This window comes from Danio rerio, chromosome 18 (assembly GCF_049306965.1).
Source record: "Danio rerio strain Tuebingen ecotype United States chromosome 18, GRCz12tu, whole genome shotgun sequence".
Classification (NCBI taxonomy): Eukaryota; Metazoa; Chordata; class Actinopteri; order Cypriniformes; family Danionidae; genus Danio; species Danio rerio.
Window position 1 is genome coordinate 42389248 of NC_133193.1, and position 121896 is coordinate 42511143.

At 36.5% G+C, this 121896-nt stretch overlaps 3 protein-coding genes across 6 annotated transcripts in view; 1 reads left to right on the top strand and 2 right to left on the bottom strand.

Annotated features, from left to right (window-relative positions):
• scg3 (secretogranin III) overlaps window positions 1-17838 on the bottom strand; it is a 38752-nt gene extending 20914 nt beyond the window's left edge. The window contains 8 exon segments of the mRNA NM_200757.1: window positions 1961-2077; window positions 4625-4868; window positions 4957-5094; window positions 5305-5447; window positions 15227-15451; window positions 15535-15565; window positions 15725-15771; window positions 17536-17838. Coding sequence (NP_957051.1) covers window positions 1961-2077; window positions 4625-4868; window positions 4957-5094; window positions 5305-5447; window positions 15227-15451; window positions 15535-15565; window positions 15725-15771; window positions 17536-17623 — 1033 coding nt within the window. The 5' untranslated portion in view covers window positions 17624-17838.
• Window positions 17839-32207: 14369 nt separating this feature from the next.
• acadl (acyl-CoA dehydrogenase long chain) lies at window positions 32208-50042 on the top strand. 3 transcript variants are annotated; one of them, NM_201181.2, is given in 11 exon segments: window positions 32213-32378; window positions 33043-33219; window positions 34925-35062; window positions 35882-36046; window positions 36812-36878; window positions 38970-39134; window positions 39819-39920; window positions 40695-40808; window positions 44640-44767; window positions 47155-47241; window positions 49614-50034. In NM_201181.2, coding segments are annotated over 11 exon segments (1329 nt in total). In that variant the 5' UTR covers window positions 32213-32286; the 3' UTR covers window positions 49708-50034.
• Window positions 50043-65424: 15382 nt separating this feature from the next.
• On the bottom strand, window positions 65425-120373 carry tnfaip8l3 (tumor necrosis factor, alpha-induced protein 8-like 3). Of its 2 annotated transcripts, NM_200351.1 has the most exon segments (3): window positions 65425-65960; window positions 66044-67080; window positions 120086-120310. In NM_200351.1, coding segments are annotated over 2 exon segments (609 nt in total). In that variant the 5' UTR covers window positions 120132-120310; the 3' UTR covers window positions 65425-65960; window positions 66044-66517.
• Between the last annotated feature and the right edge of the window lie 1523 nt (window positions 120374-121896).

The window sequence follows — 121896 nt, forward strand, 5'->3', positions numbered from 1 at the left end:
AAGCTTATCTCAGGGATTCCTTACTGGCCACAAACACATACTATTCCTCCTAACCAGCATAACAAACCATCCATAACAAGTATCTACCGCAATCTTTTCTGAAAGGGAAAATACTGCACAATGTCAACCATTCAATATGTCTGCGGTTTAAATGAAACAGACAAAATCTTCTAAAGCTTATTTTAAAAAGATGCCTATCTCACTTTATCACATTTGACAACATTTAAAGGAATCAAAAAATAAAGGGAGAAATCACAAGATTCAAAATGGAGCCTTAATGATGTTCATACAAAGTTTAAGATCAGCGTGACATACTGTTTAGCCTCATTTGACCTAGAAAATGTCAAATTGGTGACTAAGCTAAGCTCCAATAACATGAAGCTTCTTTCTGAGAGATTACCAAAAAGTGGATTTGCTCAGCACAAAAAACGTCTTCTTGACGTGAAATCAGAGAGCAAAGAAGATTTTGTTCATAGCGCAGCCAGACATAACTATATTCTGGCATTATGCAAATATATTTTATGCTGGAAGTAAGGATGCTGGAATTACTGCTGACTAGTTTCAGACAGTTTACTTGTTTTTGGCACACTAGCTCCAATTATTATGCACTTTGAAACTTTACACTCACGGCCTACTCACACTTGGTGCGGTACGTTTGCAAAACGCGCCAAAGCACGAAACTGAAAGCGAAACGTGACTTTTAAGGGAGTGTTTTTATATGGATTTATTAATCATTCTTAATGTTCAGTGAACGCAAACTGCCGTAGTTTATTAAAGACCCAAACCCCTCACTGCATAACAGCTGCGCGCCTTCAGCAGACCTCCTCATTCCTGCAGCACGAGAGCATTATGATTATGAGCACCAAAAGTAGCGGATCTGTTTGGCGAAATATCTGACTGCGTGTAACCGCATCCCTAAGGACTGTTTGGCGAAAATTTTTGACTGCATGTCACTGCATATCAAACCAACTGAAACGATATAACTAGAGAAATCTCCACTGTGCTGCTGAGTGAGAGCGCTTCTCACTGAACAGAGCAGCAGCGATGATGTAAGTGTGCCAAGGCCCGATTGTGGTGTGAGCGCGGGCCATCGGGGGAGACGGGAGGGGGGACAAGCGTGCTTTGGCCCGGTTCGAGGCAACTGTACCTAGTGTGAGTACGGCCTCACAAACAGTTACAATACACACAACATGAACTGAAAATGCTTGGAAGTTTGGATCATCCAGCAACCTTACACATTTTAAAATCTGTGTGGAATCAAAATTGAAAATGTTTTACAACTATATACACATTGTTATTCTTTAGTTAAATCCACTCATTTTTTTGTGTTGTTTTGGTAATCTTTAATCAAATGTAGACTGTGTGGTCTGGTGGTTCTTCTCTGATGACATCAGTTTGATGGCTTCAGCCGCAATATTCTTAACCATGCCCCTCTTAACATTAGTTTGGTTTGAGGCAATGATGGGCAAAAGCCCCGCCCCCCTACTCAATATTCTATTTCAGTTGAAAGTACATCAACATACTGAAATAACTCTCAGCAGCTTCCGGTTCATTCATTCCATCATTTTCCTTCGGCAAAGTCTCTATTTCAGAGGTCGCCACAGCGGAATGAGCTGCCAACTATTACAGCATATGTTTTATGCAGCGGATACCCTTCCAGCCACAACCTAGTACTGGGAAACACCCATTCACATACAGTACACACTCATATACTACAGCCTATTTATTTAATTCACCTATACCGCATGTCTTTGGACTGTGAAGGAAACCCATGCAAACATAAGGAGAACATGCAAACACCACTCAGAAATGTCAACTGACTCAGGACTCAAACCAGCGAACTTCTTGCTGTGAGGCGACAGTGCTAAGCACTGAGCCACCGTGCTCCATACTTCTACTTCCCACAGAATTTAAAAATAGCTGTCTGTTCTTACATCAAAAAATTCAATTTTGATCTTACCTAGATAAGTCACTCCTTCTTCAGGTGTGATGGTTCCATATTTGACCATCATCTTCACAAAGTCAATCAAGGTCTTCATGATGGTGATCAGGGTTTCCCTCTCCTCTTTATCTTGCTCTGTGAAGTGAAAACGCTGAAATGGAGCTTTAATCTGGATTACTGTGGTGTTTGCTAAAGTCAGCTGAAGCCACGGGAAATGTGTTTAACCATATGGTGATGTTTCTACAGACCTTGGCTATTGATTAACTGAAGGAGTAATGTTGTATTGCAGTCAGTCTAAATTTTCCATTTAGAATTGGTTTCCATAGTTACTGATTATGTTACCCACCTGTTCCTAGTTTAGCTCTTTTTTTCCCTGCATTTGTTGCCTTCGATATGGTTGGTTTTTATTGAGTGGTTTTTGGTTATTGCACCAGTCTTTGTTTTTTTTTTTTTTTTTTTTTTTTGTGTTGTTGTTGTTGTTGAAAATATCTTGCCTACCTGCAAGTATCTATGTTTCCATCCAAAGATGCAAATGACATTTTTGCGTAAAACTACAGTATCGCAAAAAACATTTGTGAATAAAGCACCGTTTCCATTCAAAAAGTTAAAGAGGACTAAATTGTTACTTCCTGATAAACTAACTGGTGCCAAATTGAATTTGCTATGTCAGGAGAAGCCACCATAAGGCTTTTTCCTTATATAATAAATTTACCTGCACCACAGAAGATGAAATGCTATGACTTGTTGCTTTCGGAGCAGAAAATTAAGACAGCTCTGGAAGGTAGTAATATGAATCACTTTCACCAAAACAACATTGAAGATATTTTACAATGTGGTCAATCCAGTGGTTTTTCCATTATTATCATCTCATTGTGTCCATTTCTGTTATCACACGATATGTTAAAAAGGTTTTTAAAAATGAACTTCCATGCAGTGTGTAACACAGCTCTACTTCAATGAAAACACCCAGCTATGGTTTAAATCTGAAAGTGCACCTTGTTTAAATATACTGAATTTTTAATAAAAGATTTACCTCAGGGTTGTTTAAATGATTCGTCATTCGTCCTGATTTGTACCTGTTCGTATCGACGTTGACACAAAACAATACCAAATATTAAGTGCCGAATCTGGTAAATTGTTAGCAGAGCGCAGGTGTGTGTGGGACTGATCATGACTGAAGATGAGTGAACATTAATGAGTAAATGTTCTGGTGATTCATGCAAAAATCTACCCTGCAACAGGGGATTCGTCGGCCATTTGTTAAAGAAGGATCTGAAAAGACTATTGATGTATGGGACTTTATCAGTACACAGTTCATGGATCAGTTTCTTCCAACATTTTAAAAGTGCAATTAAAATGGTTGCCTCCTTGTTTTCTCAAGCTTGCAAAATATGTATTTAATTGTGTTTTGTTACTTGTAATCGCTCCACGTAACTTGTACTGTATCTGGTTAATTCTTTATAGTCTCATATCGCATCTAAAGCCACGTTAAAAATTTTTAAAAATTGTTGTGTGCTGCTTACTTTACGGATATAAATGCGTTTGTGAGCTCACAATCTTCTGCCGTTTGTCGTTATTATGGCCAATGTCAGCTGTTCCTACACCAATGCTGCGGTCAAGTTTTAGAATAGTTCAACTTTTGTTGCTGTGTTGATTAATACTGAATGTGTGTTGGTGTTGTTACTTATTGTTAAGAATAAAGCAATATGCTGTTGTTTAACTACAATGCTTTTTTGCACTCCTGCATTGGGCTCACACATACGCTCTGCACTCTGACTACTTCAACAATGTTGACAAGACATGGTGGGCGTTTCTCTGTTTGGTGCTGAACAGTCGACTAATCACAACAGACTGGGTCATCGGAGTCGGACCAAACAGATTAGCACATCGCTAACGAGGCGTTGGGATAATTAGGTAAAAATATGCAAATTATAAGACAATGAAAGTGTTTTTTTGACCTTGCATGCATATCAGCTTGTTGTTGGAGACCCCCCAAACTAAAATGTAACCTTTTTAATGCATAATATGGGCTCTTTAAAACAAAATCCCATTACTTTTTTGATGTGCATGTTAAATGTGTATCCATCGTACTTAAAAAGGTGTTCAAAACTGATGTGTATTTTGGCATTTCATTCATTCATTATTGCTCATTTGGCTTAGTCCTTTATCGGGGGTTGCCAACTTATCCATCAAATGTTTTACGAAGTGGATGCCCTTCCAGCCTCAACCCAGTACTGGAAAACACCCATAAACTCTCGCATTCGCACTCATTCACTATGGCCAATTTAGTATATATATATATATATATATATATATATATATATATATATATATATATATATATATATATATCGCGTGTCTTTGGACTGTGAGGGAAACCGAAGCACCCATAGCGAACCCACACGAACACCGGGAGATCATACAAACTCCAAACAGAAACACCAAATAACCCAGCTAGGGCTCGAACAAGCAACCTTCTTGCTGTGAGGCGACAGTGCTAACCCCTGAGCCACCGTGCCGCCCTTTGACCATTAAGCTTTTTTATGCAACACTAAATGAATGGAAACATAGCTAGTGATCGTTGTATTGTATTCCTTTGATATAATTTGTGACATCTATTCTATATTTTGTATTAAACCTTTGTTACACTGTTTGCTTGTGTATTATGTTGTGTTGCAATACCTGAGTCGAGGCTCTTGAGGAGTCTGTAGAAGTTTGGGAAGAACTGAAGGTCCTGCAGTCCGTCTTCAGGGTTCAGTTCATTTCTGTCGTTCCCGTCGCTCACCGCATCCCATGAGTCATCCGACCTAACCGTATCATCTCTGCTCTCCTCCTCCTGTGGTTCATCACCATTAGCATCATCACCACCTTCATTCTCAACTTCATCCTCTTCATCAAATCGAGGACTAGGTCTGTCTTCCTCATCCTGGAGGGAAGAATCCAAGCAAATTACATTTTTACAAAATGACACAACACATGCTTGAGGTTACATTTTGTTCGATACACACTGCTACCTGTGTGTCTTTAGCTGCACTGACAGGGTAATCCACACTGCGATCTCCAATCATGTTATCTTTGGCGTTTTTGGTGATCAGATCCTGCAGAGCTTCGGCGACTTCATACTCCAGCGTCTCCGCCTGACTGTCTGTGATCTGAAGGACAAACAAAAGAACGCAGCACCTGCTAGAACAATCAATTCACATAGGGATAATTGCATGACAATCCATTTTCCATGCTATACGTGCTGGTTAAACTGGAATATGCTTCCCTGGAGCGATTAATACATTATGGATGATGTTTACTGCATGGCTCATCAATATAGCTGATGTCAGAATCACTGCCGATGCCACAGAGTTTCTTACCAGGCCGAGCTTCAGCAGTTTAGACACGATTCTGTCAAAAACTCCTCTGTCATCCTCCTCATAGATTTTGTTGGCGATTTTCTGGACGATGTCCTGAGCTGTTAATGGGGTTCCGTCCAGCTGCCGAAAACTTTCAGGATCATCTGAAACCAATTGCACGAAAGCATTATAATTCACTATTGTTTAAAAAATTTCACAAATTTTAATATTAAACACTGTCACACTAATGATCAGAACTGTGAGGATGATTATTAACTATACATTAAACAGTTTTAAATACTGTTCTAATTCTACGAGAAGAGCAAGATTGGACTATAATAATTATGATGTTATCAATTTTAGAAGTAGTTTCACACACTACACGTAAATGCATTATTTATTAATATATTAGTTCACATTACTTATAAGTTATCATTTAAAATATTAAGTATGGGATCATGTATATCTAGCTGTTTGTTCTTGCAGATTAATTATAAATAAAAACAATTTATATTATAAATAAATTTTAATCATAATTTTGACATTAAATGTGTTTATATTATATATATATATATATATATATATATATATATATATATATATATATATATATATATATATATATATATATATATATATATATATGATATACACACATACATACAAACAAATCTGTACAAAACCTTTTTATGCAAAAATATTAAATTGAAAATATAATTTGTATCAAATAAATATATTTTTTATAGTCAAGATCAGAGATACACCAACTAGAGCCTGCGGGCCAAAGTTGGCCCATGGTAACCTTTGATTTGGCCCACGATCCCTTCTGAGAAGAGAGGGAGAATGATGGGGAAGGTTAAGAGATTTTATCTTAACTTTTTATTTGTTTGTTTTATTGTTAAGCTACAAAAAAATCTTAATTGAAATTGAATGTTTTCATTTAAATGGTTTGACTGAATTTGATTTAGTTTAAAATTAAAAAATCACCCGACGGATAAATGACAATGCAAAGACTTTGGTGAGCGAATCAAGGCAAATGCAAATTCTGCTTGATTAGTGTATTCAGCAATGAACTTTACTGTTATGAATGTGATTGTTTTTTTTTTTTTACATTTTATTGCCAGTTATGATTAAAATAAAATCCACATTAGGTAATATTATTCAAATTAATATTTTCTATTTATTAATAAATATTTTGAAATGAATTAGGGAATTACTTATTGCAACTTTAGTGTAAAATAGATTGGTATATTTATCTCGGTAAAATTAGGTTTTTGGCCCATCATACGAAAAAATTTGGCCACTACTGGTCAAGATGATTTGAAGTACCCTGATGAACGTGTTATTAGTTTTACTGGTTGTTATTAAAGAATAACATACTTTAAAATGTCATGACTGACCAATCAGAATCAAGTATTCCAGAGAGCTATCTAATAACTAACAATGAAGGTTACTTTTGGTTATTCATTCATTCATTCATTCATCCATTCATTTTCTTTTCGGCTTAGTCCCTTTATTAATCAGGGATTGCCACAGCAGATTGAGCCGTCAACTTATCTAGCATATGTTTTATGCAGCCGATGCCCTTCCAGCTGCAACCCAACATTGGGAAACACCCATAAACTCTTGCACTACAGCGAATTTAGTTTATTTAATTCACCTATACCGCATGTCTTTGGACTGTGGGGGAAACCAGAGCACCCAGATACAAACGCAGGGAGAACATGCAAACTCCACACAGAAATACCAACTGACCCAGCTGGGGCTCGAACCAGCGACCTTTATGCTGTGAGGCGATTGTGCTACCATCTGTGACGCCCTACTTTTGGTTAATTTTAACAAATGTTAACTAATATGACCCTTTGTAATGTGTTATCAAAGCAGTGCCCCAAATGAAAGAAAATTTACCAATGAACACTTTATTTTATAAATCCACTCAGCATCACTAATACCACAGTCTCTCTTCTTTCATTTTGTAAAGTGAGATTGTTAATTTTAGATGACAAATAGATAATATCCATTAATACTTTTTCTGGCAATAGAGTGCATTAGTGCCTGAACAATAGTTCTGTCAGTGTTTTTCCATTCGTTTTTCCCACAGGGATGTTAAAGTCTTAGTAAAAAGCCACACACAAAGCAAACCATGTAGTGAATCACTTTAGAAACTTTTATTTTGAAGTTAATCAGCCAAAAAGGCTATATTAAAATACTGTATTAACAACTGTGTGCCTTTGGGGATGTTTTACTCTGGAATGATTTTGAGTATTAATTTGTCCACAACTTTCAGCAAATGGAATGGTGGTTGATAGGCCGATGGGAGGTGTAGCGATCAGCTAGTGAAGAGGGAGCTGGTGCTGTTGGTTTTAGGCGGCAGGCCAGAGTCACGGAGGCTGGCCAGTTTGACCGTCTGGCAACCGGGAAATGTCCCTGTGCACCCTATGGCCACTTCTAATTGTAACCACAAGGGAGTCGAGTGACAACGGAGTGATCCTTATGCAGGTTTTGTTAAGAAACGTAGTCAGACAGGCAATGATCATAAACAGGTACTAACGGGTACAAACAAGGCAATCTAGAGGCGATGTCGGGTAACAGGCAGGTGGTCAGTTCAGGCAGCAGACAAACAACAAAAGGGTAAATGACAAAACAAAGCAAGGGTCGGAACATTATACAAGGAAACGCTTTGTAATGTTACAGCGTTTTAACCAAACAAAACTCAGCAATGAGCAGCTTCAGCTCAAAGGAGACTTGGAGCAGGTGTGTGTATGTGTGTGGTGCATGACAGGGCTTTACAGTCCAACAGTAGTTTATATGGACACAGGGTTGTGGTCCGTGTGAATGTAAATTCTTCAGCGATCTATGAGGGTTGAATATGGTGGTCATGACAGCTATGTTGGTGGCTTTTTCCCCATTGATACCCATTATAATGGTATTTTTGGATTGCAAAGACACCTTATTATCATGCATTCTTGATTGTTGCTTGTTTTACTTCATAGAATTCCATATAAAAGCCAGAAACACTTGTGCACAGGTCTGTCTAAAGGGTTAATGATGCCAACTGATGATCAACAGTAAAAATTACACATTTTACTTCTTCCCAACAGGGAAAACCACCAACAATCAAGAATGATGTGTGATCATATGGTGTCATGGCTTTGCAATCAAAAAAATGTCATTAAAATGAAAGTCAACGGGGCAAAAACAGCCACAAACATGACAAAAGGGCAGCACATTTGAACAGCACACAAGGGTTAAATGTTTCTAAATTCTAATAAAAAAGAAGAACATTAACTGAAATGATTAAGCTCAAAGCTTTTAAAAAGCCAGACAAAGCATGAGCAGAATGTGTGAAAAAGAGAACTGAACATTTGAGCTGGGATTTGCCAGAAACTCTTGTTTGTCTGTTGTAATTCCAGTTAAAAGTGAAATAACACAAAAACACCTCCCACCATGCTATCTGCTATTATCTACCACAGAGATCCACTTACACTGCCTTGATCGCTTCCAGTAACTCACCATCTGCCTGAAATGTGAGACTGATCAAACATCTGATGCTTATTCTGTCACAAAAAAAGTCAGTGGTCTTACATGGTTTAGGCATATTTATAAAATGACAGTAATAAGGCTAAAAATAAGACCCAAAGGAGGCATACTATGTGTTAATTGTTAATGGGATACTTCACCTGAAAATGAACATTTACTCTCACTCAAGTGGTTTTAAACTTTTATAAATTTCTTTCTTCTGTTTGAACACAAACCAAAACCTTATCAAGAATGTTGGAAAAAAACTGCCATTTACATCCATGTAGGAACAAAAATACTATGCAAGTCAATGGCACTTTTTTTTTTAAACATTCTTCAATATATTTCCATTTGTGCACAACAGAAGAAAGAAACTCAAAAAGGTCTGGAATGAGTAAATGATGAAAGAATTTACGTTTTTGAGTGAATTATCCCTTTACATTTTTGAAATTGAGCTGTGAAAGCAGCTTGTGCTTAAGATTTCTGACATCAGATGAATAAATTTACACATGCCATGTTGACATGTTGCATGTCAGCAACATTCATTCAGCATTCAGAAATATGGTCCAGTGTCAGTGAGGTGTTGTGGAGGATTTGCTATTCTTAACACCAGAAGAGCTAACCAATAATATTTGATAAGGTTTATCAGAGTTAGTAACAAGCAGCTGAAGTTTGTTTCGACGTAAAATATAAAGTAAAAGTATGTATTTTTTTGTTTTTTGCTTTCTTTCATATTTGCAGATGCACTAGAAGGATTTCTATGTTTGTTTGGGCAGCTGAAGTTTACTTTCAGAGTAAAATCTTCTGCTTTGTAGAACATAAAACTCTGCAAATCCTTTGGAACAATCCCAATGTAAAAAAAATTAAGCAGCTTAAAGAGATAGCTACCAAAAAATGTTCATTCTTGTCATTCTTTACTTACCCCTGATTTATTTATTTATTTGTTTGTTCTGTTGAACACAAAATAAGAAGTTTATTAACATTTATTAAATGTTGGAAACTGGTAAGCATTGATATCCATAGTAAAAAAAAAAAAAAAAAAAAAAAAAAAAATATATATATATATATATATATATATATATATATATATATATATATATATATATATACTATGAAAGTCAATGGTTCCTAGTTTCCAACATTCTTTAAAATATCTTCTTTTGCGTTACAAAAAACTCAAACTGGTTTGGAACAAGTCGAAAATGAGTAAACAAAGAATATTAATTTCTGGCTGAACTAACCTGTTTCCTTTATACTTAAAATACCTGAAATTCTTTTAAGCAAAAGCATATTTTGCAATGTGTAGCACCTACAACTGAACAGATACATTAGAAGTATCCCAATTAGAAAAATAAACAAGCAAAAATTAATTCTAAGGTAAAATTTGGTAAAGGGGCGACATAGTGGCTCAGTGGTTAGCACTGTTGGCTCACAGCAAAAAGGTTGCTGGTTTAAATCCTGGCTTAGCCAGTTGGCATTTCTGTGGGGAGTTTGCATGTTCTTCCAGTGTTCGCTTGGGTTTTCTCCAGGTGCTCTGGTTTCCCCCACAGTTCAAAGACATACACTATCAGTGAATTGGATGAACTAAATTGGCTGTAGTGTACGCTTCCGTCGCACAAACCCATTCGCAAAAAAATACAAACAGTCCCGTTTACACTAATACCTCTTAAGAAGGTCAACTACCAGTAGCACCTCTTGGTGGCTTGCCGCATAACGCCACACAGCGCCATGCATTTCAGAATTCTAAACATGGGTTTCTATCAGGGTACACACACCAGGGCAGCAAGTCGGCGGCTGTCCGCAGCACCCAGCCACGACTAAGGACACTGTTCATATTTCTGCCACTCCACAGAGCGCCATCTGAATAGTTATAAATACCATGCGAATGTGCGCGTCTGGTGTGCGATACTTTCAACTGTCATGTGCGCACAGTGTCGCGGCGCTGAGTGGCGCATCCGGTGTGTGACCCCCTTTATTTTTAAAATGACATTTCAGAACAAAAAGGTTCCACGTCCACACTGTCGTCTTATCTACCACTTCTGAAAAGCCCTCCTTCCACTCTATACCGCTGAAAACACACATCACGTGACCACACACACACACAAACACACACACACACACAGTCATGGGCTGCAGCATACACGTGTGTCTGAGCTCCTGCAGTCAGCGGGCCTGCTGAGCATAAAACCCCAGAGAGCAGTACACATCGGAGTTTATCAAGGATGTACCACTGGATTGCGTCTCACTATAGTTGTTAAACATGATATTTAACGACTCTTCTGTCTTTTAAATCTGTCAGGTAACATGTCACAGCATCAGTACACTGCTTCAATCTTTCGGTTCCATGCTTGTACTTAGTCATTTTAACGAAAACCTTAGATATTGTTGGTTGGTTGCTATTGGTTGTGCACCTTTTTAACTAACCAAGTTTGTCGACGCCATTATAACGACACAGATCACTCTGCCTATTCATACCAGAGTCCTGCGGAAAAAGTGATTGACAGGTGATGATTTGGCTGTAACTTTATTTATTTATGATTTGATAATGGGTAAAACAAAGACCATGTAGATCAGGTAGTTGAAACGGTAGGCTACAAATAATTAGTTCATTATAAATAATAAATTATTTATAAGCCGCCTACGACAAAGATGCCATCGTCCATCGCGATGTTTCACATTAGACATCGCACGGTGCCAAATTGATCGACATCGCCCAACCTTAATTTAAATAAAGTGTATATTTATATGTCATAAAAATATTAACTGTAAAATACTAATATTTATTCATTCATTTATTATCTTGTCGGCTTAGTCCCTTTATCGCCACAGCGGAATGTACCGTCAACTTATCGAGCACGTTTTTAAGCAGCGGATGCCCTTCCAGCCGCAACCCATCTCTGGGAAACATCCACACACACATTCACAAACACACACTCATACACTATGGACAATTTAGCCGACCAATTCACCAGTAGCGCATGTCTTTGGACTGTGGGTGAAACCAGGGCACCCGGAGGAAACCCACGCGAACGCATGGAGAATATGCAAACTCCACACAGAAATGCATACCCATATTTAATTGTCATAAAAATAAATCATTGATGTTTTTGCTCCACTAAACTTAGAGTGTTCTCAGGGAGAGATGAAATGTTAAAAGTGATTATGGCATGACCTCTCGGAGCTATTATTAGATTTAGAAGGATTTTTTAATGTGGGTGAATGTTTAGTCTGTCTGTCATGTTGTAGGAGACTGTGAGGGTTTAATGCTATAAAACATCCAGTGCAGCAGCTCGTGGAGGGATAATCCTCCGCCTCTCTCTCTCTCTCTACAAAATACCTCCTGATTGACCTATGCTGTCTGCCACCTGTTCCTGTATTTAGGATCACATACAGTCACTGAGGGGGATTACCACTTTCCAAGTGGAAGAAAACATGGCCTTTGATAGGTCAAATTAAAATCTTAAAACTAAAACTCTTTGTGGATATTTTTTCTGGTTATAAGTTGCTTATTATGCCATTTAGAATACAACATCTCCTCAGAGCAAACAATTAAATGTAGAATTATTCAGTTTTTCTTACAATGGAGTGCCCTGGAAGGATGTGTTTGACCATTGTGCTGATGTGTTGTGTCTTTTGCTGTTTCTCAAAAATGAGACAATGTTATAAATGTTCAAGTTCAAGATAAGAGTGGTTCAATCGCATCTCTTGCCCTTGGATTTTTCCCTTTCACTTACATTGTCTCTTGTTCTGTTAAAATCTGCATACTGTCTAGATATTAAGCAACATATTAGGTAGTATGCAAATATAATCAGACAAACAGTTGAAGGCCAAATTAAGAATTACTTTAAAATATTTCCAAAGTGATGTTAATGGAGAGAATATATACAAAACATAGCTGGGTTCATTTTTAAAATGAAATTTTGTAGCACAAATGTAACCCTTTTTTTGGATTGGTCCATGTTTTGTCCAATTTTGGATTTAAATAGCATAGCATTTTTTAGAGTGAACTTATTATAGTGATTTCACATTCATAAATGTTATATATGTTACAAATGTTAAATAACTAAGGATATATGAATTAGGGTTGGGTTGATAGACGATGGCATCGTACATAGCCGATGGCAGATAGACATCATGATGCTGAGCTGAAATCGCGACCCCTCAACTAATACCCCGCCCTCATCGCAGCAACCAGTAAAATACACACAGCCACGTTTACACAAATACATCTTAGTTTTAAAATGGCATTTTAGAATGAAAACGATCTACACTGGCATTTCATCTAGCATTTCAGATTTCTAGCCTTCCACACTATACCACTGAAAACGATATGAAAATCACATGACCACACACAAGCACACACACACGCACAGTCATGCAACAGGCCTGCTGAGCACAAAACCCCAAAGAGCAGTGCATGTTGGACAGTTTATCAAGGACATACAGTTTGAATGCAAAACTATCAATTATTTTAAAATATTTCCAAAGTGCTGTTAATGGAGAGAAAAATGTATTTCACACATTTTCAATAACTGATTTCTAATAACTTATTACTTTTTTCTTTACCATTTCTATTGGTACCATGTCTCTTTTTTCTATACCTACTGTCATAGATATTATTTCACTAGTTATTTTGCAACATTCTAATATTCAGCTTAAATACTAATATTCTAAGCTTTTCACTCATCATAGCACACGTGCTGCTGATGATGTGACAATTAAAGTCATTTGATTGATTTGATTAAAGTGCAATTTAAAGAATCAGCTAGGTTTGTTTAAGTTAACTAGGCAAGCATGAATTATGCAAGTCATTGGACAACAGTGGTTTGCTCTGTAGCTAAATAATAGTAAAAATATTAAGGGGCTAATAATAATAATATTAATTATTCCAGCCAAACTTTAAGAAACATGACTTTCTCCGAAATAATAAAATATAGGAAATACTAAAGGTATGAACCTACAATGGTCTCACGGTTTGGTTCGGTTACGATTATCATGCCATCGATTCAGTTCAATTTGATGTCTTGGTGCTTCACGGTGCATTGACGATACTTTCCATATATACACAGTTTTATATATTTTTTTCACTGCACAGCAAATTTTGTATTAAAATGTATCAATATATTTATATTTATATATTAATACAAACAGTCAGATATATCAACTGTACCTTTAAACAACACAAACATTTAGAGCAAATCAACAAATATAAATATCCCGCTCGCTTTCTGAGCCTTGTCTAGCAAGTTCTTTCGTACACCCCTTTGATTGGTCACGCGCTCAACAGAAAGGGCTGCGATTGGCTCTTAGGCACTGGCGCTCTTCACAGATGAGTGACACTGACAAACGGCAGCAGCGATCACAGCTGATCCATGATAGACACAGTGGAGAAAACTCTACAGACACGCGCTCGTGTCTCTATCCAGAAGTATCGCTGTAACAGCCGAAAGGAGAGGAAAAATCACACCAGCATGTCAAATGGGCCACCGTGACAGTGAGAGAGAGAGAAATGGAGTTTACATTCATTCTCTCAATCGCAAAGAAATAGGGGCTTTTGCTGTAAGTGTCAGTAAAAGACTGTCTAGCAAACACACACGCAATGAAATTGTGCACAGTTTCTGCGTTTTTAAGTAGTTGCTTTGTAAATACTCGCGTTCGCCTCCCTCGCCATAGTAAGCTACCACAACATAGAGCATATGAGATAAATGACATCAGTACATAATAACTGGTTAGAATTATTACTGAACCAATACCGGTGTCCGCGTCTGCAATGCGGTGCACCGAAGAAACAATTAATTTTGACACTTCTAGGAAATACTGTGGAAAACTCTATTTATTAACAATTTTTGAGAAAACGACTAAAATTTCACAGGAGGGCTAATAATTTTTGCTTGTATATATTGAGTATATAGTTATTTTTATATAGTTTAATGTTATTTATTTTAGTTAAATATATTTAGTTTTTTTTAACTTATTTAACGTACTATATTATTGTTTGGAAATAAAATGCAGATTTTAAAAATAATGACTAATTAACATCTGGTACATTCAGTACACTGGAAAGACCAAGCACATTTCATTGTGGGCCAGTTTTACACTCACACGGTGCTCTTTGGCAGAGTAAGAAGGTCATCCGATGAATCCATGCATATTTAAATATGTGTGCGGAGAACATACTGAGTGAAGTATGTGATTCCAAATAACTGTTTTAAATATGGTAATTTTAGTTCTTACACTCATAAAATGATGTTTGCTGTTTATTCAAACTACTTATTTAAATTGAGCTTAAACAACACAATTTTGAGGACAACTTAATTGTATTTTCTTCAATCCACTTAAAATTTATAAAAAACTAATGTAAACCTCATTCATGTTGCCGCAACAAAAATCAATTGTGTGGAACCCAGCATTTTTTACAGTGTACCTTGATATTTGTAGTCCATCCCATTCTTCGTGGAGTCATAGTCATCAGCCAGTCTTCTGTTCTTGGTAGAGTCGGCGTCTTCAGCTCCCAAACGCTCATTTGCAGAATCTGAAATGGGAGTTTCGTTGTTCGACTCTTTGGATTTCTCTGCCAGAGCTTTGAGGAAAGTGATGTCATCGTCCTCTGAGTTTGTTTCCTCCTCAGCTGGCGGTGTTGGCTTGGATTCTGCAAGGATGAACGGTAAACTGAGCTACTGAGCTTCTATTGATCACTGTGAAGCACTTTGTCTGCGAAAGATTGTTTCTCACCTGTCTTCCTGATACTGTCAGCTTCTGCAATCTGTTAAAAGACATTAAATATGCATATTTAAATGCTTTGTTTGAACCTTATGCATAAAATGTCAGCTGTATTCTTATTTCCAAGAAAATGCTGGGTTTTTCTGATGCTAAACTGAGATTTCTGTGTTTTATGACAAAGTTAAGATTAGCAAAATCACACCTGCTGTTCTAAAGGCTTCTCTTCAGTCAGCTCACGGTTGTACTTGTCTAGATAAGGAGAAAAATTAGACACGCATTAAATAAAAGCAAAGATTACTGAACATACTTCGGTCAATGCTGAGTCAATGCAAATGATATTCAAATTTCAAAAAGAAAGAAAGAAAGAAAGAAAGAAAGAAAGAAAGAAAGAAAGAAAGAAAGAAAGAAAGAAAGAAAGAAAGAAAGAAAGAAAGAAAGAAAGAAAGAAAGTGGATGACGTGGGGTAAGTTATCATTACAGAATTTCCATTTTTAGGTGAACTACCCCTTTTATACGGTATACTGCACCACTAAATAATAAAAACACTGCAGTATCACTACAGTATCAGGCTCAGATTACAATTGATTGGTTATTACTTTGTAACTACAATGTAAAGATACTGTAATAATGTTTTTGTTGTTGTTGTATTGTTTAAAAAAACAAAATGTTTACCTTTATTTTACATTGCTCTTGTTACAGAGTAGCTGTACATTATGCTTTGCATTAGAGCTTACAGACACTGCATGCAACTATTTTTAATTTACCTTAATGATTTCAATACGTTTAACATGTAAAGACTTAAAAATATATATTTTTGCAAAAAAATAAAAATAAATAAAAATCTGTCAACTCATTTTCTATTAAATGAGTGTTTTGATTTTGACGGAATGGAGATGATTGATACATTATTAACTTTTGCTGTGTTATTATTATGCGTTTTCTTTTACACTGTGAAAACACAATCGATTTGTAATGGGACAACATGAAGGAATTAACTTGTATTTTTTATTTAAGTGGATTTAACTTAAAACAATTAAGTTGTCTCCCAAAATCTTAAGAATTGTGTTGTTTCAGTGTATTTTCTATAAGTAGTTTGAACAAACAGCAAATGTCTATGGCTGTTGAGATATTCGATTTATTCTATTGCAGTCCAAACTGTCCGAGAAAAAGCTGCCACCAAATAATCAGATTACAGAGCAAATGTTCAAATGTTTACAGACACTGTATGCAACTATGTTTAATTTACTTGAACTATTTTAGTCAGTTTAACATGTAAAGATTTAAAAAATTAAGTTTTACCCCCTGAAACAACAATTCTGCCAACTGATTTTCTATGTTAAATGGATATTTTATTTTTAAAGGAATTAAGGTAATGCATACTATATTAATCTTTGATGTGCTATTATTGTGCATTTTCATCATTTCTGTATGGTTGTTGAGATCTTTGATATATTCAGTTGCAATCCAAACTGTCTGATGAAAAGCTGCCACAGAATAATCAGATTACAGGACAAAAGATTAAAGACATTTGAAAACACACAGTCTAAAGCTTCCTATGCAATAAAATTGTAAAAACAACAAAACAAACCATTCAATTTACCCTCCTTTATCTCGCAAGTGAAAAATTCAAGTTTTTTTTTTATTTCTTTTTGTCAACAAATAATACAAAAGGTGCTGTAATTACATAAAACAGAAAGTAACACACAGAATAAACTTTAAATTGAACGATTTCTTTGCTATATTTGTTAATCGGTCACGTGTACACTTTTTACGTATCAAAAAAATTATGTTTTATATTGAATAACAAATTATTAAACCTATATCTATATATATTTATCATACATTAGAATAAAATTATAGTTCTATTATGATTTAGGCTATATAATTCAAGCAGAACACCCGTCAAATTTAAATATGGCATATTTTAAAATATACATTACATGCTTATAATGTTACAACATATATTAGACCGATGTTTTGAACCAAAGGCTCTTTAGTTTTTCAGTAACTCACCGTCGGGTCCGGCAGGTGTGGGAAACGCGCTGATATGCTGACAAACTAAAGCAAGGACAACCACAAACCCTAAGCGTTTTGACGCCATCCTCCAGCTAAAGTCGGAAACGTGTAGTTTTGCGATGTTTTTATCCCTCTGTTGTCCGTAACACGAACGCGCTGCTGGTTTGGTTTCGTGAGCGCGCTGCTGTTGGCAGGATGCCGCGCGCGAAGGCTTTAGATGCGCGGGAGCTGTTGAGTCCCTGCAGTGCTGAAACCAGGTCGCTGGCTATAATTAACAGAGGATAAGCTGATGGAGCTCCTCGTGTATAACGGGCCCCTGACTCCAGTAGCTCATGGATGGAGGAGGTGGAGATGGAGGGCGTCACGGTCACATCCGCCCATGTGCGTCAGTTCGAAGCACCTGCGTCACGCGCATCTCGCATTCATTCATCCTGCGGGGCGGTAAACGACCGACCGATGAGCGCCATGGGGAGCAGATAAGTGACCAGACAACACTCTGAAAACTGCAGATTTATGACAGCGCAGATTGAAATGCAAATTGCAGACATGACCTGCTTTGTGAAGCCTAATCCACTATTAGAACTGTGCTGTGCTTGTGTTTGCAGATAATTCTAGGCTACATAACCTATATAGATGAATACTTGTTAACATATATAATTTGTTATATAATAACATAATAGATGATATAAACTTTTTACTTCACTGAATATTTTTAAGTATTTTCTATTGCATTTGCTGCAATAATTCTATAGAAAACATGTTGCCCAGGAAATAAAGGTAGCTACAGTTTATTGGACACAGTGACCTTTTTTTATGACAGGAAATGGTCTAAAATGTCACCTTGGCAACCTACCATAAATAGCTTTTCACCCATATAAGCTTTTTAACAACAAGAAACAATTTTGAAATAGTCATAAAACAGTTGAAAGTGCTCATATTAAGCTTATTGTAAAAAAAAAAAAAAAAAAAAAAAATATATATATATATATATATATATATATATATATATATATATATATATATATGTATGTATATATATATATATATATATATATATATATATATATATATATATATATATATATATATATATATATATATATATATATATATATGTATATATATACCATATATATATCAATGCAATCTCACGGCAATTCGTAACTTTTTGCTTTGGTGGCTAATTCGTATGAATTATGTATCTAATTTGTACAATTTAGTACAATTTGCTTATCACCCAATGAAGGTTGGGGTTAGGGGTGGGGTTGGGTGCCACGCCTCTTTTTTAAAATCATACATTTTCGTAAGACTAAACTCGTACAAATTCGTACGAATTAGCCACTAAACTGACAAAACATAAAATACTTATGTTTTATCGTTAAATCAGGCTGATACACACACACACACACACACACACACACACACGCACACACACACACACACACACACACACACACACACACTGTAAAATAATGTCTGACAATGTCTGACTGTTTTTATGGTACTTAATTTCTTTATTGGTAGCCTAATTAATGTGTTAATCAGGTTTCAACTCCATTTTTTTTAGCTAATGATGTGGAGACGTCTGATAATCAAGTTAAGCAGGAACCGCGAAAAACGCCCATATTGAGCAGGACTTTGAGCAGCTTTCTAGTGCGCACCATCATAGGGGTAAAATGTGCTTCTGGCTTCTATGAGTGTAATATGTTTTAACGTTATAGCCTTTGTCTTTCGTGCATTATGTTAAAACTTCACATGAATATGTGTGCTGAGGACTTATGCATTATTTGTGCTTTAAAATATCTGTTATCGTTACATTCTTACAAGTAGGCCTACGTGCAGTGACCAATGTATTGACTGCATTTATTTAGCAGTTAAATTAGCCCTGGTGCTAATGTTGCACTATTAACGAAATAAAAGTGTTGACAGTGCATATGTTTTGCACTAAAATTGATCATCTGTAAAATTGCAATGTTTTTGCAGTGTGTTATGAGCTGTCAAACAGCACATGTATATATTTCCTGCAAATAAATAGCAGATTGTGGCATGTTGCAAAACATTAGCATCTTGTGTGTTATTGATAATGTGAACAGCGATGATGTTGATTCGACTTTGATAACATAAAAGTCGACTTTCAAAAATCTGAAGTTGTTCAACCCCTAATATATATATATATATATATATATATATATATATATATATATATATATATATATATATATATATATATATATACAATATCCCCACACTTTCTATTCTGTCATTGGATATCAGTCAGTAAAAATGGCATTTTTCTTTTTTGTGTGTGTGTGTGTGTGTGTGTGTGTGTGTTTGCAATTGAGAGGCTGTGAGTTGCACATATCACGATGACTTGTTAATCCAGACTTTCTCAATCTTGTTAGTGGAGGCACAACAACACTGGAGGAACACATTTTCCAAAGCATCCCAATCAAACACACATGATTGAACTATATACTCAAAATGGGCCTGATAAAGAATATATCCTGAATGTGTCAGTGGCTTCCAGGAATCGCTGTGTAACTCAGTGTTCAGCAGCAGCTCCTGATTCCCTCTGCAGGACACACATGCCTTGTGTCAGTGACATGTGAGCTCCAACAGCTTCATCAAATAAACACTTATCACCCTTTCACGTGTCTTGCTGACAGAGAGCAATGCATATGTTGGATAGGATCTATAGAACACTCAAAATTATCCTATTATCCTCTTTTTTTGAAAAGAAATACTATTGACTGATATTTTGAGAATTTGTAGACTTTTAAAGTTATCAGTAGTTCATGAAATAACACACAAATTAGCATTTCACTAGTTTAACAAGTCTCTATTAAATGCACGGTCAGGGATTGTTGGTTGCAACACAGGCTCATTCTGAAAACGTAGTCCCACCGATGTTTCAAGACCACGAAATATGTAACTGGAGGTACATATTTCTGCATTTCATTTTTTTAAACGAGTTCTCAGGGTGGTATGACGGCGTTCCTTTTTGCTTTTACCGGCTGACTGCTTACCTCTGTGTGGAGTGCTTTCCCGCTGCAACCAGTTTGTCCAGTTAGCTTGTCATGTATGTCAGCGGCCTTGAGACGCAGAGAGGAGTTGACCATGACGACAGAGTTCGGGAAAGAGCGGTTGAAGAAATCAGGTAAAAGAAAATCAGAATACAAAAAGTAAAGTGAACAACTTCAGAGCAGGGTGAGAATGTGGTAAAATCTGAACGCATGGTAAAAATTAGACGAGGGCTTTTGTTTACTTTCCGGACAGCTTTTGTAAATTGTCGTTTGGGTTTAGGGAAGTAAGCGAGTGGGCAGATAAATCGATAAAATTGGTTGAGTTAACATCCAATTCACACGGGGCTTCAGCGTCAACGCTTGACAGAGGGCGTGTCTGAAGTTGGGGCTGACGCGATGGAAATAGCAGCGTCAGCCAATGAAATTAGACAGCAATAGGCCACAGTCTGAGCTGGTGTATTTGCATACAGCGATCTTATCGGCTGACGCTTCCGTCGTCGCTTGAAAAGTTGAGAAAGTCCCAACTTTCCCGCCGCCGACGGATCTACAATGTAGTTCGGCAACGCCTGACGTCACGCATTCAAAATGAATGGGAAGCGTTGACGCTGACGCCCCGTGTGAATGGGGCGTTAGGGAAGGACAAGGGTGGGTCAGTCGATTGGTTTGCCGGCCAGTCAGTCATCCACTCATTCAGTCAGTCAGACAGATGGTTGGTTGACAGAGGCCTCTGGTGGGTTTACGCAAGAACAGCGGGCGCGAAAGAAATTTGAGATACGAAAAAGCGCAAACAGCGGCCTCTCTTGGATTCGCGAAAACGAAAACTGCAAAAATACATACCTCCTGGGATGTATTTCACAGTCTTCAGAAACATTTATGGGACTACGTTTTCAGAATGAGACTGGGTTGGAATAATTTGTGCTGGAACAATAACTTTGAAATCTGATTCGCTGTGCCGGATTCATTACCCTGATCTCTTCTTGGAACTCGCAATTAACAAATTAAGCACTGGGCACGATATATAATTTAGCAGCTAGAGGGCGCACATTCACAACAAACAAACATGTATTTTGATGATGCCGTGACTCAGTGTGGAATCATGGGATTTGTAATGCAGAAATCATGTTCAAGGTTGGGTTAAAACAGTGGTTCTCAAAAGTTTTTCATCAAGTATCACCTCAAAAAAAAAAAAAAATTAATAAATAAAAAATGTCTCTTCAAGTACCACCATAATGACCAGGCTGATTAATTCCTATTACTAAGAATATTCATTATTGTCAGCCACTTCAAACATTATAAATAGTTTGAACATTAACACTGTACTGTGCTTATAGGTAAAAAATAAAAATAAATAAATAAAAAGTCAACGTTAAAAATTGTGCTTTTAAAATAAAATGGTAGGCTACTGTTTTTGAAGCAAAAAGAAAACTGCTATACTTAAATGCAAAGTGTTAACAAATAGTAACTTACTCATCAAAACCAGGAAACATTCCTTGGACCTCATAGATATAGGCTATATGTCATCACATACAAACCATTTTTGAAATATTTTGAAATAAAAGTTGCATGTACACATGACATATTTGTATATCTTTGAAATCTAAACATCAACTTGTATTTTAAAAGAAGATCTGCTTACTGCGCGTCAAAAGTGAGTGATTTCAACATACGTGATTTATCAATTTATACGTGTGGAATTTCTGTGATTTGAGATCTCATCTTAAGTGGACCATGGAGTTTGCGTCAACCGCACACAGCTATATTCTACCTTTAAGCCTTAAGCATGGTAAAGTTGCTTGAGTCTATGTTCTGTGTCCTGCAGCATTTGAATCACTTCTAGATGAATAAGTCTAAATCTAAGGTAACAAATTATAGTTACTTGTAACTAATACAATCGACTCAATTTGTTAAAAGATATTTAAATGATTCATTTAATTAATTGTAGATTTAAAATTAAAAGTAATTATTTAAAATTTAATTACTTTATTTAGGAGTGTTAGATATTAAGTACGTTTGACAATGTAAACAAGGTAATTGTGCTCGAATTTAAGATTAGTAAAATGTTGTTGGATTTTTGCTTGGCAAGTAAATCTAAAGAGTCATTTTTCTCAGTGTGGTTGACAGTGGATATTGTGTGTGGTCTGTGGTCTTTGTTTATTCACATGAGGGATTCTCTTTTCACCTGCAATAATCACATCAGGATCTTACTTTCACACACAACAGCAGATCTTCACAGTTCTCAGAGCAGCTGCATATTTCTTAAAGATGCTTCTAGTCTTCATTTACACTTTTTTTTAACATTATCATTCTTGGTGTGTATTTGTGTGTTGATATATTGTATGTGTATGTTGAGCAGACGGTTCAGTGTCTGTAAAAGTGGGACAGAGGTCAGTGGCTCTTCTGAACACAACAGGCTCTTTGTTCAGATTGTTCATTAGCGCTGCTCCACATGTTCTTCTGCACTGCATCAGTCTCTCAGTCTGTTACACTCACATCACTTCCCACAGATCAGGCTTTTCTAATGCAAGCTTTTCTGAGCTCTATCAACATTTTACTCAAAAACACAATTAAAAATATTCCATATGTTCAATTCAATTCATCTTTATTTCTATGGCGCTTTTACAATGTGTCAACGCACTTTCAGTCCAGTTTTCAGTAGTAGTATATAAAATATAACATTTCATTTCTTTTTCTTTTTTTTGTCTTTGTCAACCTGGGTTCGTGACAGTGGAATGAACCGCCAAAAATTAACATATTATCAATATATAATGTTGCACCATAGGACATATTTGGCTATAATTCAGTAAACAATATATATATATAAAAAAAACAATAAAAGTATGGATGAAGTTAGTAACCAATGTTTGTCAACTACCCTGATATCTGAAATCATTTTTTAAAGTGATCGTTATGCAACAATATATTATTTAAAAAATTTAAATAAAAGAAATATAAACGTGTGTTTATTATTTGTGCCCAGTAGAGGTCACTGATGTCCTTTCTCTGTAGGATGATGGAGGTTGTTTGGTTCATTCTATTTCAGTCTACATTAAGTAAGCCTATAAGTAAGCCTATAGCTTTGAGGTAGGGGGTTTGCTTGTTATGGAACAGTTAGTCTCGGCTGCTTTAACTAAACCATTATACTCTCTCCAAAAAGCATCTTTCTCCTTCGAAAGCAATTCAAAGGCATCAAAAGTGGCAAATAAGGCACAATAAACTGTGAGTCTGATTACAAATAATTAATAAATCATTTTAAATGTATTTGAAAGATGTCTCAAAAAGACCTTTGGTGAAATATTGTTACAATTAAATTTCATTTCTATTTTATTGTGTAATTTAGTCATTACTTACTAATTCACGATCACTTTTTAAAAAATATTATGTCATGTCATATTTTTTTACACTTGTACTTAGTTGTTCCTGTAATTAAATTGTGTAGAAATACATAGAAAAAAAATGTATGAATTAAATATTGGCAGGGTGAGTCACTGATAAATAAAAGCAAATAAAAAAGGACGTTCAAAAAGAATCACAACCTTCTTGTTTAACCTTTACCTCTTGTATGTATGGTATAAAGTTAGTACACTCTCAGAGATAAAGGTATGTGAGCTGTCACTAGGGTGGTACCTTTTCAAAAGGTACACATTTGTTCTTAAAGATTCCATATTGGTCCATCAAAAGTATATGTTACTTTCTAAAATTTTTAAAAGGAACATTTTTGTACTTTTTAGGTACTAATATGTACCCTTGATGTATTAATATATATCATAAATTCGTACCTTTTGAAAAGGCACCACCACAGTAAAAGCTCGCGTAACTTTATTTCTGAGAGTGTATGAAAGACATTTCACCTTACTGTATACCATATTGTGATGAATTTTCAACTCATTTGGTTTATTGAGCAACAAGAAAAGAGTGTGGCCTTGACAACAGAGTGGTTTATATTAAAGAAGCAGGAGATTATAATCCAACAATTCTATATAAATTGTTCTTTTTGCACTTTAAAGTTAATTAATGAATGCCTCTAAAAGGGCATCTACCACATATGCTGACAGATGCTGCTCCCCCATATGGCTATATATAAACATATACAGTGGGGGAAATAAGTATTAAACACGTCATGTTTTTACCAGGGAATAATATTTGTAAATTGAGCCAGATTTCATTAAAAACTCAAACAACAACAACAACAACAACAAAAAAGAAAAATCTGAAAACTTATTCATGTGTAATAACAATGGAATGACAATGACATAGATGATTCTGTGGGTCTCATCAAATCTGATCTTTAATTTGTATTTTCTATTGGATTCAAGTTAGGTGATTGGCTGGGTTATTCTCTAGCTTGATTTTCTTTCTATGAATCAACTTGAGAGTTTTCTTTGCTGTGTTTTGGGTCATTGTCTTGATGAAATGTCCACCCTAGTTTTATCTTCCTTATTCTGCTAATGTAGATGTTAGACCGAGGCAGCTGATATTAATTTACAATGAGGAAGGGCAGAGGGTTGCTAAATAACTAGTGAGAGATTTCAGCTGCTGTCTGGGCTTTCCATATCTTTCTACAGCTCCCTTACTTCATGTATTCAAAACTTTTCCCCTGTGTCCTTTCATTTTATTACATATAACTTAATTGGTAAAGAACTTAGTTTTGATTTCTTTGCATGTAGGGTATGATTTTTATTTTTATTTTTTGGTTGTTACCAACAACATCTGGTGAAAATTTCAAGTAAACAGCAACTTTAGAAATATGTTTTCTGAGAAAAATGGTGACATGTTCAATATGTATTTCCCCCACTATAGAGGTTTTCCCCCACTGTTTCTGAGGTTAATATAAATAAAGAAAAACAAGAAAGCAACTTCATCCACAACACCTCTTCAACTGCTTGTTAATGCAAATATACAGTGCTCAGCATAATTGAGTACACCCCATTTTGTAAATGAATATATATTTATCCATTTCTTTGTGAATATGGGTGTCACACAACCAGCGATCGCTTCCCAGAGGATCGCTGGTTTTCACACGAACTCTCAAAACTACATTTCCGCTTTTCCCAGGACTACACATTCATACATGCACTGCTCCCAAACACGCACGTCTGTTCATTCATCAATCCTGATTGCATCACCAGCTGAGCCTTGTTCACAGACTGATTTCATCCCATTCATGAGCCACTCTCTCACGCTACCAGTTTGCCGAGTCTTGTTTTCCCAGTGTGACAATACAACGCGTTTCTCTGTCTTGTTTGCCTGTTTAACGTTTACGATTCTGGACTGTCTATATATATCTGTTTGCACCTGATGACCACTGCTTGCCTGACTTTTGAATAAACTGCATATTGGATCTTACCTCCTGTTGTCTCCTGTCACTCCGCCCCAGTCGTGGTAACAATGGGTAATATATATTGGTGCATTTGAACAAAACAGATTTTTTAAACATATTTATTTATTAAAGTATTATTTTAGTCACCAAACATATTTAAAAAAGGAAAGATAATACATTCAAATTCATGCAAAATAAATTACAAACTACAACATTTCAACAGAATTGTATATATTTTTTTGTTTCTCTTGATTTTTGCTATTTTTGAAAATGTAATTTTATATTTCTATTTAATTTATTTAACATAAATTTGGGCTACTAATTTTTAAACCATTATTGTTAGTTATTTTGTTAGATAAGCTCCAGATTTGGCTTCAGTGCTGACTAAACTAATGTATATGCATAAATATAATTGTCGCTTTGATCTTGAGAGTCCCTTGCCACAATGATGTAGGGTATAAAACACACAGGATCCCTGTCCTTAAACAGCAATGTAGAAACAAAAAATCTATACATATAAAACAAATATTTATATAATTGTAACTGATATTACAAAGTAGAACAAAACACCACAATATTTTCGATTTACTTTCTCACAAAAAAAGCACTTTTTTTTTCATCTACAACTTTCTTTGTCCCTTGAAAATATCTTTTGAGGGATTTATTTTTACATGCACAAACAACGGCAATCTAAACAACAGAAAATCAAGCTATAGAATGGCCCAGCCAATCACCTGATTTGAATCCAATAAAAAATACAAATTAAAGATCAGATTTAATTAGATGAGATCCACAGAACCATCAAGATTTTTACACTCGGCTGCAGTCAATGTTGAAAAAAATCACACCTGAGACAATCTGGTAATTTTATCCACAACACCTCTTCAACTGCTTGTCAATGCAAATATTCAGTGCTTAGCATAATTGACTACACCCCATTTTGTAAGTGTATATATTTATTCATTGCTCAGTGAATATGGGTAATTTTTGTTTTGGTGCAGTTGAACAAAACAGATTTATTAAACAGATTTATTTATTAAAATAATATTTTAGTCACAGAACATCTTTAGAAATAGAAAGATAATACATATAATTCATGCAAAATATTGCAAAGTAACTTACAAACTACAACATTTCAACAGAATTGTATATATATTTTTGTTTCTCTTGATGTTTGCTATTTTTGAAAATGTTATTTAATATTTTTCTCTAACAAAAATTTGGACTATTCATTTTTGAATGATTATTAGAAGTTATTTTGTTAGATAAGCTCCAGATTGGCTTCAGTACTGACTTAACTAATGTATATACATAAATATAATATTGTAAGGCATCCTATAGACAATATTCATTTAAATGAGAGATTTGTATGGGGGTGTTCTCATACAGTATATGTTGAGCACTGTATCAGCCAATCACGTCCCAGCAACTCAATCAATTTTGACATGTAGACTTGGTCAAGACAATCTGCTGAAATCCAAAACTGAGATATAAGAAAGAAAGCGAATCTAAGTGACTTTACATTTTGCATGGCTGTTGGTGCCTATGGTGATTTGCACAAACCACCATTAGGGAGTACAGAGAATGGTCTGAAAAGAGAAAATTTCCAATTATTTGGGTAAAAATGTCTTGCTGATGCCAGAAGACCAGTCTGGTTTGAGCTTATAGAAATGCCATAGTATCTCAAACATCGTTCATTAAAAACAAGGTCTGCAGAAGAGCATCTCTGAGCATACAACACTTTGAACCTTGAAGCAGATGAGCTACAGCAGAAGAAGAGCACATCAGTGACACTTATGAGAACAACAAACTGGCTACAATTCACTTTGATTCACCAAAACTGGACCATCAACTGGACATGACTGAATGTCTTATCCGAAGAGTCTCCATTTCTGCTGTGAAATACACATCCCAAGTAAAAATTACTTCAAGAACACCTCAAAATTATAATTGATTTAATTGTCAAAACATTACATAAGGACAAGTCTAAAAACAATTCAAAATTGATTACAGGACAGGGTACATTTCTACAGCATTTTGATGCCAATATTTGACGTCAATTAGATGTCTTTTGATATCAAGGTAGTTTACATCCATTGAATCCAGTGTAATTCCAGAGTAAATACTGAAGCCTTTAAGATGTATAAACTTTCCTCATATTATAATATGTCTTGTCTTCTTAAACTTGGTTGTCGAAAGAGCATGAATGTGTGGATGTCAAATGGATGTCAAGTTTTCATATCAAATCGATTTGCAATTGGAATCCATCTTGCCTTGCATCATAGACCAGACTGTTAGTGGTGGTAGGATGTACTGGGGGACTTTTAGTTTTTATTATATTTGTGTTTACCATTTCTATAATCCCATTTGATAACAGTGTATATCTTGCGATGGCTTCTTCCAGCAGGACAATGTCAATGTCATATCATGTCATGTCACTATGCTCAGATCATCTCTACTCAAATGGCTTCCACAGTCACCAGATCTCAATCCAAAAGACCCCCTTTGGGATGTGGTGGAGTGGGAGATTTGCGTAATGGATGTGCAGCTGACAAATCCACAGCAACTGTATTATGGTGTCAAATCTCAAAATGGAGATTTTTTCTACATTGTTAAATCTATAACACAACTGAAGCAGTATTGAAAGGCATAGTTCATTTAATAATGAACATTTACTCATTTACTTGCACTGAAGTGGTTCCAAACCTTTATGAGTTTCTTTATTCCATTAAACAGAAAGAAGATAATTTTGAAGAAAGCTGAATGGTGATCACATAGTCTGTTTGTGTGTCAGGACAGCCCCTGAGGAAGTGTCTTAATCAAACACCCTCTCCTCACCTCTCACATTCACTGCATTGCATTTACACACATCTCCCTTATGATGGCGACTGGGCTGCAGGGATATGTGACAGTTTACGACATACATAGACAAAGCTTAAGGCTAGCCCTAGACTTGTATGTGTGAGCTGTCTTAATGAAAATAACTTGGAGTGGCATATAGTCAAGGCTGAAATGATTCATACCCCTGACAAATTCTGACTGATATCTTTTGTTCAAATGTAAATAAAAGCAGATTTTTTTTTCCCCCACCATGATGCCTCTTGTACATTGTCTTATTATCTTTTGGGAGCCTTTGCCAACTTACTGCTTAAATAAAAGTAACTCTAAAGAGCTCCTATTATGCATTATAAAAGACCATATTTTGGTTTTGGGTGTTTCCAACAATGCAATGCATGCAAGGTTAAAAAAAACTTTGAGTGTCTTATTATATGTGTATTTTCTTACGTAATTATCCCAATGACTTTCATACAGTATGATTTGTTCAGAGATTCATTTGTTCCCAAACCGATCCTTTGCGTGAGGCTAATTATATTCTACTTTTAAACCTAACCCCAAGTAATAACAATAGCTATGTTTCCATCCAAAAATGTGAATGAACTTCATGCGCAAAACTGAATTATTGCATAAAAGATGTGCAAATAAAGCAGCGTTTCCATCCAATGAGTCAAATCGAACAAAATCGTCACTTCCTTATTAACTGCCGCCAACTATCAACAGTAAAAACTGAATTTGCTGTGGTAGGAGAAGCTGCGTCAATCTTTTCTTCATTTGATAAATCACTTGCGCCTCAGAAAGCAATCCTTACAGTGAACCTGCGATGGTGTTTGAAGGTGTCAGACGCAGAGCACAGACGCTCTTGATTCTGGAGGTCATTAATAACATAATAACACTAATACTAAAACGGTAAGGCGTTTTATAATGGCCAAAACAACATTACAGATGTTTTACAGTGTGTTCAGCCTGCTGGTTTGTCCATTCACACACATTTTTACCATCACATGATCTCTATTAACAAAATCACATGACCTTTTGTAATGCGCTTGCTGGAGTTTGTTTAAAAGTGTTTCCATCACAGTTTATGCGCATCTTTTCCTATCAAATAAAAAGTTTATCCTACTACATATGTTTTTTATGCACATTTCCAAATTTATGCGCATCATGGCTTTACATCACCGTTTTTTTATGCGCATATGCAAAATGCACTTAAAAATAGATGGATGGAAACATAGCTAATGACACACATTCAGTATTAATCCACACAGTTGCAAGAGTTTAACTATTTCTAAAATTGACCGCGCCACGCATTTGTAGGAATAGCTGATGGTGGCCATTGCAAAGACTAACGGAAGCGGATCACAAGTTAAGAAATGCATTTAAATTGGTAAAGGAAGAAGCAAGCTTCACGTTTTTAACATGGTTTTGGACGCAATATGTGAATAGCCCCATACAGGTTTAACCTGAGATATACAGTACAAGCACTGATCTATTATAGATACGTGATTACAAACCGTGTGGAGCGATTACAACTTATAACACACAATTAAATGGATATTTTGCAAACTATAGAAAGTGAGGGAACAATTTTAATTACACTTACGTTGTGATTCAGAGAAAAAAGCAATTGGTCCATATGAACTGTTACTGACAAAATGCCTTTCAAAGTTTGACAGTCACATACAGTCTCTGCTGCTCCTTGCTTTATTAGCAAACGATTGACGAATCCTGCACTGCAGTGTAGGTTATCGTTACAGAAAAATGGCAGGAACAAACACAGCACTAGGCTGGCTAATGTATACTATGGTGTTGTTGTGAAAATGAATTTTAACCCTTTATTCCCCGCAGCCGAATCTCTATCTGTCAGTCATTGTCATCTTCATGCCATGATCATGATCCCGCGGGCTCCGCTAGTGTCTGAAGTGAAAGGCGCATTCCTGTTTTACCACATCCGGCAGTACATTTGGTGATGTACCGTATCGACATTGATGCGTTCAAGCAAAAGATCCGAACCCAACTCGATTTATTCTTTGGACTTGGAGTCGACTATTTCATTAAAGAATCAATACGGCACACTTTCAAATTTAAACCTCAGCTAGATGTTTTTTATTCACTGAGAGCTGTGCTACACACTGCATGGAAGCTCATTTTCAAAAACCCTAATAGGGGCTCTTTAAATCACAATTTGCAAAGGGGTAGCCTACTTATGATTTTGGATTTGACTATATTTTTATAGAATGTCAGTATCATTGATTTGTTTCAAGACACACATTAGCCATGTGTTTTTGAGTAAGTCATTTTTATAAAAGCTGCTTGCACCCCAATATAACTAAGGCCTAGCCTTGAAGCTAAAGCCTGTTTGTAAAACGAGGCCATAATGCCAATCAGTAAAAATAATTTACTATCATAATGGGAATAGCTTTCAAGCCAACACACATTGTCATAAAACATTAATATTAGGTTAGATTTAGGCCACCAGCATCTAAGGACAATGTTATTTTGATGTCCAATAAAAATGTGAAAAGACATTGACATTTGGTTGCGTTTATGTTGTGTTGGAAAGTGACTAAAATCCAACGTTGAGCCAACATCTTAAACCAATTTCTTACTTACGTAAAATGCTGACATTTATTCGTCAGGTATGACAACTAAAATCCAACGTCTGGTAACGTTCACAATGTCAAGCTGTAACATCATTAGACATTGATATTTTGTTGTTTTCAGGTTGTGTTGGAAAGTAATCAAAATGCAATGTCTGTCCAATGTTGGACATTGATGTTGGCCAGACGTTGGGTTCTGACGCCAGCCTGATTCAACTTCACACAATGTTGGGGTCATTGGTTGGAGTACAATGTCAATCTGACGTCATGTTGAAGTCCTGTGCCGAGAGGGGTCTGGCTGCAGACCTGGTGCAATGCAATCTGGGCTGCATCCAATGCTTTTTAATGGGCTCACCTAATCCCACCCCTAACCCTACTCGTCACAGTGACGTCACTAGCTTCATTTGAGTGCATTGTGTCTGACATTGCATCGCTGAGTGATGCAGTCTCAGCTTGCAACATAAAGGCTGCATTCAGATACTGTTGCCTGTGCCTGCTGGGTTTCCAAGGGAAATGGCTAATTAATTAAACTGGAAAAAAATGTATGGGGTTTTAAAGCAGCAGGATTTTTTAACAATACATAATGCAAGGATGATGCAAAAAATTATAAATCAAGTTACACTGCAGTAATGTTTGAATGTAAGAATGCTGGTATTTGTTTCAAATGATGTTTCAGTGATATTAACCAACAAACAACAAAGGCCCGTTTACTTAATAAAATTTTATTTACTGTGTGTGTGTGTGTGTGTGTGTGTGTGTGCGCGTGTGTGTGTGCTTTTATTATAAGTTCGTAAAAATATTGTCAAATCATTAGAGCGGCAACGTCAGCATACCAAGACTCTTATTTTGACATGTCTTGAAGTATTAAAGGCGGAAGTTATGTTTTCTGTTTTTAGGGTAAAGTTCACGGCGATATTCGACCTGTCAAATATTGAGCTTTAGAGTTTGAGTCTATCACGTCCACATCAGCAGCATGTTCGCATTAAAGACATTAAGGAGTTTTTCTCCTGCGGCAAAAAATGTTTATTTGCGGAGTAAACAGGCTATTGCAGTGGCTGTGTCGAGGTGAGAGCCATTTATAGTTTTCTTTGATTTTGCAGTTTCTTAAAAAGGAATCTTTGTTTTAACTTAAATTTTACTATATATTATCTTCACGCAGAATTCGAATACATTAATTAAATAAAAGTAAATAATAACAAAGAAAACAAACATCTTAAAAAAGGTATTGCTCAGTGTAAAAAAAAGCCCAGCTGACGTTACTAGAACTTAAATATAATGTAAATATAGAGATTAATATAATTAATTTAGTAATAATTATACTTTATTTTAAGAAATGTAGTTAATTAAGAATAAGTTTGATCAAAGATTTATGTATTTGTAACAGAAAATCAAAAATATCACCTGCCACTTTCATTAGATATGAAGAATTTATGTAATCATAATGACACAAGACAGCTGGTCATCATAGGGTCATCATCTTAAATGATTTTAGTTAAACTTTTGTTATTGACTCACTGTAAAATGATTTGATTCAAAAACAGATTTATTCAGGAGCAAAAATGCACAACTTTTATGCTTCATCAGGAACTATTTTTGTTGAGATAACAAAATGCAGACAATGCTTTGTGTAAAATGGAAATCAGTATGATTTTTTTAAATTTATTTATTTATTTATTTATTTATTTATTTTTAAGCCAAGGCTATTTTAAGATATTGATTTGATTCACAGAATGCAGCATGCGGAGCTCCAGCATGGAGAAACAGCAGCACCATTTCGACCTGAAACATCCATGGCCAAAACTCTGATGGACATCGGTACCAGGCGGATCTTCTCAGAGGAACACGACCTGTTCAGGCAAAACGTGCGGAGGTTCTTTCAAGAGGAAGTTGTTCCTTATCACGCTCAGTAAGTCAGCAGTTAGAAGAACATGCACACTTCACACAGAAATGCCAACTGACCCAGCCGAGGCTCGATTGAGGCTCGAACCAGCGACCTTCTTGCTGTGAGGCGACAGTGCTACCCGCTGTGCCACCGCACCGCCCTACAGAAGTTATGTTAATGTTAATTAAATCCCTTAACTTCATGTTAATTCTCCCTTATCCCAATTAATTTTATTAGCTCCATTAAATTAATCAGTTATGACTTTTGATTTACAGCATTAATTTAACATTACCTAGGAAAATAGCATTACATAACAAGTAGTTTCTTCTCTTCAGCTCAGTTTAATTGACTAACCTTAACAACTAGAGTCTGATTGTAAATTGTTAACAAATCATATCCCTTTAAAGGATCAATGTAGGCCTAATTAACATAAACCAGTAACATGTGAAGAAGCCTATTAGCATACAACCACAACAGATATACTTTTAAAAATAAAGGTTCTTTAATGGCGTCAGACAGTGGTTCCATGAAGAACATTCATTCTAAAGGTTCTTTATAGTGCAAACAGGTTATTTATTATTATTATTATTATTATTATTATTATTATTATTATTATTGTTATTTTTATGAAGAACACATTATTTAAAGCAATTAGAAACTTTTATTTTTGAAAGTGCACAAATTTGAGCAAAAGTCAAACCTTTTGAAAGCATCACTGTTTTTCTAAAAGCAACAGATATATGTTGGTTTCCACTTTATGCCAAATGTCAAATTCCTTGTCTTTCACCTACAATAAACTGAAAAACAAGCAGCCGTTGAGCTATACTGTGATTGCTGAAATTAATATTAATTAATTAGGTTACAGGCTCATTCCAAAATGGAATTAATTTGTTTCCTCAAAATTCCACACACACAATACCCCATAATGACAATGTGAAAAAGATTCTTTGAAATTGTTGCAAATTTATTTAAAATAAAAAAGCTGAAAATCAAATGTACATAAGTATTCACAGCCTTTGCTCAATACTTTGTTGATAATTACTTTGGCAGCAATTACAGCCTCAAGTCTTTTTGAATATAATGCCACAAGCTTGGCACACCTGTCTTTGGGAATTTTTGCCCATTCCTCTTTACAGTACCTCTCAAGCTCTATCAGGTTGGAAGGGAAGCGACGGTGTACAGCCATTTTCAGATCTTTCCTGAGATGTACAATAGGATTTAGGTCTGGGCTCTGGTTGGGCCACTATTTTAGCTATATTTTGGATTTCATCATCTTTGCATCAAATTACAAAAAGGTTAATGCTTGTGTAAGATGTTTCTGATGCAGCATCTAAGGGTGGGACAGTAAATTTGAAACTTCTGGCTGCCATTATCAGTCTAACACATGTTTTTTCCCCCTCATTTTGGAAGTTGTGAAAGCACTATCATAGAGTTTTCTTTTATTTGAGCAAATTGGAAGGCAAAAAAGAGGTATTTGAGGTTTACAGATGATGACTTCCATTGCTGAGAAGCCCAAAATGTGAAAGGGTCTCTTAAAAGGATCTTCTTAAAAGTGTTTTAAAATGTTCTATTTAATAATAAATTGTTTATTCAGTGTATATTGAAGAAATGTATGTTCATCATTAAAATAAAAAGTATTATTGAATATCTGCACGTCGAGATGTGACAAGATACAGAATAAAAATATGAAGGTAAATGGTTTTAAATGAATGAATCTGTGTGTGTGTAGGTGGGAGAAGGCCGGTGAGGTCAGCAGAGAGGTTTGGGAGAAGGCTGGAGAACATGGTTTACTGGGAGTTTACACACCTGAGGAACATGGAGGAATCGGAGGAGATCTGCTGTCTGCTGCTATAGTGTGGGAGGAGCAGTGAGTAGCCCCGCCCCTTTACTGTGTGTTACAATAGTTCCTTCCTTAACTGTCTGCTGCAATAGTGTGGGAGGAGCAGTGAGTAGCCCCGCCCCTTACTGTGTGTACAGTAGTTCCTTCCTTAACTGTCTGCTACCATAGTGTGGGAGGAGCAGTGAGTAGCCAGCTGGCATTTTCGTGTGGAGTTTGCATGTTCTCCCCATGTTCGCATGAGTTTTCTCTGGTTGCTCCGGTTTCCCCCACAGTCCAAAGACATGCGGTACAGGTGAATTGAATAAACTTAATTGGCCGTAGTGTATGTGTGTGGATGTGTGTATGGATGTGTCCCAGTAATGGGTTGCAGCATTTGTACTATGGAAATTTAAAACATTATTTTTGAAATAAAAATTTTCTGAAGATAAAACTGAATCTCACTAATTTGTAACTTTTTTACTGACTTATTCATATGAATCTGTATGATCTCATTCGTACATTTTAGTAAGATTTGCTAATCCTCTAATGATGGTTGGGTTTAGGCGTGGGGTTTGGTGCCATGCCTCCTTTTAAAAATTGTACATTTTCAAATGGGCAGTTTTTGGGTAGTTATTAAAAATTAAAATAAAGTACTTTGATACTTGGTTTAAGTTTCTACTTCCTTGAACTCTAATTTGAAGTGCGATTTGGTCTTTATTGTTTAATTTAAAATTCACTAAGTGAACTGGAAATTAAAATCCACTTAAATTCCTAATGTTGCACATCTCTGTTTGGCACAGTTTTTTCCCACCTTTGCTTTGTCCTTTTTTGTGTTGTGATGTATTGTGTGTTCTGTTTGTGTTGTAGAATGTACAGTAACTGCAGTGGTCCTGGCTTCTCTCTCCACTCTGAGATTGTAATGCCTTATATCAGTCACTATGGCTCTAAAGCTCAGATTGAGCGCTATATTCCACAGATGGCTGCTGGGAAATGCATCGGGGCCATCGCTATGACAGAACCTGGCGCCGGCAGGTAAACTGCATTATAGGCATTACATTAAAGGGGATCTATTATGCAAAAATAACTTTTTATGAGGGGGTTTAAACACATCTGTGTGGCAGCAGTGGGTGAATATATCCAGCCTCTTATAGTAAAAAATTAATTAATTCTGTGTTTTTTATAGTCACACTTGATAAAAACCGTCTCCAGAAACGATTTGATTGACATACTACCTGTTGTACGTGTCATCAGAGGGAGAAAGCCCTGCCTATAAATCACAATCTCTCCCTCATTAGCAAAAACAGCTCTAAGTGAGAAGCAGCCGTCCGCCGTTAAAGTTTTAGAATGCACAAATGAACACCATAGTCTCCACAGACTGCATTCTCCTGAGACGCTTCTTTTTAGATTTTCACATAGATAGCATTTGTCCTGTTTTGAATCTGCCACTATGCTGACACAAAGGCGCTTGTTGTAAAGAGCATTTGATTGAGTTACCAAAATGGCACCACTATTTGGATCAAAGCCTAAAAGGGGCAGTTACAAAGAGCTAAAAAATATTTGTGTGGTATTTTTAGCTGAAACGTCACTTACAAACACTGTAGACATCAGCGACTTATTTGACATCTTGTAAAAAGGCGCATAATTGGTCCCCCTTAAAGAATAAATGACACTTTAGGCCCTTGGATGGTTTTAAACAAATAAACCTCACCGTTGATCATATTTTAATGCTCAAAGTGTCATATTTGGATCTATTTTTTGTCACTGCTTCACTTCAATTAGTCTGTTTTGTGTCTGAAGTGACCTTCAAGGAGTGAAGACGTTTGCGAAGAAGGATGGAACTGACTGGATTCTTAATGGAAGCAAGGTATTAATACTGGCATGCAATGCAAAATGTATTGTTATTTAGTCATATCATCAGTTTTTTCATTTATGTACTGTGTTCTCATTTTAATGCAAGTGTACCACAAAATACAAATGAAAATACAAGAAATGAAAACAGCAGAAATAGTTTGAAAACATACTTTAAAATGTAAAGTTTTATAATAAAATAAGAATAATCTACAGTGAAATGATGAGAATACAAAATAAAATAAAAAAAACAATATTGATGACAAATAAAACTCGCATTTGTTGATTTGTATTGTAATTTGCATATTTTCATTTATTATTTATTGATAAAACAAAACTTATTTAAAGGTCCAATGTATTGACACACACACACACACACACACACACACACACACACACACACACAAACACATGCATATATATGCATACATTTGAAGTTGAAGTCAGAATTATTAGCCCCCTTGTTTATTTTTTCCCCCAATTTCTATTTAATGGAGAGAAGTTTTTTTTTTTACACTATCTAAACTTAATAGTTTTATTAACTCATCTCTAATAACTGATTTATTTTATCTTTGTCATGATGACAGTAAATAATATTTTATTAGATATTTTTAAGACACTTTTAAACAGCTTAAAGCGACGTTAAAAGGGTCTACTAGGTCAATTAGGTTAACTAGGCAGGTTAGGGTAATTTGGCAAGTTATTGTATAATGGTGGCTTGTTCTGTACACTATCAAAAAAAAAAAACTTCTTAAAGGGGCTAATAATTTTGACCTTAAAATTATTTTAAAAAATTAAAACTAAAGCCAAAATAAAACAAATAAGATTTTCTCCAGAAGAAAAAACATTTTCAGACTTGATGAAAATCAATGAAAATCTATGAAACTATAAAAATCTCCTTGTTCTGGTAAACATCATTTAGGAAATATAAAAAAAAAATCAAAGGGTGGGCTAATAATTCTGACTTCAACTGTATATATAAATTCAATAATAATATGTGCTGCAGCATTGTGTTGGCGTCTTTCTTTATGTCTAATGAGATAAATATTATATTCCTTTATGCTTCTTTTTTTCTGAATTGTTCAATAACAACAAGTGCCAGTGAATGGCTTTAGGCAGTGATGATGTAGAAACTGATCTCTTGATGTCTGTCAGTTTTACTCTGACATATTCATCTCTATCATCATATCAAAACAGAAATAAGCACAAAAATGAGTTTTTCGGGTGGTCTACTGCTTTAAGGCTAGAGGGTTTAGACCCTTTACCACTTTTACCAGGGTGTCAGTGGGGTCTTAAAAAATCTTAACTTCCAAAAACTGAATTCTAGGACTTAAAGTCTTAAATTCACTAAAATGGGTTGTAGGTCTTATAAACAGGTGTTATTTTTTTATGTTCATCTAAAGCTGCCTAATTGGACCTATAAGCGCACCCAATCACCAACAGTCTGTCTCAATAAAACTTGTAACAAAGGTTTAATTTATTAGTTTTGTTTACTTATATGGTTTAAATATCTTTCTTGCATTCAAACTTGGTTAAAAGTTCTTCATGTATTTAATGCTACCTGATGAAGACACTGACCTGGACAGACATTGTATTGTATTGTGCATACTTTTTTTTTTAAAGAAAAGCTATGTTGGAAAAAAAAGTCTACTTAGCAACTAGTTGCTTGTTGAGACACATTATTTAAAATATGTGGATAATGGAGCAAATACAAATCTTTTCCATTGGCCTATCCCAGGAATGTCAAACTCAATTCCTAAAGGGCCGGAGCCCTGCACAGTTTAGTTCCAACCCTAATTAAACACACCTGATCGAACTAGTTGAGTCCTTCAGGCTTGTTTGAAACCTACAGGTAAGTGTGTTTAAGCAGGGTTGGAACTAAACTGTGCAGGGCTGCGGCCCTCCAGGAATTGAGTTTGACATCCCTGGCCTAACCGGACCATTATAAAAAATCCTTAGCATCTAGCCAAGTATTATCTAAAAATTCATTCATAATGGACTTTTACACCTAAATTTGATTGGTGTAACCTTTTCTCCAAGTTTATTGGTTGTTTAGAGATGTTTTGAATTTAAAATAGAGTTTTGTAAAACAACTGCTTTTTTTCAGGTGTTCATCACTAATGGCTGGATGAGTGATGTTGTGATTGTAGTTGCCGTCACTGACCGTGAAGCAAAGACAGCCGCTCATGGAATCAGTCTGTTTCTGGTTGACCGTGGCACTAAGGGCTACCAAAAAGGCCGCAAGCTGGAGAAACTTGGACTCAAAGCTCAGGTGTCCCTTAAAGCTTTTTATTTATAACATCTGTTTAAAAGGATAGTCACTCGAAAATGAAAATTCTGTTATCATTTAGAGTACTCATCCTCCACTTGCTGTCAACCTGTTTGGGTTTCTTTTTGTAGTCAAACAACACAGGAAGATACAGTATACTGAGGTCTGATAAAAAAAAAAAACAACAACAACATTGACTCCTACTAGTGGCTGGTTTTTCCCTTAATATTCTTCAGAAAATCTTGTTTTGTGTTCAACAAATGAGGGAAATAAAAACGTTAAAGGCTAGTTCGTCATTTACTCACCTTCACTTCAGTTTTTTGACCTTTCTTTTATTGAACACAAAAGAATATATTTTGAAGAAAGCTAGAAACCTGTAACCATTGACTTCCATAGTATTTGCTTTTCCTACTATGGAAGTCAATGGTTACAAGGTTTTAGCTTCTTTCAAAGTATCTTCTTTTGTCTTTAATTAAAAAAAAATGTTGAGGTAATGTAGAGTAAATGTTCATATTTGCTTCAACTATCCTTATGAGTAATGTTGTAAATTTAAATGGTGAGAATTGTAATTTTTGGGTGAACTGTCTCTTTAAATGCACAGTGTACAGCCAATGTAAGAGTTAACTTTTTTTGGGAGACATACGTGGTTTAATATAGATTAATAAAGAGGTCTTTGTTTCTGTGCAGGACACAGCTGAGCTGTTTTTTGAGGACGTGCGTTTGCCTGCTGAAGCTTTGTTGGGTCAGGTCAATAAAGGATTTTACTATCTGATGAACGAGCTGCCTCAGGTAAAGATTGAGAACACAGATCTACTGCTGTTTTTTTATTGCTTTTTGTATTCTTAGTAAGTCTACAAAAGACGTGACTGAAAACATGATATTTCTTCTGAAAAGTTCAGATTTTTTTTTCAGTTGGAGTCAAAATGATTTTTTTTTTCTTTTTCAATTATTTCCCAAATGATGTTCAACAGAGCAAGGAATTGTCACAGTATTTCCTATAATATTTTTTTCTTCTAGAGAAAGTAGTATTTGTTTTATTTTGGCTAGAATAAAAGCAGCTTTTATTTTATTAATAATAAAAAAAACATTTTTAGCTCAATATTAGTAGCCCCCTTAAGCATTTTTTTTGTTTAATTGGCAACAGAACAGACAGTATACAATGACTTGCCTAATTAACCTAGTTAAGTCTTTAAATTGAACTTTTAAGTCCAATACTAGCATCTTAAAAAATATCCGGTAAAATATTACTTACTTTCATCATGGCAAAGATAAAATAAATAGGTATTAGAAATGAGTTATTAAAACTACTATGCTGAAAATGAATACATCTTCTTTCTGTTAAACAGAAATTGGGTGAAAAAACTGTGGGGTTAATAATGAAGGAGGCTAGTAATTATAAAGCTAATAGTTCTGACTTTAACTGTATATATGGCTCATAAAGTAGTGTTTCTAGAAATGTACAGAAACTAGTATTATTCTTATTATTAGAGTTGATTTACCCAACTTCTAAAAATGTCAAGCACACAACAAGTTCCCTAAATTTCTTTCTCTGTCATTCTGCAGGAGCGCCTTCTCATAGCAGTCATGGGTCTTGCCAGCTGTGAATTCATGTTTGAAGAGTCAAGAAACTATGTGATGCAGCGGAAGGCGTTTGGAAGGACTATTGCTGACCTTCAGGTGAGGATAAAAAATGTATTTGTTTTATGACAAATAATAAGTCTCCATTTTCTTTCCTAATCTGCAATTGGTTGGGTTTAGGGAAGTGGGCGGGCGCTGGTCAATCTGTGCTTTTTTAAACACTGTCAGTTGGGTTTGGGGAGATGGTGGGTAAGTTGATCAATCGGTTGGTTGTCAGTCAGTCAGTCAGTCGACAACAGCCTCTGGTGGATTACGGAAGAAGAGCAGGTGTGAATGGCAGGTGTGAAATTTGACACCTCAAAAAGCATACACAGCGGCCTCGGGTGGATTCGCTAAAAAAGCTGCAAAAAAACGTAGCTCCTGGGACGTATTTGGCGCTCTCCATAAATGTATATAGGGGTACATTATCAGAATGAGCCTATGTTGAATATTTTACTAGATATTTTTCAAGATACTAGTATTCAGCTTAAAGTACAATTTAAGGGCTTAACTAGGTTAGTTAGGTTTAATTAGGTTAATTAGGTTTAATTAGGCGAGTCATTGCATAACGATGGTTTGTTCGAAAAAAAATATTGATTAAGGGGGCTAATAACATTGACCACAAAACGTTTTTTCGAAAAATGAAAAACTGCTTTTATTATAGCCAAAATAAAACAAGACTAAAATAAGACGACAAAAAGTTGTAGGATATCCAGTAAAGATTTCTCTGATCTGTTAAACCTCAATTGGGAAAGATTTGAAAAAGAAAACAAAAAATCATAGGAGGGCTTATAATTTTGACTTCAATTGTATTTTTCTCTCAATTGTGTTGCTTCGATAAGTTACATACTTTTATAATAGCCTCATTGACTCATTTACAAAATGACCTGCAATTAAATACTGCATGGAAGCTATTGCATTTAGACTGAAGTGAACAGGAAGTAAACTCCAGCTAAAATTTAAAGTTATAGTCATTAATAAAATAAATTAAGTTATACATATTAATAAAACGTATGCAATCTGCACCCTCGAAATGAAAGTACAAAGATTGCCACCTGGTGGTGCAAAGAGAAAACTTATTGATATGAACTTTTTAGATCGCTTTAGTACAAATTGTGTATAATAGAAATGCACAATATGCGACTTTTTTTAAAAGCAATAATACATTTCAGCAGTCATAAACATGTTTTGATAGTTAATATGCCGGTGATTTGATGCTTCACAAAAGTTGCAGACGCCTTTACCAATCGCTTTTGTAAACAACCAGTTATTCTTTACACCGATTAAAAAATGGCTACTATAATAAAGAAAATATTTTCTAAATGTAGAACTAAATGCATTGGTTTGCATTGAAATACATGATGAATACACTTGACACATGAAAGTGGAAAGCCTGCAGCTCACAACAAATGTGGAAGGTTATTGCGTGTCATATTTAACAAACAGTTTACTGCTAATTTGATGTAATTTTGCTCACATGGATAATTGAATATTAATCAGATGATGTCATTACGCTGCTGTGCCGTCAGCCAATCGTTGCATTGCTGATCATGATTTCGAGGATCGATAGATCTGTCCTTCACAACACACGCAGCGATCTCAGATCAGTTCATCCAGACATTCTAATCTGATTCGCGAACTTGTTTGAAGAACCAAATTAGCGAGAGATCAGTTATCAAGATTAAAAGATCCAGGATCTGTCAAATAATCTTAGATCATTTAAGTGAGGTACGAAGAACGGACCCCTGTTGCACAAAGCCAAACTTAAGATGCTCAAGAAGATGGGTTGATTTTGATCAGGTTTCATCACCATTGTGACTTGGTTAGTTAGAACTTTATTTGTTCCCTAGTGGCAATTCATGGAGCATACAAGTAGCCTATAGTGAAATTTACAAATACATACATATATTTACACACATACAGTTGAAGTAAGAATTATTAGCCCCCCTGAATTATTTGTTTATTTTTTTCCCATTTTCTGTTAAACGGAGGGCAGATTTTTTTCTAGCACATTATAGTTTCCAGCACATAATAGTTTTAACTATAACTCATTTCTAATAACTGATTTATTTTATCTTTGCCATGATGACAGTAAATAATATTTGTCTAGATATTTTAAGATACTTCTATACAGCTTAAAGTGACATTTAAAGGCTTAACTAGGTTAATTAGGTTAACTAGGCAGGTTAGGGTAATTAGGCAAGTTATTGTATAATGATTGTTTGTTCTGTAGACTATCTGGGAAAAAAATAATGGACAGATTAATCGATTATTAAAATAATCGTTAGTTGCAGCCAGGCCCGGATTGGCTAATCGGGAGCACCGGGAGAATTCCTGGTGGGCCGGTCCGTTTTTTGACCGTAAGGGTCGGTGTCCCTAGCTGCTTGCACTCTCAGCAGTTACACTTTTTGTTCATCTATTTATTTATTTGCCCAGCTTCACTCTTTTTATTCATTATTTTACCGCAGCGCCGCTCTTCTTATTTATTTTCTTGCAGCCCCGTGAGCCAAATGCAACCTGCAGGTTAACTAACGTAATGATGATGTAACATTAACTATCATCATTCGACCCCAAACAGCGAATTCGAGAATTCAAATAATAAATATTAATGAATAATACACCTGCTCAATCATAGTCCAATACTTATTTTTTCGCTGAAATAGCGCTATTGTGGACCAGTGGTAAATACGATGTATTATGACGCTGCTGACCTGTGTTTGAATCTCACCTGGAAAATAATGTTTTTTTTTTTCATTTTTATTGTTAAGACATAATACTGTTAGGGCTTTGGAACATTGGAATTTCTAAAGCAGCTGTTTTCTTGAAAAAGATGTGATAGTGTCATTAGAAACTGAATTGGAAATGACCTTATTTTAATATAGTCAGTCGTGAACTGAGGTGTGCCGGTCTGGCTTGAAACTCCAGGGCTGAAAATGAGTCCCACTCCGGCCCTAGTTGCAGCCCTAAAACCTACACAAACTTACTTCACTTGCACTAATAAAGCAAGATATTTACTTTGAGCTCTTCTCTTTCATAGAGAATTTCTAAATATTTTTATATTGTTTATATTAATAAACCTTTTAATCTTTTCCTGCGATTCATGCCAACTCTCTCGAGAAGTCAATCACAGTATCTTTATGTTTCACAGCTTGCTTCTGATGTCCCTCTCTCATCTGCACAAGATAGTGAACTCAGGATCAAAGCCTGAGTTTACAGAGAAAATTGATGATCAGATTTATGGTACCAACAAGGCCTGAGTGCACTAGTTTGGTTATGTCAACTCCAAACCTATCCTGTAATCCTGAGTTTGTTCAGCCTGCATCATTGTACAGGCCCCTGATCTTCACCGGTTTGAATTTCTTTGGATTTATCGACCGAAAATGTACTCATTTTGTGCAACAGGTCATATATTTTGTGCAACAACATACTCATTTTGAGCAACACGGTCTAAATAAGCAACTTGGTATCAGTAAATGTTTTATTTAGCTTCAAATTAGCTATTTAATGAGTTTTGAAAGTTTTAAAATGAGTTTTAAAAGTTATAACCTGCTTTATCTCAAAGTATATTTGATATTACATGGTATGATCTGCTAAAAAAAACCCTTGCAGTTGTATTGAGTTTCTGTTCCAGATCCTCACAATTAGTTTCCTCATTTGTTTAGTCTGCTTTTAACCTCTCACGAGGTCAAGGCCACACACTCACTTTGTAACTGTATCCATCCATCCTGTCCGCACTTTGAGACAACTGCTCTGAGAAATTAAATAAGCTCCATTACAAAGTTCATTTGTGCATATGGATGAGCGGCGTCGGTGAGGTCTAAATCAGGTTTGCACTAATAACGCCTCATCATCTTCATCAGAACTGAAAGAGATGGTCTGTCTGTGTTTCAGGTGGTCCAGCATAAACTGGCCGAGCTGAAGACTGAAATCTGTGTAGGTCGGGCATTCATTGACAGCTGCCTTCAGCTCCACAGCGAGAAGAAGCTGGACTCCAGCACAGCGTCCATGGCCAAATACTGGTGAGACTCCTCTTCAGTAAAACAACCTTCTTTCAAAGCAGCGGTTTGCAGTTTCAAAGTCAGGGTTCCCACACTTCTTGAAAGTACTTGTATTTCAGACATATGAATTCAAGGCCTGGCAAGTACTCAAAAACAGACATAGGTCATTGAAAGTGCTTGCATTTAAAGATTATGGTGTCATTTTCAACAATTTTACTGTGCAGCTTTCAAAAACTGAATGAAAAAATCAGGAAATTAATGTAAATAATTAATCTAATGTTAGTTGAAATCTTATATAAGAAGTATGACTAATGATGCTCATTTTATCGATATTTCAGAAACCACATTTGAAAATGATCAGTATTGAATTCTGTGCTTTGAACATGACTGTTTAAAATAGTCTAATTTTAAAAATTGCACATTCAAAACATCATTAGTGACATTTTAATGTAAATATTAAGTGTAGGTGAAATGTTAAGTACAATAAGGACTTAGATGGCGCTATATATGATGGTGGTGTGAATTACAAAGGAGATTTATTTAAAATAATTTAGTGATTAAAATGCAAAGTACCATGGTGCATGGTCTAACAGGGTTGAGCTTATTCTCTTAATGAGTTATAGCTGTGTTTTGAGAATAAACTAATCAGAGTCTCATCTACCATTCTCTTAAAGAGTCAGTTGCATTGCGCCATAGCGCATTTGCTATTTACATGACGGACTTTGTAAGCGGAAAAGCTCAATAGTATCTGGATGCAGCCTTCATGATGCAGCGATGCAATGTCAGACACAATGCACTCAATGGTGTGAGTGATGTCACTGTGACGGGTAGGGTTAGGTGAGCACATTAAAAGCCATTGGATGCACCTTAGGTTGCACTGCACCAGGCCTACATTCAGACTCCTCTCGAAAAACTGAGTGTTTCACTAGTAAGAAAACAGAGCATCACTAGTAAAAAGTTAAACAGAGCATCTGTAGCACGAGAATGAGCCTCCTCATTCTTTACTTTTACTCTTGTGAATAGGGAAATGTGTTGTACTCACAGACATCAATTAGCCTATAAATTAATTAATTTTGTTTGTTAAGCACAAAGATTTGTTTCAAAACTATTTCTAATTTCAGTTCTAATTTCCAGCAAACGAATAAATGAACAAGAATAACGAAGTGTATTCAAAAAACTGAGTTATATCTAAATACACATGCTATGCCCCATAAATGGTCTAAAACCTGACAGGTGGACAAATCTAAGCTTGTTTTTCATAAAGCAAATATAAATATGCAAATAATAAATAACACTGCTAATAATAATAACATTATACAAAAGCAAATTGTTATGAATACACTGAAAAAGACCCCCAAAATGAAGAAGGTATGAAAGTAGGGTTTTTTATATTTATTTAGGCTAGAAAACAATATTTTTTTGTAATATTTTAATCATTTGTAAATATATTTGCGTATTGCTGTACATTTTGTATGTATTAAGCAATGTGTAAGCGAGGCACACAACTAACGCGGCCTGAACTGGACTATAGACCTGCTTTGATCTGGTCTATTGAACAAACTATTATAGTTCCTCAAAATAGTGTATGATAGGGCCCATAATTTTAGCATACAAGCTTGATTATCTTATACTGTTTCATTTTAGTATTTTGGTTTTGAATTTTTTTTCAAACCTTTTCAATTTGTGTCTAGATTGATCTGTTAAAACTCTAAATGAGTATCCAATGGTTTAAATGATTTACAGTCAGTTTTATAATATTGTTTCAGTTTTTAGATATCTGATCCTCGACTATAAAACCTTACGTCTTACGTTGGGCATGGGTACGCTGTCTGATACCCAGTTTTTTTTTTTTTTTTTTTTTACAATCCAATCATGTCATCCCAACATAAAATCGTATAAGTTACCTTTATAGTTTTTACAATTTTAAGTTGATTGAAACAATTAAATTTTGCCCAAAAAACCCTTGTGTTGAGAATTGGGTTGTTTCAGCTCATTTTAAACAAGTAGTTTGAACAAGCAGCAATATACGTAGGAACAGACAACAGTACACTGTAAGGGTCAAAAAGATAATTTTTTTCTTTTTAAGTCAAAAGTATTTATAATATTATGTAGACATTTATGTAAACTATCAACCATAAATATATCAAAACTTAAGTTTAAAGGACACCTATGATAAAAAAAATCATCTTTTGTGAGCTGTTTGGACAGAACTGTGTGTAGGTATAGTGTGTCCACAGTCATATTGGGGTCATATAAAGACAATAAGTCTCTCTCTTTTTTGTTTGTTTTTTGTTTTTATATTAAAATAGAACCCAAATCTCTCCCATTTTCACGCCCACCACAACATGGCGTATGAGTGCAGTTTTCCCGCCCACCTAATTTCATAACATGTCTTTTTCCTTCCTCAGGGCTACAGATTTGCAGAATAGGGTCGCCACTCAGTGCCTGCAGCTTCACGGTGGATGGGGCTACATGTGGGAGTATCCCATAGCCAAGTGAGTAACAAACACTAAACGTCCTTACTCCTGTATTTTATCAGGGCTTGGACAGCGAAATTTTTTGCCCATGTGGATCTGGATAGGCGTTTTACACACGAGCACACACACATACAGTACATAACTTGTACATTCTTGTAATGTAGTCCTCATCAACCCTAGTAACAAATATATCCAGTTATATACTGCCGTATACAGTTGAGTTCAGAATTATTAGCCCCCCTGAATTATTAGACCCCCTGTTTATTTTCCCCCCAATTTCTGTTTAATGGAGAGCCGCTTTTTTTCAACACATTTCTAAACACAATAGTTTTATTAACTCATCTCTTATAACTGATTTATTTTATCTTTGCCATGATGATAGTAAATAATATTTGACTAGATATTTTTCAAGACACTATACAGTTTAAAGTGACATTTAAAGGCTTTATTAAGTTGATTAGGGTAACTAGGCAGGTTGGAGTAATTAGGCAAGTTATTGTATAACGATGGTTTGTTCATTTTGGCATTACAGAAATGGAAGACAAATGAAGTGGGACTTTTTGAGGACAAAAAATATTTACAAGCAAATTTTTAAACGTGTTTACTATATACTAAATCTTCAGAAGATTAAAAAAAAACAAAAACAACTTGTGACTTGAATCCTATGAATCATATTTCGCTTAGAATTGACAGGTTGGCACACTGAGTTTAGTTATTTTCTGTGTGTGTTCTTGACTGATATTGTGTTGTCCAGCAGAGGGCGTGTTTCTCTCAGCTCTGCACTTTCACACCACGATCTCTCCTTTTTTTCTTAGAGCTAAAACTAACTTCAGTTGAATTGTCATTTATAGAAGTGTTTTTGTGCGATATGAAACATTTATATATTTTTTCACCCATGGAAGCTACAGTTTGATTATGCAGCTATCTTGTGTGACTAATCAGGAATCAGACTAGTGTATATATGTCTGTTTTGCTGGCAGCAGATTTACTGTAACTTGTGTAGGTGTAAAATACCTATTTCAGAATCTTCCAGAATATTCACACATCCAAAAAATCTTCCTCATGTTTAATGAAGAATTATTTAACCAAACGTTTTTTAAAAATATAATAAAATTCAGCAGCTTTTTTTGCGGGGGATCTAAATTCAAATGTATCCTATCAAATATTTATACATTCAAAACTTTATTATTTTTGGGGGGAGATGATACATGTCTATTTACATAACTATGAAAAAAACTAAAATACTATATATATATATATATATATATATATATATATATATAAAAATAACCGTGAACCGTTACACCCCTTATATATATATATATATATATATATATATATATATATATATATATATATATATATATATATATATATTAGGGGTGTAACGGTTCACGGTTATTTTTATATATTTATATATTATATATTCTTTTTTTTGTGTGGTGAACCAACTTTCACTGTAAAAAATGCAGAGTTCCACCAAATTTAATCATGTCCCAACACAAATCGATTAAGTGAACATAACAAATAAAGGTGGATTGAACATAAAATAATAAAATTTTCCCTAAAAAGAACTCAAGAATGATCGTTTCAGCTCATTTTAAACGTGTAGTTTGAACAAGCAGAAAAATCATTTTCTTGAGTGTTCTCTCTTGACCTGTAACTATTATGTAGAAAAAGTGTAAGTTTGTGAGGTTGACACCCAGTGGTTGAACTAGGAATTGTACATCTGGTTCAAAACGTATGCAAGCGCAGGTTGCCAGATTTTGGACTACAACATATCAGTGATTCAGCGTGTACAATTAATAATGTTAAAGAGGTTTAATATGTGTTAATTAAATTGTAAACTTAACAATTACGTTGGAGTGCAGTAAATGTACTATTCTGTGCTTCCGAATGGCTGTCTCTAAATTTCTGTCATGTTTTGTCTGTTGCAAACAGCCAAATTGTGTAGTTAGAACACAGGGTTACAATTTAAACTGCTAATTAATAGCCACTTCAGGTGGAACTCTGAATATGCGTCTCATTTCAGACACTGCTACTGTCCACCGGAGGTCGCATTTTAGTAACGGACTCATATTTTGAGAGCTTTCCTGACTAAATAAATGAAATGCGCTGTTTTCCACCAAGGCAACCTGGAGTGCTGAAATATAATTGGCTAAACTGGCATTGGGCGGGTTAAAAAAAAAACAAAACAAGGACAGTCATTCCAGCATGTAACTCACATTTTTAAAGCAGAATATCTGACTTTAGCATTGTTTTTCAGATAAGAAGTTCACTTAGCATGCTTCTTAAACATCTGCAAACATATTATGGTATTTTTATGCTTAAGAGGAGTCAAAAACGTACATACAGTACAGCACCTTTAATGTCTGTCTCATTTCTTCCAGGGCGTTTGCAGACGCCAGAGTTCAGCCCATCTACGGAGGAACCAATGAGATCATGAAAGAGCTCATCTCCCGTAACATTGTCAGCAAAAAATAAATACAGGAAAGAAATCAAACGTTGGTGCCTGGACGTTTCAAACGTCTTTAGCTAGCTGGAGCTTCACGGATTGTTGATTTTAAAAATGATCGCAGATGACTCTCTTAATGTATACAAAACATTAAAATCATATGACATTCTGCTAACATCATATGGTCTACGCCGAGAGAATGTAGCCTCTGTTTCTTAATGTTTTTGCCTTCCATATGATCAGTCTGCAGCACTTCTAAACAACAAATGTCATTTTTAGTTGTAAAGTTTTTTTTGTTGTTTGTTTGATATTGTGAATAGCGACTCTTTATCCACTAATAAACCTTTATGAAGACATTTCTAAAGATGCCTCCTCTGTTCTAATCACAATGTGATTCTCTTTTAGTAGTTTGTGAATTAATCACGCTCTGTTATGATTAGTGTAAACAAACAGAGTGTGTGTAAGCGGTGTGTTTTCTGACTCGCTGGCTTTCTGCCGTGTTCATGGTGAGTCATGGAGCTGAGGTGGGTGGTCTGTGTGAGTTAGCTGGTGGGTGTTATAAAGAGATTAAAACCAACTCTTTCCAATGCCGCACTCTTTCTGTCATGGGCATAATTATAGAGCCGTTTTCCTTTTATTCAAAGGTATTCAAATATAGAGGCGTGCTGTGGAAGTTCAGAGAAGCTGCAGATTAGATGGGAGATGAAATTGTCTTCAAAAGTCAATTTGACTGTTGGTCAAACGATAAAAAGGTCATAAATAAATCATTTTGTTTAGTCTTTTATTTTTCAGGATCTAAACGTGCTAGAGTGGTAAATATCCACAGTTGAAGATGTAATATTCATTCATTCTTTCATTTTCCTACAGCTTATTTATTAAGGGCTGCCACGGCAGAATGATATGTCAACTATTCTGGCATATGTTTTACACAGCGTATGCCCTTCCAGCTGCAACTCGGTACTGGAAAACACCCATACACTCTCTCAATTTAGTTTATTCAATTCACCTATAGCGTGTGTGTTTGGACTGTGAGGGAAACCGAAGCACCCGGATAAAACCAAGACGAATACAGGGAGAGCATGCAAACTCCACATAGAAATGCCAACTGACCCAAACGAGACTCGAACCATCAATCTTCTTCTCAGTGGACAATGTTAACCACTGAGCCACAGTGCCACTCTTGAAGAGATTTGGGATTTTATATCTCACGGCAATTCGTAACTTTTTGATTTAGTGGCTAATTCATATGATCTAATTCATACAATTCAGTACAATTTTCTCATCACCCAATGATGGTTGGGTTTAGGGGTGGGGTTATTCTCAATTAAAATTATCAATAGCATGAGAAACCAATGATGAAAATTTGAAATTTCAAATAAACATCCCTTAATTTGCAAAAAACGCATGCTTCAGGTTGTTTTAGACTAAATGGGTTTTCAAGAGTTCACACTTAGCTGATGATTGATAATAAAGCGTATTTGGCATGCTGTCCTTTGAGAGAGCCCTGAGCTCAGAATGTCGTCGAGTCTGGGACTAACTTCACTTGAAGGCTAAGAGGAGAGTTTGAGCTCAGGTAGGTCTCGAGGACTCTCCTGCTTGTAAACGTGCTGAGTTATATCTGGCTTAAGGCTGATTTATACTTCTGCGTCAAACGGCGGCGTATGCTATGACGCTGACGCATAGCCCTTCGCCGTGGCCGTCGGCATCGCTGACGTGCACCTCTCAAAAAATGTAACTACACGTCGCAACGACGAGTAGCGCAAGCTCTGTGATTGGTCGGCTTGGTAGCGCTGATGAGTCTGGGCGGGACCGAGAGCCGCGTGAATGGCGTGAGCCAATGTAGCGATTGTTTACAAGTGTTGAGTCCCGTGAAGGAGCTTTGGGTGGAAAGTTTTGTTTTTTGTTTACCTCGTAGTTAAAGTTGCTGCACATCCGCCGGTTCCTGCCTCAAAATGAGCGAGCTTGAGCCACTTGTACATCCAGGAAGTGTTCAGGAAAAGCAAAAGAGAAGCGAAGAAACTCGACACAGAGGAACATTAACACCTCACTGCCAACTAGCGTTTCGGAAGTGTTAATGGAGACCAACAGAGACAGCGCGCAGAAGTATAAATGCACAGCTACGTGCGTTGCATGCGCCATGGGTTACGCCGGTCACTTGACGCAGAAGTATAAACCAGGCTTTAGAGGAGAGATTGCGCTCAGGTAGGTCTCAAGGACTCTCCTGCTTGTAAACGTGCTGAGATATATCTGGCTTAAGGCTGATTTATACTTCTGCGTCAAACGCCGGCGTATGCTACGACCCTGACGCATAGCCCTTCGCCGTGGCCATCGGCGTGGCTGACGTGCACCTCTCAAAAAATGTAACTACACATCGCAACGACGTGTAGCGCAAGCTCTGTGATTGGTCGGCTTGGTAGCGATGACGAGTCTGGGCGGGACCGAGAGCCGCGCGATTTGCGTGAGCCCAATGTAGCGATTGTTTACAAGTGCTGAGTCCCGTGAAGGAGCTCCGGATGGAAAGTTTTGTTTTGTGTTTACCTCATAGTTAAAGTTGCTGCACGTCCGCCGATTCCTGCCTCAAAATGAACGAGTTTGAGCCACTTGTACATCCAGGAAGTATTCAGGAAAAGCAAAAGAGTGGCGAAGAAACTTGACACAGAGGAACATTTACACCTCACTGCCAACTAGCGTTTCGGAAGTGTTAATGCAGACCAACAGAGACAGCGCGCAGAAGTATAAATGCACATCTACGTGCGTTGCATGCGCCGTGGGTTACGCCGGTCACTTGACGCAGAAGTATAAACCAGGCTTTAGAGTTGTCTAAAGATGATATTTTGAAGTAGTTTGTTTACTTATAGTGTTTGTCTTTTTGACGGTGGGAAGAACCCATCCGAACAAGGGGAGAACCTGCAAATTCCGCAAAAAAAAAAAAACACTGACCGGCCCGGTGAGGCGCCAAACCAGCAGTGTTCTTGCTGTGAGGCAACAGTGCTAACCACTGGGTCGCCGTGCTGCCCTATTAGAGAAGAGTTGGAGTAGAAGTGGAAGGGGGGATTCTTCAAGACTAAGATGACTGGAAAGCTCTAGTTATTTATAGAGTGTCAGTATTCATCTGATTGGTGTAATATACGGAGCTAATGCATTACCAGCTGTGTTCAATCATAAGCACGAAATTGTCTCGAAATCAGTTTATAAATAAACCACACAATGTGAAAAATGGTAATTAGACGTAGCAAACATTACACCCACATCACTCCATTATGCTTTTTTTGTTTACTGTTGGCTGCTAGGTTGCCAATACTACAGTCAGCCACTCTAACAATGATGAATACACACCGAAATTGCAATGTGAGATCATGTTGAACATGTTTGATAGAAACTAGCATTTTGAAGTATCGCATGATAAATGAGTGTTGGAAAGGCCGAAATTTAAATAAGCTTCCATTGATCTGCAAAAAACACATGCTTCAGGTGGTTTTAGACTTGTGTTTAAATGGGTAATGTGTATAATGGTAATTATGGAAATACATTTGTCAAATAAACACAGACGTAGCAAACATTACACCTAAGTCACTCCATTATCCTTTTCTTGTTTACTGTTGGTTGCTAGGTTTTCAATACTACAGTCAGCCACTCTAACAATGATGGATACTCACCTAATTTGCATTTTTAGATCATGTTGATCATGTTTGATAGAAATGTTGCTACTATTATTAACATTAGTCAGTGGTATCGCATGATAAATGAGTGATGGAAAGGCCTGAATTCAAATAAACATTCTATAATTCGCTAAATTAAGGGAGAAATTTGAATGAACATCCATTGATTTGCCACGCCTCTTTTTTTAAATCATACTTTTTTTTTAAGATTAAACTAGAACTATGACTGATTTCATACGAATTAGCCAATAAACTTAACAAAACTTAAAATACTTATGTTTTCTTGTGAGATCAGGCTGGCTATGCTGCTGAGTGTAATAGCCGATGAGAAGTGTTCAAATTAAGCATCAGCATCCAATCATCCCTCAAAATGCCAGAATTCTATATTTTTTTAGTTGCAAGTTTGTGTTTTACACATTTGGAGATTCACACATTACAACAGACAAATAAGAACTTCACTGATTATGCAACACAATCTCACGGCAATTCGTAACTTTTTCATTTAGTGGCTAATTCGTATGAATTCGTACGATCTAATTTGTACAATTTAGTACGATTTGCTTATCCCCCAATGACGGTTGGGGTTAGGGGTGGGGTCAGGTGCCACGCTTCCTTTTTAAAATCGTGCCATTTCGTACGACTGAACGAATTTGTACGAATTAGCCACTAAACTGGCAAAATGTAAAATACTTACGTTTTCTCGAGAGATCAGGCTGGATTATATCATAACTGTGTGAGATTTTTTAGTGATTCACAGCTTGTTAATGAAAGTAAAGAGAGTGAACTCTCTAACCTTGGTTATTTTCGTAACCAAACATGATTCATTTTCAACTATGATTCACATATACAGTAGTTAAAGAAAACTGTCCAAGCTCTGGGGCCAACTCCCAGCTGCACAAAACAAAGTCACCATTTTAGGATTCTGTGTAGTTCACATGCACTCATAAATATTTTTTTCCCCCTTTTTGGTTAAACTACTTATTTAAAATAATACTTATTTAAATTAACTCTATACATTTTACAGTGTAGAAATGAACATTATGCCATTAACATTCAGTTGTTCCAGACCTATTTGAGTTTCTCTCTTCTGTTGAACACAAAAGTTATTTTGAAAAATGCTGGAAGCAAGCTGGTATACCACAGGTATCATACTCAGTTTCTGGAGGGCCGCAGCTCTGCACAGTTTAGTTCCAACTAATTAAACACACCTGATCAAACTAATTAAAACCTTCGGCTTTGTTTGAAACCTACATGTAAGTGTGCTGAAGCAGGGTTGGAACTAAACAGGGCTGAAGTCCTCCAGGAACAGAGTTTGACACCTCTATACCCTTTGACTTTCATTTTTGTTCCTACCACGGAGGTTGACAGGTGCCATGCAAACTGCATTCTTTTAAATATCTTGAAAGAGAGAGAGTGTGTGTGTTCAACAGAAGAACTTTGAATTGTTTTTAAATAAAAAGTCTATTTATATAAACAAAGCAAAGGCAATCAAAATAGGCAACGTGCACTCATCGGCCACTTTATTAGGTACACCTTACTAGGACCAGGTTGCCTTCAGAATTGCCTTAATCCTTCGTGATATAGATTCAACAAGGTACTGGAAATATACCTCTGAGATTTTAATCCATACTTACATGGGACCACATCCCAGTGGTGCTCTATTGGAATGAGATCTCGTGACTGTGGAGGCCATTTGAACACTGTGAATTTATTGCCATTTTCCACAAACCAGTCTGAGAGGATTCGTGCTTTATGACACGGCACGTTATCCTGCTGGAAGTAGCCATCAGAAGATAGGAACACTGTGGTCATAAAGAGATGGATATGGTCAGCAACAATACTCAGGTAGGCTGTGGCGTTGACCCAATGCTAAATTGGTACTATTGGGCCAAAAGTGTGCTCCACACCATTACACCACCACCAGCAGTCTGAACTGTTGATAAAAGGCAGGATGGATCCATGCTTTCATGCTGTTAATGCCAAATTCTGACCCTACCATCCGACTGTCACAGCAGAAATTGAGACTCATCAGACCAGGCAACATTTTTCCAATCTTCTAATGTACAATATTGGTGAGCCTTTGTGAATTGTAGCCTCAGTTTCCTTTTCTTATCTGGCAGGAGTGGCATCCGGTGTGGTCTTCTGCTGCTGTAGCCCATCCGCCTCAAGATTCGACATGTTGTTCATTCAGAGATGCTCTTCTGATACCTTTATTTTAAGGAGTGGTTATTTGAGTATCAGCTCAAACCAGTCTGGCCATTCTCTTCTGACCTCTGGCATCAACAAGGCATTTGCGCCCACAGAACTGCCGCTCACTGGGCATTTTGTCCTTTTCGGACTATTCTCTGTAAACCCTAGAGATGGTTATGTGTGAAAATCCCAGTAGATCAGCAGTTTCTGAAATACTTAGACCAGCCCATCTGGCACCGACAGCCATGCTCAAAGCCACAGTCAAAGTCACTTAAATCACCTTTTTCCTCATTCTGTTGCTCAGTTTAAACTGCAGCAGATCATCTTGACCATGTCTACATGTCTTAATGCATTGAGTTGCTGCCATGTGATTGGCTAATCAGAAATTTGCGTTAACAAGCAGTTAATAAAGTGCCTGGTAAGCATATAAAGGCAACATTGATTTGTGAAAAAGACCTCAGCAAAAACACTTTTAAGTGAGTAATTTATTTGAAGGATTAAACAAACCGACTCACTAGCTCCCACTAAAAAGCTTCCTTCCCTTGAGCGCAGTGAAACCACAGCTTTGATCCGTGCTCTGTCATTCATCTTACAGACGTTCCCCTGTTAGTGCACACTGTGTGGGGCTGTTTGAGTGCGTGTGCTGATTTGTAGCCTGCTGTCGGTTCACAGCCTGTCATGTCTTTTCATTCTTTAATACCACAATTATTTCATTTCTGGGTGTCCCAGCCCAGTGTTATATGTCTGTCTGTCTGTCTGTCTGCTGCTGAAGCTAAATTTGGCCCCTCAGTCACACATTCTCAATCTGTGAAGCCACTGTGTGGGAGATCCTGAGCTGTGTGAAGATTTAGTGTCATTCTTCATTAGCATGCCCAGAGAGAATCTGCTTATGTGTCGTGCTTTTCTGTGCTAATGTTTTTGATAAAGAAATGGAGTAAAAAAAGAAAACATTGAATCATAAAATGGATTACCATATTGGGAAAAAGGTGCATTTGGGAATGAAATATTTGATTGTGATTCACTTTCAAGCACAACATGTGGTACAAACAAACAAACAGTGGTGGGGAGGTTACTTTGGAAATGTAATAGATTACAGATTACAAATTACCCTATTTAAAGAGCCCATATTACACATGAAATAGGGTCATATCTTGGTTGTAAGGGTCTCCAACAACAGTTTAGTATGCATGCAAGGTCAAAAAACACTTTCATGTTCTTATAATCTGCATTTATTTTTACCTAATTATCCCAGCGACTCCCGTATGAATCGTCCAGTGATTCATTTGTTCCCAAACCCCTCCTTAGCGCGAAGCTAATCTGCGCTGATTGGACCAATGACAGTCTGTTGCGATTGGTTGACTGCCTTCAGTGAGAGAGTGAAATGCCCAACAGCTAATCAGCAATAAAAAAGTAATCACAGTTCATACATGCTCGATAGTGTAGGTGTGGATTTTAGCTGCCAGTGGGTCAATGTAAATACAGACTATGGACTTGAAAAAACAGACGTCTATCTGTTTTATTGAGCAAAAACTCCAAAAACAGTTGAGGAGATCTCCTAGCTTCTCACTCTGCTCTATTCACAGACACACACACACAAACACACAAACACTTAATCCTGCTTCGGACGACAACGTGCGCGCGCACACACACACACACACACAAACACACACACCTCCGGACGACAGCGCGTGCACATGCACACACACACGCACACACACACGCACACACAGACACACACTACTCCTCCTCCACGGAGCGCCGTAAACAAAGCAGCACGCGTCACGTTTTAAACGTGGCTTTGCACCCGATATGAGAATAAAGCGAGTTAACCTGATACAGTACACGCGGTTACAAGTAACAAATCACAACTAAATACATTTGCAAGCTAGAGTAAATGAGGCAATTTTAATCGCACATACTTACACTTGAGAAATGGAGGAAGAAACCCATCCTGACATGTCCATCAGTAAGTCACTCTTTACTGATCCTTCCTTTAACAAACGCCGATGAAGTATTCTTTGTAGCATGTAGTTTCCAGAAGTTTTCAGTAGTTTCCAACTGCTTGGCTATAATGCTGAGGTTTCATCTTTGGGTAGAGACTCAATAATATCCATCTGCAGTGTGACTTCAATCGACCGGCATGTTTGTGTGTGTGTGTTTGTGTGTGTGTGTGTGTGTGTGTGTGTGTCTAGGTATCTGCGTCAGAGAGCGTGGCCGCAGGTTTCAAATCTCCCGGGTTTGCGCGTGCACGTGAATAACTTGGTTTCGTTCGTACGTCATGGCGAAACACCTAATGACTCAGTATCAAGGCGACTCGTTTGAAGCACAATGAGTCGACTCTTTTATAGATGAATCAACAGTTTTAAACACTGTACACTAACAGATTTAAGCCTTTGCTGGATACTTCACTTTACTTAGAGCTGTGTTAAAAACTACATGGAAGGGCATTTTCAAAAACCCATAATATAGGCTCTTTAAAATGTAATAAGTAGTGTACCTTTTCAACGTTTATATACTCCCTCTGAGCCAAATAATAAAAAAGAACCAAATCTCTTACCACAGCTGATGACACTCAGATCTACTTAGCCTTATTGCCCAATTACTAGAGCCCCACTGACATCCTCTGCCATTGCATTGATGAAATGAACAGTTGGATGTGCCAAAACTTTCTTCAGTTAAACAAAGAGAAAACTGAAGTCATTGCATTTGGGAACAGTGATGAGGTTCTCAAGGTGAATGTGTACCTTGGCACTAAAGGTCAAACAACAAAAAAGTAGGTCAAGAATCTTGGTGTGACTCTGGAGTCAGATCTGAGTTTCAAAGCAGTTAGTAAATTTGCATACTATCATCTCAAAAAGATTGCAAGAATCAGCTGCTTCTTTCCAGCGAAGACTTCGAATTTGTTCATGCTTTTAACAGCAGCAGGGTGGATTACTGTAAGGGCCTCCTCATGGGCATTCCCAAAAAGACAGACAGTCAGACAGTTGCAGCTCATCCAGAACGCTGCGGCCAGGATTCTGACCAGAACCAGGAAATCAAAGCACATCATGCCTGTCCTTAGGTCTTTACACTGGCTGCCAGTTACATTCAGAATTTTAAAGTATTATTGAAGTATTATTACTTGTCTATAAATCACTAAATGGCCTAGGACCTCAATACATTACAGATATTCTCATTGAATACAAACCCAACAGATCATCCAGATCTTTAGGATCATATAAACTTGAAATTCCAAGAGTTCAGTCAAAGCTCAGCTTTCAGCTACTGCGCCCCTCACTGCTGGAATCAGCTTCCAGAAATGATCAGATGTGCTCCAACATTAGGCACATTTAAATCGAGACTGAAAACACATCTGTTTAGCTGTGCCTTTACTGAATGAGCACTGTGCTATGTCCGACAGATTGCACTATTATGTTTTTCTCTTCTTTTTCATTATTTTATAACCTATTTTAACACTTTTATCTGTTTTATAATCATTTTTATTATTTACTTCTATATTCTAATACTTGTCTCTTTTATTCTTGTTTATGTAAAGCACTTTGAAATGCCACTGTGTATGAAATTACCGGACACGCTTCAGGGGGAACTGGAATTCTAGAAGAGAACAGAATCGACTGCTACAACACCGGTGAGCAATAAAACACTGCAGTCTTCTGCAGCACACCCTCGTGTTGCCTGTATTAGTGTTGTCCCGTTACTGAAGTTTTAAAAAATGACAATTTCCCGCAAACATTCAAGCGCCGCTAAGCACATGTTAAAGTAATGAAGCTCCAGATGGATGGATCGTAGGAATAGTATTAACGTTAGCCTTCAGACTAGCTGAATCTATCTTCATAACTGCACAGGTACGAAGACGCACAAAACTTGAAACCTTCTCAGGTTTGCTCTGCAGTGTTGTAGTGCACATCTGGACAATCATTTGCACATCGTTGACTGTAATTCCCACAAACAGAAAGTAAACTTTGACAACTCTGCCATAATACTGTTTACCTCTGCTTAAAATCACCCGGACTAGAAGTTGGACCGCAGCCGCAGTTAGATGTAATGCGTGCATAGAGCCTATTAGTACAAAATTTAGCAGCTAGAAATCTGACCAGGACCAGTGCAAGAGAGCACACAGCCCCTATTAAAAAAATAAAAATAAAAAAAATAAATTCCTCCACTGGCTTCCTATAAAATTTTTAAATCCTCATGCTTATGTACAAGACCTTGAATGGTCTAACACAGAGGTGGGCAATCTCGTTCCTGGAGGGCCGGTGTCCTGCACAGTTTAGCTCCAACCCTATTCAAACAGACCTCCCTATAGAGTTCAAGTTATCTTGAAGACACTGATTAGTTTGTTCAGGTGTGTTTGACTAGTCTTGGAACAAAACTCTGCAGGGACACCAGCCCTCGAGGATCAAGTTTGCCCATCCCTGGTCTAGCACCACCATATTTAGCTTTTGATCCCATGCTCTCCTATGTGCTTTGCGCTCGTCTTATGCTGGTCCTTTAACTGCTCTGTCAAAACGGCTAAAATCTATGGCCATTCTCTTCATTGGCACCTAGATTGTGAAAATCTTTACCCTCTGATATTCCCAATGCAGAATCCCTAAGTATTATCTCTTAAAACTTGCTTTTTAGGGTAGCTTTTATTTGAATTTGTTTGACGTTTATAGGATTTTTAAGTTTACTATTATTATTATTTTATGTGTTTTTAATTATTTTCTATTATGATTTTTTTTGCATTCATCCTTGTGTCTTTTACTGCTACAGATTTTATGTCTCCGTAGTACGGAACGCGTAGGGAACAAAACTTTGCGAGAGAACGCAAAAACTTAGAAATATATATTTTCTTCCCACCCATTTTTTCTTTCACCCATTCTTTTTTTTTTCACCCAGCCAATTTTTTTCTCCTCCATTACGTCCCTTCCGGGGTTCCATAGTACGGTGCCTTGAGATGCTACTTTTGAAGGCGCTATATAAAATAAATTTGATTAATTTAATTATTATTATTTTTATTATTATTTCTAACCTCAAAAGTGTGTGTGGACTCTATAATTGAATTTTATGTTATTTATGTTGTTTTATTTGAGCTACTTTTAAATAACTCTCGATACAGAATGAAGTTGTTTATACATATCTGTACTTACAACATCTACTTGACCATGGCATAACCAGCCAAACCATTCTGAAAAGGAATTTAGACAGATGAGTGCTTTAGTCACTTTTCAAAGCGAATGAATGGCGCATAATGCAGGAAATGTTCACCAGATGTTTGTCGTAAAAGCTTTTTTGTCTCGCATTCATTGATGCTTTTGTCAGTCAGTTCTCTTCTTTGTGTGTTCAGAAAAGAGGAATTGCAACCTTCCATGTTAATAGAAAAGGAAGTTTTAAATCTCTGACAGACAAGGTTAGTGAACGGTGAGCCATCTTCCCTAATTTAAAAGGATCTTCTGCATATATTCAAGATAGTTTTTGTGCTGTATAGTTTCTGTCTTTAGTCTTTGGTAGAATAGAGGGATATTACTACTTTCACATTACAGAAATCATCTAATCCTATATTCAAGTCACATCAGAATGATTGCATTTACGAGTTGAGTCCTATTTAGTAGCAGTAAACAGGGCTTGTCAATTACAGATTTATAGAGAAAGCAGATTGTTATTGATCATAATGCACTGCTGCACTTATGAGTGTTATTGATGCAGTTTAAGTTAGCATATTGTTAAAAGCTTGCCAGAAAACACTCATTAAAGGAACATTCCACTTTCTTTGGAAATAGGCTCATCTTACAACTCAAAAGTTAAGCAGTTGAGTTTCCAAGTCAAAACAAATGCATCAAAATCTCTGTTCTATTAATACTATCCAAGGTATTCTATTAATATATATTATATATCAAGGCTTCTATTTTAGAATTAAATCTTTCTTTGATGCTGAAAAGAAGCTTGTTTCAGCAACTTTTATGTCTGTATTGGACTATGGCGATGTTATTTATATTTAGGCATCTTCTCAAAGTTTACATGCTTTAGACCCTGTTTACCATGGTGCTCTGAGGTTTGTAACGAATCTTAAATCCCTCACTCATCATTGTGTGTCGTACACTCGGGTTGAATGGTCCGCTTTGTTCACTCCTAGGCTCAAGCATTGGCATGTCTTTGTTTATAAATGTATTCTTGGTTTACTCCCCTCATATCTCAAAACTTACATTTGTAAAAAACCTGTCTCTAGCTATAGCCTTTGGTCTCAGGAATTTTATTTATTGTCTGTACCAGTGAAGCGTATTGAAATGGGAAAAAAGCAGCCTGATCTCAGGAGAAAACGTAAGTATTTTACGTTTTGCTAATTTAGTGGCTAATTCGTACGAATTCATACAAGTTCAGTCGTACAAAATTGTACGATTTTAAAAAGGAGGCGTGACATCTAACCCCACCACTAAACCCAACCGTCATTGGGGGATTAGCAAATCGTACTAAATTTGACAAATTAGATTGTACGAATCCATACGAATTAGACACTAAATCAAAAAGTTACGAATTGCTGTGAGATTGAGTTGGTATTTTACGTTTTGACAGTTTATTGGCTAATTTGTACAAATTTGTACAAGTTAAGTAGTATGAAAATGTACGATTTTAAAAAGGAGAAGTGGCAAACAACCCCACCACTAACCCCAACAGTTATGGGTGATAAGCAAATCGTACTAAATTGTACAAATTAGATCGTAAGAATTCAAACAAATCAGCCACTAAATCAAAAGGTTCAGAATTGCTGTGAGGGTGCGTTTTAAATGCAGCACCTTTTGCAAAGACTAACCTCCAAACAAAGTTGCAATTTAAAGAGTTTGTTTCACTACGTGCTTTTAAAAACATTTTAAATGATTTGGAGTTTGAAACTTTGGCCTGTAGATGTGCTGAATCGTTTTGAACTGTAATTTTTTGTGTGTTTTGATAAATGAATGATGTTACCTGTTATTTGATTTTTTAATTTATTTTTTGTTGTTTGTTTGTTAAACCCATATGAACTGTATACTGCCTAATTTTGGCCAGGACACTCTTGTAAAATCATTTTTTTTATCTCAGTGTGCTTTTCCTGGTAAAATAAAGGTTATAATAATAATAATAATAATAATAATAATAATAATAATAATAATAATCAATTTATCTTAGCTTAGCATAAACTATTGAAGTGGATTAGACCATTAGCATTTCGCTTAAATTTAATGCTTGGGTTTAGCAGGCGTAATGATATCACATAGCACTGTTATCTAGCTGAGGACAAATGCTTCTAATACCATTGCGTCTGCAGCAGCCATGATTCCTTGATTATTATGGCTGAATGAGAGTATAGTTCCCATACATGTAGATCCATATCGACCTAGAAAATAGCAACTTTGAATTTTATGTTGGTCTTATACACGGTGTACAGTCACCAGAACCCAGCAGGCACAGGACGTCAACATGGCGTCAGTTTGATGTTGTACCCCAAAGTCATGGGGATGGTGCAATTTGTTTGAAAATGAAAATTGGGTTGACATCAATGACCAACCTAAAATCAACCAAATATCAATGTCTAATGATGTTACAGCTTGACGTTGTGTGGACCTTACTTAGACGTTAGATTTTGGTTGCCATACCTGACGAATAAACGCCAGTATTTGACAACAATATGAATTTTAGTATACTATGTTAGTTTGAAGGTCACTTTCCAACACAACTTAAGATCAACCAAATATCAACAACATTTGATGTTGCTAATGGACGTCAAAATAATGTTGTCCTTAGATGCTGACTAGACAATGAATTTTGGTCCCCTGATGTCACGACCTAAATCTAACCTAATATTAACATCTTATGATGTTGTGTGCCTGCTAGTAAGAGTCATGCTTAAAAGAGATGCTAATGGTCTAATCCAGTTTAATGATTTATGCTAAGCTAAAAGTGCTCCCACCACACTTGGGGTTAGGCTGAATGAATTAAAAACAGATAAAACTCACCTGTTTAATTCTTGCTGACTTGTAAAGTGAGTCTTTTTTCAAAAAAGTGGAGTGTTTCTTTAAGTTGGTTTCCGATAAGACCACATTTCATGACATTTTCCATAAAATATATACAGACAGAAACAGTTATAAATATAGCAAAAAATATTTTGGTTTTATTAGCATCATGTTGCATTAGCACTAAACATCTTCTCATCTTTGACAGGAAGTAAAGAAACACAGAAATACAAAATTGCAAAAATCCATTTAATTCTGACCAAACTCTCTTTAGCAGAAATTATGTTGCGAAATGATTTTTAAACTTGTAAGTATGAAGTCATTAACTTACCCTGGTGCAGTCTTCAAAATCGTTTTCCACACCATCACTTGATCTGATGTGCTGTAATTCAAATATGACTACTGTAATTGTCTTTACTGCATGCAAAGAATCTGACTTATCAAGGTTATCAGTGATGTCCTTGCAGAATTGAACATGTTTCTTGAGTAGAATAATGCTGCGTTCTATTGAGCTATGATTTTCTACCTGGTACATTTTGATAAAGGTTTTTGAATTGGAGCAGAAGGAAGAAATGAATATGCAGCATATGATTTTATATGAAATGCAGCATCCTGGACATTCTAAAAAAGGATAGTTGTCCCACCAAAATAAAAAATTTCTTCACCATTTACTCATACCCAAGTGGTTAAACATGAGAATTTCCTCTTTCTGTTGAACAAAACAAGATATTCTGAATAATTTTGGAAGAAAACAGCCATTAACATCCATAGTAGTTATATACATATAGTATATAGTATGTAAGTCAATGGCTATTTTCCCCCACATTCTTCAGTATATCTTCTTTGTGTTCAACAGAAGAAAGCAACTCAAACATGTTTGCAACAAGTGGAGCATGAGTAAATAATGGCATCATTTTTAAGTAAACTATCCCTTAAAAAGTCATATCTGGTACTAGGCTTGGTTTACTGGTAGTTTGGTAGAACTGAATTATGAAATCTTCACAATGCATACAATCTCAAACTCAATTTCCTGGAGGGCCGCAGCTCTGCACAGTTTTGCTCCAACCCTGATTAAACACAGCTGATCCAACTAATGAAAGTATTCATGACTCTTCTGAACACCTCGGTTATTTGGATCAGCTGTGTTTGTAGAAAAACTGCAGAGCTGCGGCCCTCCAGGAATTGAGTTTGAGACCTATGCTTTAAAGGTTTGTATCATAACCCTTTTTCACAAGTCCAAAACCACATAAAGCGAGCGTAAAAATCTTTGAAAATTTATTTATTCACTCATTTTTTTCCGCTTTTCTGTGGCCGGGTCACAGGGGCAGCAGCTTCAGGAGAGATCTCCAGATTTCCCTCTCCCCAGACACTTCCTCCAGCTCCTCAAGGGGGATCCCGAGGCATTCCCAGGCCAGCTAAGAGACATAGTCTCTCCGGCATGTCCTGGGTCTTCCCCGAGGTCTCCTCCCAGTGGGACATGCCTGGAACACTTCCCTAGGTAGGTGCAAAGCAGATGCCTGAGCCACTTCAGCTGTCTTCTCTTGATGTGGAGGAGCAGCCACTCTACTCTGAGCTCCTCCCAGGTGACAGAGCTCCTCACCTTATCTATAAGAGTGCACCCTGCCAACCTGCAGAGCAAATTCATTTTGGTCGCTTATATCTGAGATCTTCTTTTTCAGTCATGACCCAAAGCTCATGACCGTAGGTCCTTCGTCATTATAATGCTTATTTAGAGCTTCAGCAGATCATTTTAACCACATCTATATGCCTACAGGCATTGTGTTGCTGCCATGTGATTGGCATATTAGATATTTGCATTGAAAATCAGTAGACAATATGTTCCAAATAAGGTGGTCGGTGAGTGTAGTGTGCTGCAATCAAACACAAGAAAACATCACAGTATAGTTTACATTAAAAAAGGACACTAAAAGACGTTCATATGGATCATTTAATGGCAGATAATAGTGCTACACTCTGGGGTTACTGAACAGGCTTGCGGAATAGTCACATTTCTCTCCTGCATGTACTGTATACATATACTTACATGCTCTGAAACACCAGGGTCTGGAAAAAACAAGCACAGAATCATAGGAGCTGCTTTGACACTGAGTCATCATTACAAAGGCAAAGACAGAAGACCGAAACCCCAAAGTTTATTTACAATCTTTCTGCTGAATTTCAGTTATGTATTTATTTTGGCATGTGCTCTGTTCAACAAAGGTTTGTGCCATTTATTTTCTATTAAAGGGATCGTTTCCACCCCTAATCCAAATTCAAATAAAGAAGAATATTCTGCCATCATTTACTCACCCACTTCTTAACACAAAATAAGAATTTCTGAATTATTTTGAGAACCAAACTCTTAACTGTTTTCCAAATGCTATGGAAATCAATGGCTAACATCAACTGTTAGCATTTTCTTGTTCAATTTTTTTTCAGATTTAGAACAAGCTGATTATTTTTTATTTAATTTTACATTATATATCACCTTACAATAAAAATCTTGGTTAAGTTAAACCAAGGCATTAAAGTAAAAACTAGGCATTGACTTGGAACATTGGTTTGGGTAAGTAAATGCCAACAGAATGTTCAATTTGGGGTGAACTATATCCCTTTAACTTTCGAGTAGATTAACTGGGCTAATTCTTAAACATACAGAAGAAATCTAGGGTTGCTTTGTTGGGTCTTTCTAAAGGATAGGTAGGTCAAATTCCATACAGTGCATATAAAGGAGCTCGTAAATTAAAACGTTCCTGCAATTGCACACAAAAGGACAGGATTTCAGGACACAGATTCTCTCAGGCTTTCCAATTAAATGGATTTTCCCCAAACAATCAACGGTACGTTGACAATACAGACCAGGATTTGACTTTAATCAGCATCTGGGTGACCATCCCTACAGGTGGGTTACAATCACATCATCAAGTTATCATGACGGCCTATATTTCAAACAAAAACCAGAGGACACAAGTTGCGTAAAAGTCCTTCAGTTGGAATCCCGGTAGAGTCTCTGGAGCTGGACGTTAAAGTGTGCCCTCGTCTAGGAGTTTGTTTATCCCATCGCAGATCTTCCTCAGGTTAAGTCTGTAGTCTTCAGATGGGCCGTACAGCTCGGTCAGGAAATCCACATCGGCGAAATGGTTGAAAACGTGGTCAATTCGCCCGTGGGAGCGCATGGTCAAGTGGTGCTCCACCAGCTCGTGGAGAAGGTCTCTACATTCCAACAGCAGCTCTGAAAGGATGCCTCGGTCGAATGTGTACTCCACTTCATAAAAGCTCACCACTGTCATGGCCGCCTGGTTCATCTTCTTTTTGAAGCGCTCCACGGTCTCCATCTCCTCAGGACTGAACTGGTGGTTCCGGTAGAGAATGCCAATCTTCAGAGCGATCTTGATGACATCTTTGATGATCTTGTGGGCTTCCTTCTTGCTCTTGGTGTATTCTCGACTGGCCTTGTAGAGTTCGTCCAGAATCTCGCTGCTGGTGTCGTCTGTTAGGAGGTTCGCCACGGCCATGGTGGCCATTTTGCTCAAAATCTTCTTTTGAGCCTGAAGGGCCAAACTTTTGGAATTGAAGCTCTCATGCCCTGTAAACAACAGAAAAGAAGGCAATGTTAGCATCTGCAAGATTTTTTCCCGCACTCTCTCAAAGAAATCTGTATAAACGTCAGCAGTTTTTTTGTAAATAGGCTGCAGCATTGTAAGAAATCAACGTCAAGGATGGTCAGATGATAAAATGCCAGGCTGAAAGTCTTAAAAGTATAACATTCAAAACATTCCTCAGTCCTTGAACATATTTTGTTTAAAAAGAAGCATTAATGTTCCATTCAGTGGTTGAATTTCAACCATTTTCAACCAAGAATAATACACTTCTTTGCAGGTTAATTCTGCATCTCATTCCTTCTTTACTCTTTTCATTTCAAATGTGAAAGAAAAGGTATTTGTGACCCTGCAAAACAACAAAACAGTACATTTTTGGCAATAGTATGAGGGCGAAGTAGTGGTGCAGTAGGTAGTGCTGTCGCCTCAAAGCAAGAAGGTCGCTGGGTCGATGGTTCGAGCCTCGGCTCAGTTGACGTTTCTGTGTGGAGTTTGCATGTTCTCCCTGCATTCACGTGGGTTTTTCCCTGCATAAGTTGGCGGTTTAATCCGCTGTGGTGACCCCGGCTTAATAAAGGGACTAAGCCGACAAGAAAATGAATGAATGAATGAAGATACATATAAGTCATAATTAATGTTTTTTTTAAATGCCAAAAGTTATTAGAATATTAAGTAAAGTGCTTTTCCCACGGTAAATATATAAATGTCAGTTTTTGATTAGCAATGTGCATTGCTAAGAACTTAACTTGAACAACTTTTAAGACAATTTTCAAATATCTTATTCTCATCCCAAAAATGATTGGACATTTACAATAAGCAATAAAAATAATTCTAAATGAAAGAAAAAAAATGTAACAATTTATTTTGCTTGTCCACTTTAGACATTTACATTTTCTAACTGTAACTTTCCTGTAGATGTCAACAATAGCTGTCAACAATAACAATCTGTCTGTGTACTGTCTGTTAACACCTGTCAACCACTAGTAGTACACATACTCTACGGTGGCCGAGAGAGCTTCATTTAAGAAAACACATGCAATTACAAAAAACACCAGCAAATAAAGAAAGATCTCTGGGTGCTCTAGTTTTCTCCGCAGTCAAAAGACAAGTAGGTGAATTGAATTAAACTAAACTGGCCATAGTGTATGAGTGTGTGTGAGTAAGTGTATAGGTGTTTCCCACGACCAGGTTGCAACTGGAAGGGCAACCACTGCATATGCTGGAATAGCTGTTGGTTCATTCCGGTGTGGCAACCTCTAAAACAGAGACTAAGTCGAAAGAAAAATGAATGAATGAATAATACTGAGGCCAAATGTGGCATTTTGTAATGGAAGACTGAAGAACTGTAACATGGTTCTGTCATATTTGCTATTGCATTTTGGCCTGATAGCAATTGCTGGACTATCTGATGTTATTCAAGTTCAAATCATGCTCACTTTTGGAATAGGAGCAATGAAAGGACAGACTGCTATCAAAGATTCAGTTCAATTCATTACAAATGTCACTGCTGAAGGATGATTCACTGAAGGGCAGCTCCGCTGACCCCAAGCAAGCAAGCCAAAACACTCGAGACTTAAAGTTGTAGCAATGTCTAAAGTGAACTATATGAATACAAAGTTTAACCATGATAATGTCAGTGCCTAAACAAAATATGATGAACTATTATTCATCTTTAATCAAAAAAGGCATAGCATGTGATGCCATCAATGTTTATGTAATGCATTGACGTGTGTGCATTTTTGAAGAGATTTATTTATTGAGCCACTGTAAGTGCGTCACCAGAACCGTATTGTGTGCAAATTGATGCCAGCAAAGCTGTTGATTTACTAATGATTTATACAGTGTCTAATGGACTGTGATAATATTAGCACAAGCTAGAGATACTGTGGGTGTCTTTCTCTGGCTGTGTGTGTGAGCGCACAGTGTGTTCATTCTGCTGAGCTTTGCTGACTGTCTGATCTGCTGGAGTAAAGGTGGAAACTACATGTTCAATAACTCAATAATAAGATTTGGGCCAAAAATAGGAGAAAGAGGAAAAAAAGGATTGTGTTCAAGGAGGGTTGGAGGTTTATGGCCCTGGCAAAGTATGTGCACTATTCTGTGAACTGAGAAACAAATCGATGATCTGGTTTTGGCAAGTTACTTCTCTTAATCTTTATTTGGTGACATGTCATGTCACAACACATGATGCTGAACAGATTGAACAAAACCCTTAAAACATTTGAAATGTATCAGTGTTTACTACTAATTTGCTATAGCCTTTACAACAATATTGATGCATGTTAAAGGGATAGTTCATCCAAAAATTAAAATTTACTCACCATTTACTTATTCTCAAGTGGTTCCATACCTTAATGAGTTTCATTTTCCATTGAACATAAGATTATATTTTGAAAAATGGTAGAAACCTGTAACCATTGACTTCCACAGTAGAAAACACAAATACTACGTCGTCATCAGAGGTTTCCAACCTTTTTTAAAATAATTTTGTGCTCAACAAAAAACCCGAAACTCAAAGAGGTTTGTGATAAATGAAGGGTGAGTAACGGATGACAGAATTTACAGTTTCTGGATGAACAAACCAAAGCTTCTGTTCTGAGAGAAAAAAAAGGTCACACTTTATTTTGATGGTCCGTTTGTTGAATTTAAGTTACATTGCATCTACATGCCAACTAATTCTTATTAGATTATAAGTAGACTGTTAGGTTGGTGTTAGGGTTAGTGTAAGTTGACATGTACTTGCAAAGTTTCTTATAGTCAGTTAAATGTCTGTTAAAGGAGCAAAATCATCAGATATTAAGCAGACAGTCTACTAATACTCAAATGGACCATCAAAATGAAGTGTTACCAAAAAAGTGGACCAAAACAATGTGTTGAATTAAATATGATGTACTACAAAGTAACTGTGGTTTTAAACTTAAAGTAGGCTATACATGAGCATCGCATGAGGTTTGCATGTTAAAATAACTTGAAATAACAGCTTAAAACCTCTATTGACTTAATTGAATGACTTGTCGTTAGTCATGTCACAGCTTGGTTTGGGAACAGAGCTACTCTATGTCGATCATATAGACGAATTACCAGTTTGTAAACATTCAGGATGTGCATGCAGTGAGATTGCAGAAAAAAAGAAACTAGCATTTACAGCGAGGGAATGACATCCGAAGCAGTACAGAGTTTGTTATTATCTTAGAAATAAGCTATATTGATTACATATATATATATATATATATATATATATATATATATATATATATATATATATATATATATATATATATATATATATATATATATAATTTACATAATGGTTTGAGCGTATAAAGCACAGTTATTTGACAAAATTAACATTAAAGTGAGCGGCCTCCATTTGCGATAGCATTTCCCAATGTTTACTGAATAAGACGAAATGGCCAGGCATCCAGCCCCAAATATACAACTATCTCATTGAAGTGATTTTACAAGAGAGAAGTTAAAGGCCTACAAGTCTTTGGATGCCAACAGTTTTGTTTTTGTTGTCATGTGCAAGAAATAATGTTCCATGATTACCAGATTCAAAACTATGTAGTGCTAAAGTCTGAGGTTCTGCCTAGCTGAAGACAAGAAAAGACGACAGAACTGTAGAACGCCTGGGTAATCATCAACAAGCAAAACAACTGCATTCTGACAGCGAACTGCACCTGTAAGGCAGGGTATGTGAACGTACATTTTTACATTTCATTCTAAGCATTCAGTGTCTGCAGTTTAATTAACCATATTTTAAACATATTCATTGATATAAAATAAGAACTGCAGAGTCGAGCATTTATAATTAGATCCTCACTCCATTCAGCTCTTATGATGGCTGTCAGCCAAAGACGTCTGCAATTGGCATTAAAAGCAGTGTGGTGTACGGTAAGGTTTTCTATTTTTGCACTTCGAATTTGGCATCCTACCACACAACATGGCATGTTTGCTATTGCAACCTGTCTTTTTTTTTTTGCAACTGCTATGCACATCCGTGTAACGTCATGTGTAATGTAGGTTGGTAATTCCCCTACGGAGTTAGCTAAATAATCATATACCAAAGCAAAAACAAGATTGTTTTCCCTACCCTATTGGCAGATTATTTTGCCTGTTTTAAGGGCTAGAAACAAGACCAAAACTCTAAGAAACAAAATCATGTTTTGGGGGATTGAAACCTTATGAGAGTGAGTAATTAATAAAATAATAACATTTCAGTGTGAACTAACCTTTTAATAGGTGTAAACAGCACATTTTAAAGACAGCAGCAAGTATAGACAATAGATGATATGACAATGTTGATTCTTTAAGGCCATCGTGATGTGTAATATCTCAGGGTTTTGTGCGATGAGCGTGTGGGTTTATCTTGGGCAGAGATGGCGCAGGAAGGAGGGTATTGTTTTGTCATCTTTATCTGTAGGAGGCGTGGGCAATCTGAGAGCAAATTTTATTTAGATACCTCCCAGTTCAAATTACACACCACAGACGTGATCAACATTACAGAGCCAAATGCAGAGATTCAGTTGTGTTTTCAGACGGCCGCCACTCTCGTTTAATGCCTCGCACAAATCACGATTATATGTCAGCTGGGTGGTCTGGAAAATACGTCATTTGAGAATGCCACTGAATGCCACAGAATGGCACGTGAATGCCACACAAATGCCCAACCACTGCTCTAGTCTCTCTTTTTTCATATGAAGAGAGCCAGAGTGAAGTCCTCTTTTCCACACACAGACACGTACACACAATCTGACCCTGGGTTGACCTTTATCGAGTGTCGCTGACAAGACTGTTAATGTTCACTATGAATGACAAATTAGTACGAGCAGTTGTTATATCAGTGACGTCACACCAGGAGTACTGAGGCATGTTGTGAAAAAGAAGTATGCGTTAACATCATTTTAGAATTATTAAAAAACTTTCATTTTTTACAATTATAATATTTAACTGCTAGGGATTCTTACAGTACATCAAAAAAATTATATAATGCACTTATTGTGTTGATATAGTATTACACAGCACTTACTGAGGTGTAAATGGTGGATCAACAGTGTAATAAATGTAATAACAGAAATTTATTACAGATGTAATTATATATATATATATATATATATATATATATATATATATATATATATATATATATATATATATATATATATATATATATATATATATATATATATACAGTGCTTCCCATAGAAAGCACTGTCAGTTTGAAAAATACTTGCGGTGGTGGCTGGACTGAAACACTTTTTGCCCACAGCACATGAATACTTAACTAAATGTGACAAAACAAAACATAATTTGATTTTTAACAATATTTGTATTAATATCTCTTTTATTTATTTTTTTCCAACGGGATAAGATAAAAAATGACTTAAAAAAACAAGTTTCTCTTTTATGCTAATCAGGAAGAATGTGCTCCCACTGACTGGTCAAATCTGCTTCTCTCTACTCTATCTCTCATTCAAGTTCAGGTTGCTTTATTGGCATGACATTTTGTACAGTGTTGCCAAAGCATTTTAGATTTATAAAATATGTAACACATTGGCATCATCAAATTTATAAAATATACAGAAAATGATAAATAAATTATTTAAATAAAATAAATGAGTTAATAAGCCATTTCTAATGGTGGACAAATATTCTGCAGCCAATTTAGATGTAATTTCATCCTCTCCGAGTGTTTAGTAAAGTTTTTTCAGTAACACTTTACAATAAGGTTCATTAGTTAATGCATTTACTAACATGAACTAATCATGAACAACACATGTACAGCATTTATTAATCATAATTGAACATTTACTAATGCATTATTAACATTCAAGTCCATGCTTGTTAACATTAGTTAATGCACCATGAGTTAACATGAACTAACAATGAAACTACTGTATTTTCATTAACTAACGTTAACTAGCATTAACAAATACAGTAGTAGATGTATTGTTCATTGTTTGTCCATCTTAGTAAATGCATTAATTAACATTAACTAATGAATCTTATTGTAAAGTGTGACCAGTTTTTCTTAATATTAATATTATTAATATTAATATAATTTCCCACTTAATATTAGCTGTTTCAATCCAACATCTGCATAAGCCAAGGTGGACATTTCAGCAAGACAATGATCCAAAACACAGCCAAGGAAACTCTCAAATGGTTTTAAAGAAAGAAAATCAAGCTGTAGAATGGCCCAGCCAATCCCCTGACTTGAATCCAATAGATTTTTTGTTTTGTTTTGTATTATTTTTATGTTTTTGTATTTTTTATGTTTTTACCAAAAGCTGGTTCAATTCCATGTCAACAGCTCCTTTGTAAATATTATTCCTAGGAAAAAAAACCTCAATATTTATTTTCCCCGCTGCAGAACTAAAATGAAAACAAACTATAATAAGATTAATACATTTTAATATACATTAATATATATTTTGAGTATATCTCAATAATATCAAAATAATATTGACTCATATATTTAAACGTTTCCATTATTCAGTCATTTAAACATAACTCATTTTAAATAGTTACACTATTATGTAAAACAAGTTTACTTTGAGTCAGACAACTAGCAGTTTTAGTAAAATATTAATTCAACAACCATTTATACTGATGATAATGTTGTTTGTGTCTGTATAACATGTACAAATTATTAAAGCACTCATTTCATATAAATCATTTACCCGTGATGTTAACTACACAGATATTTGTGCTGCTCCCAACACAAAACGAGAAAGATGTTTCGTCTATGTGCTGTATATTTTCAACAGCTATTATCATAATATTATATTAACCGTTTACTATGAAAGCCCTTTCTGAAAGTGTTAAGAATGGGCTCTGCTGGTTGAGCAGTACACAGGCGTTTTAACTGTCTGCATCTGTGTCAGCGCTGCGGTTTGTTGTTGCTGTGAATTGAGGCTTTGTTCGACATCTCTCTCTGTGATGATGTAAAGTCAGTGAGTGACAGACACGACCTGTGGCATCAACACACACCACAACAACCTGACACTGACCCGCTTTACTAGCCGATCTGTTCTTTTGTCTCCGGGCCATGATGGTTGTCAGGAGATTTAGAGGGTCAAGCAGGTGCAAACAGAAAAAACAAAACAAAAACCTGCCGCCTGAAGTCTAAAGAAATGTGTGCTGAAGATAGTCAACATGTCACAGTTCTCTTCCCATATGATAGCTTTATAAGCGGAAAGTGGGCATTTGTTTTATTTGATGAATGACTGTTGCCCTTGAATTATTGATCATGGCCAAATGTACACAAACATTTCCTTTTTAAAAGAAGTAAAAATCTGTTTACCATATGCTTTTCGTCGACGGTGCAGTATTAATTGGTGTGTGAAATAGAGCTGACTCTAGTAAAAGTGAGAAAATATCTACTTACTATTTTAAGGGCTTTTCACTCTTGAAAAAGTTAACTCTGGGTAACTCTGAACATACTTTTTCCCCCGTATGATTCACACTGTGCTAATTAGTACTGGAAAAATATGATGAAAAATGTAAGCTTGTAGCTGCACCATTAATCAAACCCTCATGCGCTGATTTTTATCAATATAAATGATTCTGGAAATGAGGTCTGTATGAACCCTAAAACATTGCACTCCAGTTTTTATTTTATTTTATTTACTTACATGCACAGTTTTGTATTCCAGACAAATTTGGAAAAAACAAAATTAGTTTGTAATGTTTACAATGTAATGTTGGATAACTATTTTGATGGTCCATTAGAGTTTTAGTAGACTGTCTGCTTAATATCTGTTGATACTGCTCCTTCAACAAACAAACATTTAACTGACTATAAGAAACTTTGCAAGTACATGCCAAGTTACACAAACCCCAACCCCAACCCTAACTCAACTGTCTACTTATAATCTAATGAGAATTAGTTGTAATGTAACCTAAATTCAACAAATGGACCATCAAAATAAAGTATGACTGAACGTTGTAATGCTTGCGGAGCATAAAAAACCTATGCCAGAGTAATTGTCGGTTCGTTCCTTTCTGATGACCCCTGATAAATCAGGCACTAAGCTGAAGGAAAGTAACACAACAGGCACACAACATCATAAGACATTAATATTAAGTTCAGTTTAGATCGGGATGTCGGGTGACCAAAATTCAGTGACTAGCCAACGTTCAAGTACAGTGTTAATTTGATGTCCAATAATGAGGTTGATATTTGGTTGATTTTAGGTTGTGTTAGAAAGTGACCATAATCCAACGTCTAACCAACATCTTAAACCAACATCATATTGACGTCAAATACTGACATTTATTTGTCAGGTATGGCAACTAAAATCCAACATCTGATAGACGTCATAGTGGTAACGTTCACACAGTGTCAAACTGTAATATCATTAGACGTTAATATTTGGTTGTTTTTAGGTTGTGTTGGAAAGTGACTGAAATCCAACGTCTGATAGACGTCATTGTGATAACATCCACAGAATGTCAAGCTGTAACATAATTAGACGTTGATATTTGGTTGTTTTTAGGTTGCGTCGGAAAGTGATATCTGTCCGACGTTGGACACTGAAATCGATCTGTCAATGGGTTCTGACGTCAACCCAATTCACATTTTCACCCGAAATGCAACATCCCACGACACTGGGATACAACATCAATCTGACGTCTTGTTGACGTCCTGTGCTTGCTAAGAAGTAAGTGATTACCACAAATAATTGTAGTTTTTGTCTTGACTACTTAATTAAAAGGAAATCAAAGAGAACAGGTTCATTAACAGAGTGAGCAGTTGTATAGTATTTTTAGTAAACAGTATAATAACAGGTTGTAGTATTATAAATTGTGTAAATATGTAAATTTATTGAAGTAAAGACAAACTTTTTTATTAATGGGTTGTTGTGGAGACACTTGAGTTTCTGTATACAGCAGGGGTGTCTTGTAGATTTTAGCTCCAACTTCTCTTAACACACCTGCATGTATGTTTCTAGAAAGCCTTGTAAGAGCTTGATTAGCTAGCCTAGATGTGTCTGATTGGGGATGGAACTAAACCTTGTAGAACAGCGACCCACCAGGATTGGGTTTAGGCACCGCTGGTATACAGTTTATAGAGTGTTGGGGAGGTTACTTTGGAAATATAATACATTACAGATGATAAATTACCCAATTTAAAGGGGAAATGAAGCACTTACTCCTGTTTACGTTATCATGAACAGTCGATTCCACTTAAATGAAAATATATTAAACAAACTTGATTAATATAAACATTTAGAAGAAAACTGCATGTTTTATTATAGATTTTAGACCTAGGGTGCCGCCATCTTTCAATGTCGCTGTGTCTGACGTCACGGGGTTGGTTCTGTTCACTCAGCTGAACAGATACAATGGAAGTAAAGGACTGAACACGGAGACTGTAAAGCCTAATTTAACCCAATGCGTGAAGTTGTGGACGTGGAGCTGGTGCAAATACAAGCATCAGCTGTGTGTCTAATATAAAAGTATATATATTTATTCTATTTATGTTTTTTCCCCTTTTAATAACCAATTATTTGATGCGCTTTGGTCCACTCTCTCGCTGCTTGACTGTCTGACAAACGCAAGAATAAAGTGTAAAAAGACAAAGGAGTAACCGGAAAAGCAAAGGAGCAAATGATTGTTTCAGTAACCTTAAACATGAGCAAACTGCCATGTTTAACTATTATCATCACCTTTGGACTATTATGAACTCAGAATGACAGAATCACTTTCTAACTGAGGTTACATGTGCTGGTGAAGATTAAAGATGCAGATGAGAGGTTTGAACTGACTGTAGGCTATTTTCTGTGTTGTTTTTTAGCCCAAATAATGTCGTAAAAAATAAAAATGTTTGCTGTGTGTAGTTTTTATGTAAATGATACATAGTAGAGACTGTAAGGGTCTGTATGTGTTCATACAGTATATGTTGCATTTATTTATTTATCTATGTAATTGCAGACATTACAGTAGGCTATTTTGCACTGTCATCGATTTGTAGATATAATTAAATCATGTTCATAGAAACGTCAGTAATGAACATTTATACGCAAGTATTTATAATGTGGTAGGCATCTGTTTTGTGAGAAGTGCTTCTCGTATGACATGTGAACGACCTGTATAGCTTTACGTTTGACATTTCCTCCAGACGTCGAATGGAACTTTGTCATACACCACACCTACCACAAAGGTATCATTGATACTCTTTTGGCAGTGGAAACACAAGCCTGATAAAGTTGACCTGCACCATACCGTACTGTACCACTCAGTGGAAACAGGCCATTATATAAGAATAAGCCACTAAATTGACAAAACTTAAAATAGTTTCTTTTCCTCGTGAGATCAGGCTGAAAAATTCTTAAATAAAGAAATATTTTCTAGACAATTAAAATATTTGTAGTTTTTAAAAACAATGTCAAAATTAAGTAGGTTTTTACTTAAAACAAGCAAAACTGTAACCCAGGATGTGACACTGACAACAGGGGTGCCGATCCAAATGCAGGTTTATTAGCGAGATTAGCTGATCAATGGTCAACACAGGGGCAAACAGATGTATACAGGCAACCCAGAGTCATAGTTAAATACACAGGCAGATGGTCAAAAGGCAGGCAGCAGACAGGAATACATGGAAAAACAAGGCGAGGATCAAAACACGCCAAAGCAAGACAAAGGAAAGCTGTAATGTCACTTAAACAGAAAACAAGACTCAGCGACTAGAGTGAAAATCTGTGCCGCTTAAATAGTGTGTGTAATCAGTCCTTGACAATCTTCCAGTGGTGTGTATGCAATCAGTCAAGATCAGGAACATGTGTGTGAGCGGAGTGCAGGTATGAAGATGTAATACATGAAATCTCAGCTTTGTAGCCCGTTAGCGATTGTGAATGTTTTCAAGCAATCTATGGTGTATAGATCACAGGTGATTGTGACAAAAACAATCCGCCAATAAGGGGAAGGGAACAAATTTTATTTTAAAGTGAAAACAAGATGATTTTTCTTAGCCCTTTGGCAGATTATTTTGCTTATTTTAAGGGAAAAAAATCACACTTAATTTTGACCTAATATTTCTAAAAACAACACATTTTTTGCTTGTCTCGAAAATTCTTCTTGATTTCAGAATTTGTAGATATTTAACCTAGAAACAAGACAAAAACTCTTAGAAAAGTATTTTTTGCAGATTTGAGGTTATGAAGTTCCTTTCTAGAAAGTTGAATAGTAAACCGCTTAGAAACCAGTTACTATTTTCCTAAACACGGGCACCAGCCAACAATAGATGTTCCAGCAACTGAAGATACTATCTCTCACAAAGTAGCCTGTGTATTTTGCTGTCATAATTGTGTGCTGGTTTCATGCTAACCTTATCTTGTGTTTGGAACACGAGCGCACAAGAGGAGGAGAAAGAAGTTGAGGAACACTAGCAGCCTTCATGACCTCCTCAAACACACCATCACACGCGCTAAACTTTGCCACCGACGTGATTGTGTTTTGTTTTTGGAAAGAAAACACTACTTGTCAGCATCCCACCAATTAAAACTCTGTCTCTCTGTCTCTCTATTCCTTGTTTTATTCTCCTCTGACTGCATCATGTTCTCCTCTGACCTCCCTAGACTACGTTTGTTTGCTTTGTTTCGACTGTTGAGATCAGATGCTGCAATGCGGGTTGACAACAGGATGTTAGTGAAGTCGCCGATTCTGTGTTTATTGTGATTTGTTTGAAAGTAGCTTTGCAACTGCATGTCAACTAAACAGTTGTAGTAAAGTATTAAGTAATTCTGAGATCACAAAGCATGATTTTCTAAGTTGTCGGACTAGCTTGACGTTCATATACATTTTGATTTTTCAATTTAGTAGATGCTTTTATCCAAAACAACTTACAAGTTGCTGCATGTGTTCACATTGCAGGATGGATCACACTTCCTAACCAAATGCATTTGAGAAATGATACGAAAATATCAAAAAGGTTACATGTGAGATCCACATTCTCACGCGAGACTGGAAATGGTACCCTGTTGTGGTATAGGCTACAGCTCAGACTCTCTGCAATGAAAGCATTGTTTGATAATACTTTACTTAAAGAGGTGTTCATGAGACTGTCATGCCTTATAGGTTGATTTATACTTGATGCGTCCACTAGTTCGCTTGAGTGCGTGTGTCTTCACTGTGTTTGCGGAGGCTTGCTTTGGGTCCCCACAACATGATTTCAGCTGACGGAGAGCACAATTTTTTTTTGAGACTCGAGCGAAAAGTTTGTGTGCCACCGCATTTGATTTGAATATGAGTCACTATGAAGAGATTTTGTCTGAAACAGGTACAGTCTTAATATCAGAAGTCGATGGGTGATCATAAGGATAACCAGATGGCAGCCGTGGGAAAGAAGGTTTTTTTGTTAAAAAGTTTAGAAAAACTTGAGAGATAAGTTTTGTTAAAACAAATGTGTTTTTCCACCATTCATAGGTTTTAAATGGATGCATATATAACATTTTTTAAAAACAATTTAATAGTTACAAAACTAAAATGAAGTAACAAATAATTTCTGGAAAAGAATATTTGAACCTATCAGTTTACAATATAGTGATGCCCTTTTTTTTCTATTATTTGGTGATAAAGGTCAGGAATGTTGGACATATTGCCTTTTTTAGCATATAAGTAGAAGACTAGCCAGACATTAATGTATGAATTGTGGAGTGGGCTGAAAAAAATATAAATAAAAAAAAGTCAATATTTTTAGTAAGTACTTTTTTTTTTTTGCTTTTATTCTTTCCTTAATAAAATATATTTGTCGAGCAACCCATGTTCTGTTGTCATTAATATTTTATTAAACTATAATACTGTAAGTAGAACTGTCTGAGATATGAACAAAAGCAAGTGATGCATCAAAGTTTGATTTAAAAAAAATCTTGAATGGTTATAAAAATCTTTAAAATGATTAAAATAATTTAAAAAAATAATTAGTTTAAAAATCTTGAACTTCCTATTTCTATGTTTATCCATCTTTCGGTTGGTTTCTTTTAAAGAATATTACAATAACAAAAGGTTCAAGTATAAAAGCCTTGTCCATTTCATGAGGTGCGTGCGCAGTCAGCAGAGGTCCGCGACGTGGCGCCAGGTAAAAGTATAAATTAGCCTTAAAGGCTGCTACACATAAGTTTCCAGCCTGATCTCACAAGAAAACGTAAGTATTTTACGTTTTGACAGTTTAGTGGCTAATTCGTACGAATTCGTACGAGTTCAGTCGTACGAAATGGTACGATTTTAAAAAGGAGGCGTGGCACCTGACCCCACCTCTAACCCCAACCGTCATTGGGGGATAAGCAAATCGTACTAAATTGTACGAATTAGATCGTACGAATTCATACGAATTAGCCACTAAATGAAAAAGTTACGAATTGCCGTGAGATTGTGTTGTAAGTTTCTTATACATTATATTTATATTATATATTAACATATAATATATTATTTAATATATTATTTATATATACATTTTTATTTATATTTTATATATATATATATATATATATATATATATATATATATATATATATATATATATATATATATATATATATATCTCATATTATTTATATACGTTATATTTCAATACATTTCTTATACATAATAATAATATGTAACATTATTTCAAAGTACAAAAATGTCAATAGTCACTGTGTTAAACTGAGTTGAATTTTCAACATCAAAAGTAGACAAAGCAGAGATCAACAACCCATAATGCAATTCACAACTGTAAATAAACACCTGTGAATCACAAAATATGGAAACTGTGAACTGCTGCATCATGCCCAAGGGTAGCATTATCTACAAATATAAGCATACAGTAACAATATCTTTAAAGAATAATCATGCTACTACAACATACACCAGGTGACCTGTAAATGCAAAGAAAACAAATGTTTCCATTGCAAGGGGATCATCCAAATAAAGCGCTACCATAGATTTTGTTTAAATGGGCAGAGGCGGCAGATGGATTCTTTGTGTTGATGTGTTTGCATATTCACCTGCATTAGCCATCTGTAGGAAATTGAGATGGCATGAATTGAAGTACAGGACACCCCTGGCTTATGTTTCACAGTGATTTAAGTCTTTGTAATTATTTCTGAAATAAACAATAGCCAAACTCCTAGACAAATAGAGATAAAACAATATTCCCTTCATGGTTTTCCGCTTTGCGCCCTGTCAAATACTTTCATGAAGGTTTTTCAGTTCCAGAGGAGGATTTTATTTCCCACGTACTATTTTTTTTTTTTAAGGTCAGGAAACTTACTGGACATTTCAGATGTATCAGTGATGTTTTAGCTATCTGACTTTAGAATTGGGCAAAAAAGAGAAAATCCTCATTTTGTATTTGTTTGTTATTTTATTTATAGATTGTAATCAGTGCTTAATTTGTAAATGATTAGTTCCCAGAACAAAAACAGGATATAAAAGGTATTGTGACCTACGTCCACCAAACAAATTCAGTTTTCCTGGAACATGACGTCATTAAGTGAAGTTTTATTTATAAACTAATTTCGAGAGGATCACGTGCTTACGATTGCTTGCAGCCGGCCCCGCATTATTCAATTTATTATTCTATACATGATTCAAATACCCTAAGTTCCATATGACAGCCATCTTTGTTTTGAAAAATCCCCCCTTCCACCCCTTCTCCTCCTTTCCTAGTTGGGTGGCATGGTGGTCCAGTGGTTAGCAATGTTGCCTCACAGCAAAAATGTCACTGGTTCTAGTCTTTACCAAGCCAGCTAACATTTTTACACGTTCTCCCTGAGCTCACGTGGGTCTCCCCCGGGTTCCCCGGTTTCCTCCCACTGTCCAAAAACTTCAATTGACTAATCTAAATCGCCACCATAGACATGCTCCTAGTCAGTAGATATCTTTTAAGAGCAATCACTATCTGTTCATTAGTTATTACAGCAGCGGAGTTCTCGAGATCTACCTGAGCTCAAACTCCCCTTTCGCCTTGCAAACAGGAGAGAGCCCCGGGCTCGAGGATCTTATGAGCTCAGGGCTCTCTCCTGGGACAGCATGCCAGACAAGCTCTATAATCGATCATCAGCTAAGTGTGAACTCTTGAAAAGATGATAGCGCAAAAAACAGCATCACATTTCTAAACGATCTTTAATTATTTTGAGCCATATAATGTTATGAGTAAGTCATGGTTAATAAAAACATGTAGCTACAAATATAAATCATATGAACAATCACTATGCAGTTCACTATTATGTGCCAAGTGAAAAACAAATCATTAAATGACTCAGTTTTATCTTCAGGAAGAGTCCACAGATACCTCTTCTGTCGTGTTTTTCTGTCTGACTTGAGATCCCTTTGCTTCTGTCTCCTGCTTTCCTGATCCGTTCAGCAGTTGCATCTTCTCAAGATCTCTTTAGATCAGGCTCATTATAAGATTTACTCATGGTTTTAAAATATGAAAATACAAATATTATTTAGGTAGGCCACTATGCCATTATTTATTTTCACTGTTGACTGCGCGAAACAATTATCAAAAACCTGGCCATCACACACGATAGTTGGGTTGGTGTGTTTGGCATGTCGCCTCTTGTTGGGTAAATGTCAGATTAAGTTGGCCCGATTCAGTATGTAGAATCGACATCCGCTCAAAAAGAGAGCTCTGGTTGGTTATTCAGCATGTAATCAATGCGAGAACAAAACTGAAGTGACGTAACCAAGCAAGTCAAGAGGTAACACAAAGAAGTCTGCTGTAAAGAAGTTGCAACTTTTCTCAAATATTTGCAAATGACATGGATTATTAGATTATCAGACATATTTGCATGAGCGAATCGCTCTGTGGTGAGTGACAGTTACTGTGATAACGATACTAAACACATATTTGGTTACACTATAAATGAGCACATTTCAAAGGTTCCTCTTTGTGGAATTTTACATTTAATCGAGATGATAAAATTTCAGTCTGTTTGTCCAAATAATGCTGGAACCAATTTGAATTCCCCAATTAGTTCTGACCTAACAACTTTCTTCCTTCATTTAGGAAACAAGAGTTACATTTCTAACTAAGATGTTTCTTTTACCTTTGTGATTACTAACAGGGCAGATCAGCTACTATTTTTACATATGCTACTGTCATCATTCGGGCAACAATCTTCTATGACTACTTGGATAGTACTTTTAAAAATAATTTTAGTGTATTGGATTACTTATGGGTCTGATTCTAATTTTATTGATAACCGGAACTTGCAGTTTGTGAGTAAATCTCAGATTCCTCCATCAGCATCAGATTCCTTCATAATAATGTTCTGATACAGTAGGTGCAGCATATATAAATAAAAATCCCTGTGCCGCATACAGTAAGTGATAAATCTTTCAGACAGTTTATTAGTCAGAGTGTTTTCTTGTATTCTTTCCAAACAAAAAGCTGCATCAGAATTGATGGAAGGCTAAAGTCCAAGATATTTTTGAGGAATGTTGGTTACCGAGCAGTCTGGATGATTGAGTTCTTGTTAAAATAATAATACACTCTCAGAAATAAAGGTACAACATCTGTCACTGGGGTGATACCTTTTTTAAAGGTACACATTTGCACCATACAGGTGGACATTAGTACATTTAGGGTTAACTTTTGTACCTTAATGGTTCAATTGTGTACACATTTGTTCTTTTGGGTATTAAAATGGGCCGGTTAAATAAACCTTTTGAAAAGGTACCACCACAGTAACAAATTTTTGTACCTTTATTACTGAGAGCAGTGCTTAATTTGTGAATTGCAAGGTCCCAGGAACAAATCTGGTTAACGGATCCAGCATGTTACCCGAGGATGGAGATGTGTTGCACCCGTAAGTGTAGAGCGGGAGGGAGGGGGTTGCTTTGGCGATGTATGGCGGTGAAAGTGTGAACAGCGGACAGGGGAGGAGGGCGGTTGAGAAGGGGGATCGATAAAATGAGGTGCCGGATCAGATCTGGCTGAGAGTATATTATTATTTTAGGAAGAAAACATAGTGTAATGTAATATGATAATAATAGCCAAGTAAGTATTTTTATTTAGGTTTAAAAGAAGAATAGACATCTAACAGACATCCTACTAGACTGTCTAATAGACAACATGAATGCCTAGGATAAAACATAGCCAAATTTGGGCTGTCAGTGAAAATTGAATAGACATCTAAAAACAATTGAAAAATAAACTAGTTGTCAAAAACACAGATTAGACAGACTTTACAGGCATTATTCAGGGGGTGCTACCATGGAATGAACCGCCAACTTATCCAGCATATGTTTTACGCAGCTGCAACCCACCACTGAGAAACACCCATACAGTTACATCCACGCACATACACTACGGCCAATTCACCTATGGTCAGCGCATGTCTTTGGACTGTGAGGGAAACCAGAGCACCTGGAGGAAACCCATGCAAACACGGAGAGTACATGCAAACTCCACACAGAAATGCCAACTAACCTAACTGGGGCTCGAACTAGTGACCTTCTTGTTGTGAGGTGATCAGGCTACCCACTGCGTCACTGTGACACCTGAATGAGGGTTAGTAAATCATAAAACATTTTTCATAACTCAATTGTGAGCTTCCCAAAAAAATATTTCAGATGTCGTTTTTTGCCATTTGCAGGACATTTATTAGTTGTACTCTCACAAATATGTAACTAAACACACAACCCTCAGCACACTCACTCAGCATCATGATTGTTTTGTTATACTAGTGAGGCTAACTGAATTACTTTTACAATACGACCCCCCCCCCCCCCCTGGTTTCCTTCATCAGTCATTTAAATGGCTCTGCTGACAATGCTGATTAAATTTACAGTGATTCCAGAACAAGCCCTCGAGAGACACAAACACACCAACAAACACACACCAAATGTGAAACCAAAAATAGCCCCTAATAGTGTCTACACACACACAAACACACACTGTGACAAGCTTGTGTCAGTCACAGACACACACACTCTCTTATTCCCCCTCCGGCTGCATGTACCACTTCTCCAATTTGGAGATGCAAGCCTGTCAGGTGAATTTAAGTGTGATGTTGTGACACCACAGCAGTCATTAGCAGTTCTCAGTCTGTGTCGCCGTCATAAATGACTGGTATGACAGGTGGATTATGGGTAGAGAAACGCCCTGGGCTCATTGCTCGCCAACTGAGACACACTGCATTCATTATTAGCCAGATTATCGGTCAAAACTCGCACACACTGCACTTGTAGTAAAATATACTGTGGTTTAAGAATACTCACTTGGTACTACAGATGTGTTTAGACATGGATGATAATATCCTTTGTCAAAAAAACCTTATGGAAATAATGTAATTTAAAATAGTTTTGAGGGCAGCATGGTGACTAAGTGCTGGGAGGCACTGTCACCTCACAGCAAGAAGGGTGCTGGATCAAGCCCCGGCTGGGTCAGTTGGCCTTCCTGTGTTGAGTTTGCATGTTCTCTCCATGTTGGCTTGGGTTTCGTTTGGGTGCTCCGATTTCCCCCACAGTCCAAAGACATATGCTGTAGGTAGACCAGGGGAGGCCAAGCTGGAGCACTGACTCTGGTCCTCTGGGCTTTGTGGAGGTTAGGGAAATTCGAAATTAAACTAAAAACAAATGGTTACAATTGGCTTAAAATTGGCAATGAAAATACGGGAATTGCAATCAGCAGAACCTGGGAAGTTGTTTAAAAAAATTAGCTAAAGGTGAATTGAATAAGCTAAATTGGCAGCACTGTGTGTGTGTGTGAATGCAAGAGTGTAAAGGTGTTTCCCAGTGATGGGTTGCTGTTGGAAGGGCAACCGCTGTGCAAAACATATGCTGGATAAGTTGGTGGTTCATTTCGCTGTGCGACCCCTGATTAATAAAGGGACTAAGCCGAAGGAAAATGAACAAATGAATGAAGATCACATTTTGTATTTGGTCAAATCTAACACAAATGTTAAGTGGGAACAGGGAAAAACTTCAGTATTTCTAGTACAAATGTCCTCTAACTGTTCCCGGATTGCTACATTGATGGTCTACCTGGAGATTTATTTTCCCTTTTCCAAAAAAGTCTGAATCTCCCTGGGCTTGGTGTTCTGTTTTGTACATTAATGTTTATTCAAATTATTTGCAGTTGATTTAATAAAGACAGTTAGCAGTCTGGCTTCTAAATAAGTTACCAACCCGCCACAAATAACATGTTCATTTGAAAATTGGGGTGGGCCACAGACAGGGCTGACGCCTTCATAGAGGCGACCTAGGTGGCCACATAGGGCGGCAGTTCAGCTTGCTCCGGCCCTGGCCACGGAAACATACGTCCCTGGACCACAAAATTTAAACAAGGTTATGAACTACTGCCAGAGGTGGATAGTAACGAATTACATTTACTTCGTTACATGTACTTGAGTGAAATTGTTGGGTAACGTGTACTTTTTAAGTACATTTAAAAACGTGTACTTTTACACTTACTTATGTAAATTATTAGAGAAAATCATTACTCTTACTTCGCTATATTAGGTGGCAATCATCCATTACTGTAAAAAAATAATAAATATGATTCATATTACTTTTTTGCAATTATTGCAAGACGCCGCACTGGAGAGGTTGTGTCACGAGAGGTTGTTGTAGAGAAGCATCTCCAGCTTTCTGTTGCGTGCGCTTGCCAATGTTGGAATCGTTGGTTGGAATGATGGCTGAAGTCGAGAAAGACGTGTGAGTTGGTTTATACTGCGGTCATGCCATGGTCATCTGCGGTTTTGAGAAGGATGGTCACGCTGTCTGTGTAATGAGTTAATCAGACCAGGTCACCCGTGGCCTCAAGTTTAGTCTATGTTTTCACTCCAAGATGTCAACAAGAATAGTTTGTTAATGTGATCCTCGCTGTACATCAAACTGACATTGCAACTTATACATGAGTTACAGCTTCAACCTAAAAAAACGTCCTTCTGGTAAGTATCAATATTATGCCAATTTGAACCTTATAAATGATAACAATGGGTCAACTAAAGAAACTGCTGTATAATAGAATAACTGATTACCTGTTACACAGTTAACCATTAAAAATATGGCATTTAAGCACTATTTTTATGTAAAAATTTTGTGTTATATTTTTATTGGTTAACAGTGTGTTATTGACTTATCAAACTTCATATATATATATATATATATGAATTATGGTTGATTTTAGGATGGACATTGGACGTTCGGATGTCAACCCAATTTTCATTTTCAAACAAAATCCAACGTCCCCACGACGCTGGGTTACATTGGCGTATAATTTCAATATAACATCATGCTGATGTTCTGTGTTGGCAGGGTTTATAATTATAGGTCAGACAAGAAACAGTGATTGGGTGAAGCTGATAAGAAAACTAAACAAGAAACAGGTGTGCATAGTTATTAGAAATCGTGACAATACACAAGAAGCAAACAGGAATTAAACAAAGTAAAAAATGGAAAGGGCATTCAAACCAAAGACTACTGCTACTTCCCGGACTCCCATTATGACCTAGATATATCTAGATATATTTGTGTGTTTTGTTTATTTTGGTCTCGGCAGCTGTAGTATCTCTTTTTGAGTGAGTGGAAAGGGTAAAAATGGAATAGGTAAACAAAAACGAACTGAGCTTGTTTATCTTGGCCACACAGCGGACAAACCAAAAGATTTATTCATTAGCAAACTTCCCTGTTCATGAAACTTTTTTTTTTTTTTTTTTTTTTTACCCATGAGACCAAACCCAAATACTCTAATGTCAGAGTACATATGCTGGTTTAGCCCAAACAGTTTTTATTAACATGCTGAATTAGAAAAGTGTGCAAGTTTTGTACCCAGAAGTGAGCTAAACCTGACAAAACCTCAATTTTGGCACATTCTCATTTAAAATATTTATTAAAAAATTTAATTAATTAAGCGTCTTGTCTATGTGAGTGGGTGTGTGTGTGTTTGTGCAGAAAAAGAGTGCATCAGATCAGATGCAGCATCTCACTGTGTTTAATTTAATCTTGGTGTGGAAAGTATCGTCTGCCAGTGATTAAGTTTATTACAGTTTACATTTGCAAGTGTTTATATCCTCACCCACCACTGCTGAAGTTATAAATAAGCCATTACAAATACTTAACATGATGTTTTACAGCTGTTGGCACGCTTATGTTTGAAATAAAAACAGTCCTGTCATCATTGACTCACCCTGTTTTTCTTATTATTAGAAAAACAAACTTTGCAAATGATGTACATAAATGGAGACATATGTTTCTTTCTCACTTAAATGCATGTAATTACAAATTTATGAACATTTATGGGGACTGAATTCAATTTTGAACGGCTCTGATCAGCAGGAGAATGGTTCATGTAGTGATTGGATGTAGCATTTGTCACACATTGTAACTGTATTACTGGACTTTACATGTTTACATTCTCTTTTTAGCCTTATATGTCTTTACAGATATAAGGCTACACAAAACAACAACAAATGCCTTAATAGTTTTGTCAGCTCATTACAATTTAGACCCCCCCCCCAACCCCCACACACAAACAAACCATACCTGTCAACATTGGGATGTGAAAATAAGGGATATGCCCACCATAATAAGGGACCCCTCCTCCTCCATTAATAAAGTACCAAATTACTAAATATGTTAATTTGGAGCTGTTTCGTTGTAAATAAATAGTTTAATGGTCAGCAATATCTTTTATTATTATTTACAAAAGAAACATAAATATATACATTAGCAGCAAATACTTTAGCAAACCGTTCAGCTTATTAAAATTAATAGCTTTTATAATGGGTTGCGTATAGGGAGGCTCGGCTCTTTAATGTTTCTTGCCACCCGTCAGAGAAAGACTGAAAATATGGGAGAAATATGGGAAAATAACTTTACGGGATGATAGTGGGATAGAACTGTAAAAAACGGGAGAATCCTGGGAAAAATTTAAGGGTTGACAGGTATGACACAAACACACACAAACACACACACACACGCATGCACACACACAAACACAATCCCCACTTGTTGTTTGCTTGTGTTTGTTTGTGTTATTCTAATCCATCATTTGTTGTCATGATAGTTCCTGTTCGTTAATTACATTCATCTTGAACCATATATCAAAATGTCAGTATCAAAGTTCAAAGTATAGCAATCAATCACAGAATGTGCCTGATGTTTATTGCTTATACTAAACAATCAAGAGACAAGAGAAAAAGATAATGTACACAATTCTATGCAGGTGGAACATAAGTTTACTTGAGTATTAGAGAAGGAGAAATTATAAGTTATGTTTTTGAAATTGTGTATTACAACCCCAAATTGTGGGACACTATGAAAAAAGTTATGACAGTATGAGAAACGCAAATAAAAAAGTATTGATTTCAAAATTGACTTTGACTTGTATTTCAATACAACAAACATTATTTATTGCATTTCTCATAATTTTTATGATGAAGTTTCTGAGCCATGTGTCGATTCGATGGACACAACTTGAGGTCAAAAATTACAGATGAAAATTTTGGATTCGGTGTGCAATAACCAGGCCCGTGCAGAGACCGTCCAAAGGGCATGTGCAGGATAAATCACGATATCAATGATGATAAGGAGGGGGGGAGTTAGCGTTATAATTATAATTAATCGTGTAAAGCGGGGGAGGGAGGGGGTTGAGCGCCCGTACTCAAGATCAGTGTTGTCGTGCACCTACTGAAGGGCGGGACAGAGGGTGTGTCGTGTCGCGGGGGCACTTTTGATCATTTTGGAAGGGCACTTTCTATCCAACACTAAAAAGGGCAAGTGCACTGCACAGGTTGAGCCCTATGTGTGCACGTGCCTGACAATAACCTTAACAATTGCATTTGTCTTCTTATCTGGAATTATAGTTTCCTGGCATGGAATTCTCTCGCTGTCGAAGTGTGACAGTGCAGTATTTAACAGCAGTAGTGACAAGGCATCATTACATCCAAATGCACCTTATCACACTCTACCAGTCTTGTCTGTAACCACATCCCTCCTCTCTCAACCACAGTCCTGACCAGAAACTGGCCATAGGGCATCAATCAAAGGGATGTGGTAGCTCTGATAGAACATTAGATGAAAAAAAAAACACTCCGCCATAATACTTGACTACAACCTCTCAATAACAAATGACTGCATCATAGTACTCAAGAGCTTTGTCTAAGCTCTACCTTAATAAAGGCATACAAAGTGGAGATTTTTGCTGTCGTAGCTTGTATGGGATTTTTCCCTTTGGGAAAAGTTTTGTGGAAATTGTTAATGCTTGAAAACGGCCCCCAGAGATATTATAAAGGGCCCGCAACAACCTCAAATCAACACCCCACCCCACACAGTTCATAATACAGATAAAGTCATATAATGACTACTAGGTACACTTAGTCTTATGAGAAAAATTTACGAGCCAAGCTGAGTGACTCCAGATCATGTTTAAGTCTTAAAAGTTCAGAAGTTTTCAGCTTGAAATCATGAAGTGTGTGTGCTTGAATGAGTTGATCTGTAAATCTATCTGAAGTTGACCAATCAGGAGGATAAATTCACTGAAGCACAAGTTCTGTATGATGTGGCATGCATGACAGGGTTGTCAGAGATGATAGTTTACCATGGACTAGGCTTAATAATTTATACACAACATGCAGGTTTTTCCCGGTGCAGAAAAAAAACAAAAAACGGCATGTGTAGCAAAGATTTACAGCTCATATCATTATTTAGTTCATATGAGAGAGAGAGTAAACAAGAGTGAGTAGCTCTGAAAGCAGTATCTTCCTCTGTCAATGTTTTGGCACAGAATTTCATGCGTTGGAATTTGCAGGTCACAGTCGTGCAATTTCACACATGATGTCTGCGTGGACACACAAATTTCTGACCATCAGAATTTGCATGTGAGCCAGGCTTTTAACCACATTCTCTAACAAGTTTAGTAACTTGTGCAATGACAAGCAGTAGATTTGGTGGTCTTTAACTAAAAACATACAATGTCTAAATAAAGTATCAAAACAAACCAACCCAGGCTCATTATGGATACGTACCCAAATAATCATTTATTGAGAAAAATATGCGTTTTAAAAATAAAAACATATTAGTTTGGCCTGAATTTAACTGCTTATAAGGCATTTAAATTAGAATACAAAATGGTTGCAATTAACATGGTTGAGTGTCAACATTGTTTGTATATACAAATATGAAACAAATTACTTCCGTCTTCCGAAACGAGGTATATTTTTCCTCACATTCTGTCTGTTGTATAAGATTTAGCACAGATAAATTAAGTGTGTGATTTCTTCAGCTCTATTTTTTCCCTTCCTGTGTGTTTGTGTGTGTGTGTGTGTGCGCGTTTGTGAATGTGTGAAGCTGTCAGCTGAGATTTTTTTCAAACACTGACGAATTAATTAAAAAGGTGTTGAAAACACATGACTCCAGACACAACACAGACCCCTGCTCTCCTCCGACACCCCTCCACACTCGCTCTCTCGGCTATACCAGCAAAACAAATATGTTATTTCACATAAATAAATGATGCTGAGTTTCTGAGTTAATTTGTTTGGACATGAATTTATTATAAACATGAATATAGAATGTAGCTGAGAAATGAGGAAGACACACATATTTGCCATTAGTCCCTAAGGACAGCTGCTTGAGACGTTGTGGCGATTGTTTATTTATTTTTTATGTTGATTAACAAGACTGACATAGACAAAAAGACAAATATAGAATTGCAGTGTGAATACATTTAACCAAAAATATAATCAATTGAATATGTTACTATTTTTAATAATTAATGTGGTCTTAACTATCAGTTTCTCACTGTAAATTGTTTGCACACAGAACAAGTAGCTTGAACGGTTTATATTCAATAATTATAACTAAATTCTAAAAGACTGGTGAACATGAGATGTAATTACTCAGCATTTCAATAAACAAGCAGTTGAGCACAACATTGACTATTAATTTGATAAAAATTTCAATTACATTTCAGGGCCAATATAAAATCTGTTTGAATACATGTTCTTATCCTCGGATGATGTTTAAAACTTATTATTTTTTCAGGCTAGGCCAGTCAGATGCAGGTGCAGAGCACAGGCTAAGCTCAGGTTTCAAGACACCAATCGCATTATGGCTGCATCTGTGGTAGGCTATATAGAGCAGCTGCAGTGATGCTGTCGTCATAGAGTTAATGCTGCTGTAAAGATCAAGGAATAACTTGTGTAGCCTATACGTAATTGCAATATTGCAATTATTGTTTAAATCAGTGGTTAGCACTGTCGCTAGTTCAAGTCCCGACTGGGCCAGTTGGCATTTCTGTGTGGAGTTTAAATGTTCTCGTTGGTGTGGGTTTCCTCCGGGTGCCCCTGTTTCCTCCACAGCCCAAAGACATGCGCTATAGGTAAATTGGATGAACTAGCCAAAGTGTATGAGCTTGTATATGTGGATGAGTGTGTATGGCTGTACTGCTGGAAGGGCATCCGCTTCACAAAACATATGCTGGATTAGCTGTCGGTTCGTTACGCTGTGGTGAACCCTGATGAATAAGGGACTAAACCAAAGGAACATTAATGTATGAAAATATCCAATAATCAGTTGAAGTAAGAGATTTTGCTTGTTGAAGAACAAAGGGTTGGATTTAAGCATGCTAGAACTCATTTAAAACCTCTATGACTGGATGTTTAATGCAATGTTTAATGTGTTTCTGGCTTGATACCAATTCCTAACCCATTTTAATGATTTTTCTGACTAAATATGCATTATTATGTACACATATCTCAGATTTTAAAGAACACACTGCAACATGAAAACAGCGTATTCAAATTTAGGTCACACTTTACAATAAGGTTCATTAGTTAATGTTTATTAATGCATTTACTAACATGAACAAACAACGAACAATACATCTACTACTGTATATGTTCATGTTAGTTAATGTTAGTTAATGAAAATACAGTTGTTCATTGTTAGTTCATGTTAACTCATGGTGGATTAATTGATGTTAACAAGCATCGACTTGGATGTTAATAATGCAATAGTAAATGTTCAATTATGATTAATAAATGCTGTACATGTGTTGTTCATGATTAGTTCATGTTAGTAAATGCATTAACTAATGAACCTTATTGTAAAGTGTTACCCAAATTTATTCCTCAGGAAAGGACAAAAATATAGTCTTGGTGTGGACAGAAGGTCATAAAATCTTAGTAAACATGTTCAATCTTTTTCAGATATATACAGATTTGTTACAGCTGAGCAGGACTCATAAACCATGAAACTCTGACCAATATGACGAGAGTTTACTGGCACATGACTTGTTTTAGCTATTTTGGTCCATTTAGAAACTTTGCTGTGTGAAAGCGAGCCGTACCAAGAACAAAGAGCAACATTGTAACAATTTAATCCCTGTTTCAGAACAGATCAATCGATCTACAGATGTGGAAGCATCCTAAATTGTTCCTTTTAAAGTGGAATTGATCTCTCTATTAGGAACAACTTCAATATAGGTGTTGCTGAATGCTAAGTTACATCACATCCTTTCCCGATATCCTAACAAAGATATATAAAAGTTATCAGGTTCTTTTTTAACTGGTCATAATAGGCCCACATGAAATCTGTGCATGCAGAAATCTGCAGATTTTTTAGCCCATCGAGTCAATTTTTTTACTTCTGTAAATGTGTGTAAATTTATTCAGATCTTAAAGGGTCAAGAAACACCAAAACACATTTTTTTGAGCTGTTGACAGTCGTATATGTGTCCCACACTGCTAAAAACACTATTAGGACACCTATATTTCACTAAAAAGTGTAAATTGGTTGTTTTTGCGTTATTTCAAGCAAATTCGTACTTCCTGTTTGAAACTAATTTTTGAAGCTGCGTCACGGTCATGACATAATAGCGTGTATTCCAGCGTGCAGACTGGGCGTCTGTGCCAGAGTGAGTCTTATTACGTCTTACAGTGTGATGCATTAATGCATGAGTAAGGCTTGGTTCAAACCAATCAGCGCGCTCTATTGTGCAACTTCATTAATATTCATTAGTGTCACCGCGTTTACGCCACAGAGACGCCACGTTGTGTTGGCAAAACAAGCGTGAAGTGTTGCTTTTATAGTTTGCTGCCGTTAAGTTTCGTTTTCATTTTCTCTCTGTGAGAGCTCAGCTGGATCACGTGTGGATTAACAGTGTACGCGACGCTCGACAACAATAACTTATGTGTCTAAGGAGGAACATTGTTTACCTGAGAGCTGTTCTCATCTGCAAACGCTGAAATCCGGATTCGCTTGTAACGTTAGTCTTCTCTTCATAAAGACGCGGCTCTAGTTGCTGGTGATTGTCCTGTCTCTACAGATTTGGTAAGTGAGCGACCAGTGCTCTTTGTTTATTCAGTTTGTTCGTATCGAATTAAGTTAACTATTGCAAACATAGCACCGCATTTTGTGACCGGAATAACACACGCGGCTTTCTGACGCTACCTGCCGTGTGCATCTAAGTTTTCGGGAGATGCAGAGTTTTTTTTTCTATCATTCGCCATGCGGTATCAAACATTGCATGAAAAATACACGCTTAGAGCAGATCCTCGAATCAAATATCTCATGTGTCGCGAGGGGCATGAATGAATTCCCTGAATGAAAGAGCCAAACTGCAGTTAAAGTCCAACATTTAATAATTTGGCAAATAATTCGACTACAGATGTCCATGTAGGTTAAACAACATCATTTTCTCATGTGTGTGTATTTTGACTGAAACTCGCGCGTGCCCAAATAGACACTCCCACACCCTCCCACTTTAGTTCCTCCGACACTCCCCCCTAAACAGAGCTGGACACGCCCACTTTTCTGACTTTTTCCAAAGTAGAGGTGTGAAAACACCCTGCTGAAACGAGGGGGTTTCATGGCCCTTTAAGTTAATTTTAGTAATATTATTGACAAATATGAAAAGGTTCATATAATTTATGTGCAATATAGTTTGGAAATTATTAGCTTCGGTCTGTTAGCAGATATAATATTCGAGAGACTTGATTTGTTTACCTGTTAAGTGGACCTAATTGGATTGGCATCGTAAACAAGAAATAAACATTAGGAAGTAATTTTTTCATTTCATATATTAAATTTTTAGTTATGATACTCATAAAAACATTCCGCACGAATCAACAGATTTTTTATTTTTTATTTTTTTGACAAAATTCTGCAAAGAAATAGCAAAAAATGTCTGCAGATTCTGTCTGGCCCTGGTCATAAATCAAAACCAACAAGCTAAATATTTGAATTGTTTATTAAACGTGCTGTATGTACGTTTTTGACTCTTCTAAAGCATTTAAATAGCATAATATGTTGACAGATATTTAAAAAAAAAACAAAAAAAAACATGCTAAGTGAGCATGCTAAGGTTATCTGAAAAACAATGCTAAAGTCAGTCATTCTCAGTATTTAAAATGACGGAATGACTGTCTTTGTTTTGGTCTGTAGGGGAGAGCAGGGCACAAAGTAACACTTTTTGGTTTTGGTCAAATAATAAACAAAATATTGGGGTTAAACAAACCATTTGATTTTACCAACAAAACACAAGCCTTTACTACAAATGAGCACTGAAAGTATGATCGCCGGACCTATAGTTTCAGTGCAGTGTTGCCAAAAGTGCCATGAGTAAAAATATTACTATGTACCCCACCTGCAGGGCAACAGACAGAGGGTTAGATGTTACACATGCTTAGGCAGATTTCACACAATCAGTTTTAATTTAGTTAACTTTAAACAGTAGCTTTATTTCCTCAGTACTTAGCTCAATGTATTTTTTATTCTACATAGCACAGTATGTTTATTTATTTATTGGATAAACACATTTGGATTTATTTAGATCATTATCCATTATTATACCATGCATTTATTTGTAGTATTAGCAATAAAACATTTTTTGTCTATCAAAAAAAAAAAAAAAAAAAAAAAAAAATATATATATATATATATATATATATATATATATATATATATATATATATATTTTTTTTTTTTTTTTTTTTTTTTTTTTTAAAAAAATGTGTTAGTTTGATTGGTATGCAACAGCATGTGGCTGAATTGCAACACCCTGTTACAACTAACCCCACAGTGTCGTGTTTTCATCAAAACATGTGTTTTTACATCTTTCAAAATGGTTTCATCTTTTAGCCTAGAAGATGGTGATCACAACAATATAAGATTTTACTAATAAACTTTCAAAGATTTTTTTAAAATAAAAAAATACTGACTAAAATAAAAAAAATACTTTTATGCTGCAAAAATTATTTCTCCTGTGTTTCGCATCCAAATTTTGCCAAACTTTTTCAATAATTGGCAGGAAGACGTCTACTGACACTGTAGTGAAAACCTCTGAAGCAAGCCACGGTTAACCCTTAGCAAATACCTTAAAACTCTGTGTTACATTTAACCCCATGTTACTTTGTGCCCTATGCTCCCCTATAACACAGCCCACTGCCAGTTTACCTAATTATATTTAAGCACTACAGATTGTCTTAACTGAAAGCACAGCGTGTTTCATATTTCACAGCAAAGTAGCAGCCTCTGAATTAAATTAATTAGCAAAAAGTGCAAATATTACAAGTGTAAACATTAGCTGTGCAGCTTAAAGTATAAGACATGATCGTCAGGAATGCTCGCTCCTGTTTGTGTCATCAATCTGGCAACCTGTGTATGCGTTGAGTTGCTGCAATATGTAGTTCCACCACTAGGTGCACCTTTAACAGCGCAGCAGGAATGAAAGGTCTCTCATTTGCTAAACTGCCAGCAGGCCAACAGTTCTAAAAACAGAGTATGCAGTATGTTTTTTATATGTTCAATACACAGCAGTGTCTCTTTATAAACTTCATACACTTAATAAGCCCTAACAGAGGTCTGTTGAACGCATGAAAGCTATATCTGCGCTTCTGAGAACAGATTTGTACTGAGGGAATTCCTGTTTCTGAGGATAAGAAGACACATCTTTACTTTCCTATCTTAAAGCTAATGTTGCCATGGGCTACATCTCTCCTTCCCACTCGTTTTGTTCTTTTTGTCTCTCTCCATTTCTCTGTCTTCCTCTAAGGAGAACACGCTGATTTCTGAAAGCTTCTCCAGTGAGTCCCTGAGGGAGAGACTCGACACGAAAACAGCAGCTTCTGCTCACGTATCTCTCCTTCTCTGAAGCAGACATCACCACATAAAGCATAAACGATAAAAACAGACAGCGAGTGATGATCTGACTACAGCAGTCCTTGAAATCCTATAGCTATCATTTTGAAGTCAGATTCAATTTGCAAGGAAACCATAGCAGAAGTGCTTGCAGGGAGTAAAAGAAGTTCGGTTTAATTTGGAAATGAATCTACTGTTTAGAGGTTTGGGGTCAATAAAGGCTGTGTGAACAAGGGTTTTAAAAAAAATCAATATTGCAATATATTTTTTTAGCTTTCTGTCGCAATAAATAATCAATACACTAACGGCCAATATCGATATTTTATGACTCAAAATTATTAATTTAAACATTGTCAGTGTCACTGTCACTACTCAATATCTACCATTCTGTTTGTGGGGGGCGCTGTTCAAGTAAATAGGGGTAAAGTGGCGGAAGCAGTGGCCAGTGAAGAACACGTGTTAACTAACAACAACAGAGAAGAAGCAAACTAGAACAAAAAAGAGTAGCGAGAAGAATTGCGGATATAGTGAAAAACAGATCAAAGACTCACCTGCTAGTTTCCACTCTAAAGTGTGTCTTACGATGTAAGCTCGAAGTTGAATTTTGGTCACTTGCCAACACAACCGAAAATCAACCAAATATCAACATCTGATAATGTTGCAGCTTGACGGTGTGGATGTTACCACTATGACGTCTATCAGATGTTGGATTTTTTTGCCATACCTGATGAATAAATGTCAGTATTTGACATCAACATGACGTTGGTTTAAGATGTTGGCTCTACGTTGAATTTTGGTCATTTTCCAACACAACCTAAAATCAACCAAATGACGTCATTTGACATTGGACGTCAAAGTAACGTTGTCCTTAGACACTGGCTAAACATAAAATTTTGGCCACCTGACATCATGACTGAAATCTAACCTACTAATTAACGATTTATGACCTTGCGTGCCTTCTGGGTGAAGTATAATTCACCCACCATGTTTTAAAAAATAAATCGTTTTGAAATAATAATTAAAAATACTGACAATTATACTAAAATGTATCCATTTTTGTTTGTCATTTTAAGAAATTTGGTCAACAAACATCCCTTAAAGAGCACAGTGATTGATACTTGGCTAAATATAAATTTATGGATTCCACAAGGCAGCATGGTGGTGCAGTGGGTAGCACAATCGCCTCACAGCAAGAAGATCACTGGTTTGAGGCATTTCTGTGTGGAGTTTGCATGTACTTCTCGTGTTCGCGTGGGTTTCCTACAGGTGCTCTGGTTTCCCCCACAAGTCCAAAGACATACGCTATAGGGTAAGCTAAACTGGCCATAGTATATGTGTGTGAATGAGAGTGTTGGATGTTTCCCAGTGTTGGGTTGCAGATGGAAGGGCATCCGCTGCGTAAAACATATGCTGATTAAGTTGACGGTTCATTCCGCTGTGGCAACCCCACATAAATAAAGGGACTAAGCCGAAAAGAAAATTAATAAATGAACTGTCATGGAGGCTGTACACATTCTGGGTACTAAGGTTGTCCTACTATTCAGTTTTGACCCACCACCTATAAAAACTATTTTTACTCCACAAAAACGACTGCCACACTCCAACACACACACACACACTTTCCAACACTGTAAAAAATATTGTGTTCCACACATTTCCTTCATGTCGTCTCAACGCAAATTGATTAAATTAACTTTAATTTTTACAACTTTATTCTGATTGAACATAACACATTTAAGCTGTCCTCAAGAAAAAAAACTCGAGATTTGTGTTGTTTTTAGCTCATTTTAAATAATTAGAACAATCAGCAAAAATGTTTTTAAGTGAAACACACACACACACACACACACACACACACACACACACACACACACACACACACACACACACAACAAGAAATTAAGGGTGTTTACAGAATTCTATGACTACTAGAGGAGCCTTAATATGTTTCATAATCAAGCTTAAAACAGAACATCAGCGCACTGCGGTCTTGCAAGCCATGTAATAAAGTTTGTGGTTAGATTAGTTGTGTGTGGTGGCGGCATAGCCGTGGGCCTCCTCGTCTGGGATCCGCACCAACTCTGCAGTGACGCTCACACTCCTGTGAGGAGCTGTCAACTTTCAAAAGACGCTCAGCAGAGATGCTTCAGTCTGAGTGAGAGCTTGGCACAACACTGAGAGGCTTCACTCTTTCCACATTGGAAAAAACACAGAGAGGAAACGCCGATGGAACAAAAATGGGTAAAATGTGAAGAGGAAAAAAGAAATGGAGAGGGAAAGCGTGAGCCATGATGGAGAGCAAAATTCATAGGAAAGACTGATCTAGTCTGCTTGGTTTTTGGTTTGATGTAAAGGTCACAGCTTTTTATGTAATACTTAGGGGGAAAAATATTTCACTGGGATTATTTCTCTATAAACATAAAATTGTAAGATATAAAGTCACAAGAGAAAGAAAAAGGTTAACAAAGTCTTTGACAGAAATTCTGACAAAAAAAAAAACATAGAACAAAAAAAGCCCTCAAAATTATGAGATGTAAACTTAGTAAACACATTTTAAAGTTTACATGTAAAAGTGTGGCCTTTGTTTAATCAGACCAGCAAGAAAAAAAGTAAGATACCACAAATACAGTGGGAAAAAGTACTGAACACATCATGTTTTTTTTTTTTTTTCCTGGAATAATATTTTTTAAAGCAGCTGTTGAAATTTAATGTGGTATATGCCGAAGCATGCTAATAGGACTTTTAATTTGCCAGTAACCTGGGTTAATCGTTTCCGGCGAACTGTACGCCATTGCAAAATCGGCGCGTTTAAGGTCTGTTTTCTTTAAAAATCAGTGATCTCCACTGGCTGAGTGATATCCGATACAAAGTGGGACTCAGATTGTACAAGAAGCACTAAATTAAATTACATTTTCCCCGCCATGTCTTTATAACATGAGCATTTATTTTACCCCAGTATATTCAATGGAGCTTCTGCGCTAACCTGCCAATTCTGACGGGTGACGCGTGCGAGCAAACGGCTTTTTGTCTCGTTATACGCTTGAGCAACTAAATGAATGCCAAAGTCTGTTTAACTGATTGTATTTGAATTACATTACAACATCGATGCTTTAAAAGGAACCATATAAGATGGAAAAAAATCATGATAACAGGTCACCGGAAGTGTGTCAGCATGGGAAACACATTAGCTTGGCATATACCCCATTACACCAGATTTAGGTAAAACCACAAACAATGCAAACATATAACAAAATAAAAACAAATCTGAAAAATTAGGTAATATGAATAATAACAATGACACAAATGACACAAGTAGAAAGTACTGAGCTACTGAAACTTATTTAATACTTTGCACATTTTTTTTTTTTTTTTGTGATGCCTCTCATATGGAAACTGAATTCACATGAATTGTTCAGGTGTGAGTTTTTTCACAGACTTTAACAGTGTATAAAAATCTTTTATCAAATCTCTAATTTGTATTTTCTATTAGATTCAAGTAAGGTGATTGGCTGGGTCATTCTGCAGCTCGATTTTCTTTTTCTGAAAGCATTTGTGAGTTTCCTTGGCTGTGTTTTGGATCATCGTGATGCTGAAATGTCCACTTAGGTTTCATCTTTATCATCCTGCTGATTTAGATTTTCGACTGAAGCAGCGAATATTCATTTACAGTGAGGGAGGGCAGAGGGTTGCTAAAGAACTACTGAGAGATTTCATCTGCTGTCTCACTGTCTTTTCACCCCTCCTTTTCTTCATGTGTTCAATACTTTTTCCTTGAGTCATTTCACATTATTATGCATAACTTAATTTGTAAACATTGGTTTTCTTTGCATATATGAATTTCTTTGGCTGTTACCCATTCAACAGCACCTTTAGAAATATGTTTTCGGAGAAAAACGGTGACGTGTTCAATACTTATTTTACCACTGTATCTCTTTTTTGATTTAATTACTATTTTATGCATTTATTTATTATATTTTTTATGAATTTTAAATTTGGTGGTGTAAACACTCTTTTAAAATGATCTACACACATTTTATGAAGAAAAAGAGGAAGCAAGAAAAAAAAAGTCAATCTACATCATAGGTTTCAAACTCAATTCCTGGAGGGCCGCAGCTCTGCAAAGTTTTGCTCCAACCCTGATCAAACACAGCTGATCTATCTAATGAAGGTGTTCATGACTATTTTGAACACCTCTATTATCTGGATCAGCTGTGTTTGATAGGGTTGGATCAAAACTGTGCAGAGCTGTGGCCCTCCAGGAATTTAGTTTGAGACCTAGGATCTACATAGTAATGGATCTCCTTTAGGGATATGCGATATACAGTCATTATGTTATGTAAGAATATTTATTTATTTACTGTATGCTGTGATGAATGATTACTTTTTCATAAGTAAATAATGAATTAGATTCTAAAATTTTATAGCATTCAATAAAATTCAATGTTTAAATTGCTTTCCATCTTGTGAAAAACCTCACGTGAAATTTTATACACAAATGCATATAATTCTATCTCTGGGGCCAAACAACTAAGCAGAGCTAGAAACAAAAGTAATCACTCATTTTTTTTTCTTGTGTGGGACATTGGATTGTTTTCATTGTTTCTCATCATCTGAAGCCCAAACAACAGGAAACACGGATTGCAAATCAATACCTGCTTCACAGTTCAAATTTAGCAGCCTGAGTTCATTAGCTGTGCTCCAAACCCTGGTTTTCAGACACACAAAGACTGATCCAAACAACCTGGAAACATATTACAACTTCCCTAAATAAGTGCTCATTTTGGGCCTTCTTGAAGAAGCCCATCAACTGTATTATATATGAATATTTGTTATAAAAAGGATCAGGTACTCATTTTAAATAAAGTACATTAAATGAAGTGCATATAATAGTATTGGGTGTACATTGTAGTGTGCTTCAATGCTTTCAAAAACAGCAAGGAAATAATAAAGGGTCATGATCTGGTCACAAACACTTGTCATCCTCAAACAGAGCTCAAAATGAGTGAAAACAATGAGTACAGTCATGAATGATTAAGTGTAATTAACAATGAAATATTTATGAGACACCTACATGTCACAAAGTGTGACTGTAATGTTAAGTGATGTCGAAATGGGGCAGATCTCAAACCAGCCAGATGAAAATGGCGCAAAATAGTTTAACATTAAACAATTGAAATTTTACAAATAGGTGCCCAAATAGTTTTCAATTGGCCATTAAAAATGTTTCAAGAGAGCCCACTTTTTATGATCTGAATGTTGGCAGGTATGACTTAAGCAATCCCCATAGTGAATGCAGATTGAAAGAAAATAATGAAGTAAAAGTACCAATACTGCAATAGAAATGTATTCGGGGGAAAGTAAAAGTACACAATTTTAAACATTCTAGTAAATTCCTGAAAAAACTATTCTATTACAGTAATTTGAGGATTTGTAATTTGTTCTTTAACTCCACTGATGATAACAACCCAGGCTCATTCTGAAAATGTATCTCTATATCCATTTCCGGAGAGTGACAAATACGTCCCAGGAGCTATGTTTTTTGCAGTTTTTGTTTTCCCATATCCATTAGAGGCCGATGTGTACGCTTTTTCAGATCTTAAATTTCTCTCGCGAGTGCCATTCGCACCTGCTGCTCTCATGTAAATCCACCAGTGGATGCTGTCGATGGACTGTTTGACTGACTGAATGACTGACCCACCCTCCTCCTTTCCTAAACTCACCCAATTGTATTGGTTGACCTGCCTACCCACTTCCCTAACCCAACAAACCATTTTCAAAAGCAATTTAGAAAAAGAAAAGCATTCGTCTGATTTTGACCACGTTTTCAGATTTTTCGACTCGAACCCTATCGTTGTCCAACTCCTCTCCGCATCTCAAGTCAGGCTACAGGACAAACTGCTTACAGCGGGAAAGCCATACATATGGAGGTCAGTGGTCAGCGGGTAAGCTCAAAAAGAAACAGCGCCATACCGCCCCGTAGTGTTCATTCTAAAAATGAAATGCAGCTATACATACTTCTGGCTACATAATTCGCAAAATCCAGAGACATATATAGGGCTACGTTTTCAGAATGAACCTATGTTGGATGATAATGTATAACAGAAACAGATTTTGTGTGATTTGAGTGTTTAGAAACTAAACTTAAGAGGCAGTTGTTGTTCCATGTTGCTGTTTTCATTTTTTAAATGTACCAATTCCTACATTACATTTTATTCAATTGTCCTCTTTTTTAACCGCGAGAACACTGTTCTGTGTGAACTTCCTTTTAGCAGCCTATTTAGACAGTAGCGAGTGAAGCGGCTCGCTAGGACCTGGAACAGAGCCATTATCAACACCCATCTCACTGTGATCTGATATCAGTCCAGCTCGACTCATACTGACCTTTCGTCTGAAAGAGCAGAAGGTACATGGGTTATTCTCAGTGCGCATATGTGGTTTTCTCTATCCCGTGTGTCTCTAATGTGTGGTTAAACAGAAAGGTCAGCTGTCAGTTCGGGCGAGATGTTGGATTTTGCCCTGTGGTGATTTTTTTGTAAATCAATTTATTGTATGGTAATAGAGATATGGGACTGACTGGCTAAATGTAGGTCATGTTATAACACTGGTATAATTAAAGGGTTTGATGTCAGACTTAATAAAAGTGTTTTGTTTGAGAGAGACTGATGTCCTTTGCTCTTTGAGGTTGTTAATTTGGTTCAGGGTGTTAGACTGTACACAGTCTTGACTTGTGTTATGGTTTTATGAGATTAACTTGGTTAGTTATTGACTGAGGGTTGGCAGTTTATGGTTATATGCGCTAAAAGCGTAGCTATTGACTGATATTATGTGGCTTGAATTTTGTTTCATGCAATAATCTGGGTACTATATTTTCTCTCACTGACAAAACTAGTGATGCCAGTCATTTGTGGATGAATCTTTATTATGAATCAGTTCTTTCATGTGAGCCAATTGGCCAAAGATGGTTGTGAAACCATCTGAATCGATTAGCATGCATTCGTACCGCTCTCTAATTGAATCAAATGAAGTGGTTTTTCAGTCAGTAAAACAAACAGACATCACTGAGATACTTAGCATTAGAACACAGCAAACAAACTGCATGGAATGAAGTGGACATTATCTCAAAAACCTCTTTTGAGAGGTAACGTTCAACTCAGCTCGTGAATAAGTAGCTTTTGATGTTCAATTTTATAATTAAAAATGTTTAAAAAGTGATAGATTTAAAAGGTGTTTTGCTCAAGTTTTTTTTTTCAATGATTTTCTCCAAAGTCTTATCTTTTCTAGATGTGCGTTACTGCTAGTAAACATATTCAAGAAAACTACACACTCTCTCAGAGACGTCAGTATGAGAAGATATTTAATGTAGAGTTTAAAATCTTAACAGTGCATGCCCTATGACAACACTCTTGAAGAGAGGTGTCATGCACAAAAGTGAAGAATGGAAGGCGAAGGGGGGTTTGGAGGTGTCACAGACGAAAGTGAAGAGGGGTTGTTGGGGGGCGGGGAAAGTTATGAGTGTAGGTAGGGGTGTTCCAAATTAAAGTTAAGAGTGGGAGGGGTGTTGTTGATGAAATTAAGAGAGGAGGGGGGGGGGGGTAATAATAATAGTAATAATAATAGTAACTCCGGGGTCCCCAAAACGATCTGGAGTTTTTTTTGAGTTTGCAAGAGTTTGTATTTAGGCTTTGTATTTCTTGGATGTGTGTCCTTGGATTCTTGGATGTATGGAAGAGTTTTAATTTTCGTGGACGAAAGTTAAGAGTGGGGGAAGGGGTGTTGCAGATTAAATTTAAGAGTGGGAGGGGGGTGTTGGGGTACTAATAGTAACTATGGGGTCCACAAACCCCAAAATGACCTGGGCCATTAGAGTCGTCCTAACTAACTTAGATAATTCTGAGAAATAAAGTTGGAATCGCAAGAAAGCTTGTATATTTGCAACTCTGCACCTTTTACGAAGTTTTAATTTTGATGTATACAGTTGGAATTGCAAGAAAGCCTGTATATTCACAATTCTGTAATTCTGCCATTTTCACAATTATATTTAGCAATTCCTTGTGTTTTCTCCAGTTTTTAATCAAACAATTCTTAGAATTTATCTTTCAGTTCTCACGTTTTCTTCGAATCGTAATGAAAGTGTCATAATTATAGATATAAACTTGTGTGAAAAATGTCAGATTCGAGTGATTAAAAAGCTTTTTTATGACTTGATGTTTTAGTTCGTTCTGAGACACAAATGTTCTTTCATGAACCTTTTGTTAAGCTGTTAAAATTCTTTCAAAATTGGATACGGTAGCCAGTGAGGGTGAACGACTGACTGCATAGAAAGGCACCTTGCTGTTTAATTATTAAATCAAATATATTTTACAGCATATTATTCTCTAATAATTCATCAAAGAATGGTACCATACGCCTCCACAGATGTCTGGATTAAACCCAGAATTTCAACTGACCCTTGAAAACTCCCACTGTGGGGGTGTTCAATCTCATATTTAACATCACAATGGGTTTTTAAAATGAACTTAATAGTTTCTAACTGTTTAATACCTTTAAATCTCAGTTTTCAAACCATTTGGTGCTGGGTCTGCTTAATGACCAGCGACAAGTTACAAAAAAATTGCCTGTTTGACACTTCATATTTAATAACAGCTCTGAAAATGCTCAAAGCTCCAATGATACTGTACAAAAAATAATAAAATAAATTAATTTTAAAAAATCCAGAAATTAGCAGTATTTTATATTTTGTGATTCATGTTTTTATTTTCCCAGTTTATTGAATGCATTATGGGACCTCAATCTATTTTTAACCTTCAGAAATTAGAAAAAAAAAATATTTTTAATAATTTAAAATGATATATTGTCTGGGTTGGTGCTGTAAATTACGATACAAAAACCTTGCAGTAAGCTTACCATAGATTTACTGTTATTTTACAGACTTATTTCTCAATATAATTTTTTTATTGCATAATTTCTTAAACATTATATTATTTCAAATGAAAAAAAAAATCACTTTGCTAAATTGTAGAGTTGAATTTTCAACATCAAAAGTCAGAGCAGTGATCAGCAGCCTATAATGCAATTCACAACTGTAAATAACCGGAAAACACTTGTAAATCACAAAATATGGAAACTGTTAATTAACAGATATGTTTTACAGTGTAGAATTAAAGAGTTAAATGTTGATTTGCCATTTGCGAGCAGCCACTCTGTGATTATTCAGACTTTGGTGAGTTTAAAAAAAGGACAACAAAGGAAGAAAAACCATCAGTAGAACGAATACTGGCCAGCAAACATCAAATATAAGTGTCCTCCTCCAGAAAAGAAGCCAGAACAGCCCGGAGCGATTATATGGATTTAAAGAAGCCTTTGAGGGCAGAGTTACGTCTGGCACACACGTGCGTTTTCCAGACTCAGCACAAACCGCAAGAGGTTTGCACCCGGCAGCTGATTTTTAAATGGAAGCTAACTGTTTTTACATCCTCCCAGCAGATCTGGAAATGCCAGACTAATGCTGATAGCTTTAAATTCGCCTCTCCTGTAATCGCTGTCACAAGCTACTCAAGCTTCTACTTCTTCTGCTTCATTGCTGATGGACGTGACTGCAAATACCTTGCTTACTTTGGTGAGAAAAGAAAGAGGATGAGTAAACAAAGTTTGCTATAATCTGATAAGCCAGAAATCACATCTCACTGCTGAAATAATTGACAATTTAGAGTCGACGACAGAGTTATCTATTGTCAGACATTCCTTTATTCTGTGGAACACATCAAAAGATGTTTTGAAGGAAGTTTTGACTGCTTTTGTGTATAAAATATATTCCAATATACGGGCACAGATTTGCTCTTGACAAACTTCTGTAGCGCATGCATACATACGTACTGCACACATTGTCTTTCAAGCTTTTAAAAACATTTAATAATACGAATAACAATTAATGAAACACGCCACATGCTGCAAAAGTCAATTTACATAATTTTACTGTAATATTGCTTTGAAAATAATATGAACATCGAAAAATTTAAAGAGGCATTTTAATCGTTTTACAACCGATTGTTATTTTTCATAAGCATGAAAAATCGTCAAAATCTAAACTGAATTTCGAATAATTGCACAGCCTTGGTTAATATTATTATGGTGGACGCCAATTAAACTTGACTCTTTAAGAAGTTGCTACTTATGTCCACGTCTTGTACAGTGAAGGAGGACTGGGATAATTCCTTGTTTTGGCCCTTCCCACATTCAAGTGTAATTACAGCTGTCATTGACAGCACAAATAGGCCCAGACAATCACACTGTCCTTTTGTGTTCTGTGTTTTACCTGAACCCTTTCTGTATGTCTTACTTACAAAGGGTTGACGGAGCATTATTTTATTTTGAAGGCGATTAAATTATTGGTGGGGACATTTTCAGCAATTTCTGGATATTGATGGGGACACATCCCCTCCGTCCATGCTAAATCTATGCCCTCGGTCCAATACAAAATACTGAGAGATTTTGTTTTGGTCACAGATGTTAAAATATTTGGAATGACATGAATAAATTAGAACAGCGTATTAAAGGGGTGGTCGACTACGATATCATATTTAAACTTTAGTTGATGTGTAATGTAGCTGTTTCTGGATAATGTTGCATATTCCGGATATGTGTGAAAAATACTGCAATTCTCTCCTAACTCGAGTGTAGCACCAAAAAAAAAATTTTAAATAAAGGCTCAAACAGGTCTCATCCCATATCTTGTGCTTTATTCTGTCAGCAGCGTCACCACAGAAAATAACTTAATCCGACCATGAGAGAAGAAAAAAAAATAAACATTGGTCCTGCGCACATGCGCTTCTCGTGTTACAGGTATAAACACTGTCACGGTCGGTGAGGGGAAAAAGGAGCGAGGACCCAAGTGCAGAGTAAATAGGATTTTATAAAAAAATAAAAATAAAATAAAATGCAAAATAAACAACCCTGAGGAAGAAAACACTAATAAAACAAATAAACAAACAAACAAACAAACTTGACTGGGCAGGCACGACAAGGCAGGGCTAGACACAGCAGGACAGGTAAAGATCGACAACATGTGATGACGAACTCGCACAGGACAGCAGACATGAGAGGTTTAAAAACTGTAGGAAATTAATACACAAACAGATGAACATAATTAACTAATAATGAGTTAACAAGGAGGGTGGGACTAGACAATAGACGGGAGAGCGCATGACACAGAGAGACAACACAAGCCATGAGCTCACATAAAACGAGACTAGAACATGCAGCCAATGAGAACTCATCAACTGCATGTTCATGACAACACAAGCAACACTGAAGCACACAACAAAAGCACGTGACCACAATGTAAACACATAGCCATGTGCTTTGACAACAGACGCAAGACACGAGCACACGATGAATGAAAACACTCACCGTGCGCTCACACACGCAGCGTGCATGCTTCATCCCAGCGCCGACAAAACCGAATTTAACTAGACTGAGACACTGGGAATGAAACACCACGCTGCAGACAGAAAAAAACACAAACACGAGTACAAGAGCACGCGTGTCCGAGGCACGCAAAGCCCGCATCAAGCGGGAGCGCGCACACTCTGTGCACACCCACGACGGCGCGCACGCACAGAGACAGAAACAAGTGCTCGACCCAAGAAAACTTGAGCCGAGCACAACAGGACTAGACATGACTAGTGTCCGGATTCTGCCACAAAACAAGAATTTACAAGACCAGAGTGGCAGAACCCTGACAAACACACACACATAAACACACACACACACAATGACACACAAACACTCTCTTAAAGGAGCCGCATGCCATTTTCACTCGTTACAGACACTTGTTGACTGACTGTTTACACAAAACGCACGTGCATGATCGGGCTTGACGTGGAGCTGATCCGCGAATCACAGCACATTATGATGATGACCAATCAGAGTCACTTGAGGGCGGGCCTTTCAAAGGAACTACGAAATATGACAGTCGTTTTCATGTTTGCTGAATAGCTGTGTATAATCGAAGTGAGATATATGAAAAAAATAACATAATTTCCTTCAAGTGAAACATGAGCACACATTGCTTTGCATCTTATTAACACAACCAAGCCTTAAAATTACTTTCTGGACCACCCCTTTAATATTATTTTATTTATTTATTACAAACTACAGTTTCAAACTTTGTCCGAAAAACAACATAATTTTACAACAAAACTAACAAATAACAATAATAATGATGTTATTTGATACCAAAATTTAACTACATTAAATTAAAACCGGTTTTACCATACCACTTTTACCATACATGTTTAGGATTTTTGCAGATATTCATTGGAACGATCAGCAAACTGAGAAACAACTGAATTATGAAACTATTGGCTAAATGATGTTTTTTGAAAACCCATGGCACCCTTTAATCATGACAGCAAGGATGTTAGAACCATTAACCATACCTATACCCCAGTAAATTTAAATCAAGTACTAATTGCAGATAAGCTTTAAGCCAAATCCAAAAACCACTCTTAGAATGGAATAAAGACATCATTCAGTTTCTTCCAATGCCATTTCCCTTTTAAGAATAGCAAAAAAAGAGGATGTTTTACAAGAGTTAGCTTCTGGGGGCAATTTGCGGATAATAACGCATAGCTGGGTCAGAAGCAAAACAAAACACATGTCTATGTACAGCGGTGTGTGTCAGTAGCGCAGAAGCCGCTCTGCCTCCTCCCGACCACAGTCTCAGTGGGTCACTTCCGGTCCAGAAAAGCTCTCAGGCTGAGTCAGTCCTGCCAGCTTCCCCATAACCCTGATGTGTTTGTGTGAGGGCTACTGTCTGGCTCTTGGCTCACACACACTCGCTCCTCTCCAAATGGACGCTTTTATAATTACAGAAGCCATTTATACTATGACTTGTGCATATTCATTTTGAAAATGGAGCTGTGGAGAACAATTCTGTCAGTCACAGTGAAGCAAAGTGTTCGTCTGCAGTTTTTTTGGGATACATAAAACATCAATTTCCAGAGCTAAGGGACCGACTACACAACCTGAGTATAAACCCACAACACATACACATAAAAGAAAGAAGAATTCAGCCTACTGCACAACACACATATACTGCATTTAATTCTTTTCTTTTTTTCCAAAAATTGTATGTAAAGCAGTCAGTGTTATGCAAGACTAAACAGTAATACGCCACACTGTTGTCTTGTGATGTGTACTCAGTCACATACATTTGGGAAAGCATGAGACTATCTTCTGATGAACATAAACATAAAAGATGTTTAGAAGAAAGGCATCTGCATCTACTGTACTGCAGTGTTTCCCAACACTGTCCCTAAAGGCGCACCAACAGTACACATTTTCATTATTACCTCTTTCCAATCAAACACACCTGAATCAACTCATCAGAATCTTAGAAGAGACTCCTAAACCTGAAATGAATAAGTCAGATAAAGGAGACCTCCGAAATATGTACGAAATTTGTGTACCTCCAGGAACAGGGTTGGGAAACACTGGTGTACTGGACCTTCAAAGTTGAATATGTATCTGTTGTTTGTTTATGCTAAAGTTTTGTAAAGATACAGTAGTCACTAGTTCTGCTTTCTCAATAACATCACACATGCTGATAAACACATTTTGTTTATCTTCAGAATACAAATTAAGATGTCCAAAAATGTAATCAGACATTTCATTAACAGAATATCCATCATTCAAAACAGTTTTATATGATCATATTTGTGTAATGAATTGTTTTGGGTCTATATGACTTGGGTGACCTCAACTTTACAGCTACTTTCCTCTTGAAATGCTAATGTCATTATTACTGCCATTGTCTGAATACTTTGACCACAGTGTAAACTCAGAGGGTAATAAAACCCTGACAGACCCCGGGCACTTGAATTAACAACGCTTCACTATAGCATTCCTCTGTTTAATAGCGGAGAGCAGTGGGAAATGGTTGTGGTGTGCCTCAGGGAAATTTATAGTCACTCATACTTTGGTCTGTTTTCATTGATGTGATTTTTGTTAAATGTGGAAGAGAAATATTCCCTTATTTCAGCACAATTTCTCTCTCTCTCTTTGCTCTTCCTTTCTGTATTTGGCTTAAAATTATGACCGTTTACCCTGTGTGGAATTAAATATAGAGTGCCAAAAAGCTCAGAGAGAGAGAGAAGAGTGTTTACATGGTTATTTTTTCTCATTTACACACACATCCTTCATGCTGAGGGAGGAAAATGTCTCTCTCATTCTGTCTCACTCTCTTGTTTTTCCTTTTATCTTTTTTGGTGGGGCTGATTTTCCTCTGGCAGGACACAGAAGCACAAACAGAAAGAGAGGTCTGCTCCACACGTGGCTTCTCTCTGCAGTGTGGCGGTTGTATAATAACGAACTGCTGGCTGGTCGTGTGGTGCTACAGGTCAGATATCAGTACAAACAGATCAAAAAGAAGCTTGTCCCGTGGATTGAGGTGGTAATTTTAGAACAGCTGGATCTCACGTGGATCGAAGCAGGATGGAACTCAGATAAAGTGAAGCGTATATTTAGACTAGTCGATTTAGTGCATTTGTTTGGCATGAGCAATTGTGTAAAGAAATATTCCCTTTGAACCACAGGTAAATGCAACGCTGTCTCATGGTAATTTGGAAAGTATTTAGTGACTTATAAATCGCATAATGTCATGCATACAATTTAGTACGGTTTGTTTATCCCCTAATGACGGTTGGGTTTAGGGGTGGGGTTGGGTGCTACGCCACCTTTTAAAAATATGTACTTTTTCATATGACTGAAATTGTACGAATTAGCCACTAAACTGACAATTACATTTCCTCATGAGATTAGGGTTGCGTTTTCGAAAGCCATTATTAGCCAACTAAGGTTGCAAGTTTTGTCATTACAAACATAGTAAGTTGATTTGGCATTTAAAAAATTTGTTGATCCAACGAACATTCGCAAGCTGCATCGCAAACTTGTAGGCTTGCAACTACGTCTCTAGTTAGGAGCATAGTTCCTGGCTGTGTTCTATTCCCAGTTATCCCCACTATGCCCTATTCATTTAGAACATTCTAACATTTAAATTTGGAATGTTTAAAAAACAAACAAAAAAAAAAAAACATTACAGTCGTCTCTCTTAGGTTTGGTTTGCTTTCAAAGTATACAGTTAAATTTTTATGCCATTTTGGCATAACATTTATGCCATTTTGAACACAGCCGTGGCTCATGACAAAAGCTATAGGTCACCTATTATTTAAAAGTAAAGTTTACGTTACGTCCCCAAAGCTTGTGAAAATAAAAATATATAGCATACGTTAATGGTTTTAATTTATAGTAGATATTGGATATTTATTAAGGATATTTATTAAGAAATGTATTTGTATATGACATGGGCCTGTTGGTTAGAAGATTTTTGCAGTGGTTTGAATGTGTCAAATTGTAAAAGTAAACTTAAAAAAATAATAAATAAACGATATCCTACTTAATAATAATAAAATAATAATAATAATAAGTAGGATAGTTTATCTTTTCTTAATAAATAGCTTACTGTAAAATAGGCCTACAACCATTAACGATTTATATGTATTATATATGACATAAAACATGTGTTAGCTTAGTGATTTTATATGGATATTCTCAATAATATTTGTAAAGGAAACATATATACACTGTAAAAAATGCAGGGTTTCACATAATTCATTCATGTTGAGTCAACACAAATTTATTAAGTTAACAAATCTGAAGTTTGAACAAGCAAATATATATATATATATACTTTTTTTTTTGAGTTCAGGTCCCATAAGTGTCGTTTACATTTATTTCAATCAATAATTAATAGGGAAAGCGAGTGCATGTTTTTACCAAAACTAATATTGGATATTTTTTAAATGCGTGTGCATGTAAAACAATATAATTTGCACAATAATTATCGGGGTTTTCTCTAAAAAAGTAGTTACGCAACCCCGTTTAGTGCATCATTATGGATGTTTTATGTTATAACTAAAATGGTTCCAACGACAGATCTGCGACAAAGAAACTACATTTTTGGGAAACACTCGTCGCTACATCATTCTTTTCCCAAACGATGCATCGTACTATGATCGTACCGGAGGGCCCGGGTACCGCGAGTTATGTCGTTGTTTGAGAAACGCACCCCAGGCTTGTAAATTATGTTATTTAAGTACATTTCTTGCCATTGCATGTAATTCAGATTGGAAGAATCAGATTCAAGAAGTCAATCTGAATGTACACATAATGACAATTAAGTAATATTATTACACAGCTGTCTGGAATGCTTGATTCTGGTTGATAAGTTCTATCATAATATAACCTCTGAAACTAATAGCACAATCTCATCAGGGTACTTTGAATCATCTTCACCATCAGTGAACACTACAAATTATAATTATATGCTTTTTTGTCACACCACTGTTTTTGACTGTTTGCCACCATTTTGACTGAATAATATGTATGTTAGTATATGGTCTATCAGTTTCATTAACTTCATATTCTTCAAGAATCCTATGTTTTTGAGGACCTTAATTGTATGTTGATTAGCCTACAATTCAACATTGTCTCGTGCTTTAAAACTGCATCTTTGTCTGAAACAAATCTGAAATCTCCTTTAAAAGCCATGAACGATCCCATGAGCTGTGCACATCTCGTCTTGAGATGCAGAGTCACATGTGGCTTTGCAGAGTTGCAGAGTCTCTAATCAGCTCTGCAGTTACTCATCATAAGGAGAACACGTGTATGTGAGAAAGAATGTATGTGTGCAGGGTGGGAAGGAAATGTCTGGTTGATCACAGTTCCACGGCTCAACCTTCCTATCCTTCAGTTGGTGTGATGAATCCAAGGATTAGTCTGCAGCAGAGCACTTTACTAGAACTATACAGATTCTAGAGCAGGGATCTCCAATCCTGCACCAGGATGGAGACTGCACAGTTTACCTCAGAAATTGTCAAAATCAGTGCCACTGCCATGTAAAGTTGATATTCAAACCTAAATAAACACTCCTGAAGCAGTTAATAAAGCTTTTTAGACTGGCTAGAAACTTGCAGGCAGCTCTGTTTGAGCTGTCTGAAGCTAAACTCTGCAGGACATTGGCCCATCAGGAGTAGGATTGTACACCCCTGGTTTAGTTTTTTAGATATTTCTAGCAAATCTGAAGAACTTGATTAGCTAGTTCAGGTGTTTTTACTTAGAACTAGAGCTAAACTCTGCTGGAAGTTGGGCTTTCTGGAGCAGGACTGAACCTCTGTGCTCTACAGTACTACACTAATCTTCGCATTAACCATCAAAGCATAGAAACGGCCTATTAAACATCACTAAACACATACAAACAGCTGTTTAAAGGAACACTCCCCTTTATTAGAAATAGGCTCATATTAGTCAAGAGTTTACAGGTTTTTTTTAATCCATTAAGCCAATCTCCTGGGGCCTCATGTATCAACGCTGCGTACGCAAAAAACTTTGCGTACACCAGATTTCATGCTTACATTTGAATTTAATATCATTGAAATGAATGTGAGAATGTGCGCTGGGCCATGCCAACTTCATGTTTGGCATACATGCATTTCTTTTGTGTGTTTTTCCATTGGCGACTCCTAGAGGCAGTCATGTTAAATTGCACACTACAAAGTATCTTTGAGCCGTGCAATGGCAGCTGTATAGGACGGGATCACCCGCCTGTCCAACAGGTATATAAGGTTTCCTTACCATGCAGTTGACCAACCAAACTTTAGGGCATAGTTTGCAGCGATCGACAGTTTTCCCAATGTGATCGGAGCGATCGACTGTACACACATTGCTATAAAGGCGCCATCTGAAGACGAATTTGCTTACGTGAATTGGAAACATTTCCAGCCAATAAATGTGGAAATAATATGTGATGCTCAAATGTGCTTAACATAATACACACACTTGTTATTCACTCCTACTTGTCTTCCTCGTGATGAAGAGTAGGCAAAATCTGATATGTAATGGGGAAAAAAGAAAAATGAGTTCATCCGACGCTGGATTCAAACCAGGTTCATGAGTGATGTCAAAACATGTTGTTATACGTTTTAAGAGCTACGCTACTCATGCTGCTGATGTCTGCTCGGCTATCACTTAATTACCTTATTCCAACGAGGCGTCCAACGAGACCCCACTACCAGCGTCAACTCTCCCACTCTATTTTTTTTCTTTTGTTATTAATTCCGGAGGACAAACTTGCAAATAACACAGTTTTACTCCGGTCTACCTTCGATAAGCGCACCTCCAATTCACATTCTGTTCAAAGTTTCTCCTTTTTCTTGCTTTTGCCATTGCTTCTTTGTTTGGTTTTGCCAAAGTAGAGTCATTAGCATATTCATACTGGAGAGGAGGCAGGGAGAGGGTTTTGCGCTCGTTTGCGTGCGCTCGTTCGCGTGTGCTCATTTTCACGTTAATTCGGATGTACAAAGAGACTATGCGTAGGATTCGTGGTACGCAGTATATCATACATCTGAATTTTTTACTGCGTACGCACATTTAAAGCTTTGTGCGTACACAATTTTTTAGTATGAATTCAACGCAAGTCTTCTTACATGAGGCCCCTGGTGCGTGGTGTGTGGTCTGGCGCAATATGGCTGCTATCGCGTCATCCAGGTGGATGCTGTACTCTGGATTGCATGAAGAAATTCCCCCTAATGATGTGTAAAGCCCTCCTAAAGTGTCCAGAAAAGTGCTATATAAACGTAAGGAATTATTATTATTACTATATTAGGTGTCTTGCACCACATAATCTACAGGAAACCTGCAGGTAAGTATGTTAAAGCAGGGTTAGAACTAAATTTTACAGCACTCAAATCTTTGTTTATGTCTCCTCTATCTTAGACAGTTAGCCATATTTACTTAATAATCTGTTTATTCATCCATCCATATTGTTGTAAAGATGTTTTTTTTACAAAATTCAATCTTGCTCATGTCCTCATGGAGCTCATAAATATAGCTTAGAAACTAAGAATCCTCTTGGAGCTTTGACTCGAACTAAGTGACCACAGTCCCACTTGACTGTTATTAATTAATATAGATGCTGTGTTTATATATATATATATATATATATATATATATATATATATATATATATATATATATATATATATATATATATATATATATATATATATATATATATATATATACTGTTGCTATAGAAATGCATAATTCTGAGTAATGTAGACGTGAACTGCACTAAGAGCACTATTGGATGTTGTCATCTTAAAATAGTGATAAATCTGACATGACATGAATAGAGCAATCCTCCAAAGTGCTTGTCCCATGTAGGATTGTGGGGTTACTACAGTACAGCCAGGGCTATAGGAAAGGAAACACCTCGAAGGCATTGTCATTCTATGACATGGATATAAACTTGTTTGACCTTTACAGCTAAAAGTTATAATGGGCTTTATAACTTCTGGAACTGTGATTTAAAATGTCAAAAGGGCAGTTAACTATAATGAATGCTGGGTTATATCAATTTTTTTTTAATCTTGTAGCAAATTACTGCTGTTCTTTTCCAGTCCACTTTGAAGGTTACCGAAGGTAAATCTAAAACCTGTGTTCCCATTCCCCTAAGTAGTGTAGACTATCGAGCTATAACCGACAAGTTTTTTTTTTTTTTTTTTGCCAATGGATTTGGGTGGTCTGTGGCCATGCCATCTGAGGTTGAAACTTGAAGAAACACAGAGAGAAAGTATAGAGCAGAGGTTGATCAGCCAATGGAAGAACAGAAATGGGAAAGAGTGTCTCAATCTTCTGCCCACAACTCCAGAAATCTACAGCCAAACCTCACAGTAGTCGAAGACTTTAAACTTTACCTCAGAGAGCCATACAGAGCAGCTCTCAGAGCACAAACATACCAAACTGAGACAGTCTGTCAGACGCCCCACTAATGTAATGACTTACGCACACTGACATTACCACATTTACGCCTCATCAGCAATGGATGGAGGGAGTCCTGCAGTTAAAGGAATAGTTCTGCCAAATCATTTTCTCTGTCTTTTCCAACTTGAATGAATTTCTTTCTCAAACATAAAAGACAAGATTATAAATGAAGTCATTTGATATTTTAAGCTTCTCGTAAGGTAATGTAAGTACCTAATTCATTGTTTGAAAAGTGGTTAATTCGTTCAAATTCATTTATAAATTCATTTGTGCGAAAATGTATGGATTATGAAAATTAGGCATGGCGCACACCTCAGCCATAAACCCACCATCATTGGAAAATGAGAAACAAATTAAGATGAATTAGCCACTAAAACAAAAGAGTTACGAATTGCTGTGAGATTCCACTGGATTTTTTGTTGTGGAAACAGACTGAAGTTTAAAGGTTTAAAAATGCTCTTTTGCGTCAAGCGCATGCGTATGCTCCAGTGCAGCTTCGCCGTGGCTGACGCTGGCTTGCACCTTTCAAAAAATGTAACTATATGATGCAAAAACGCGTAGTGCAAGCTCTGTGATTGGTCGGCTTGGATAACTGTGACAAATGTGGGTGGTACTGAGAGCTGTGAGCTTGGTGAAGCGAGTATTTATGGGTGTCGAGTCCCACAAAGTGGTGGTTCTTAATCACTGGGCCGTAGATCAATTGGTACAGAGCCGCGCAATAAATCATGAATTATTTCCCTTTTATTTATTTTCTGAATCTGAACAATCTTTTATTTTGAAAAATCTTTTATTTTGAAAAATGATTGTATTCTCTCAGATGCATCTCAGTCACTTGAGCGCCCAAATTTAACCCACAAGCAGAAAAATGAGTGAGAAACTTCTTTTGAAAGTTTCTTTGCTAAGGGAAAAAGGCCCAGTGAAGGACCTGCAAACTGCCAAGGAATGGATCCACAACCTATTTGTCAAAAAATCAGGTGAGTCCACGAAGTCTGTGCAAGAAGATCAACTGCCAGAGACAGCAAATGTTCGCTTTTTCAGAGTTCATGCAAGTTCGTTATTCCAGTTGAGGTGCGTGGCTTGCAAGCTCATGCAGTGTTATGCATTTGTGCCTTCCAGATGCACTCAGTTAATTGAATGGAATAAGCGAACCGTGAGTCACGTGACAAGAACGGACCAATCAGCCTTAGCTTGTATGAAATATGAACATTTCGGTAGGCTAATTATCCCAGACCTACACAGAACACCCAAGCACTGCAGTGCTTAGTAATTATAAAACTTCTATCAGAGTGACAGCAATGCTCTGTCAGCATGTCATCCTCTGAGAAAACGGTTAATGGTCGCTAAGCAGCATACAAACCAACCCCCTTCACCCCTCATGCCCCCATCCCCTCGGCGGTCCACAGTAAAATTGTCAACCGTGGTGATAAAAAGGTTGAGGACACCTGCCATAAAGGAGTTCCAGATGCAAACTTTTAATTTGTGTTTTACTTATGATTAAAGTTGTTGCATGTCCGTGGGTTCCTTCCTCTGAATGAGCAAGTTTAAGCTTCTTGTACATTAAGGAAGTGTTAAAAAAAAAAAAAAAAAAAAGCTAAATATCAGTCAGGGGACTGCCAGCTAGCATTACAGAAGTGTTATTGCAGAGCAACACAAACAGCACGCAGAAATATAATTGCAAGGCTACACACAAGGCAGTCACCGTGGGTCATGCCGATCACTCAACACAAAAGTATAAACCTGCCTTAGGCTGTCATTCACGAATAATCTTCCCTCAGCTCTCCAATCTCATATTCATAGTTGGTGTGTTGTGATTTGTTACAAATCATGAGAGTTAATTGAGATACTCAAGTAAACAATGAAAAAATTTTCACAAAATAAGCATATAACTTTAAACGATTTGTAATAAAGTGTACAGGTTTTATAGAAGACATTTGCAATTACTTATTGGACAGACCCTGTTTAATCAATACTCGCGTCCTTTTGTGTTTCCCACACACACTTCATGTCTGGACTTACATAAGGTTAGTAAATGATGACTTTTAGCCTGAAGAATTTAGTTAGCTATTCTTTCTAGGATTTAATTGGTCAACTATGATTCCAAGTAAAGGTAACCAAGGTCAATCAATGAGACTATTATATTACTCTATAACTCCATAAACTCTAGAACAGTCCTTGAAGCAGATTTAATGAACACTTGCTGTTTGTGAAAAAATATTTGAATGGAAATAAAAATCTAGTGTTTCTTTAGTTAAAACTTTTTCAGCTCAAGATGTTTGTGGGATTTTGTGTGTGAGGACTTTTCACTAAATACAAATAAAATGAAAAATGGTAGCTGATCATAACACCATAAGTACTGTACCTACCTTACTTTATGAACATATAATTCATGACACAGTAAGACTACTTCTTTAAAGCTTAGATCACTTGGTCTAGATTGAATTTGATGTAAATATGAAGTTGAGATTGTCTTTGGCATCATTCTGTGCAGAGTTTGTTGAAATTACTTTTGCAACTCTACAAGAGACACTTTATAGTGTCTATAAGAAAGAAAGGAGCAGATTCTGTCTAGATTAAACATCTGAGACATTAAAGAGACCTCATTTGTCTCAAGTCTTTCCCATGTCTCCCTTAACAACTCTTTACCAACAGTGAGATCCGTACACATTCTTTGTCGTAACCACAAGATTGTTTTAGGCTTGTCTGTCAGCTTGTTTCTTAAGTCGGTGAACCTTGCTAGTCATAAATCAAAGTGCCGTGGTTCAGTTTTCCACTGCCCTTGCATTCAGACAGCTCAGATATCACAGGTTAACTTTTCCTCAGAGAGAAGAAGCACAAATACAAAGCTCTTGAAGAGACAACATGTGAACCTGATGGATGAACTCCCTGTCAGAGACAACCCTCGAAGATGAGCATGATGATGAATGTTTAATGTGTTAATGAGAAAAGAAGCCACACGTGCCTGTGCTCGCCTGCGCCGCCAACAGCTGAAAACAGAGTTTGAGGAACAGAGTATGAGAAAGACTGATAGCTTACCTGGAGAGAGCTCTCCTTCACTCTGTTCCCCAGAATCTGAGTCCATCTCTCCACGAAGAACCTCTCCTCTTTTCTTTTCACTCCACCTCCTCTTTTTTTTTTTGCCTGTCTCTTTGCTGTTTCTCAGCACTGAAAACTGTTTTCTTGGGCTCAAATGCACCAGCTGTCCGTGTTCAGAATATAACTGACTCAATGAGTGCGCGCTGTTTGCCGAGCGCCTTTTCAGTGCAGTCAGACTGCCTTCTTTCACTGACACTCTCTTGCTTCCACTTTCTCCTCTCATTTGCTTCCTTCCCCTCCCTCCCTCTCTCTCTCTCTCTCTCTCTCTCTCTGTCTGTCTCTCCTCCCCCTTCTCCCCTCAGCTCGACATTGTGATGCCTACAAAAACATTAAGAGGAGGAAAACTCTGTCTCTCTCTGAGCTGATCTCTTGCCCGTGAGAAATGTTTTGTATGCTGGAGGGTTTTTTTCATTCAGGTACTGTATTTGTGTGGAAAGTTTGTTTTTAATGTTAAAAGTGCTCATTGGATGTTCAAGTCAGTTGAATTAGATTGTTTTCCTGTGCAATCCAGTTCTAAAACGAATAGAGTAGGACAGTGACTGGATGCCATCAACAGGTCAAGGTTTGCCTGGTTAGTGTGGTTCAGTTAGCCCCTGCTGGTGGATGATGTAACTACACCATTATGAGGGCAAAAAGCATATCTCCTTTGATGGTTGTTTGAAGTTGCTGTGTATTGTGATGAAAGAACCCCTCTTCAGTTTGTAAAGTAGATGTTGTACTTTTTTTTCCCTCCATCCCCTGCCTTTGACATATACAACTCTATATATTACCAGATAATAGTATTGAGCTTTGTGCATTCTTAGGCTTTCAGTAGTGTTGGCAGTATTTACTACATATACTTTTTTTCCTCCATCTCCTGCCTTTGACATTTACATGAGCAATATCACAAGAGTAGCTATGCGATATGGCTGTATCGGCACTGGTATGAGGCATGCGTTGTGATGACATACAGCCATATAACACTGCTACGAGTGTGATATTACATTTATACAACAGTTCGACAGCATAATCACACATATAAAAAAGAAAAACAAACACAGAGAGTCTAAAAACCCTTTTTATATGAGGAACTACTTTCTTCCCCCATTCATTCACATCTGCAGCTGAGGTCAAAATGGCAGAAACCATTGCTACCTCAACCAAAGTCACTTTAGAGCTAGTGTTTGAATGAGAACGTCAACCATCTTTGCTCTGCTCAGTATGACAGGCTGATGGCCGCCGACATGCTGTATCTTTGAAATTATAAATATTTGTAATAGGCACTGTACTTATAAATAAACTGCATAGTTGCAATCTAAACAACTGCATTCTCACCTATAAAAAGCCTCAACAGCATGTTATTTTGTCTAACAGCAGCAATATTTGTCAAAGTGTGTAGAGTCTATTGATCTGTGATTAATACTGATATATGTGGAGTAATACAGAAGGGTTAGGAGGCTGTACGAGTGCTGTTATTATGGGAATATTGCACGGCTATCAGCCAATCGGAATCTAGAACCAGACAGTACTGTTGTGTAAACTCTACATATCACCAGATAATGAATCAACTGTTTCTGAATTCTTTGGCTTTCAGTAGTGTTGGTAGTATTTACTACCTATTACCTTTTGCTGTAACATTAATAAACCACATGCTAATGTTTTTTTGTATACCTTTTACAATCCCAATAACAAAAGTTACAATGTATTTTATTGTATGTAGTTAAAGGTATTTATTATTATATTATAACTTACCACTTTTTGCCACTGAAAAA

What these genes read in the sequence shown, in the direction of transcription:
- acadl (XM_073929002.1), top strand. Translation starts at nt 38,991, where the DNA reads ATGAGTGATGTTGTGATTGTAGTTGCCGTCACTGACCGTGAAGCAAAG. An exon ending in AACTTGGACTCAAAGCTCAG is followed by an intron (nt 39,135 to 39,818) that starts GTGTCCCTTAAA and finishes GTTTCTGTGCAG; the next exon opens with GACACAGCTGAGCTGTTTTT. An exon ending in TGATGAACGAGCTGCCTCAG is followed by an intron (nt 39,921 to 40,694) that starts GTAAAGATTGAG and finishes GTCATTCTGCAG; the next exon opens with GAGCGCCTTCTCATAGCAGT.
- tnfaip8l3 (XM_073928938.1), bottom strand. Translation starts at nt 120,368, where the DNA reads ATGAGAGGAGAAAGTGGAAGCAAGAGAGTGTCAGTGAAAGAAGGCAGT. An exon ending in TGAAGGAGAGCTCTCTCCAG is followed by an intron (nt 67,081 to 120,085) that starts GTAAGCTATCAG and finishes TGTTGTTTACAG; the next exon opens with GGCATGAGAGCTTCAATTCC.